The sequence below is a fragment of the Staurois parvus genome, unplaced genomic scaffold, assembly GCF_062004578.1.
Source record: "Staurois parvus isolate SC_StPar_1 unplaced genomic scaffold, SC_StPar_1.0 ptg000415l, whole genome shotgun sequence".
NCBI classification, from domain to species: domain Eukaryota; kingdom Metazoa; phylum Chordata; class Amphibia; order Anura; family Ranidae; genus Staurois; species Staurois parvus.
Window position 1 is genome coordinate 4,977,472 of NW_028318211.1, and position 144,179 is coordinate 5,121,650.

At 42.7% G+C, this 144,179-nt stretch overlaps 2 protein-coding genes across 3 annotated transcripts; one reads left to right on the forward strand and one right to left on the reverse strand.

Moving 5' to 3' along the window:
* Positions 1-28,472: 28,472 nt before the first annotated feature.
* On the forward strand, positions 28,473-74,378 carry KHNYN (KH and NYN domain containing). Its single transcript, XM_089687062.1, has 7 exons — positions 28,473-29,385; positions 32,393-33,936; positions 55,591-55,721; positions 71,564-71,660; positions 73,043-73,150; positions 73,245-73,352; positions 73,432-74,378. Exons 1-7 carry the CDS (start codon positions 29,143-29,145, stop codon positions 73,724-73,726), a joined length of 2,526 nt encoding a protein of 841 aa, XP_089543188.1. The 5' UTR covers positions 28,473-29,142; the 3' UTR covers positions 73,727-74,378.
* Positions 74,379-116,698: 42,320 nt separating this feature from the next.
* On the reverse strand, positions 116,699-138,642 carry SDR39U1 (short chain dehydrogenase/reductase family 39U member 1). Of its 2 annotated transcripts, XM_089687063.1 has the most exons (7): positions 138,503-138,627; positions 136,785-136,960; positions 125,066-125,172; positions 122,698-122,780; positions 119,667-119,788; positions 119,120-119,275; positions 116,699-117,207 (listed from the first exon to the last, which is right to left on the reverse strand). In XM_089687063.1, the coding sequence occupies exons 2-7, from the start codon at positions 136,837-136,839 to the stop codon at positions 116,792-116,794; spliced, it is 939 nt and encodes a 312-aa protein (XP_089543189.1). In that variant the 5' UTR covers positions 136,840-136,960; positions 138,503-138,627; the 3' UTR covers positions 116,699-116,791. The 2 variants fall into 2 exon arrangements, with proteins under 2 accessions (XP_089543189.1, XP_089543190.1); XM_089687064.1 differs by lacking the exon at positions 136,785-136,960 and having other exon boundaries at positions 138,503-138,642.
* Positions 138,643-144,179: the final 5,537 nt, after the last annotated feature.

Consider the following 144,179-nt stretch of genomic DNA (forward strand, 5'->3'; position numbering starts at 1 on the left):
GTGCAGACAGCGGTGTCCTTGGGGTGCGGCAGGAGAATAGTGCCTTGCTCCGCATATCATTCCCACACAGCGAGTAGGCGGCCCCAGAGACAGAGGGCAGCTAGGACCTAGAGCCCAGGAGAACCTTCATTACCTGCCTGACCCCCGAAAAGGTGAGCAGCAGAGGGCGCAGCATCCATGGTGCCTCCCACAGCCTGGACTCCATCTCCATCCTCCACTCTGACATCAACAGCGACAGTGGCCAGAGGGCAGGCAGACCAGGGCCCCAGAGGATGAGGACGGGAGAGATGAGCAGTCAACCAGGGCACCGCTACCTAGGGCATCTGTCTGTTAGATCAAATGGATCAGCTGGAAGGAGCAGAGCACCCCCATTATCACCCAGATGCCCAGTGCTGGCTATCATAAACATCCTACTGCTGGCATGGAAAGTACAAGGCATCCCACCATCCCACACACCAACCTGCAGACAGAGATTGGGACAAGGGGGAGCAGGAGGGACTGCAGACAGAGACATGGCTAGGAGTCTCTCCCACCCCCTTCCCCCCCCCCTCATCTGTTTTCTCTCCACCACTCTCTCTCCCCTAAGATTGCCACCTCATCCTTTTAAAACCGAACACATATTATTTACACAGGTTCTGAGGCTAATTTATTGTACAGTAGATAAGGCACCAAGTGAGTTTAGCTACCACCTTATTTAGCCCCAGAACCTGTGTAATTAATATGTGTTCAGTTTTAAATGGATGAGGTAGCAACCCTATCTCCCCCCCACGCCCTTTTCTTTCTCTCCCCTGCTCACATGCAGGAAGGGGGAACAGAGTGGACAATGACAGATGACAGCAAGTGAGTGCCACTGATTACATCCCCCTCAAGAACTGCCACTCATCCCATCCCCCCTCCCACTGATTCCATCAAACCCCCAGTACTGCTCTCCCTTGGACAGTGCTGTATGCCTGTGTTGGAATCTATTGCTCCAGGATATTCTTCAAAAGACAGCCAGGTGGATGGGCATTTCCTAGCTTGCATCTGAAGAGATTTCACTTAGAAGGGACTAGGTGCTCCTCCCAAAGACTGTGCTATTGATTCATTAAGAGACTGCCACTCCAGCTGGAGTAGAAAGTTCAAGATTTACCTTTTTGTATATAATCGGGAAGTTTGTCCTCAGAGTTATTACTGCAAGTCAAGTTGGGCATCCCATATGCCCGTAATCCCTATCCAAGTTATTTATACCCCCACATAAAGCAACAAAAACTAGCTCATGGACTGGTTACTGCCTCAGAGTGGAAGGTAGAAAATGTGTGTTGCTGGCTGTGCAGGATATAGGGGGACTCAATACTCGGCAGCTCCTTTGGGGGTGTGCGGTACACAAAGATGGCTGTACATCTGTCAGCGACAATCCTGGCCGTGGTGGTTCCCAGCCCACAGCAGTCATTCCTGTGAACATTCAGCAAGTGGAACACCTGATCCTGGATAATCGATGCATAACCTGAAATTGCACAAGAGGTGAATCTTTCTGTGGTCAGCATTTCAGCACTGATGACAAAGTGAAGCAGGCTGTTCTAGGATGGTTCAGGTGCACTGACAAATCTTTTTATGCTGAAGCTTTCCAGGTATTAGTTAAATGCTGGGATAAGTGTATAAATGTAGCAGGGGAGAATGTTGAAAAATAAATGCAGTTTCCACTGCTTGGAATTTCTTCTTTTATTCTATAAACTCAAAAGTCCTGATTTAAGAGCAGGGCCCTCCTAACCCTCTTGTATTGTTGCTGTATTGTCTCCCGTTATATTGTAAAGCGCTGAGCAAACTGTTGGTGCTATATAAATCCTGTATAATAATAATTTAACTTGAGCGCCCCTTGTATATTAATATGAAAAATGGTGTAGTGCTACTAATATATTTTATATCTTTTGTTTCATATTTATGTACTTATTTGCGTTTGTGGTGATTTCACAGAAGTGTTTGGGCTGAGAAGAAACATTTATTATATTCATTTTATTGATTTTGGTAAAGCAGGTGGTATGTTAGCGTGGGGGTAATTTTTCATTTATGCTCTTTAGTACTATATTGTGTTAGGACAGAACCCAGCTTCAGCCATATACTTGACCAGTGGCTCTAGGCAGACAATCTGACATCACATGGCAAAGACAAACGCTAAAGTGTTTTAAGCCTCTTCTTGAGGCTCTTTCATCTTTGCCATGTGATGTCAGATTGTCTGCCTAGAGCAGGGGTGTCCAAACTTTTTTCAAAGAGGGCCAGATTGGATGAAGTGAACATGGTGGAGGGCCGAACATTTTTCCGAACATTCTTTGAACCATTACAATTAAATGCAAATAAATTATTTTATGCCAAGTTAATTGCAAACGACATACTTTTCATTTCATAACATTAAGATCAACTGACAGCTGAGTTTTCACAATGTATTGAAAATACATTTAAAAAAAACTTACCTGCACTAATGTGAAGGGTAAAAAAGGTAGCTGGAGCTGAAGTCTCTGCTCGGCAGCGGGGGGGGGGGAAGAGAAACACACTTCACGCTGGAAGCCCGGCCCTGACGTCACCGCCCTCTGTCGCTCCCAGCGTGGCGCAGTCACGCATGCGCACTGCTCTCAAGCAGAAGACTGTCTGCCACAGAAGAGAGGGCCGTGCGACAGCCGCATTTACACAGACCAGGGAGAACGCGGCGCAATCAGGCATGCGCACTGCCCTCTGCTCTCAAGCAGAAGACTGTCTGCCATAGAAGGGAGGGCCGTGGGAGGGCCACATTACACAGAGCAGGGAGGGCTGTTGGAGGGCCATATTAAACCGACCCCCGGGCCGTAAATGGCCCGCGGGCCGGACTTTGGACATGCCTGGCCTAGAGCCACTGGTTGAGTATATGGCTGGGTGCAGTCTTTTATATATATATATATATATATATATATATATATAAGCTTATCAGTTTGCTTTGTGAGTATAACCACTTGTGTATAGTACTTTATAAATGGTACCTTTAGGTAACACACGAGGCTAGTGCACTAGGTACCTTCATGCTTGTTGTTTTTCAGTTCTTAGGATTCTCCAGATCCAAAGAGGGCAGCAAGGTGTGGAATATACCTGGTTACCTGGAGGGAGTATGATGCTAGCCAGTAAGTCGCTTTATGATGATGGATATGCTGATCGGCCACTGTTTTCCTACACTTGAGTGCTAAAGTGGTTCTTTTATGACTTGCAATGTCAAGCATCTTGCATTCTACTGTCATTATCAATGTTAATTGCACACGTGTGTGTATATTTGTTTTCCTGAAATAGAAAAAATACTTTGGAAAAATACTATAATAAAATTGATTGCAGTAAGGAAGCGTTTTCACATTTAGACCAAAGAAATGGGTTTGCTTTAACCACTTTGTCCCCAGCATACACGTACCAGGGGCTGAAAGCAATACTCAATATTCCCAGACCTGGAGGACCTCATAACTCACTCCATGTGACTGTATTGAGCTGATTAGCATGGTCACGCAGGTAGTCCAGACTCCAGGGAATTTCTTATATCTGACCTTCCTTTTGCTGTTAGAGGCTTAAAGCAGCCGGAGAGGTTAGTATAAGCTGCTCATGTCTGCATTACAGGGAACCTGTTTCTTTGCTCTGCATGAGCAAAATGCAAGTTCACTTCAGAGGACCACAACACTAAAGAAAATAAAGCCCCTTCCTCCCCGAGGGTAGCCCACCTGAGATAATTATTACCTTCCTCCCTGATCTTTTCACCTGGTCCTGGCTGGCTTCTCTTCATGCTGTTCATGCACACCTTGATACCCTTAGGTAGCCACACATATACTGGCCTCCAACAGTTCCTCTGAGTACAGCTAAGCCATTGGAATGAATAGTGTCATGGAAACATGCACAGTATGAAGGGTAACCATGTTGGAGGAAGGAGCACGTGATCCCACACGAAGGAAGGTATAATATAAAGTAGGTTGCACTCAGGGGCATGGGAAATTTATTAAAGGACAACTTAAAGAGGAATTCATACATTGGTAAAATTTCTCCAGCTTTATACAGTAAATATACAGTGCTGTCCTAGAGTCACCCCAATATCATGTCCTTTTACACAAATAATTATATAAAAACATATAATCACATTTCATATAAAAAAGATTGTACAAAGAAATCCACCGAGTGAATACAATTAGAAAACGTAATGAGTTCATAAAAGAATAAATCCACTCAAGTGTTTAAACAAATGAGAAAAAAAAGTCCCCAAAATAAAAAAAAAAAAGGGTCCTCTCGGTGCCAGCATTCCAAAGTTGGTGCCAACAACAGATACCGCAACTCCACCCAAAAGTGACAAGATGTAAGCTAACCAGTAAGTAAAGAACGCCTAATTAAAGAGAAGTCATATACAGGATGGTATCAGAAGCATTTCCCCTCACTCCTCCACAAGGTCACCAGAGTGCCAAACTTGTCTGAGTCATTGCCTCCAATCCTCAGCCGATTACGCTCAGGGAAGAGAAGGAAAAGAGAATGCTCCACATAGTGTAAATTATTATAATAGACTATTGCACTTACAAATGAACAGAAGCAAATGTCCACTGAATAAAATACTTTCATGGGCAGAACAAGGTAACTTCTGGGTCCACTTCCAATGCGCAATGATGTTTGCAACTGGCTCAGGCCAATGCATTTTTTCTAAGACATTTATTTATTTATTTTATTACAGGTACTTATATAGCACCATCAATTTATGCAGCACTTTACATATATATAGTACATTCATATCAGTCCCTAACCCTCACAGGGCGTACAATCTAAGGTCCCTAACTCACATACTTACATACACATACTAGGGCCAATTTAGACAGGATCCAATTAACCTGCCAGCATGCCTTTGGAGTGTGGTAGGAAACCAGAGTACCTGGAGGAAACCCACGCAGGCACAGGGAGAACATGCAAAATCCAGGCAGGTGGTGGCATGGTTGGGGTTCAAACCAACAACCCTAGTACTGCCAGGTGGAAGTGCTAAACATTTAGCCACTGTCCAGGTATAAACAAAGATATCGTTACAGGGGACTGCAATACACCATATGTCAGTGGTGCTCTCCACCAAGGGGGCCTCCAGATGGATTAGGACTAGCTATAAGTGGCTTGATTAAAGCAATAACTTGTTTTGCGTATTACCTCCTTTCAGTGGGGAGTTTCTATGGTGGCATATGGTAATTTAAAATATTTCAGGCAGTCATGCCCTTGTTATGACATCAAAGAATTTCCCAACCTGGTGGAATACCATGCTGCAGGCAAACCTTTGACAACTGTTTACTAGGAGTAAAGAGTAGGAGTAAAGCTGGCCATAGATGGGTCAGTTTTTATCTTTCAACCAGTGGGTTGAATTGAAAAAAAACTGACCCAATTCCCTCATCCTCACAATTAAGGTGGATGGGGGAATCTTCCTGCTGTGACAGCTGAGAGACTTCCCCTCCATCAGAATATATACCTTAAGAACTTCAGGTGTAACTTAACTGGAACAGAGAATAATCAGGTCTCTTGCACTGCCAGACGTGGCTGTGTTGTGTGGCAGAGCTGTGTAAATCTCAGAAATGGATGTACAATAGTACAAAATTCTTTGGCAAGCAGAAACAACGTGTGTGTGTATATATACATACACACTATATTGCCAAAAGTATTGGGACACCTCTCCAAATCATTGGATTCAGGTGTTCCAATCACCTCCATGGCCACAGATGTATAAAATCAAGCACCTGGGAATGCAGACTGCTTCTACAAACATTTGTGAAAGAATGGGTCGCTCTCAGGAGCTCAGTGAATTCACGCGTGGTACTGTGATAGGTTGTCACCCGTGCAATAAGTCCATCTGTGAAATTCCCATGATACTAAATATTCCATGGTAAATTGCTAGTGGTATTATAACAAAGCGGAAGCAACTGGGAACAACAGCAACACAGCTATGAAGTGATAGGCCACGTAAAATGACAGGGTCAGCACATGCTGAAGCGCACAGTGCGCAGAAGTTGCCAGCTGTCAGTCAATAGCTAAAAACCTCCAAACTTTGTGTGTCCTTCAGATTAGCAACAACAATGTGTAGAGAGCTCCATGGAATGGCTTTCCATGGTTGAGCAGCTGCAATCTTTGTCTGGCAATGGACGTGTTTGGCTTTGGAGGTTGCCAGGAGAAAGGTACTTGCCTAACTGAATTGTGCCAAGTGTAAAGTTTGGTGGAGGGGGGATTATGGTGTTGGGTTGTTTTTCAGGGGTTGGGCTTGGCCCCCTAGTTCCAGTGAAGGGAACTCTTAAGGCGTCAGCATACAAAGACATTTTGGACAATTTCATGCTCCCGACTTTGTGGGAACAGTTTGGAGATGGCTTCTTCCTGTTCCAACATGACTGCACACCAGTGCAATAAGCAAGGTCCATATAGCCAAGGATGAGTAAGTGAGTCCTGACCTCAATCTGATATAACACCTTTGGGATGAATTAGAGCGAAGACTGCGAGCCAGGCCTTCTCGTCCAACATCAGTGCCTGACTTCACAAATACACTTCTGGAAGAATGGTCAAACATTCCCATAGACACACTCCTAAACCTTGTGGACAGCCTTCCCAGAAGAGTTGAAGCTGTTATAGCTGCAAAGGGTGGGCCAACTCAATATTGAACCCTACGGACTAAGACTGGGATGCCATTAAAGTTTATGGGCGTATAAAGCAGATGTGCTAAACTTTTGGCAATATAGTGTGTGTATATATATGTGTGTGTGTGTGTGTGTGTGTGTGTGTATATATATATATATATATATATATATATATATATATATATATATATATATATATATATTGCTCAGCATGGATAGGTACATCCCAAAAGATTTTTCAGAAAACCTTTCCTTTCCTTTCAGAATCAGGTTTCTATGGGACACTATAATACAAAATACTCCCACAAATGCGGGCCATTGATTGCAAACAAGATTTGTTCATTTGCAGACACGAAAAAGTATTTTCCCTAACAAATTCATTCAAGATCATGTTGCAAAAATGAATACACCCCAATGAAAGTGTTAGGAGCAAAGCTAAATTTCAGACAGTAAAATCCTAACTAACAAGAATTCAACTACAGGTGAGTCTAATTATTCATTAAATAGGTGTCCAGCAGACGTTGATTATAAAAGGGCGTTACTTAACAAAAAAATAACCCTTCCCATTTCATGCTGTAGGTAACGGCACTACATGGAAGAGAAATGTCACAAGGCCTGAGAAAGAAAAGAATTTCTTTACACAAGAAAGGGGAAGACTACCAGAAGATCAGCATTGCTTTACTTATCAGTCAGAATACTTTAGCAAAAGTGATACAAAAAGTTAACAAAGATGGAACTGCAACCATCTCACAGAGACATCCAAGCCGTCCGCAAAAGTTAACACCACAACAGGAGCGTCTTCTGATGAGAAGTGTTGAAGAAAATCGCCATGCAAGTTCACTGCAGTTAGCTAAAGAAGTAAAAAGACAAACTGGGGTGATTGTTTCCTGTGACACATTATGGCGTACACTACAGAGGAATGGCATGAATTGGTGTCATCCACGAAGGAAGCCTCTCCTAAATTCCGCCTAGAATTTGCCAGGGCCCATGCTGAAAAAGAAGAAGACTACTGAGACAATGTACTCTGGAGTTATGAGATCAAGATAAATGTTTTTGGAACCTATGGCTTTAAAACTGTATGGCGTCGCAAAAAAGGAGAAGAGTACAAAGAAAAATGCATGGTGCCTACAGTGAAACATGGTGGTGGCAATGTTCTTCTGTGGGGCTGCATGAGTGCTGCTGGTGTTGGGGAGCTGCATTTCATTGATGGTATCATGAATTCACAGATGTACTGCTCTGTATTGAAAGAGAAGATGCCACCATCACTCCGTGCACTTTTCCAACATGACTATGATCCAAAACACAGGCCACTAAGGCCACTGTTGCATTTCTGAAGAACAGGGTGAAAAGTGATTCAGTGGCCAAGTATGTCTACTGATCTGAACCCAATCGAACACCTATGAGGAATTCTGTAGAGACAAGTTGAGCATCACTCTCCATCCAGCATCCAGGCTCTAAGAGGTCGTTCTTGAAGAATGGAAAAAGATAGATGTTGCAATATGTCAGCAACTTGGTCATTCCATACCTAGAAGACTTGGTGTTGTCCTTACAAATCATGGAGGTCATACAAAATACTAGATGTAGTAGTTTTTGTTGTGGGGTGTATTCATTTTTGCATCAACTAATTTTGAGTAAAACTGAAGATTTTGTAATCTATGTTATATTATTAACCTTACTTTCATGTAATGAGCTGAACAAATGTTCTATCAGCTCAGTTTTGTCAAAATTTTGGAAATTTATGCTGAGCACTGTGTGTTTGTGTGTGTGTGTGTGTGTGTGTGTATGTATATGTGTGTGTGTATGTATATATATATATATATACACACACTCACCGGCATGTTTTATTAGGTTAAATTTTTTGGTAACACAAATTGCTAATCGGCTAATCACATAGCAGCAACTCAATGATTTAAGGCATGTAGACGTGGTGAAGACGATTTGCTGAAGTCTAAACTGAGCATCAGAATAGGGAAGAAAGGGGATTTAAGTGACTTTGAATGTGGTATGGTTGCTGGTGCCAGACGGGCTGGTCTGAGTATTTCAAAAACTGCTGATCTACTGGGATTTTCACACATAAGCATCTCTAGGGTTTATAGAGAATGGTCGAAAAAATAGAAAGTATGCAGTGAGCGAACGTTGTGTGGACGAACATGCCTTGTTGATGTAAGAGGAGGATGGACAGACTGCTTGGAGATGATAGAATGAGAACAGTAACTACTCGTTACAGCCAAGGTATGTGGAATACCATCTGTGAACACAACACGTCAAACCTGAAGCAGATGGGCTACAGCAGCAGAAGACCACACCAGGTGCCACTCCTGTCAGCTATGAACAAGAAACGGAAGCTACAATTCCTACAGGCTAACCAAAAGTGGACAGAAGATTGCAAAAACGTCTGGTCTGATGAGTCTCAATTTCAGCTAAGACATTCAGATGGTAGGGTCAGAATTTGGCATAATCAACATGAAAGCATGGATCCATCCTGCCTTGTATCAATGGTTCAGGCTGGTGGTGTAATATTGTGGAGGATATTTTCTTGGCACACTTTGGGTCCCTTAGTACCAATTGAGTATCTCTGAAACATTGCGGTCTACCTAAGTATTGTTGACCATGTCTATCCCTTTATGACTACAGTGTACTCATCATTTGATGGCTACTTCTAGCAGGATAATGCATCGTGTCACAAAGCTCACATCATTTCAAACTGGTTTCTTGAACATGATAATGAGTTCACTGTACTCCAATGGCCTCCACAGTCACCAGATCTCAATCCAGCACCTTTGGGATGTGGTGGAACGGGAGATTCGCATCATGGATGTGCAACTGACAAATCTGCAGCAATTGCATGATGCTATCATGTCAATATGGACCAAAATTGATGAGCAATGTCTCCAACACCTTGTTGAATCTATGCCACAAAGAGTTAAGGCAGTTCTGAAGGCAAAAGGGGTGTGTGTGTGTGTGTGTGTGTGTGTGTGTGTGTATATATGTGTGTATATATATATATATATATATATATATATATATATATATATATATATATATACAGTGCAATCATAAAGTATTCAGACCCCCTTCACTTTTTTCAATTTTGTTATGTTGTAGCATGATACTACATTTGTTTAAATGCATTTTTTCTTATTAATCTACTCAGTAACCCATAAGGACAAAGTGAAGATAGAATTTTAGATATGTTTGCACATGTATGGAAAAGGAAAAACTGAAATATCGCATTGGCATAAGTATTCATACCCTTTTCAAAAACACTTGACATTTAGCTTAGGTGCCTCCACTTTCTTTGGATCCTTGCTGAGATGTTTCTACACCTTGATTGGAGTCCACATGTGGTAAATTAAATTTATTGGACATGATTTGGAAAAGGCCCACACCTCTCTATAAAAGGCCTCACAGCTGAAAATGCATACTGCATCAGGGCAATGAGATCAAAGGAAATGCCTGCAGAGCTTAGGATTATTGCAAGGCACAGATCTGGGGAAAGCTACAAAAAAATTCTCCTACACTGCAGGTATCCAAGAGCACAGTGACCTCCATAATTCTGAAATGGAAGAAGTCTGGCACAACCAGAACACTTCCAAAAGCTGGTCACCTGGCCAAACTGAGCAATCGGGGGAGAAGGGTCCTAGTAAGAGAGGTGATCAAGAATCCGATGGTCACTCTGACTGAGCGCAAGAGATCCTGTGCAGAGTTGGGACAAAGTTCCAGAAGGACAACCATCATTGCAGCCCTCCACTGATCTGGAATTTATAGCAGTGGCTCTCCTCAGTGCAAAACAAACGAAAGTTTGCATGGAATTTACAAAAAAGCAGCTGAAGGACTCTCACGCTGTGAGGAATAAGATTCTCTTGTCTGATGAAACCAAGATTGAACTGTTTGGCCTCAATTTGAAATGTTATGTCCTGAGGAAACCAGGCACTGCTCATCACCTGCCCAATACCATCCCAACAGTGAAGCATGGTGGTTGGAGCATCATGCTGTGGGGGTGTTTTTCAGCAGCAGGGAGTGGAAGACTGCTCAGGTTTGAGAGAAAGCTGAATGGCGTAAAGTACAGAGATACCCTCAATGAAAACCTGTTCCACAGTGCTCAGGACCTCAGATTGGGTCAATGGTTCACCTTCCAACATGACAATGATCCTAAGCACATAGCCAAGACAACACAAGAGTGGCTTAGGCATAACTCTGTGACTGTCCTAGAGTGGCCCAGCCAGAGCCCTGACTTTTAACCCTATTGAACATCTCTCTTTTAGGTCTCTCAACCTAAAAATGGCTGTACAGCATTAGTCCCCATCCAACCTGACTGAGCTTGAGTGGATTGCAGAGAAGAATGGCAAAAAATCCCCCAATCCAGATAGGCAAAGCTTGTCACTTTATGCCCAAAAAGACTCGAGGCTGTAATTGCTGCCAAAGGTGCTTCAACAAAGTACTGAGTAAAGGGTCTGGATTATTTTTAATAAACTAACAAACATTTCTAAAATTCAGTTTCCACTTTGTCATTATGGGGTACTGAATGTAAATTATTGTGGAAAAAAAATGAATTTAACCCTTTGGCGTTGGTCCCTCCTGGCCCTTTAAGGGGTTTTAGATGCCGGGAAGCGGAGCAGGGTTTGTGATTATGCGACCACCGTGATTGGCTGCCACATGATCAGAAAGCTCCCAATCACAATCCCGAAAGTAGCAATCAGGAGCTTTGCGTTAGCCAATGATAACTGTGTTGGAGCCCGCACAGTGCATGCTCTTGGCACAGTTCTGTTTTTTGTGACCAAGCCCCTGGTGGGCAGGGCAAAACGCATCAGGGGGTGTGTCCTGAATGGCGGCTGAATCTATGCCTCAATATTGGACTCCTAGGGTCGGTTGAGCAGCATCCATCCCTTCACCTGTATTGGCTGACACTGGAATTGCTCGGACTCATGTTTGATCAAACTATGCTAGGAGTTATTGGTAGACAGTGGCAGAGTTGACCAAACATTGAATTTAGGCATTTTAACATTGAATTGTTAATTGTTGTTTTTGTGTATTTCATATATAGTATACATTATATTTATACTAAGGTCACTTAAAAAAAGAAACCTTTTAGGCAACCTGTGTCTTCAAACACAGCTACTTTTGCTGCCCCATGGCTGCTGCAGGTATTTCCTCCCAAAATGCTGGGAGGAGCAGTCCAGGCTTTTTTATGAGTGACCCTTTGGTTGACTAGGTCACTATAAAGTGTTGCTAAACCCAGGACCCTGCATTCACTATATCTGGTCTCCCACAATACACACAAGATGGAATTGCAATTATTTTAGTAAATATAACCTGCTAAATACCTTTTCTCATCAGCAGTTAGAGCAGTCTTTAGACTGCTATCAATATCCAGTAGAGCACTGGTTAAAGTTTTAAGGAGAGGTTTTAATTTGCTCTAGGAGAATGCAGAACCCCTGACCTCTGTCTGGACAGTGCTGATTGGCCCTGTATTGATCACATGCACTCTCCCAAGAAAAAAAAAAAACCTCTCTAGCAATACACACTAAACTGAGCATGTGAAGAAGGGCTATGGGTTCAGTCTGTCTTAGGCTCCATGTACACTGCAGTAGATAAACTCGCATTTAGGAGCTTTTCTGCGTTTTTTTCAGCAGCCCCTGAACTCTCCCTAATGTTTTCCTATGTGTCCATGTACACTATGTTTACAGGCAGTTGAGTTTACAGTCTTTTTTTGAACGCACCAAGCTTGTGTTCAGGAGTAGATTTTATCAGCCTTTCAAACGCCAAACACTTGTAAACGTGTAAACATGGCTAACTGCGTTTATAAGCAATTGCGGTTGGAAATTTTTTTTTAACTCTTTCATTTCCAGATGCTGTCCAGAGCCTTTTTTCATCATGAAAAATGCATGCAAAGCGTTTTCCCGGTACTCAAATAGACCTGGTACACCATACTTTGAGGTTTTGCATGAAAGAAAATATGTTAGATACTGCTGCATTACTTTCTGCACAGAAATGAGCTGGAACACATCCAAACACCACAAAAAAAAAAAAGACAGCCAATCTCAACAAATACAGCTCTCTCTGCTTCTGCTCTCTCCATTTCTCTCAAAATGTCTGAAATAGTAAATTTTTTACTGTTTTTCAATGCATTCTGGGCATTTTGGAAGGTCTCCTGAGGTCATCTTTAAAAAAACGATTCTAAACGCAAATGCTCAAAAACGCGGTATGCAAACGCGGCTCAACAGACGTTTTTTTAACTTATGTTTTCCAGCAGTCAGTTTCCATGGTCAGAAGTGTCCTGTGTATATGGAGCCTTATCAGGAGATAAGATTTGGACATTTGAACAAGAGGAGGAGAAATTAGAATCAAATGGCCTTTTTACACAATGCAGAGGATTAACCCCTTAGGTTCCACAGTGAGTATAACAAGCATGCTATACTGCATATACAGATTGATTTTACTGTTGTGGGTTTAGTAACACTTTAAGCTTTTCGAGTCCTAGAAATATAATTTGTTTACAGAACTGTAAATCTTCCTATGAGCATCCTCCAGTAATGCCCATAGCGTAAAAGAAAGAAAAGAAGTAGCGCAGGGCAGGCATGACTAGGCCTAGAGTGGGAAGGAAGACTAGAAAGGGTTAAGTCAGTGCCAGGGGGTTTGAAAATATATAGGTGGGAGCTGGTTGGTAGAGGGAGAGCGTGGGTGGTCTCTTTGGCACCTTTGGGTGGGGTGTCCTGGGTGGGGGGCAGTCAGTCGGAGCTGGACGTTGGTAAGTGAGCTTCCCTCCCGCCCTCCCTATTTAGTGAGTATTGGGTTCCTCTAAGGGGAATGGGGGTTATGCGGTTCATGGACGGTTGTTGGTCTTTGGAGGTGGGTATTATCTTGAAGGTACAGAGAATGGTGTGGGACCCATCGGTGGTATGGTGTGCCCGGGGACATTCCAGTTAACCGAGGTTTAACTGGAAGGTGGTGGTGCTGCACTGCGGACGGTAAGGTTGTCTCCGAGCTGGTTGGTTGCGGCTGGAGGCCTGGTGTTATATGGGGTCCGCAGGTGCATTTCAGATTATTTTTGGATGGTGCCTTCGAAGACCAACAACAAATCTGTATGTTTTTCTGTTATAAGGAATGGTTTGGTGTTTAAAACGTGTTGGTTAATAAAAGGCCGTGTTGGCCATTTTACTCCAAATCGTTGTCATGTTTTTCTTTAAGTAGGAGTTATAGGTAGGGGGATCTGGATGAACCGATCTCTGGTGTACAAAAATATTTAAAAGAACCTCCTGCGCTTATATGGAATCCTAACCTAGAACACAGCTGCTGGCACCAAACTTATACCCAAAAATAAGTGAATAATCAAAAAAGAACTATGCAGTGCAGCGCTAATCAATAATATATAAAATATCCAATGAATAGTTGATACAATAAATTTGATATACACCCTGAGAGTATATATCCAAAATCATCAATAATAATAACTTAATGCCATACATGTAATCCCTTAAAGGGAATATCTAGTGCAAACCGTGACAAATATAATCATAAAACAATAAAGTGGCAAAAACATACGGTGCTCAAAATAAGTGAACCAATATGCAATTACAGAAAAAAGTCCAAATAATCAATACAGGTAATAATGCTTTATGGTGATCTTCACACTCCACTCTTCATGCAAACTAAATGTGCAGTGTACGTGATTCACACGTGCCAATCCTTAACTGTCAAAATGCCTCCTCAACTCCTTACTTAGACCCCACAGGGCCAGCACGCTTTAGGATCAAATGATCCTGTCAGAATGGATTCCTCTCTGGATTTCTCCTTCCACCTCCAGCATCCACCAGACTAACAGCCAGCTCCTCCCAGGGTCATAATGAAATACAAACAGAGACCCTCCATAGTGCAACCAGTTTTTATTAAACGATAAATAGATAGAGTATACAGTTCCACTCACATTTGTGATGATTTTCTCCAGCTTCCTTACCACATGCTATGGGTGTACTGCATGGGTAATGTAACAGGGTGTTCCAATATGGCCCCCACGCCGGAAATGACGTCACCACGTTAGCTCCTCCCACCGTACCTACGCGTTGCGTCACGTTCGTCAGGCTGAACGTGACGCAACGCGTCGGTACGGTGGGAGGAGCTAACGTGGTGACGTCATTTCCGGCGTGGGGGCCATATTGGAACACCCTGTTACATTACCCATGCAGTACACCCATAGCATGTGGTAAGGAAGCTGGAGAAAATCATCACAAATGTGAGTGGAACTGTATACTCTATCTATTTATCGTTTAATAAAAACTGGTTGCGCTATGGAGGGTCTCTGTTTGTATTTCATTATGACCCTGGGAGGAGCTGGCTGTTAGTCTGGTGGATGCTGGAGGTGGAAGGAGAAATCCAGAGAGGAATCCATTCTGACAGGATCATTTGATCCTAAAGCGTGCTGGCCCTGTGGGGTCTAAGTAAGGAGTTGAGGAGGCATTTTGACCGTTAAGGATTGGCACGTGTGAATCACGTACACTGCACATTTAGTTTGCATGAAGAGTGGAGTGTGAAGATCACCATAAAGCATTATTACCTGTATTGATTATTTGGACTTTTTTCTGTAATTGCATATTGGTTCACTTATTTTGAGCACCGTATGTTTTTGCCACTTTATTGTTTTATGATTATATTTGTCACGGTTTGCACTAGATATTTCCTTTAAGGGATTACATGTATGGCATTAAGTTATTATTATTATTGATGATTTTGGATATATACTCTCAGGGTGTATATCGAATTTATTGTATCACCTATTCATCGAATTTATTGTATCACCGATCTCTGGTGCACTAGTCATGCAAATGTAAAGCTGTAAATCACTAGGATATGTGTTTTGGATTACTGTGAATATGTAATTTATTATACTGATACATAAAGTCGAAGGGGTTCAAGTAATGTTTGCAGTGCTTCATATTTGCTTTGGAGCTTAAAGCGGAGCGCAACCCAAAAGGGGAAGTTCCGCTTTAAGGACTGTTCCCCCGCTCCCCATTAAGGATTGGCAACTTTGGGGGGCGTGAGTGGGTACCCGAATTAGACAGGTACCGGCTCCCACTTCCAGCCCAATCGCCTAGGGGACCGGAAGTGGAAGGTGTCCACCCTCCCTCCCTGTAGTCTTTTGGGACACGTGACAGGTCCCAGAAGACTACAGGACCATTCATGAAGCGCAGCGTTACTCGCGCATGCGCAGTGGGCACCCGGCTGTGAAGCCACAAGCTATCACAGCCGGGTGCCCACATTGAAGATGCCGGCCTCCTGGAATATAGGATGGCCAGTGAAACGAGCTGAGGGGGACACACCGCGGGACCGAGGGACAGGTAAGTGGCTGTTTTTTAAAAGTCAGCAGCTTCAGTTTTTGTAACTGCTGACTTTTATTTTTTGACAGGGTGAGTGGAACTCCACTTTAACCACTTGCCTACCAGGCACTTATACCCCCTTATTTACCAGGCCAATTTTCAGCTTTCAGCGCTGTCGCACTTTGACGGACAATTGTGCGGTCATGCAACATTGTACCCATATGAAATTTTGATCATTTTTTTCTCACAAATAGAGCTTTCTTTTGGTGGTATTTAATCACCACTGGGCGCTTTACTTTTTGCGCTATAAATAAAAAATTGCCAAAAATTTGAAAAAAAAAAAAAGTTTCTTTGTTTCCATTATAAAATTTTTCAAACAGGTAATTTTTCTCCTTCACTGATGTGCGTTGATGAGGCGGCACTGATGGGCACTGATAGGCGGCACTGATAGGCAGCACTAAAGGGCACTGATAGGCAGTACTAATGAGGTGGCACGGATAGCCGGCACTGATAGACAGCACTAATGAGGTGTCACGGATAGGCGGCACTAATATGCAGCACTGATAGGCGGCACTGATAGGTGACACTAATGATGGGTACTGATAGACGGCACTGACTGGTATCACTGCTGGGCACTGACTGGCGGCACTGACTGGCACAACCGCTGGGCACTGACTGGTGGCACTGACTGGCAGCACTGCTGGGCTGCACTGGTGGGTGGCACTGGTGGGCACCACTGGTGGGTGGGCACATGTGGGTGGCACTGGTGGGCACAGGTGGGTGGGCACAGGTGGGTGGCACTGCTGGGCACAGGTAGGTGGCACTTCTGGGCACAGATGTGTGAAATTGCAGAGTGGCACAGGTGGGTGCACTGCTGGGCACAGGTGGGTGCACTGCTGGGCACAGGTGGGCGGAGCTAGTGGGCGCACTGCAGGGTACAGGTGGGCGGAACTTGCGGGTGGCACTGCTGGGCACCGATCATCAGGGCACTAATCATCAGTGCCCTGATGATCGGTGCCGATCCCCGCTCTGACAACTGCCGGTTCTCGGCAGTACTTTCCTCGCGATCTGACAGCGTGAGGAAAGTGCAGCCGAGAACCGGCACTTGCATTTCCCTCTGATCAGCGTGTCATTGGACACCGCTGATCAGGTGGTAAAAGGCCGCTGTGATTGGCCTTTTACCACATCACGTGATCAGCTGTGTCCGTAGGACACAGCGATCACGGAGATCGCCGGGTGCGCGCCCCCTGGGGCGCGCAGGAGAGCGCGTTCTGGGGGGACGTCATATGATGTCCACTCAGAACTGGCCGGCCGCAGTGCAGCCATCATTCGGCTATCTGCGGTCGGCAACAAGTTAAGTAACCCCTCATTTCTAACTCCAGAGCAGCTAGAAGAACCCCAGCTGCCAGAAAACACCTTTTAGTGCCTGTTCACACGGCACATAGCATGTGATTCACACAGGAATCACACCTCATTCCTGTGCAAATCACATGCGATTTCTGTGCGGTGCAAACTGAGCCATACATTTTGTGAACTGATTATGTGAACCTAATTGGGAAGTCGTTAACTTAACATACACACCTTCAGCGGTAAGCATGAACGGGGTACAAAGTTGATGCGGTGCGGGAATCACACAGAAACCGGTGAGAATTATGCACTGCATCAGTGTGAACCAGCACTTAGACTGTAGTCACACCTGCGCTTTTTCTAAATGTGTAACTGACGGGGAAACCCAAAACTCATGGGTTTCAGTAACATTTTGACTGCTGAAGCCGGATTGAAAAGTAGATGTTTATTATACAAGCATGTAGCTAGACCTCCATGCAGGGAGAGCAGAACAATACATAGTGTTGGATTCAAAGTAATGCTCTATCTAACTAGGGCTTTCTAATACAATTTATATGCTCTACAGTGGGTGGTACCTAGCTATCTGATCTTTCTTGGAAGAGTCATCTGTGTCTTTGGTGTAACTCATTGAGATGCGAATAGTTATCTACATGTTATTGTTACTTCCATTGTCCTTTGGGTTTAACAGGTCTTCAAAGGCTGTGATAATAATCTTGTAGACAATAGGTGGTGTGAATGCTGCGGAACTGGAAGTAGGAGTGAAGCGCCAAATGTTGAGCCAGCAGGAGAGGGAAATAGGTTGTTAGGCCATCTAATTCAATACCAATGTATTTCATATTTATATCTAGAAATGGCTGCTCCATTTTCCCTTACAGTAACAAAACACACAGAAATGTGTGTTTTGCTGTGTGTTTCAGAAACGCACTGCAATCGCAGTTTGCGCTTGCAGTGATATTGTTAATGGCAACCCGAGCACAGGTAGTGGATGCAGATTTTGCCACATGCTTCAAATGGGCACTGATAAAACGACCAATGCTTCAAGACCGAAAAGGTTCTGGAGCTACTTTGGGGCATTTGTCCTGCATAGGGCAGCCCATTAAAGTAAATGGGCTGCCCTAGGTGTGACACTCATTAACATATGAAAAACATGCAAGAAAATTGAGTGGGAATGCACATTCCCACTGCATTCAGGTGTAAATGAGACCTTAGATACTATAGGAAGATCAGTGTTTGCATAGCTGTGTCAGCAGCACTTTGGGAATAACCAGGTAAACGTGAGTCTGACATGGCGCTCGTTGTTCTGTAACAGTTTTTTTAAATGTTTGACTTCACTATCGGTTTACATTGAAAGACATTTATTAAACAAAATTTATTTTTATTAGTGTAAGATAAACTGCATTATAGAACTATCCCTTTTGGGAAGATTTTGGCCAATTACGGTATGTGTCCCTGTGAGAACAAGAGAAATTAAGGCAACAGTTGTCACTGGGACAGGCAGACACACACAAAAACAAAAAAAAGTTTGCCTGGACTTGGACTTTAATGAATGAAAATATTTTTTAGATGACAGAAGTCTATAGAAGGTACAACTTGGATATTAGTATACATGTAAAATCTACATGCTGAACTATACATTTTCCACCATTTGCCATTTTTAGGCATTGCGTTTATGAAAAAAAATTAGGTTTCAAATGTGGCATTCACATTAATGAATTTTACACAGCATGTGCACCAGAATTACATAATCAGAAATGGATCAAAGAAAGTACATTAAAATAACCCTTGAGTTCACTGTTCAAACAATTGTTTTGCTGCTACAAAATGACATATTATTTTAAATGTATGACAGCTGTATTATTTAGCGCTTAAAAGATCAGCTGCATATTGTCACCTCCAGCTCCAGGGATCCGCTCTATTTTAATATCTACTCCATCAAGTCTTTTTCATTTATGGAAACGGCCACAAAGGGGGAAGTGGGCATTGATGGAACAGGAGCAGAAGGAGAATGACTAAAGAGTTGTGTAGGCATGGATAGATGTGGTGCAGAATGGTCATAGAGGAAGTAGAGGAGAATGTCCAGAGAGGAGACTGAGGATGGAGGACGTACAAGAGAATGTTCAGAGATAGGAGTTGGCATGGAATAGGTAGAGGAGAATGTGCAGAGAGGTAAGTGGGCATGGAAGAAGTCCAGGGAGGAGAGTAAAGCAGGGTACACACTATGAGATAATTGGACAAATGATAATCCGATTTTCCACAAGGGTGTGCATCATGATGTACCCACAATGGGTATTAACTTGTATGAAAGTTCTTGAATGACAACGATAAACGTTCTTTGTTTTGTACGATTTCTATGTCTGTTTCCACCTTCCTCCGACCATTCTTTGTGTATCTTTTTCTATTTAATTATTTCTCTGCGATCACTGCACACAATGAGCGAAAATCAGACATTGTGTTCAGATGCGATAAAAAATTTCTAGCTTGCACCTTCATTTTTTTTTTTTTGTCCAAACAGTTGAAATCGACTTTCGAAAGCACTTTACTAATGATCAACTGATTGTTCCTTTTACATAATTTTTCTTCTGCGTTTCTTATAGTGTGTACCCAACGGAAGGAGGTGATAGAGGGGAATGTCCAGAGAGGAGAATGAGGATGGAGGAAGTAGAAAAGAATAACTACATAGTGAAAAGAGGGGGTGCAGGACGTAGAAAAGAATAACTACATAGTGAAAAGAGGGGGTGCCTAACATAATCTGCTATTAGATTCTCAAATGCATCATCTCAAGTGATGATAAAATAACGAATATCTGTAATTTAAAAAGAGGGACTTTAGGAGAGAGAGAGAGAGAGAGGGAGAGCGCTCTATGGGTCACGATCATATGGGATAAACCCATAAATGCCCCAGATACATTCAAGTATCATAAGTTGGTCTACGCATTTCATGGGAACACCTGCTTCATCAGGACCATGTGTATTGCGTAGAGCTTGTAATTAAATAAATCAAACTCTAAAGAGCATATAGAATATAAGTGGCAAATGTCATGGGTTGTCTGTCTGAAAATGTGCTTACTGACCGATAGGACATACCCAGATCCAAAAAGCCCCAGATATAGATGAGCATAGTGTTAAGAACAAAATCTAGGTACACATCACTGTTTTGAAACCCAGGGAGGTGTATTATGGATAAAGGGAGCCTGTGGGCAGAGAAGGCACCCACATTTCTAAGATGGAGCCTCCCATATGAAATAACTTGTGCCTCCACCTTTAGACTTCACATTGACCGCATGCCAGGTGGGGGTGAGGGAGCGACACTTTCACTGGAACATTGGACCAAGCCATTTTTTGGCGCTGCGTCACTTTAACTGACAATTGCACGGTCATGCAACACTGCACCCAAATGAAATTTATGTCCTTATTTCCCCACAAATGGAGCTTTCTTTCAGTGGTACTTGATTGCCTGTGCATTTTTATTTTTTGTGCTATAAACAAAAAAAGTCTGACAATTTTGAGAAAGAAAAACAATATTTTTGACTTTTTGCTATTAACCACTTGCCTACTGGGCACTTTTACCCCCTTCCAGCCCAGGCCAATTTTCAGCTTTCAGTGCTGTCAATTGCACGATCATAGAACACTGTACCCAAACAAAATTTTTATCGTTTTTTTGAGACAGAGCTTTCTTTTGGTGGTATTTAATCACCAGTGTTTTTTAAATTTTTTTCTAAACAAAGGCAGCACTCATATATGGCACTGATAGGCGGCACTCACTGGCACTGATAGGTGGCACTGACTGGCACTGTTAGGTGGCACTGACTGGAACTGTTATACGGCAGTGACGGGCACTGATAGGTGGCACTGATTTGGAGGCACTGGCTGGCAATGATAGTTGGCACTGAAAGGCAGCTCTTACGGGCACTGATATGAGGAATTAATGTGCACTGGTAGGCACTGATTTGTGGCATTGATGTGCACTGATGGGCACTGGGATGTGGCATGGCATTGATGGGCAATTACAGGTGGCATTGATGGACACTGACAGGTGGCACTGCTGGGGCTACACTGATCAGTGCCCTGATGATCAGTGTAAATGTCCCCTCTTAGGAATGCTGATTACCGGCTCTCCTCTCCACACGTGCTGTTAGCGTGAGGAAAGGACTGCCGATAACCGTCATTTCCATGTTTACATGTGATCAGCTGTGATTGGACACAGTTGATCACAAGAGAGAGCTGACGTCATCGGCTCTTTACGGTGATCGGCTGTATCCCAGGGACACAGCGCACCACCGATCACCGTGTGCCCCCAGGGATGCACATGCGCAGATAGAGTGGGAGGACACCATATGACGTTCTCCCAGAACGAGAGAACCGCCACCTGTCCATCATTTCCTTATTTGGCAGACAGGAGGAGGTTAAACATGTCCAGTAAAAAAATTCAAAAAATCAAATTTTATCATAAATTTAGACCAAAATGTATTCTGCTTCATATCTTTGCTAAAAACAATCCCAATAGATGTAAATGAATTGGTTTATGTGAAAGTTATAGTGTCTACAAATGGCAGTGTATATATATATATATATATATACTGGAATTTGTTTTTTTTCATGCTAGTAAAGACGGCGGGCATTCTGACACGTGGGGGGGGGGGAGGGAATAAAAATCAAAAATAAAATCAAGAATAAAATAAAAATGCTAATAAAAATCACTGACACTGTACTGATGACACTGGGCAGGAAGGGGTTAACATCTGGGGCAATCACAGGGTTAATTGTGTGCTGTGTTTCACTGTCAGCACATTGCTTTGTATTGCTCTGCTATGCAGAGCAATACAAAGTAATGTGCAGGAGCTGACAGGGGAGAGATCTGTACTGTTTACATACAGGTCTCGCCCTGGTCAGTGATACTCGGCGATCGCAGGGTGCCGGCGGGGAATCACCAGCCGAGACCCAGTGATCGACAGCTGAGGCCACCAATTTCCTACCTGGAAATGCAAAATCACGTATATTTACATGATTTTGCCCAGCCCTGTAGCAGTATTTCTGCTCTAGGGCAGCAGGAAAGCGGTTAAACAAGTTGTAGTGATCCTAAACCATCACTGAAAATCAGCATACATCAAAGTAACCTGGTGAGTCCAATACAACACAGAAAAAATGCACATAGGTGGGACAAACCACTTTAGTTGATCAATTGACAAAAATAAATTAATTTAAAAACCTGCATATGCAAAACACAAAAACTGTAGTTAACCCAGAAGAAAAAAAACATTATAAAGCATGGTCCATTTGCTGCAGCATGGTAAAAAAAAATACAACAGTGGAAAAAAGGAGACTGATCTCTTAAGGTAACAATGGAAAAAAGAAGACTGATCTCCTAAGGCAGTGATGATCAACTTAAAATATCAGAGTAACCCCCAGCATTGGTGTCAGTTACTGTAATAACTACCAGCACTGGTGTCCATGATCACAATATTAACCCCCACTGTCGGTGTCAATGACTATAATAATAATCCCCAGCATTTTTGTCAGTTACTGTGATAATAAGTCTGAGTACTGGTGTCCATGACCACAATAATAATCCCCACTCTTGGTGTCAATGACTATAACAATAACCCCCAGCATTGGTGTCCGTGACCGTAGTAATAACCCCCAGTATTAGTGTCAGTGGCTGCAGTAATAACCCCCAGCATTGGTGTCAGTGACTGCGATAATAACCCCCAGTATTAGTGTCAGTGGCTGCAGTAATAACCCCCAGCATTGGTGTCAGTGACTGCAGTAATAACCCCCAGTATTAGTGTCAGTGGCTGCAGTAATAACCCCCAGCTTTGGTGCCAGTGGCTGTAATAATAACCCCCAACATTAGTGCTGGTGACTGTAAAGTTCACAGATGCCAAAAAAAATTTGAGGACCCAGCCTTAGGACCTCATTTGCATCTAAACATTTTGTAGCTGAAAGCTCCAAATGCTCAACATACAAAATCCCATCTACAGTAATTTAGTGGTGGCTGCTCATATATGAGCACTCAGGCTCCTGTAGCTCAAAGTCTGACAACTGAAAAGCTACATGAGATACTTTTGAGGCCAAATCAGGTCTTTGTGGCCTCATATACTTAAATGGGAACACCTAAAAATATGCAACTCAAGTGTTTTTGCTAGTTTTTTCCAGGTATTTTTAGCCACTAAGAACTGATCTCCTCTCCCTAATGCTTTCTATTAGTTAAAACAAAAACACCTGAAGCTTAAATACATGTAAAAACTCTTGAAATTTGTTACTAAAACACTTATATACACATGCAAAAACACAAAAAAAATGCTTACAATTTGCTGTGCTCAGCCTAAGGGCTGGTTCACAGGAGGTGCATCTGAGCATGCGCGCTTTTTTTTAACTCTCTCGTACATCGTGTTTCAGGACGGCTCATTAATTTTAATGGGCTGTCCTATGCACGTGAAACACGCAAAAAAGGTGCCATCATGACTTCATCATTTTGTGCAGCACCAAAACGCATGGTACTTTCATAAATCTTGCAACAGCAAAACGCATGGTACTTTGCCACCATGTGTTTTGGCTGGCGCGAATACATGCACATTTGCTAGATTCATGGGGGTGCAATTAAAAATTAATGGCACCCCTATATGCCTGCATATTTTTGTGTGGTGCATGAAAATGCGTACGTTCCGGCACCACATCTGGTGTAGACAAGCTGGCACAATTTTTAAAATTGCACTGCACCAAGATTCATGGTGTTGTGCTACCATATGTTTTGGTGGGCCCAAGAATTAATTGCACCTGTATGTGTCTACAAAAGGCAGTGCGTTTTTTTTTTTCACGCGTTCCTACCCCAGACCTGGTGTGAAAAAGCCCTAAGGCATTTGAATTCTCTCTGGTTTCAACAATTTGCAGTCTTACATAAGGCTCTTGCACACAGATGCGAAAAACGTCATATTTTTAGGAATTCAGCTTTTTTTTACTGATCTAACTTGTTGGCGCAATAGATCAGGAAAAAAAAAATCTGTGTTTCTAGTCAGAATTTTATGTGTGTATATATGTGCCTACGACACACCGCCTTGCCAAAAACAAATAATTTTTACAGGTGTGTACTTGTACACACAGGTGCGTAAACTTGAGCTCCATACAGATGAGAAAAAAATATACAAAAATATTTTAGGCAGTATTTAATGCGTTAAGTCACTTCCTGATGACAGTCCATTGATCGAAACATGTCGAGCTTTGATGACACAACTTCCGCCGATGTCACTTCTGCTCTTTGGAACGCACGCTGGAACGCGGCGGCCATTTTAACTTCCATTCACATACAACAAGGCTGAATACACCTAGTGCCAGGCTATGGGCACTTTTTTTGTGAGTTGCCTTTTTATAGTCTGTCCCCACCATTAAAGTTTTTACGGTTTTACACTATGGGATGTCCTTTTTTGTTTTTATGCTGATTGCTTGACCACTGCCTGTGGGGGAGAGAAGGATTTTTGGTATTGATATAGCCACTGTGAAGGAATATCTGTTACTTTTAGCAACGTAGCTTAAAGCTTGTGAAGGAACATCGGTTATTATTACCACATTGCATAATGGGATAGTCCCAAAAGCGCATATGACCATCCTAGAGATAGGTGGCCATGGGATGACGGTGAGTTCAAATCCATGTGGGGCACCGGTCTGAGCACAGTGGAGCACTTGTCACTTTAATACGGAGTTCACAATCAAGGATAGAGCACCATTGCACTATATTTCACATACTGTGACTGAGTACTATTACCAGTATAACTATTTATATTGTTTATCACAAATCATTTACCTATTGTCACTAATGCAGGCCGTACATGAGTCGAATTTTGAACGATTTTTTGCCATTGACCACTAACAGAACGAAAATCGGCCGATTATAATAATAATTATTCTTAGGTCCAATTTTCGGATGAAAAATCGGTCGAATTTTAACCCATGTATGGCCGGCATTAGTCTATTGCTTGCACGGCTCAAGTGCAGTCTACAGTATATGGTATTTACTTAGTATTTTTATGTATTTGCAAAACAACCCCCTTGCCTAAAACAAAGAATTTTTACACATGTGTATATGCATGAACTATACAGCCCATCCTTGTGTTTTTACGCAGGAATTTTCTGCCAAGATATCTTATTTTCATACAACAGTAGTGTGTGCAGGAACCCATAGGCTTCATTCACACAGTCATTAAAAAAACAACAACAAAAAAAATGCATGTACAAGCATTTTTATTTACGGATCTGAATGCAACTGCATTGCTTTCAATGGAGACATTCAAATGGATGTGCAAACATGCACTGTATTCAGGTCTGTAACAGAAAATCCAAAAATCTGAGGACCTAATTATACATGACTGCAGTTATTGGAGAAAAAAGAACAGTATTTACTGGTCATTACGCAGGAACCTTTGCATTAGAAAAAAAAATGCATAAGGGAAGTAACATATTTACGCCTATGTAAATGCAACCTTAGAAATATTAGTAGTAGCATAGGGCCTGGGGGATAGTGGTGAAATGTTCCTTCAATGCCATCACTCTTGAGGCAGCCTACAAAGTTCTCCTGCGGTGGTACTGGGTCCCGGCTCGGATTGCTCACTTTAATCCGACTGGCAGAGATAGCGGTTTCCGGAACTGTGGTCTACGTGGGGACGTCTTGCACATTTGGTGGTCGTGCCCGCGATTGATAGGCTTCTGGTCTAAGGTTTTTGGTTTGCTGCAAACACTATTTCATATTATGGTCCGTAGGGATGCAAGAGTGGCCCTCCTGCATTGCCCAATTTTGGGACTGTCTAGGTCTCAGCAGAAATTGGCATCTTACCTATTCATTTCGGCCAAATTGTGCTATAGCTCAAGCTTGGAGAACCTCTTCGGTTGTCTTCCAAGGGGGTGAAGACCCGGATGAATGCTATGTTGATCAATGAACAGATGTCTAGCCTTCTTCAAAATTCTCATCTGAGATTCCTTAACCAATTCAATACCTGGCAAATTTACACCTTCCTGCCCAGGCCATTTTTCAGGTTTCAGCGCTCTCACACTTTGAATGACAATTGCGCGGTCATACAACATTGTACCCAAACTAAAATTTTATCATTTTCTTCACGCAACTAGAGCTTTCTTTTGGTGGTATTTAATCACCGCTGGGGTTTTTATTTTTTGCTAAATTAACAAAAAAAACCAAAAAATTTTAAAAAAACACGTTTTTCTTTGTTTCTGTTATAAAAGTTTGCAAATAAATAATTGTTCTTCACAAATTTAGGCCGAGATGTATTCTGCTACATGTCTTTGGTGAAAATAACCCAAATTAGGATGTATTTTTTAGTTTGTAGGAAAGTTATAGAGTTCACAAACTATGGTATAGATCTGAATATTGATCAATCCTGAAGTACTGACAGCCAATCTAATTTCTTGAGGTCCAAGAATGTCAGAACAGTACAGATATCCCCCAAATGACCCCTTTTTGCAAAGTAGACAGTCCGACGTACTTCATAAGAGGCATGGCGAGTTTTTTGAAGTTGTATTTTTTTTGTCATAATTTTTCGGAAAATTAAAAAATTAAAAAAATTAGTTTCACTATTTTTTTTTTACATACTGTCACCAGTGCAGTACAGCGTCATCATATAACTGGCATGGCGGTGATCAGGGACACTGACTGGTGACAGTATGAAAAAAAAAAAATATATATATATATTTTTTTTTATTTTTTATTAAATTTTTTTTTCTTTTTTTTTAAGTTTTTTTTTTTCATATTTCATTATGACCAAAGCAGTACAATGTTACCATAGTAACATTGTACTACTTTGGGGAAGTGATCAGTATTTATTTTTTTTACACAATTTGCTTATAGCAAAGAATTACTTTGCTATAAGCAAGCATTTACCTGAATGACATCGATTCATTTAGGGTTTTTTTTTTTTTGTGCTTAGCTGTGATTTGGCCACAGCTAATCACATGACATGTGCATGTGATTAGCTGTGACCATTCACAGCTAGACACTAGTATACAATGGATGGCATGAATGAAGCCATCCATTGTATACAACTGTCATGTGACCTGCTGTGATTGGTCACAGCAGGTCACATGGTACCGGCAACGGAGGCCGATACTCAGATCTGTCATCGGTCGTGTCCGAGGTACACGGCTGGTGACAGATCGCGCCGCATCGTGGCTCTGCAGGAGCGCAATCTGCGCATGTGCGGGAGGACGCCATATGGCGTCCACCCGGAATGCTGATGACATTTGCCGCCCGCCATTCGGCCATAGGGCAGGCAGCAAATGGTTAAGGTTTGGGAACCTTGGATACATTATTCCCTGCAGTCCCTGCCTCCTACTAGTTATGGACTCTTATAGTAGCTGCCTGTGCTAGCCCTGGATCCGTGATTCTTCTAGTCCTCCTTTCTTTCATGTTTTCTCCCTGAATCTTTCTTCCTTCCTTATTTCTTTCTATGTTTTTATATTTTCTTTTTTTTTTATCAGTTTGGGGTTTTTTTCCCGTATGTTCTGAGCTGATACTTCTTGGTAGGGGTTTTCGGTAATATGATGGATTGCTGCTGTTACTATTTGGTTCAGCTTTTTGCTGTCCCTCCTTGTTGTCATTGGACGTTCCATTATTTGGCTAATACACCCTGCTGACTTGTATCTGCTTATGTATGTTATTGTTCTGCTCTGCCCCTGCATGGGCGTATCATGAGCTTGTTGTATTATCAAAAAAAAACTTCTTTAATAAAAATATTGAAATAGAAAGATTAATAGTAAGTTATATTCCTTCTTAGATTGTAAGCTCCAAGGAGCAGGGCCCTCCTAACCCTCTTGTATTGAACTGTATTGTTGCTGTATTGTCTCCTTTTATATTGTAATACGCTGAGCAAACTGTTGGTGCTATATAAATCCTGTATAATAATAATATTTTCTGCATTTAGAAACACATAAAGCCCTGTTGTTGAAACCCTCTTCAGAGCTGGCTTGAACTAGCTCCTGCGGAAGATATATATTTTCCTACATGAGTCCTAAAAAAACAGAAAATTCCACCGGTCATGAGCTGAAAGCACTGTTTGCTGTGCAGACAGGCGGTTTCTTTTTGCAGTTTTGGTCCTAGCAAAGATGGCGTCACGCTTACTACAGAGACAGAGGAGTAAACACGTATTTCGCCTCTGTTAACACAAGATTGAAAAAAAAAAAAAGGAGCCTTCCACTGCTCCTCCCCCTGTGTGAGCAAAATGTGGAATTCCCCGTAGTCTGACACACACAGGAACTTCCCATCAGTCATCAGGAAGGGTGAGAGTGTCTATTTCCAGATGCACATCTATTTTTCAGATATCTTTAGTAAGAATGAGTTCTTTCTAGTGCTGAAGGCAGGCATGTCGCAGCCACAACAGACTGAATAGCTAGTCCTAGCTGCAGCCTGTTAAAGGGAGAGCAGACAAGAAGAGCAGCTCAGGTTGGTGATATTTATAAACAGCCAAGAAGACCTGAGCCCCCAGGCCAGCTTTAAAGGACAGCCTTGTGTCATGTGTGTCACATGTCGGTGACAGTATCCACCAGACGTGTTCAGGTGTTACTAAGGTGACACAGGCACAAACATGCTCATGGGGCGGGGATAAAAGGAAGGCCTGAACTTTCCAGAATGAGGAAGTAGGTGAAAGAAGCCACTGAATATTGTTTCACTTCGGAAAACACAAACAGGTGCAACCCATCTCTAACTATTATCTAAGAAGAAGGGGAAGTATGTCGAAACAGGTGAGCTGAGCCACACTGCACGTAAAACCATCTGGCCTGAAGAGCTAACAATCCTACCTCTGACAATTCAGGGGAGAAGACGTCTATGTCCTTGCATTACAAAGTCTTTCATACTAGGGACAAGTTATTCTACCTAAAATGCTGATGGCAGTGGGCGAATATGAGGCCACGCAAGATGAGGAGAGTGTGGACGAGTTTGCTGTGCCGCAGGGGTCAGAGAAAGCGCTGCGAAGGCAGCAAGCTCACATCGAAAGACTGTTTGGAGTCACCGTGAACATAATTGGAGTGCTTATGCAGGATCCGGTACCCCTGCAATACACAGGACACCAGCAGATATGGGTTCAACTTAATGGTGAAAGAAGGAGCATAGTCAAAGCAAAGGTAAGGCTGCAAAAGTTCTAGGTCATTTAAAGCAGAGTTCCACCCAAAAGTGGAAGCTCTGCTTATCTGCCCCCTCCGCTGCCACATTTGACACCTTTTGGGGGAAGGGGGGAGCAGGTACCTGGTTTTGACAGGTATCTGCTCCCACTTCCACCTCAGTTCACCACGGCACTTACCTGTCCAGGGATCCAGCGGTGTCCTCAACCCGAGCTGGTTCTTCAAACAGCTGTCGGGTGCTGCCGCCGCCATCTTGACTAAGGCCTCCATCCTTCTCTTTTGGGACATTTCACAGGCCCCAGAGGAATTCGGCCCATTGACAAAGCACAGCGCAGTAGGAAACTGGCTGTGAAGCCACAACACTGCTGGTTTCCCTTAGTCAAGATGGCTGCAGCAGCACCACCCAACAGCCGACTGAAGAATCAGCTGCGGGTAAGGACACTGCTGGATCCCTGAACAGGTAAGTGCCCTAGCATTAAAAGTCAGCAGCTAAAGTATTTGTAGCCGTTGACTTTTAATTTTTGGGAGGCGGGACTGGCACTTTTCTTTAAAGTGGAACTATAGCCACTTCAGCTCCAGTGACACGACATCCTGGAGATCCCCGCCGACTGCTGACATCTCCCAGTGGCCGGTGTCCAGGTATTGAATGCCAGGCGCTTTAATTGGTTGCACAGGGATGACATTGCTCCCGTGCATGCGTGGGAGTTCCATCAGCTTCGGCATTGTCAAATATCTACAGTGAGCTGCGTAAATATCTACAGTGGCTCACTATACAAAGGCAGAAGATTAAAAATTTTAATGCAAAAGAGACAAAACATATTTCTTCTGCATTAAAAATCCTGTCTGTTCACACATTTTTATGTGCTGCCTAAAGTTCCACTTTAACATTTTTCACTAATGTTGTGTGCTATACATCATTTGAAATAGAAATAAGGCCCTGTCCCAGCCAAAACATTTTTTGGGTTCTATATAGGAAAGTTTAAAAGGTTGGATTTTTATTGCTGTCTGTGTCTCTACTGGTGAGACTTTCTCTCACATCCTGGGTGGTCACCGTGACAGGAAGTGAGCACAATATTTTGGAATGGGAACATGAACCGCAATACATTTTTTTTTTTTCTCCTTGCAGGGGAAGAGATGAAATAATTATTTTAACGTGGTCTGTGGTTGCATTGGAAAGGTTCCCCATACATTCTCTGCGGTTACAGGGATAAGAAGTGATAAGAACATTATTAAAACCTCACAGAGGTTCTATGGCCATATTTCTTAATCATTCTTTAGCACATTTGTCAGTGAATGATTAATAGGTAATTTTTTTTTTGTTAAACAGTTTGCCTCAGCAGTCTGTCAGAACCCTCACTCTTTTGCTCTAACAAAGCACAGCTTTCAGATGTGGGGAAGATTGTGACCTTCCCCATGTGACAGTGGCCTGATCAGTCCATCTCCAGGCCAGCGCACTGTCACATGGAAGGGTTAGGTCTCTTTTAAATGAGAGACAAATTTAACTTGGCATGTCCAGTGTCAAATGCATCACCACCTGTCAAACGTGCCCATTGAAGTCAACTGGACTACACTGCAACCACAAGTCAAATATTTCAAGTCAATGAAAAATTTCATGAAAATTCCAATTTGGCCAGAAAAATTGCCAAAAAACAGGCATTCGGCAGTATCACCTATTGAATATTGAAAACTGAAAAGCGATCTACCTTATCGCTGTTCAGAAAGATGTCAGGGACGGCCACCCATGTGAAAGAGCCCTTAGTGGAATCATCACAAGTAAGTTCTGACACCACCCAATACTGGAGTTTACCCAGGGTGAATTCCTACAACAGGCAGCTAGAGGGAATAGGTGGTGAGTATACTCGGTGTTAGATATTGGGCTATGAAGAGAAATTGTCACTGTGCCCTGAAAGGGCAAATGACTGTGTCTCTTAATAGCCTTCAAATTTCTAGGGATCCCAAAACTTTAGTTAAGGAATACGGGAGATCCCAGTACTGATGGGTTCATGGAACTCCTGGGAGGTGTTTCTCCACAGTTCCCCGTGGCATCACTAAAGGTGTCTCCCCACTCTTCCCTGTGACATCACTAAAGGTGTGTCCCCACTGTTCACTGTGGCATCATTAAAGGTGTCTCCTCACAGTTCCCTGTGACATCACTAAAGGTGTCTCCCCACTGTTCCCTGTAACATCATTAAAGGTGTCTCCCCACAGTTCCATGTGACATCATTAACTGTAAGTCCATGTTTGGTATTGGTCTAAATATGGATGGCATAACCTGTAACTCTAAATCCATTTATAGTGCCATGATTCCTTTTATTTTTGCAGGGAAGAGGCCATTTCTTCTTGTTAAGGTACGGATGAGTTAAAGGACAATTTCACCCCTATGATTGTTACATGTTCCACCTTTTTTTAGGATGGAAAATGTAATGTGTTCCCAATGCTGCAGCCGCTGCCCGATTTCCCCCCCCCCCCACTCCCAGTGACAACAGTACAGGAAAAAGTTCCCCATACTAGCTGTCACTTTTAAAAAACAGCGCGGCAGTGACAAGCTCCGCCCACACGGCTGCATCATTCATTCACAGAGTTCTGTGAATGCATGAACTGCAAATTCCAACAGCCTGAGCTGATGTCAGCTTCTAGTTCTCAATGAACTACCATGGCACTATGGGAAAATACCTACTGTAAAAATAAAAGACACTATACTTGCCTTTGAAGCATCTTATATCTTAAATTGTACCTTATCACTGCTCTGCCACTGCTGTAGGTATTCCACCACCAAGATGGGTGGAATACCTGCTCCCCCCCCCCCCATTCCACACACAAATGTCTCTACTTCCAGCTTGTATATCCTGTAGTGAGATGCAAGCTGGCAGGAGGAAAAGGTATTCACCTGGAAATGTGAAATCGGTAAAGTGTAAACTTTGGTTTCTTGCATGAAAAGGTTGCATAAATAAAAGCTTTTATGAGTATGGTTTTAAGAAAAATATACAATAATCCTCTTCTGTTCCTTTAGGATTATATTAAGGGACTATGCACCCCAGAGTTAAATGAGAACTTTAACTACCCACGTGAGATGCACTGCATCTTTGTTGGGGCAGGATGTCTCTTCCTTGACTGCCTAATTAGAGCTACTTCAGCATGTATCAAACCTCAAAGTCATGGACTAATTACAATCTCTGGCTTGGCGGAAGGAGTAGTGATGGCCCAAAGCCGAATTCATGCATTTTTAGATGTATGTGACACCAAGCCAGAAGACCTAGAAACCTCTATCAAAAGGAATTTTAAGACTCTGGTAGAAGAACATAATGACCTACATGCACTTGATCTTCTTATTCTTCCAACTTCCACCAAGGAACAGTTACTGGCTCTTGTAGAGGAGGACAAAGAGAGTAGACAGAAACGATCCACAAGCCACCAGAAGGAATGTGATGCGATGAGAAAGCTTCCTCTCCTTCCTGCAGCAATGGAATATCCAAATCTGAGACTTGACAAGCCTTTAATATCACAGCCAGTAGATATAACCAAGACTAGGCCTGTTAAAGGAGTATTGCGTGAGAGGGCTTCTGAACCTCGTGAACCAGTTAGGAACAATATATGGGATCTGAAAAAACCACCAGTACCATTTAGTGTACAGGAAAGTCCAGTGACGGGGTTAGATGAATGTGAGTCTTCTGGTTCTTACCTGAATGAAGGAACTGAACTTAATGAAAGGATGGAACCACTAGTGAAAGATGATGAGGAATTCCAGCAAATATCAGGACTACTGGATACTATTATGAGGTGGGATGACAGAGAACCAGGCTCACATCACAATTTTTCTTTAGCAACACAAAAAGAGTTTAACATGCTTTTAGACTTTTTCAAGACAATGGGTTATCAGGAATCTATTGTGCTGAAGGTGTTGTCAGAAAATGGGATCCAGGAGCCTTCTCAGATTCTGGACAAAGTTAAATTAGAACAATCTAGTCATAACCATATTAACAGTAATCAAGTACAAAGGCCTTCTACTCTAAAAGGTATGGCACGTGCTCTTTCTAGTAATGATGATGACTACCTTTTAGAAGTGATGAAATCAGCTGCCAAAAATTGTGGCTATTCTCCCAGTGAAATTGTGGATATTGGGGATGGTTCTGTGGCTGGATTACTAAGGAAACTCAATGAAAAAAATGATTCTGAAGATTATATTTTTCAAAGTAGGCCTCAAAGAAAAGGGCACCAAGAGAATGATTTACAATTTCAAAAAAACCTTGCTCTAGCAAAGCCTGAGACAAAAATTGTTAACCCAACTATGGGAATGGGTGATCCACTGAGGACCAAACCAATGGGTAATAATCACCCAGTTGAGGATATCTTCCATGGTGGCCTTGAGCCAGAAACTATAGACACAGAGGAATCCAAAGATACAACTGGTAAGGAAGAATGCAAAGTACCTATTGTGACTGGAGCGCAGAGATTTAATGAAGCAATGCAGACTCCTTTCAAGCTTAACCTAAGAAATGAAAAAGGAAATGACCAACTGAGGCATATCATTATAGATGGAAGTAATGTGGCCATGATGTAAGTAATGATTTCAATTCCAGTTCAATTCAATAAAAATAAACATACATACAGTACTTAGGCTGATGTGTACTCAGGGCACCAAATCTCTTATTTCTATAGAGAACCAAATGGTATTTGTACAGTTGCAAGAAAAAGTATGTGAACCCCTTGGGATTACGTGGAGTTTTGCATGAATTGGGCATAAAATGTGCTCTGAACGTCATCTAAGTCACAACAATAGAAGAACACAGTCTGCTGAACATAATACTACACAAACATTAGATGTTGCCATGGTTTAATTGCACATAACATGTAAACATTCACAGTGCAGGGAGGAAAAAGTATGTGAACCTTTGGACTTAATAACTGGTTGACCCTCCTTTGGCAGCAATAACCTCAACCAAACATTTCCTGTAGTTGCAGATCAGACCTCCACAAGGATATGGAGTCATTTTGGACCACTCCTCTTCACAAAACTGTTTCAGTGTAGCAATATTCTTGGGATGTCTGGTGTGAATCGCTCTCTTAAGGTCATGCCACATTATTTCAATCGGGTTAAGGTCAGGACTCTGGGCCACTCCAGAAGGCGTATTCTGTGCTGTTGCAGCCATTGTTTTGTTGAATGACTTGTATGCTTTGGGTCATTGTCCTGTTGCATCACCCATCCTCTGCGGAGCTTCAGTTGGCGGACAGATGGTCATACGTTTTCCTGCAAAATGTCTTGATAAACTCTGGAATTAATTTTCCCATCAATGACAACAATCCGTCCAGACCCTGAGGCAGCAAAGCAGCCCCAAACCATGATGCTCCCTCCGCCATGTTTCACAGTGGGGATGAGGTTTTGATGTTGGTGTGCTGTGCCTTTTTTTCTCCACCCATAGTGTTGTGTGTTCTTCCCAAACAACTCAATCTTGGTTTCATCTGTCCACAGTATATTTTGCCAGTAGTGCTGTGGAACATCCAGGTGCTCTTTTGCAGACTTCAAACGTGCTGCAGTATTCTTTTTGGACAGCAATGGCTTCCTCCGTGGTGTCCTCCCATGTACTCCATTCTTGTTTAATGTTTTCCTTATTGTAGATGTGTCAACAAAAATGTTAGCATGTGCCAGAGATTTCTGTAGGCCTTTAGCTGACACTCTGGGATTCTTCTTTGCCTCATGCAGCATTCTGCGCTGTGCTCTTGCAGTCATTTTTACAGGACGACCACGCCTAGGGAGAGTAGCAACAGTGCTAAACTTTCTCCATTTGTAGACAGTCTGTCTTACCGTGGACACATGAACATCAAGGCTTTTGGAGATACTTTTGTAACCCTTTCCAGCTTCATGCAAGTCAACAATTCTTGATCGTAGGTCTTCTGAGAGCTCTTTTCTGCCAGGCATGGTTCACATCAGACAGTGCTTCTTGAAACCAGTAAACCCAAAACAGGTGTGTGTTTTTTAAGGGCAGGACAGCTGTCAGCAACACATCCAATATCATCACACTGATTGGAGTCAAGGTTGGCTCACTCCTGGCTCCAATTAGCTCTGGGAGAAGTCATTAAGCTAGGGCCTCACATACTTTTTCCTCCCTGCACTGTGAATGTTTACATGTTATGTGCAATTAAACCATGGCAACATCTAATGTTTGTGTAGTATTATGTTCAGCAGACTGTGTTCTTCTATTGTTGTGACTTAGATGACGTTCAGAGCACATTTTATGCCCAATTCATGCAAAACTCCACGTAATCCCAAGGGGTTCACATACTTTTTCTTGCAACTGTATATGGGACTTGTATATGTATATTGGTGCCCAGGAATCGAAAAACACATTTTTTATTTGTTTAAAGTAATTTTAAAGCTAGAAGCCCCCCCCCCCCATACTTACCTGAGATCGCACTCTATCAAGCGGTGTGCGTAAGAGCCAAATCCCTGTCCCTCCTCATTGGCTCAGAAACAGCAGCGGTAGCCATTGGCTCCCGTTGCTGTCAATCACAGCCAGCGAGGAAGGAAGCGAGGCCATGTGTTCTATGTGTGAATAGACACACAGAGTGCGGCTCAGGAGTGAGCTTGCTCCAGTGCCCCCATAGCAAGTGGTTTGCTATGGGGGCACTCATCAGGGGGGAGGAGCCCAGAAGAGAAGGACTGGGGCTGCTCTGGACAAAATTGTTGTCATTTCTGTCATTATATTACAAAATTGCTCATTTCTTTTAGTAATGCCCATGTTGAGGGTTAGGCCCAAAAAAAATGTAAATTCAAAAACCGTAATGAGTTTCCATGCGAATGGTCTGGCAAGGTTTGAATTTGGGTTGGCGGCGATAAATTGTTGTGCATATAAACTGCTTTGATCCACAATCAACGCATACAGATACTCCGTGAAAAACAGCTCCAAAAATCAAGGAGGTATGTGAAAGACCAGGATGTACTGTACCGCTGGTACTCGCCAGTTCACCAAAAGGTAGAGCGGCACTAGTACTGGCACTCTGCTGCATATAAGAGTCATCAAAATGTACCGGCAAGTGCTAACAGGGATCAGGCCTGATTCTGAGAACACTGCAGTTTTGTGTGCAATGTATCAAGTGACAGTGACCTACTGACACTGCACTTGCTGGGGGAGAAGGGGGGGAAAGCGTAGGGGCTAAAGACAGGTACTGGCAGGTGCCCGGGCTGATCCTGCTAACGCTGCGTTTTTGGGGACGCTATACTAATGTGAACGCTGGTATAGTGCTGATCTGATCAAAGATATTGAGCCGTTCAGACACTATACTAGCAATGGAGGTTTATTGTACATGAGCATGCTCCTGGCAATCAAGGGGTTAAATGTGATGACTGGTGTACTGACGGGCAATCTGACGCTATCTGGGAGGGGCGTGAAAACCATTGGAGCGCAAATCATGTATATATATGTGATGTTGCGTACCCATGCCGCCCTGTATCAGTATTTCTGCTGTAGGGCGGTCAGGAAGCGGTTACAGAAGAGGTTTGTGTCACTGCGCTGCGTTACTTTAACTGACAATTGCGCGGTCATGCAACACTGCACCCAAATTAAATTTACATCCTTATTTTCCCACAAATTGAGCTTTCTTTGGTGGTATTTGATTGCCTGTACGTTTTTTATTTTTTGCGCTATAAAAAAAAAACGGCTGACAATTTTGAGAAAAAAAAATAATATTTTGGACTTTTTGCTATAAAACATGTCCAGTAAAAAAATTAAAAAATACAATTTCGTCATAAATTTCGGCCAAAATGCATTCTGCGACGTCTTTGCAAAAAAAAAAAAAAAAACGTGTAAATTAATTGGTTTACGTGAAAGTTATAGCGTTTACAAATGAGACAATAAAAGAAATTGTGCATTAAAAGTAAAAAAAGTGTTTTTGTTTTTTTTTAAATTTGCTTTTGAAAAATTGCTGCACGAGTACTATGTGCCATAAAAAATTGTAGTACCCACCATTTTATTCACTAGGGTGTCTGCTTTAAAAAAATATATAATGTTTGGGGGTTTAAATTAATTTCCTAGCAAAAAATACTGATTTGTTTCATGTGAACAAAAAGGCTTGGTCTTCAGGTGGTTAGAGTGAATGATGTGTGGCATAAACTTCTAATGCTGGGCATAAAACACCCCCACCCCCCAAAACGACCCTTTTTTGGAAAGTAGACACCCCAAACTATTTGCTGAGAGGCATATTGAATCAATAGAAGAATTTATTTTTTTACCACACGTTTCTGGAAAATGACAAAAAAAAATATTTATTTTTTTTTACACAAAATTGTCACTTAAATGATTTACTGCTCACACATGCCATGGGAATATGTGGAATTACTCCCCAAAATACATTCTGCTACTTCTCCCGAGTATGGGGGTACCACATGTGAGAGACATTTTGGCAGTCTAGCCAAGCATGGGACCCCAAAATCCAATAAGCAACTTCAGGCTTTTAAAGGGCTTTATTTCCTCATTACACTTCCTGACTACCTATCACAGTTTTGGAGGCCCTGAAATGCCAGGATAGCACCTAACCCCCCCCCCCAAATGACCCCTTTTTTAAAAAGTAGACACCCCAAGGAATTTGATAAAAAAGCATGGTAAGTATTTTGCAGATCTCATTTGTTGCCACAAGTTTTTGGAAAATGAAGAAAAAAAACAAAAACATATTTTTTCTATTTTTTTTATATTTCAAAATCTTGTGAGAAAAAATTAGATCTGCAAAATACTCACTATGCCTCTTTTTAAATTCCTTGGGGTGTCTACTTTCCAGAAAGGTGTCATTTGGGGGGGGTTTGGTGCTATTCTGGCATGTTTGGGCCTTTGAAACTGTGATAGGTAGTGAGGAAGTGTAATGAGGAAGTTACGCACCCTCAGGCTTTCAAAGTGGTCATTGGATTTCAGGCTCCTGTATGTGGCTAGGCTCCCAAAAAGTCTCACACACGTAGTATCCCCATACTCGGTAGAAGTAGCAGAATGTATTTTGGGGTGTAATTCCACATATACCCATGGCTTGTGTGAGAAATAAATCATTTAAATGACAACTTTGTGTAAAAAAAAAACAAAAAAAAGTTTTGTAATTTTCCAGAAACTTGTGGAAAAAAAATAAGTCTTCCATGGACTCAATATGCCTCTCAGCAGATAGCTTAGGGTGTCTACTTTCCGAAAAGGGGTCATTTGATGGTGTTTGTACTATCCTGGTATTTTTGCACCTCAAGAAATGTGATGAGCAGTCAGAAAGTAAAAGCTATGTAAATTCCATTATCTATACCATATTTTGTAGACGCTGTAACTTTCACACAAATCAATATACACTTATTGAAATTTTTCAATCAAAAACATGTAGCAGAATACATTTTGGCCTAAATTTATGACGAAATTGTAGTTTTTTTGGATTTTTTTTATGACCGAATGAGAAAATATTGTTTTTTTTCAAAAGTTTTTTTTTCTTCAAAAGTTTTCTGGTTATAGCACCAAAAATAAAAAGTGCACAGGTGATAAAATACCACCAAAAGAAAGCTCTATTTGTTTTAAAAAAAAGGACATAAATTTCATTAATGTATCGTATTGCATGACCGCACAATTGTCCATTAAACTAGCGCAGCGCTGTTTAGCAAAAAAATGGCGTAAATTGCAGTATCTATACCATAGTTTGTAGACGCTATAACTTTCACACAAAGCAATTAATATACACTTATTGGGATTTTTTTTACCAAAAACATGTAGCAGAATACATTTTAGCCTAAATTTATAACTAACTTTGAGTTTACTATATATTTTTTATAGCTGAAAGTAAAAAATATCGTTTTTGTACAAAATTTTTGGTCTTTTCTTGTTTATAGCGTGAAAAATAAAAAGCGCACAGGTGATCAAATACCACCGAAAGAAAGCTCTATTTGTGTGAAAAAAAGGATGTAAATTTTGTTTGGGTGCAGCATTGCATGACCGCGCAATTATCAGTTGAATTAGTGCAGCGCCCAGTAGCAAAAAGAGGCGTGGTCATTAAGGGGGGGTAAATCCTCAGGAGCTCAAGTGTTTAACTTGGCTGTCAGTTAGTACCAAGAAATAGACACAAGACTGTTTAGTGGGAAATGAACTCAATGTATTGGTACAGGTTAGAATAAATGGTGGTTTTAGTATAAATGAGCACAGAGAAGGTAGGTTCAGACACAGTCTGCTAGATAGTATAAACACTATGTCAAGGTAACTTAGAATAGAGTTATGTACCACTAGAATAGAACTAACTCATAAATCAGCAAAGTCTGTGTGTACCACCTGTAAAGGGACAGTCTTTAGCCCTAATTCTTCAGCCGGCTAGCGTCGGCGCCCTAGTTGTACCGTTGGTGCACATGGGGATAGCTGCCGTTGAACCTGCAGGCAGCAATAAAGTTAATAAATTGCTGTATGATCAGTTCCTAAAGTGCTCAGTCTCTCTAGCAGCAGATGGTAAATCTCCGCAGCAGCAGCTCACCAGTCCCAGAGGTATTGTAGCTCATCACCTGGTCACACACAACAATTACTCCAGTCTCTGCTCTGCACCCAGGTGACTCTGTCAGCACACTCAACAGCGATGTGAACTCTCTGGTCGCCCTCATGGCAAAAGGAAGCTGTGTCCTCTACAGCCTGAGAAAATTCAGCTCTTTCCCTTCCTCCTGGCAATCTCCCTTTGGGAAATGCAGTTAAAAAGCTGTTGATTACAGTACAGTCTCTGGACTACAGTTCCCACAGTGCAGTGCTGCCTGACTCACCTGCTCAGCAATTCCCTCCTCTTGCTGATATAGCTGTTAACCAGCTCAGCATCACAGGGCAGCAGCTACAGAGAGCAGCACCTGGCTACAGATGAATACAACTTATATAATGACCATCCTTGGTTCAGTAAACTGCATTTCATACTGGCAGTGACCTAGCTTTTCTTATGTCTTCTTCTGCGGTCCTCCACCAAGAAGGTTTTAGCTTTTGGTCTTCACCTTTCCCTGTCAGCTACTGGCTGGAGCTACACTAAGAAGACCAGGAAGTAGATTCACTTAAAATGCATTATTTGAGTGTGGAGTATTAGGAGGAAAGCGGATTCTCTGATTATTACTTCTGTCATTGATTCATTGGAATTCATGATCACTGACAAAATTTCTTGATCGTTTTTGAAAGGGAATGAGAGTAAAATATAATAATATGGATAATCTCCTTTCCCCATTGAAGAACATCTATTAAGCCAATTTTGCCAACCACGAGAGTGGGAGGCAACACCTGCTGAGGGGGAACACTTTCTTTCAATTTTTTCACGTGGTGGTCATCTTTAAAGAAGTTTGAAGAACGATTTGGTGGATAAATTAATATTATTTGGATTTTTTGGGGGACTATACACTTTATTTTATTCATTCATTTTTTGATTTTATAATTTTTTATATTCTTTTCACGTATAAGATTTATGTGCTACTTGATCACTTGTTGAGTGTTTTTCATGTGTTTTAGGCATATTTTCTGTCTGCAGTTGTCCATGTAGATGAGGCCTTATTAAAATCTTAAATATTAAAATTTCCTATCTCTAATGCATTCTTTTGCACCAGAAAATTGTCAGCCTGCCAGGACTTTAATGTAAACCATACAGCAGATGTTTCTGAGCCACCATTCACATTACTGTAGAATGACAACAGGTGTTGTGGATATATGTGGTTTTTGCACACTCAACAGCCCATTCAGTTCAGTGAGTTGCCCTACAAACCACAAGTGCAACAGAGGCTCAAGCACCACGACACGTCTCTTGCTTGTCACATTGGGTACTATTAACAATGAATTGCATCATAAGTGCAACCTATTTTTTGCATGTTATGCAAGCATGTGCAAAGTCCCCCAGTTTTGTGCTACACATATGTGAGAAGACTAGATGTAACACAATAGTAGATAGCTAAGACAAATATCTATTACATATACATATAATCACTCTATGAAAGCCGGCTAGTAACTTTGATAACAGGATTCAAAACCATAAATTATTATTTTATTCAGATTGCTGCTCTTGTCCTAAAATGTTGCAGTGTACAGGGGTTAGCATGGCAGAGGACAGGGGTCAACAGGACATAAGATAGGGTTCAGCAGTGCAGAGGACAGGGGTTGGCAGGGTACAGGAGTCAGCTTGGCGGAAGACAGTGGTCAGCAGATTTGAGGACAGGGTCACTGCTGGCAGGGCACTTAAGAGATCTCCTCCCCACACAGCACATAGCTGAGGTCAGTATCCCTCCACACAGTGTGTAGCTGGCTACTGCAGCTGCGAATCCAATCAGGGAATTGCACAAGTCAGAACTGCAACTGCAGCCAGCTACACATTGTGTATATCGATGCTGTGGGGAATCTGATCTCAGCTATGCATGGGGAGGAGATCTGTTGAGTACCTTGTGTGCAGTGCGGGCAGTGCCGGGACAAGGTCATCTAGCACTCAATGTAAAGGTGACAAACTGTGCCCCCCCCCCTCCATGCTTTTCTATGGTTGAACTGGATGGGTTGTCTTTTTTCAGCTAGACTAACTATATGCCCCAGAAATCACCCCTCCTAGCACACATCCTCTTTCCTTCCAAAACCCCCCTCCTAGTACCAACCCCCTGCCCCAAATCCCCACTCCTAGTGCTAACTCTCCCTCAAATCTCCCCTCCTAGTACAAATACTCCCCCCTAAATCCCTCCTCCCATCATAAATCCCCCCCCCACTTCCTCCTCCTAGCACAACTTACAAATTACCCTCCTCAGCACAAATCCCCGCATACCCAAATCACCCCAGTAGCACATACCACCCCCAAGACCCCCCGGGAACAACAGGAGTAGTGAGGAGATTCGGGCTCTCTGTGATCTCCACCTCCTGTCATAACAGCGATCCTCCATACAGAGGGTTACACAGGATCGCTATTACATCTGACGGTACACAGCTTTATTACCTGCCCCTGTCTCCTCCAAAGACTGCTCAACACTTGGAAATGTGGATGGGGGCGACTAATGAAGCTGTGTACTATCGGATGTAATAGCAATACTGTGTAACCTGCTCTATGGAGGATCGTTGTTACGACAGGAGATGGAGATCACAGAGAGCCTGCATCTCCTCCCCGCTCTCTCCTCTCTGCCACTCCTGTCTGGACTGTTTACTTTAGATAACTGCGTCTGGCCATGAGTGCAGGGAGTGGGGTGGAAGGCTCAGCGGGCACTACACAATGTACATGGGAGGAGGGGTGCACCTGGCTTGGTAGGGCACTATTGAAATTTGGGGGAGCCTAGATCTGGCCATGCTTCACACTTCTTCTAATTTGTAAACCTTGTCTGTAGTTGTATGTATAAACCTCAAAACTCTAAAAACCAAACTTCATGGGGGTTACTACGCAAGGGGTCTTTAAAAAGTTTACGCACTTTTTAAAAACTCTGTTTATTAAGAATTTCAAAAGCAACATGACAACAACTATACTAATTGCAAGTTCAGTAGCTTGCCAGACTAGTCACAAAACACTCTCAGACATGACCAATTGCCCTCACCATTTCCAACAAAAATATAAAAGTGCAGAAACTTTTTGAAGAACCCTTGTAACTAGGAACTACTTTAGTTCCAAGTTGGGAATTAAAGAAGTGAAGAAAAAGGAAATTATTCGCCATAGGTATAATCAGGGGAAAATATTATCAGAAAGATGGTATTCTAGTCAAAACGAACCATTTTGGGAGTAGTTGTTCTTTATAGTGTATGTCAAGCCAAGAACTTTTTATAGTGCTGCTTGAAGCTCTGTTACAGAGATCTCACGTTCTATACTGGTGACAACGGTTTCACCAGACAGGAAGTGAGGGAAAATCTACAACAGTGACACAGGCTGGAATAAAAAGCTGATGCCTGTGTTTCTGTTCCCCTCATTTACAGACTGGTAAAATGTCAGCAGGATAGGTAGTAAGTGTAAATCTCTGTAACGGAGCTCTGCATAGCTGTAAAAATATGGAAAGAGGACTTAACCCTTCCTCACTTTATGCAAAACTACAACAATATATTGGCCGGACCTGTTAAGGGCAGACATAAAAGTTCAGATGTACTTTGATAATGGTACTGGACATTGCTTTTACGCTATTGGTCAAAAATTATACCCAGAAATCTTCAAATGAGGAACATTTGAAACTACATACATTGTTTGAGCCATCTTCAATCAAGCATAGTAACACAGAACCATAGTCGTTGGCAATGGTATTGTTCACAACTGATTGCTGAAAAATCTACTTCCGCAGCAGTTTGAGAACAGAGATAAGGCATTTTTGGAGGATAACTATTACTGCATACCTAAACAGCTACATGCATTCCCTACAAGTCAGGGAACACACTAGGGGAGCCCAGTAAAGTATTTACAACACTTTTCTCGTGGTCTCTTTAAAACAATTTGCCCCTAATTAAGGAAAGTTTCAACAGATTGAGGTTGCGACAGATGCAAAAATAACTACTTCCACTTCTTAGATTAGTAACTTTGGGGTCAACTCACTAAAGGATTTCACATGCAATATTATTATTATACAGGATTTATATAGCGCCAACAGTTTGCTCAGCACTTTACAATATGAAGGTAGACATTACAGTTACACCACAATTTGGTAGAAGAGGAAACAGAGGGCCCTGCTCGTTAGAGCTTACAATCTAGGAGGAAGAGTTGAGTGATACAAAAGGTAATAGCTGTGGGGGGGATGAGCTGATGGAGGAAATAAATGGTGGCTTACTAGGTAGAAGCTGGATAGGCTTCTTTAACCACCTCCCGCCCGCCATATAGTAATAGGACGGGCGGAAGGTGGTTCTCTCGTTCTGGGAGGAAGTCATATGACGTCCTCCCATTCTCACTGCGCATGCGCGGCTCAAGGAGCGCGCAGCGATAGGTGTTGCGCTGTGTCGCTCGGACACAGTGGATCACCGATCACGGAAAGAGCCGAAGATGTCAGCTCGGTCATGTGATCAGCTGTATCCAATCACAGCTGATCACATGTAAACAGGGAAATGCCGGTTATCGGCATTTCTCTCCTCTCGAGCTGTCACGCTGACAGAGGAGAGGAGAGCCGGTAATCGTCTTTCCGCGGAGGGGACATTTACACTGATCATCAGGGCACTGATGATCAGTGTGCCCTGATGATCAGTGTAGCCCCAGCAGTGCCACCTGTCAGTGTCCATCAGTGCCTTATGTCAGTGCTCATCAGTGCCTCGTGCCAGTGCCCATCAGTGCCACATATCAGTGCCTACCAGTGCACATCAATGCCACATATCAGTGCCCATCTGAGCTGCCTTTCAGTGTCACCCATCAGTGCCACCTATCAATGCCAATCAGTGCCACCTATCAGTGCTGCCAATCAGTACCACCTATCAGTGCCAGTCGCTGCCACCTATCAGTGCCAGTCAGTGCTGCCTATCAGTGCGCACCAGTGCCGCCTATTAGTGCCAGTCAGTGCCGCCTATTAGTGCCAGTCAGTGCCGCCTATTAGTGCCAGTCAGTGCCACCTATCAGTGCTGCCTATCAGTGCCATGTATCAGTGCTGCCTTTCAGTGCCCATCAGTAATGCCCATCAGTGCCACCTACTAGTGCCTCCTCATCAGTGCCCATCAGTGCCACCTATCAGTGTCCATCGGTGCAGCCTATCATAGCCCATCAGTGCAGCCTCATTAGCGCACATCAGTGAAGGAGAAAAATAACTTATTTACAAAATTTTATAACAAAAACTAAGAAAAAACTTTTTTTTTTTTTCAAACTTTTCAGTGGTTTTTGGTTTGTTTAAGAAAAAATAAAAAACCCCAAGGTGATTAAATACCACCAAAATAAAGCTCTACCTGTCACAAAAAAATGATAAAAATGTCATATGGGTACAGTGTTGCATGACCGCGCAATTGTCATTCAAAGTGTGACAGCGTTGAAAGCTGGAAATTGGCCTGGTCAGGAAAGGGGTATAAGTGCCCTGTAGGCTAGTGGTTAAGGAGACAGCTGGACAGATTGGGGTAGGGAGTTCCATAGGATAGGAGAAGCTCGGGAGAAGTCCTGGAGGCGAGCATGGGAGGAGGTGGCACAGGAACTAAAGAGCAGCAGGTCTTAGGAGGATTGAAGAGAGCGGTTTGGTTGATATTTTGAGACCAGGTTGGTGATGTAGCTGGGGGCAGAGTTGTGGATGGCTTTATAAGTTTGAATTTTATTCGTTGGGCGAGTGAAAGCCAGTGGAGGGGTTGGCAGAGAGGGGTAACAGACAGAGAATGGTTGGTAAGGTGGATGAGCCTGGCTGCAGTATTCATGATGGACTGGAGGGGGGATAGCCTATGTAAAGGTAAGCCAATGAGGAGGGAGTTGTAGTAGTCAAGGCGAGAGATGACCAGGGAGTGAATTAGGAGCTTTGTGGTATCATTGCTATGAAGGTAACATGACCAATTTTTCAGAAATAAAGCATGAGATAATAAAAGAGTGAATTCATCAAAGTAAAATATCGAATATGGGGCAAATACTGCACATTTGTCAAAATGTGAGGTAAATGCCGCAAAAAAAAGAAAAAAAGAGAGATAAATCATTAAAGTCAATTCATAAAAAAAAAAACCACACTTTTGTTATTTATCTCATGGTATGAACAGTAAGTCCTCATGCACACTGGACATTTTTACAGCGGCTGTTTTTGGCTTTTGCATTTTTTTTCTACAGCCAGTAAACTCCCTAGCATGTTATCCTATGTGTCCATGCACACATAGACTGTAATCAGCGTTTTTTGGCAGGGGGCATTTTTTGGCTGGATAAAAAAAACAGAACTAGTGGCTTTCTTGAGGAGTTTTTTAGTTGTGTGACCACTCTAAAAAAAACGCAGTAAAATGCGACAAAGCGGCGTTTTTGGACTTTTTTTGCAAAAAAACCTGCTAAACGCTACAAATGCAAATGTGGAAAAATGCGGCTAAACACTAATGCAAAAATGCTACAAAAATGCTGAAAAACTTGACTTTACACAGCTAACGCTACCAGCGCCATTAAAACGCCCAGTGTGTATACAGCCAAAATGTTTTAGGAATATACAAAATAACAATGAGGTGAACTCTGCATTGGCCAGTAAATTAAAAGTATACAATGGTGTTGATTTACTAGAGGTAAATAGGCTGTAAGTAAACTCCAAGTGCACTGAAAGTGCAGCTGCTCTAGAGCTGAGGGGAACATACAAGGAAAATAAAAAAACTGCATTTTTTTCTTGCATGTGATTGGATGAATGAAATCAGCAGAGCTTCCCCTCATTTTAGAGCTACCCCTCTTTTCTAAAGCAACTGCACTTGTATAATTTCACCAGAGGTAGGTCATTCTGTGAATGAAAACACACTAAGATGCAGGGGCGGACTCACCATTTGGAAACTCGGGCGGTGCCCAAGGGCCCAGGGTCAGTAGGGGGCCCCATGAGATGCCCCTGGTACCTTTTTCATAGGCTTTTTTGAGTTTGGGCAAGGGCACAGGGGCCCCATGATCCCCTATTGCCCGGGGGCCCCATGAGTTGTCAGTCCGCCCCTGCTAGGATGTTTTCACAGTTTCATAATATTTCTTTGTGCATTTATTTCTTCCTCTGGTGCAGTAATTGCATAAAAAAAGTGTGAAAAAATAACTCCAAAAATAATAAAGTGCTATTGGTAACATGTTTTTTTAGTGAATTCACTACTCTTGAGATAAATACTGCATGGGTTATTTTAACTCAAAAAAAGATGCAGTGTTTATCTCTTAGTGAATTGACCCCATTGTGTGCTGAGAAGTCATGTCATGAAAGTGACAGCTTCCCTCACAGGGCTTGTGGATTGCTAGGATGACTGTGGTCGCTGGTGTCCTAGCAACCAATGACCCATACCTGGCCCCAGGGTTGCTTGGGTAAAGGCGGCCGCTAGTGTCCTAGCAACCAGTGACTCATCCTCAGCAATGGCCATATTTGGACAAGGAATTTCTCTGCCAAGAGATAGATGTCCAGGATAAGTCATCTGTTGTTATGACACTGTCCTAGCAAAAAACGAAGTAGGGGCACACTTACAGTGGATGAAACATGCTGGACCACTGCATCTATATGCGCGATGGGTGCATTGACTGACACGCAGAGTCTGTGACTTTATCAGGCTCTGCATCAGTGAGCTGTACTGAGGACAGCTGTCCAATATGGACACTATGGCCTCTGAGTGGGCCACCTCCTGCCATAAATTCAAGTACTTGTTCCTGACAGGTATATGAATCTGTCAACATTCATGGGGTGGAGGTGCAAGGATTTCTGACACTTTATGAATTCAACCAAATGTCAGAGGGCACTACACAGAACCACATGGATTTCACAATGAATAAAATGGTCCAGTTCTCGTTCATGGTTATTATGCAGTGCATCTTGGCATTTACTGGCTAACATCTAAAGAAGACCAGTGATTGTCATCTTTTGTGCTTTGGATTGAGGAGGTGATATTAGAGCATATTTTGGACAGCTGCATACAGTTTTTGTCAATGTATATGCATGAATGCAAAATGTAAGCAAAGCAGTTTTAGATATTTACTGTCTTCATCTTCCTTTCTCCCTCCCAACCTTGTTCAGGCATTATCTAGGACCAGCATCTACTTTCTATTAAAAGATGCTTGCCCTGACATGCATATACAGGTTGTCACGCACAGCTCAGTTTGAAAATTGGTCACAGTCACACACAATTCAGTGCTTTTGCAGCTGCTGCTGCTTCTTACTATGTGGTCTGATAGAAAATTATAATAAACATTCTGTGGGAGTAAAGACTGAAGAAATGCTTTTCACTTGCCTTAGGTAGATTTTGAGACAGGGCTGTCCTAACGCATGGGCATCCCCGGGCACTGACCTGGGGCCCCTGGTGTATGGGCCCCCCATGGTAATCTTCCATTAGGCCAACAGGAGATGTGACAACAGCATCATTCATTACTCTTGTCAGCAGGGAGGAGAAGCACAGCAGCGCTGCCTAGTCTTGAAAAGTATGGCGAGGCAGGTGAAGACAGGTTGTCATCTCCCTGGTAGGGGCCCTAATGCATTACTTTGACCAGAGGTGCACGATGCCATTAAGATCACCCTGTTTTTGACAGTTTAGGGCAGGGGTGTCAAATTGGCAGCCCTCCAGCTGTTGTGAAACTACAAGTCCCATCATTCCTCTACCTTTTGGAGTCATGCTTGTAACTGTCAATCTTGCAATGCCTCATGGGACTTGTAGTTTGGCAACAGCTGGAGGGTCACCAGTATGACACCCGTGGTTTGGGGTGTGTCGAATACTCGCTCCACCTTCGCAGGGCATATTGCAAATATTCCCACCAGTTCATACATTGTAGTGAGAGGGCCACTTTAAAAGTCATGTCAAGGGAAGTACTGTGATCTTTGTGAGAGGTTATGTGAAATTGTATTTGATTTAACAAGGCAAAAGAAAGGAAAATGTTGATGCAAAAATGTAGTAACTTGTCACATATACAAATCCCATTTCTGTTTCTCAGGGGTTCTTTGCTGTCTGCTAATAACTGGCACAATGCACAGTCTTGACTACACTGATGACAGATAAGATAAAATAGTGGGAGGGAGGGATCTAAGAAAGCACAGAAATGGGTCATGCTGCTTTGGTGAATGACATATGTGGGTAGCGTGTAAAAATGTGAAATTTTCAGGACACTTCATAGTGGCAGCCTAGGGCCCAGGTAACCTTGTGAGCCACTGTGTTGCATTTATTTCAGTATATATAGAGAAATTCTTGTATTACTGTATAGGAGTCTGGAACTCTTCAAAACCAGTATCACCTAATGATTTGGAAAGCTAGAAGTGTAACAAACGGATGTTACTCAGTTGCTTAGCAACAAACCATAGCAATACATAGATGTTATATAGTGGGAAAAAAACCTGTAATGCCAAAGGGCAACCTGATGACTACCAGAGATTTATGCAATTGATGTTTGTTTAAATAATTAAACAGAGTAAATGCAAAGCAACAAGGTGAGTATTTGCATTAGCAGCTTTGTCCTCTGAGGAACCTTCTCTTGTGCTTGAGATCTAAAGGTGGTGACTTCTTTCCACCTTAACCATTGCATTGTACCTCCATTCCTCTGTCTTATTCCAGTACAATCCAATGAGATTTCCCTCCATTGTTTGAATATAGTGTGGGCTGTTCTAGATTATCTCTCTGTCAAATCTTCCCTTTAGATTGACTGGCTTCCTCTTTGTAATTCTGGGGAATCACTGGTGTCAACCTGCTTCTTGCTTCACCATTTCTAGGTGGCTTAGGCATCTCATCATTCAAGACTATCTTGGGCTTTTCAGCTTCAGGCAACTTATTTCCCATATTGGCAAGGCTACCATATGGTCTTCTGTTCCCATGTTCTCCAAAGCTGGCCATACTATGATCAAAATTTGTCTAGTTCAGCAGAGACTGGCCAAATATTGATCAGTTTGTGGCTATCCGCACTCAAAAGAAGTAGAAGGGACATGCTGGAAACTTTTTTTTGACCACTGAGTGCAGCCATCGATCAGGGTATTCTGACACAGGCAGGTACAGCTGTCAAAATACAATGTTGCTGGGGTTTCAGGGGAGGGGGATTCCTACATCCACCTCAATTGTGTGGATGGAAAATTCTATTAATTTCTGGTGTGTGGCCAGCTTAAGTTTTACCAGGTGGATGTTCAGACCTCCATTGACACAGGCTTCAGACAATTGGTTTTTCAGGCAGCTCTTTGAGCCACAAGTAGCCCCACGTTTTACCCTGTTGTTGTGGGTATGTTAGCATGTTTGCTGTGTTGCCACCCCTCAAATGGACTACTTTGGGACATCCCAGTATCTTGATAGTTACCTAAAAAATGGAGTAAACAATATTTAGAAAAAAATGGAATTATTGAATCCCAACCATAAAAATAAGTAAGAAAAGAGAAAACATTTGTAAAAACTCTGGTTATTATCTTGAAGCAATTGAGGAGTTTAGGTGTGCCTTGTACAATCAATAAACCTAATTGACGTAGATGGGACATAGGTTGCATACCCTGTGCCTCTATCCACTGCTCTTTTCAAAATGACAGCCAGGACTTGCTGAGTAATACAACTGTGGATGTGAACACTGGAGCTTTTGAACACTGTTTAAATGTGATTTAGAAATACAATGTATCATTATTGTTACTTTGTATTTACTGTTTAATTCCAATGAAGTGTTGACCTTTGATCTGCTTATGTCCAAAGCATCCATACAAGTAAAAACAAAACAAAGTTCCTATATAAAGAGGTTCTACAGTTTGAAGGTAAAAAAAAACCTTCAGTGTGTAGCTTCCCCCTCAGCCACCCCCCCCCCCCTCCCATACTCACCTGAGTCCAATTTCAGTCCTGACCCAACAATGAGCATAAGTTCTCCCGTTTTCTGTCTCCTCATTGCCTGAGACACAGCAGCTGGTGCCAATGGCACCCGCTGCTTTCAATCACAACCAGTGAGGAAAGAGCAAGGGGCGGGGCCGAGCTGTGATCTGTGTGTCTCATAGACACACAGAGGCAGCTCGGGAGCGAGCATGCATGAGTGTGACCCTAGAAGAGGAGGATCGGGGCTGCTCTGTGCAAAACCACATAGCAGGAAAGTATGATATGTTATTTAAAAAAAAAATATCGGAACTTTTACAATCACTTTAACCCCCAAAAAACCCTTATCGAACCCTAACCCACTTTATATATCTCCCTCCCCTGAAGATTAGTATTTTATTTGGATACAGCACCAAACACATTAGTTATGTGTAATGGTCTGTATCCCACGCACACTCCGCTCCTCACAAGACCTCCTTCTCTCTAGTTCCCTGGTCTCCTCCTCCCATGCCCGCCTCCAGGACTTCTCCAGGGTGTCACCCATCCTCTGGAACTCCCTGCTCCAACCCATCAGATTATCACCTACTCTCCTCTCCTTTAGGCGCACCCTGAAAACCCATCTCTTCAGGGAAGCCTACCCCGCCCCCTGCTAACTTGCCGACCTCCTCCACTCTTCCTACCACTCCATCCCCCACAGCTATCTCCTCCTGTGCCACCATCCCCTCCCTCCTAGATTGTAAGCTTGAAAGAGCAGGGCCCTCAATCCCCTCATGTTTTGCATTGTATTGGTATTGTTCTGTCACATGTTCTGTCCCCCTTTGTAATGTACAGCGCTGAGCGAACTATTGGCGCTTTATAAATACTGTATAATAATAATAATATAATAATTATCTGAAGGTTGCTGCTTCTTATAAACATCTTTCTTTAAGGACCTCCTTCACAAAACATATATTACTATTCTCTCCTGTGACTGGGTCATGGAGTTCATATCATTCCAATGCTCCATTCACAGAGAGCGATGCACTGTGCAAGACCAGTAATATGAGTTTTGTGAATTGTGGAGAGGGCGGAAGGTGGGCGGACAAGCAGCCAAAATTTCAGGCTAGCAGCAGCTGCTGTTAACCCTCATAGCAACAGAAGATAGTCAAAAAGCAGCTGCCCCCTTCTCAGGTAATAAGATAAATATGTACATATGTAAATATGTACATTACACATAACTAATATGTTTGTATCTGCACCCCCCCCCCCCCCTCACCTACAAAAAAAACAACCTTAGCTTTAACTGTTATTTATCAGAGGTATTTGTATAATGCCAACAATGTATGCAGTGCTTTACAAAGTGTACATTCATATCAGTCCCTGTCCCCTTAGGAAATTTATGGTCCCTACCTTACATTTATATACACACATACTAGGGCCAATTTAGGTGTCCTTTTATCATGAAGTGGTAAATGACCGCTTCTCAGTTCTCCGGCATTCTCAGAGGAGAGAGTTCTCTGAATGCCTTTTTATGAAGCGGTGTGGATCGCTTCTCCGAATGAAGAAAAAAACGATCTACAAACGCTTTGAATGCTAGAAAACGGCAGCTATTACTGTAAACTCGCGAGATTACAGTAAGAGATCAGTCAAACACCGTTTACTAAGCAGCAGTAAATTATCGCGGCTTCGTTTGCGGTTCCCCCGATTCTCCAACTCTGGGCTGGAGAATCTGGAAGGAGAACACAGATCGCCAGTGAAGGGCTGACATCGCTCCTTCATATACTGGCCATTTGTGTGCTGAGATGATCAGCAGAGAACATGTTCTCCATTGATCATCTCTGTTTCCTAAACCACTAATGATCTGAGATCAGCAACAATCCTCAGGATCGCCGCTGATCTCTGTTTCATAAAAGGACACCTTTGAAAGGACAAATTAACCTTCCTGCGTGTCTTTGGGGTGTAGGAGGAAACCCACAAGGCAAGGCAGAAGTGCTAACCACTAAGCCACTGTGCTGCCATGTATATATATACATTTGTTTGTGTTTTTTTTTTTGTTTTGTGTCTCACATTAAAAAAAATGTGCAGAATCGAGAAACGTATTTTGTAAATAAGTTTGCAATGCTTTTAATGTAATTATAAATGGGGCAATTATAGTATAAAATTCTTTTTTCTACAGTCAGTTTTTGAAAGCTACCACTGATCAAATTGTGCATTTTGTTTTACATTAGTCAAAACGGCCTCCCCCCCCACCCCTTCACATCAAAGCCTCATTCGTTTAAGAGCCACCCCTCCCCCCCCCCCCTTACATCAGAATCCTGCTCCCCCTCACCTCCTCTTCCTTGCATCAAAACCTCTCCACCATACATCGCTGTCCCCCTATACTTTAAAGTCCTCCCCCTCATATCTGGTGCCCCCTTTAAATTACAAACCACCATTTTCAACTTTGACTATTTTTTAAGTTGTCCTGCTAAACATAGATCATATCACATAGCCCTGGTCACATGACTGAGCTTCTTCTCCCTCATATGTATCCACCCTTTATGTCCTAGACAGTTTATAGGCTATCACTGAATTCTTTACAGGTAAGCCCAGCTGGTCCCCCTGCTGACCCCACAGGTCCGGCATAGGAGAGGTTGCATGTATCCCTAATAACATTCACAACAGAAACAATCCATGCGAATACAAAATCCAATATGCATAGTCCTTAATATAATAGAAACATAAATTGCAGCACTAGAAACATAACTATCCAGTTGCAGATTCCAAATTCCACCCCCAGTATCCACTTCCAGAAAGGATCAGAAAATGTACAACTGTAGATTGCAGGAAACCAAGATCCAAGCAGTTCAAATAATCAATATTATTATTATAATACAGGATTTATATAGCGCCAACAGTTTGCTCAGCGCTTTACAATATAACGGGAAACAATACAGCAACGATACAGTTCAATACAAGAGGGATAGGAGGGCCCTACTCCTTGGAGCTTACAATCTAACCGATATGAAAGGAGGACGCCATTGCCACCATAAAACAAAAAGGTGTAAACTCCCCAAACAGCAGGACTTCACTGCATAAAAGAGGTCAGTACACATATGTATCAAACACCTAGGTTAATCGGTCATCTACTGCTCCTGACTGGAAAATGTTGCAGACCTTTTCCCACTTAAATAAAATACAAAGAAGAGCTCTGATAGTATAATAACGTTTGATACCATTTAATAAAACCATCCACATAAAAGTTAAAAGCAGTCTTAATCTCACAAGAAGAGTCAGCACTTTCTAACAGTCAGCGTATGATGTCAGTGCAGTAACCACTCCCCTATTGGTGGCTGGGCAGTCCTGATCCCTACCCCTGAGTGGTGCCCCCCTTCATGCGTCTCCCAGGGCTCGAGTCATATGTACCATACCCTAAAAATGCCACTGCTTCCAGTTTAAGGACATAGATATTGTTACCTAACAAAATGTGAAACTTTTTATTCAAGGGAAAGTCAGTTCTATTTTTACTCTATAAGAGGTGTTTTCAGTACTGTTCCTTCAGTGTTCCCCGCATTTTCTCATATCTTCTTTCATGCTTGTATCACATCCTTTCCATGACTCATAATACTCTCACTAAGTATGCAACCAACTAATGAACATCTACACTCATTAGGTTAAGGTTTACATGTGAGTCTAGTTTTTTTTGTATGCCATTTATAATAATTCTAGCTTACAAGATAACAACCTGTTGTTTTGTAGCAGACATTATTTTCAGATAAGAAAAGCTCGGGAAACCCAAACCAGTAATGAAAGCCATTGTAAGTGGGAATTTGTTCACTTTAGAATGGCGTCTCTACCTATACAAGTTGTGGACACCCTTTAGAATTTTGTGGGGGCCCAGCACTGAAAGTGTTGGTGCTTGCGCCCAATTCATGTACCTGTCTTAGCTGGGTACATCGATTTGTTGGTGCCTGGGAAGTCAGAGTGGCCATACTGGATACTCCCTCGTCAGTTCTATAGAAGCTTATGAATCTTCCCACTGCGGTGTCAAGTGAGTCCACTGCCCAATGTCAATCAAAAGTCAAGTTGATGAGGAACAATCTGCCCAGTTCCCAAGCAGGCTCCACACCCAGTGACACTTCAAATCTGGGCTATGTCATCACCACTATACCAGCCTTTCTATGCACAGCAGAGAAATACGAAGCAGCATGTCTCCCTAGTAAAACGCACACAGCACATAATGTAAAACAGCACACAGTTAACCCTTTGATCACCCCAGATGTTAACCCCTTCCTGCCCAATGTCATTAGTACAGTGCCAGTGCTTTTTATTAGCACTGATCACTGTATTAGTGTCACTGGGATGTCAGTGGCAGTTAGTCAGTTCCCACCCAATGTCAGAATGCCCACCGTAGTCTCGCTATAAGTTGCTGATCGCTGCAATTACTAGTAGAAAAAAAATTAAATTCCAGTATATATACCACCATTTGTAGACTCTATAACTTTCACATAAACCAATTAATATACACTTATTGGGATTGACATGTAGCAGAATACATTTTGGCCTAAATTTATGACACAGGTCCCAGAAGGCTATGGGACCATTTACAAAGCCCAGCATGGTACGCACATCAACAGTGGGAAGCCAGCTGTGAAGCCGCAAGCAGTCAGGCTTGGCTTCCCAAACAAAACATGCCGGGGAGCTGACTCGAGTGAGGACCGCGCTGGATCCCTGGACAGGTAAGTGTCCTATTATTAAAAGTCAGCAGCTACAGTATTTGTAGCTACTGACTTTTCTATTTTTGTTTCTAAGGTGAAGAATGGCTTTAAAGGAAGGTTGCATCCATCTGTTTTACAAGCCAGCAAGATGCTCAGTGGGCTATATGTAAAGGAAAATGTTTATTTCACATAACGTGATTAAATGCTTGATTCTTCCCAAAGTTACCAGTGTCTCCTGATTTTTCCTGCAGACATGGTCTTCATCGTTTTTTCTCTTGCCGTGGCATTGCATTGGCTTTACAGTACTTTTGGGATAGAGGACATCGCAGTATCACTGTGTTTGTGCCCCAATGGAGGATGAAGAAGGACAGTAAAGCTAAAGGTATACTACTTTCATTTAACTACTGTTCACCAGTAACACCGGTCAGAAGCGTCCCTAGGGTTGGTGTCACCCGGTGCAGTAACACGTGGTGTCACCCCTCCAGAGACGAAGGAGCGGTGCCGGTGTAGCTGTAAACTTAGTATCCCGACCCGTGAAGATATGTATCCCCTGAAGCAACTGCGCATGTGCCAGTTTCAGAAGAAGCCGATCTCCGACTTTAGCACAGAGCTGCCACAGTTAACCCTTTACAGGCTGCAAACCGCTGAAGCTGATCCTGTGGATCACTATGAGTTGCAAGATCAGTTAACCCCGTATAGGTTGAACCTATACGGGGTTAACTGATCTTGCAACTCATAGTGATCCACAGGATCAGCTTCAGCGGTTTGCAGCCTGTAAAGGGTTAACTGTGGCAGCTCTGTGCTAAAGTCGGAGATCGGCGATCGGCTTCTTTGGCCTGAAACCGGCACATGCGCAGTTGCTTCAGGGGATACATATCTTCACGGGTCGGGATACTTATTTTGCCGCTACACAATTCATTCACGTTCTAGGAACAATTAACATCTACTATATATATATATATATTTTTTTTTTAACCACACTCTGGGGGTACTTTTACAAAGCAGTAAATATAACATTCACCAAACATTCACTGCAGGTGAATCCTTCCCTGTAATTTAAAACACATGCACCATAGTTTTATAAATATACTGTAATGTTGTTTACAAAAAGATTTCCTCATTCTTCTACCAATTTTCTTACCATTTATCTTATTTTATTGTACTTGACCTTTGGATTAAGGTAAAAAAATATGCTGATGCAGATGTAAAGAGTGTGCATGATCCAAAGGGCAGTTTATGAGCTGTATGTGCATCATATCATGTGTCTCCCCGGATCAGACATGTCATGCTCTAAAGCCTGGTACTCACGGGATTACTGCACGGATGATCGTCAATTTTTTTTTCTGCATGCTAGTCTCCATATTAAAAATTATGAGGTTACTAAAGTTATGAAAAAACTTGTATGACAGAATAAATATTCGGAAGTGATGTATTGTATTGTATTTTCGTACGAAAACTGTATTGATGAAACGTAAATCATACGATCTACGAGAAATCGTACTTGTCCCATTGAATAATTTGGCATGACCTGTCCTAATCAGCTCTTGAAAGCTGTGTACTAATGATCAGATTATCGTACAATCGCTTCAAAATCTATATTTATCGTACTATTTTCTTATTGTGTTTATGGGCCTTAATTAACCACTAGCCTACTGGGCACTTATACCCCCTTCCTGCCCAGGCCAATTTCCAGCTTTCAGTGCTGTCACACTTTGAATGACAATTGCGCTGTCATGCAACACTGTACCCATATGAAATTTTTATCATTTTCTTGTGACAGATAGAGCTTTATTTTGGTGGTATTTAATCACCTTGGGGTTTTTTATTTTTTCTTAAACAAACCAAAAACCACTGAAAATTTTGAAAAAAAAAAAGTTTTTTCTTAGTTTTTGTTATAAAATTTTGTAAATAAGTGATTTTTCTCCTTCACTGATGTGCGCTAATGAGGCTGCAGTGATGGGCACTGATAGGCTGCACTGATGGACACTGATAAGTGGCACTGATGGGCACTGATGAGGAGACACTGGTAGGTGGCACTGATGGGCATTGACAGGCATCACTGATGGGCACTGAAAGGCAGCACTGATACATGGCACTGATATATGGCAATGTTATGCGGCACTGACTGGCACTGATAGGCAACACTGACTGGCACTGTTAAGTGGCACTGACTGGCACTGTTAGGCGGCACTGATGCACACTGATAGGCAGCACTGACTGGCACTGATAGGCGACACTAACTGGCTCTGATAGGCAGCTCAGATGGGCACTGATATGTGGCATTGATGTGCACTGGTATGCACTGATATGTGGCATTGATGTGGCACTGATAGGCACTGGCACATGGACTTTGACAGGTGGCACTGCTGGGGCTACACTGATCATCAGGGCACACTGATCATCAGTGCCCTGATGATCAGTGTACATGTCCCCTCCACGGAAAGCCGATTACCGGCTCTCCTCTCCTCTCGAGCTGTCAGCGTGACAGCTCGAGAGGAGAGAAATGCCGATAACCGGCATTTCCGTGTTTACATGTGATCAGCTGTGATTGGACACAGCTGATCACATGACCGAGCCGACATCTTCGGCTCTTTCCGTGGATCGGTGATCTGCTGTGTCCGAGGGACACAGTGCACCGCCAATCGCTGCGCACTCCCTGAGCCGCGCATGCGCGGTGAGAATGGGAGGACGTCATATGATGTCCTCTTAGAACAAGAGAACCACCTAGCGCCCGTCATTGGACTATATGGCGGGTGGGAGGTGGTTAAACAGTGGGTTGAGATGAATGTAATAATTGTTAAAGGGGTCATATTGTGTGAAAGCCAAGATGATTTTCATCCTCCCCCGATTTTTTTAAAAACAGAAGTATAGCCAAAGCTCATTTGATTGTACTTTCCCTGTGGATCATAGGAGTGCAGTTAGTTCTGCACTCTTGTGACCCCTTTTCAGTTGACAGTGGGCTAAAGTCTACTGCCGGCTGACGTCACTCAGCTGGTCCAGACTTGGGAAAGATCCCGACTTTAAAGTTGGGATCCACCCAGATGTCTTGGCCAGCACCTGTCACAGCCTGTCAGCAAGCCGCTGAGAGTCTGAGCCCGCCGCTCCCGCCCTCTCCACAGCTCAGTGCTCTAGTAAGTGCTGGAGGGGCAGAACAGACAGCGTTGACTGACAGTCACCAGCTCACAGAGCACTGAGAACTGAACAGTGTTTGATCACTCAGTTCTCAGTCTTAGAGAAGGTGGAGGACAGATGCTGCATCCACCTAGGTAAGTATAATTTCGAAAAAAAAAAACAAAAAACTAAACTTCTCTTTTTAAGTCTCTTCTTAGCTGGTGGTGAGTTCTGCTAAGATTAGAGAATCACCAATATGGGTCCAAAAGTTTTAATGAACGATCACATACTTAAAGCAAGGCAATGTTTTGGAGTCACACAGGACCGCTTTGTCAGGCTAAAGCTAAGAAAAAATTCCTTTGATCTGCAAAAAAAGCAATCTACAGACAAAATGGCCGCAGATAAACACATACAACTTATGTAAGAGGATTTGTTTTTTTATTTTTTTTTGCATTACATGATGCTAGTCACTTTACTGAATATATGTGAGTCTTTTAATCACTGTAAGACCCGAAGGGCCAGGTATGGATTGTGGGGGGGGGCAGCAATATATATATATACAGTTGCAAGAAAAAGTATGTGAACCCCTTGGGATTACGTGGAGTTTTGCATGAATTGGGCATAAAATGTGCTCTGAACGTCATCTAAGTCACAACAATAGAAGAACACAGTCTGCTGAACATAATACTACACAAACATTAGATGTTGCCGTGGTTTAATTGCACATAACATGTGAACATTCCCAGTGCAGGGAGGAAAAAGTATGTGAGCCCTAGCTTAATGACTTCTCCCAGAGCTAATTGGAGCCAGGAGTGAGCCAACCTTGACTCCAATCAGTGTGATGGTATTGGATGTGTTGCTGACAGCTGTCCTGCCCTTAAAAAACATACACCTGTTTTGGGTTTACTGGTTTCAAGAAGCACTGTCTGATGTGAACCATGCCTCGCAGAAAAGAGCTCTCAGAAGACCTACGATCAAGAATTGTTGACTTGCATGAAGCTGGAAAGGGTTACAAAAGTATCTCCAAAAGCCTTGATGTTCATGTGTCCACGGTAAGACAGACTGTCTACAAATGGAGAAAGTTTAGCACTGTTGCTACTCTCCCTAGGCGTGGTCGTCCTGTAAAAATGACTGCAAGGGCACAGCGCAGAATGCTGCATGAGGTAAAGAAGAATCCCAGAGTGTCAGCTAAAGACCTACAGAAATCTCTGGCACATGCTAACATTTTTGTTGTCACATCTACAATAAGGAAAACATTAAACAAGAATGGAGTACATGGGAGGACACCACGGAGGAAGCCATTGCTGTCCAAAAAGAATATTGCAGCACGTTTGAAGTTTGCAAAAGAGCGCCTGGATGTTCCACAGCACTACTGGCAAAATATACTGCGGACAGATGAAACCAAGATTGAGTTGTTTGGGAAGAACACACAACACTATGTGTGGAGAAAAAAAGGCACAGCACACCAACATCAAAACTTCATCCCCACTGTAAAACATGGCGGAGGGAGCATCATGGTTTGGGGCTGCTTTGCTGCTTCAGGGCCTGGACGGATTGTTGTCATTGATGGGAAAATGAATTCCAGAGTTTATCAAGACATTTTGCAGGAAAACGTACGACCATCTGTCCGCCAACTGAAGCTCCGCAGAGGATGGGTGATGCAACAGGACAATGACCCAAAGCATACAAGTAATTCAACAAAACAATGGCTGCAACAGTACAGAATATGCCTTCTGGAGTGGCCCAGTCAGAGTCCTGACCTCAACCCGATTGAAATGCTGTAGCATGACCTTAAGAGAGAGATTCACACCAGGCATCCTAAGAATATTGCTACACTGAAACAGTTTTGTGAAGAGGAGTGGTTCAAAATTACTCCAGATCGTTGTGCAGGTCTGATCTGCAACTACAGGAAACGTTTGGTTGAGGTTATTGCTGCCAAAGGAGGGTCAACCAGTTATTAAGTCCAAAGGTTCACATACTTTTTCCTCCCTGCACTGTGAATGTTTACATGTTATGTGCAATTAAACCATGGCAGCATCTAATGTTTGTGTAGTATTATGTTCAGCAGACTGTGTTCTTCTATTGTTGTGACTTAGATGACGTTCAGAGCACATTTTATGCCCAATTCATGCAAAACTCCACGTAATCCCAAGGGGTTCACATACTTTTTCTTGCAACTGTATGTGTGTATATATATATATATTTTATTTTTATTTTTTTTTTACCGCTACCTGGCCGCCCTATAGCAGAAATACTGCAACAGGGCGGCACGGGTGCACAAAATCACGTATATATACATGATTTCGCACTTCCGGGTAGGGGGCGCGAGCGAGCTGCGCGCGCGCCCTACCCACGCCGCCAGCCGCGGCTGTCAATCACTGTCCCCACCCGGTAATTATTCCCGGCACCTGTTCATTTATGTGGATCTCCGACGGCGAGAAGGACCGTTTTTTTTTACTAAAAGCCCTCCTCCCTGTCAGCTTGGGCAAACTGCTGTGGATGGCTGTGCACAGCACAGCCATCCACAGCACTATGATTACAGTGAAGCACACACATCCCGCCCCCTAGTAAAACACTCTCTGCACACAGTTAACCCTTTGATCGCCCCAGATGTTAACCCCTTCCTGCCCAGTGCCATTAGTACAGTGCCAGTGCTTTTTTTTAGCACTGATCACTGTATTGGTGACATTGGGGATGTCAGTGACACCAAGCCAATTCCCCCCAGTGTCAGAAAGTCCGCCGCAGTCCCGCTATAAGCTGCTAATTGCTGCCATTACTAGTAAAAATAATAAAAAAATGTACATATACTGCCATTTGTAAGCGCTATAATTTTTACGTAAACCAATTAATTTACACGTATCGGGATTTTTTTTAGCAAAGACATGTAACAGAATATGTTTTGGCATTAATTTCTGACGAAACTTGATTTTTGAAATTTTTTTACTGGACATGTTTAATAGCAAAAATTCAAAAATATTGTTTTTTCTCAAAATTGTCGAACTTTTTTTTATAGCACATAAAATAAAAAACACACAGGCGATCAAATTCCACCAAAAGAAAGCTCAAGTCGTAGAAAAAAAAGGACGTAAATTTCATTTGGGTGCAGCGTTGCGTGACCGCACAATTTGCAATTAAAGTAACGCAGCGCCGTAATGCAAAAAATGGCCTGGTCAGGAAGGGGGGTAAATCCCCAGGAGGGCAAGTGGTTAATGATGGGTTCCTTTGCTTACATTCTGTACTGAGCAGTCTTCTCCCCCTACAAAAAAAAACACAACAGCATGAAAAACACATCAAAAACTTGTCAAAATGGACGCACTAATGTCGCACTACAAAACTTCACTGAAAATTGGGTCAAGTTGCAGCTGCACTAGTGTGAACCTAGCCTTAGGCTTGCTAAGATGTCCCCAGCATCTGGCAGACTGCTGTGCATTGTTGCTCCTTCTACAACACTACTTTGTTTTGTAGGGATGACAGAGAAAACCACAGAGTGCAATGGGGGAAAGGGATGGGGGGCACCAGCATCTATCACTTTCAGGACTGGCAAATATTAAACATTCTCCAGCAAAGCTTGTATCTTCAAAAAAAGAAAATCTTAGCCATACAGACTGTGGGTAGGTAAGCATTCATTTCTTTGTTTGCAGGGAGGGCTTAATTTCATTTTTAAAATAGTGACAGTGTCTCTATAAATTCTGAGGGCCACAAAGAAGAAGCAAGAGGGCCACATGTGCCCCAAATATCACCAGTTTGACATGCCTGCCTTAGAAAGGTCTTTCTACACTGCCTTCCTGCTCTGGAACTATAAGTTAAAATGTTTATGGGAAAATTTTATTTGCTATACGTTGAGCAATGTTCAGACAATGGTAGCAATTAAAGTATTATTAAACCCCCAGTATTTTTTGTTTTAAAACACTGAGCACAATAAAATGAACATTCCCCAGTACTATTACTATAGAATAATATTTTTACCTCAGCACTCATTATTTACAGCTTTCAATGCTACTAGCTCATGCTCTCACAGTGCAGCTTCTCTGAACTTCCAGTCTTTACAGGAAGTAGATAACAAGGACGGTGCAGTCCTCAGTCAGTCTCTTAGCTTGGAGGAAGAAGGAGGAACAGGGGAGTGCTTTGCCATTCTAGACTATGAAGCTGAGCTTTTCTATTCAATACTTTTTCAAAGTGCTGCACTACATTAAATCATAAATATCACGGTAAAAGACAAAATTGTGCATATTTATGTTACATGTGATGAATATAATGACAATATTTTATAATATATGCATAAAAATATGCCCAATTTACAAAAGAGAGTTATTTGAATCAAACAGTCCAGTGTATAAGAGGGTTCCACTACTACTGTGATCCTGTAAATCAAGTATACACTCACCGACCACTTTATCAGGTACACCTTTTTAATTGCTTGGTAACACATATTGCTACTCAATGCATTTAGGTATCAAGACGTGGTGAAGACGACTTGCTGAAGTTCAAACCGAGCATCAGAATGGGGAAGAAAGGGGATTTAAGTGACTTTGAACGTGGCATGGTTGTTGGTGCCAGACGGGCTGGTCTGAGTATTTCAAAACTGCTGATCTACTGGGATTTTCATGTACAACCTTCTCTAGGGTGTACAGAGAATGGTCCGAAAAAGAGAAAATATCCAGTGAGCAGCAGTTGTGTGGACAAAAATGCCTTGAGGTCAGAGGAGAATGGGCAGACTGGTTGGAGATGATAGAAAGGCAACAGTAACTCATATCAATATGGACCAAAATCTCAGAGAAATGTTTCCAACACCTTGTTAAATCTATGCTGTGAAGAATTAAGGCAGTTATGAAGGCAAAAGGGGTTCCAGCCCGATACTAGCAAGGTGTACCTAATAAAGTGGCCGGTGAGTGTACAGTTCATATATTACAACCAGTGCCCCGATATTAAATATAGAATATTTCAAAATCACCAATGTGATCACTCTTCAGTGTGAACCACCACCAGTCACTCCACGCTTACCTGAACTCTTGGAGCTTATACAGGTCACCAAATGCTTTCCCCTGTGTGGGGATCAGTAATGGTCATTTCAAATCCTTCCTCCATATTTTTCTGCAAAGATCCCAATATGTATCCAATAAGCCAAGCAGATTGTCCAACAACAAATATCACTCAAAAAGAATAGAAACCTTGCATAGTGTTTTACCACTTCTGTTCAGTTGGATTTATTCAAAATATACCATGTCAATGAGCATGGTAAAATGGTAGTAAAGCCACTTTGTTACTTTTTACCTACAGGTAAGCTTATAAAACGTACCTGTAGGTAAAAAGAATATCTAGTAAACGTACACTGTTTATTTATTTCAGGTACTTATATAGCACCGTCAATTTACGCAGCGCTTTACATATATATTGTACATTCACATCAGTCCCTAACCCTCAAGGGGTGTACAATCTAAGGTCCCTAACTCACATTCATACATACACATATTAGGATCCAATTAACCTACCAGCATGTCTTTGGAGTGTTGGATGAAACCGGAGCACCTGGAGGAAACCCACGCAAGCACAGGGAGAACATGCAAACTCCATGCAGGAGGCGCCATGGTTGGGAATTGAACCCATGACCCATTTACGGCAAGGCAGGCGTGCTAACCACTAAGCCACTGAGATATTCGGGTTTTCCTTACAGCAGCTGTGCTCTAAAGGAACGGTATACCCATGCCGTTCCTTTAGAGCGCTGTGCTGTGTCCTGAGACTTCTGTGCGCATTCGCAGGAGTGATGTCATCACGGCTCAGCCAGTCAGATGGCCGCAGCTTGCGAACCCGGAAGAAAGACTGGGTGAAGATGGAAGCCTCTACAGTGCATACTAAGGCTCCATGTACACGGGACGTTTGGAAAACACTTCTGAACGATAGAAACAGACTGCTGTAAAATGTTGGTTAAAAAACATTTGTTTAGCCACGTTTGCATATTGCGTTAATGCGCGTTTTTTAAAGATAACATCAAAAGACCTTCTAAAATGCCCAGAATGCACTGAAAAACAGTGAAAAATTAACTATTTCAGACATTTTGAGAGAAATAGAGAGAGCAGAAGCAGAGAGAGCAGTATGTGTTGAGATGACCTGTCTTTTCTGGTTGTATTCACTATGGATCCCATCGTGAGCATAATGCAGCACATTCTACCATTTTTTCTTTTACACAAAACCTGGAACTGACTGCACTGGTGTGCTGGGTCATTTGAATACATGGAAAACGCTTTGCATGCATTTCTGATGATGACAAAATGCTCTGGACAGCATTTGGATATGGAACAGTTAAAAAACGCTTCTAAATGCAAACGCTTATAAATGCGGTTAGCTGCTTTTACAAGCGTTTGAAACGCTGATAAAACCTACTTTTTTTTTTTTTTTTTTTAAGTCCGCAAACGTGCAAACTACAACGAAAAAGCCGTAAGTGATCACAAAAAAGTGCAAGTGCAAACACCACACAAAAAATGCACTTAGGGGTGTGCTTTGTCCTACCCCCGAAGGGGTTGGACCACTACCCTGATCCCCCGGGGCACGAAGCTCCTGACGGGGACAAGGTTCCCATTTGGTCCTCCTGGCCAAAAGGCCTGGTGGACCACCGTTCCTTATGTCCAGCCGAAGCCGGACATCCAGTACTTGGTCAGGGGGCTCTCCCGGAGAGAAAACCCCCTAGGGATCAGGGGAGGAAGGAACCAAAAGGCCACACATCCTCCCCCTAGACTTCAGGGCAGGCCCGAGGACCCACACCCTCCATCATGTGAAGAAAACACACACGTAAGTAAAAAGTGACAAACGTGGGAGTGAAAAAATAAATTAATTAAATATATATATCAAAAAAAAAAATAATAAAGTGGTCGTGCCAAATGGTGCACTGACCAGGCCCTGAGGCCTGTAGCAAAAATTGCCCAGAACTTAGCCAGAAGGCCCGGTCCTAGAGGCGCAGTGCAAAAAGTGTTTAAACTCAGTGACCATGTGCTCTTTCGCAACGTGGGGTCCCACACCCAAGTGCTACTCAGAGCACCCCTGAGGCGACTACTCAGGGGGCACTGTGTTTGCGGACTCTCTGCCTTCCCAGCCCCTGGCCAGACAAGGTAGATCCGTCCAAATCAGGAGGTACTGGGTCCTTCAGACGTTCCAAAGGGGAATTACTCCCAGGCCCCAGCTTAACTCGTGGGCTCCCGGTTTCTGTTTCCCCCGTAATAGCCATCCAGACCCCCATCATACCAGTGAGGGTACTATACAACAGCCATCCCCGCAAAGCTAGAATGGCCGGGAGCACCCCCACTGGACACTGATAAGAACAGATACTACACTTGATCTTAGCCAAAAGGCTGATAAAACCTACTCCTGAACGAAAGTTTGGTGCGTTCAAAAAATGTCTGTAAACTTAACTGCCTGTAAACGACATAGTGTACATGGACCTTAGGAAAACATTAGGGAGAGTTCAGGGGCTGCTGAAAAAAAACACAGAAAAGCTCCTGATTGTGAGTTTATCAGCTGTAGTGTACATCAACCCTAACACAATACGCCTTTACCTTGCAGGGGATTTTTTTTTTTTTTTGAGACGCGATTTACTACTGCTTTAATACAGTTAGTCCCCTACATATGAACTTTTGAGTTGCAAAATTTCAGAGATGTGAACATGCATTTGCATGTCCAATCATGTGAGCTAGTTCACATTTCTAGTATAATTCTTAAACGTGCATCCTGTACAAATGGTTGGGCTTCCGTGTACTTTACTATATACAGTATTGTATCTTTATTTCAGTCTTTCTTTCCAAGTATATTTGTGTGAAATGTGTTAGAAACCTATTTCAGTAATTTATAAGGACGATTGTGTTTATTAGGAACCTAGGCTAACTTTGTTGGACTTACAAACAAATTGGACTTATGAACGTGCTCTTGGATCAAAACTCATTGGCATGTAGGGGACTTACTGTACATGAAGAATATAACAAATCTATATTGCTGAAACCTTTCTACAATGCTTTTTGCTGTATCTATCGAATAATCATGCCTAGGCAGCAAATGTTAGTTTGGACAGAAGCAAATGTAATATATACATACACACATGCTGTATATACACCATATATCCAGGTCTTACAACAGTAGATTTTCAAGTTTTCCTCTGTCATTTGGACTCCACTGCCCTCTGTTGGTAATTACTATCAAACTTCTATTGCTGTAGCTATACATAATAAATGTGCTAAAAATTTTTATCTGAGGTTAACAGTTGACTCTTCTATACTGTATGTCATATCACATGCTACTATGCCATCACTTGAAGAGATGATGGAGATGTCATGTGCTACTTCTGCTCTGCATGTACAGTGCCTTGAAAAAGTACCGTATTTTTTGCCGTATAAGACGCACCTGACCATAAGACGCACCTAGGTTATAGAGGCAGAAAACAGGAAAAAAAAATTCTGAACTAATGGACTGCAGACACAGTACAGGTGATGACCAGAGACTGCGGACAGCACAGGGATGACCAGAGACTGCGGACAGCACAGGGATGACCAGAGACTGCGGACACAGTACAGGGGATGACCAGAGACTGCGGACACAGTACAGGGATGACCAGAGACTGCGGACAGCACAGGGATGACCAGAGACTGCGGACAGCACAGGGATGACCAGAGACTGCAGACAGCACAGGGATGACCAGAGACTGCGGACAGCACAGGGATGACCAGAGACTGCGGACACAGTACAGGGATGACTAGAGACTGCGGACAGCACAGGGATGACCAGAAACTGCGGACACAGCACAGGGATGACCAGAGACTGCGGACAGCACAGGGATGACCAGAGACTGCGGACAGCACAGGGATGACCAGAGACTGCGGACAGTACAGATGACTGCTGACCTTTGGGGAGGTGGGGAGCGGGTACCTGAATTTGACAGGTACCCGCTCTTACTTCCGCAGAGTTTTTGTTTGATCTTACCTGTTCCTCGATCCAGCCGCGCGCTGTCTTCCCCGCTTCTGTAATGGCGCTCGGCATGACAGCCGGGTGCCCAGTGCGCATGAGCGAGAAGCACTTGCGCTTTGTGATTGGTCCGGCGGCTTCTGGGATCTGTCATGTGTCCCAGGTACCGCCTTACCATTCACAAAAAGCACCGCTTCTTGCGCATGCGCACTTGGCACCCGGCTGTCATGCTCAGTGCCCACACTACAGAAGCCGGGAAGACAGCACGCCGCTGGATAGAGGAACAGGTAAGGTCCCACTGCAGAGCTGAGCGGCCGGCCTGGTATTCTGACACGGCCGCGGTGGAAATACCGGACCGGCCGCTCCATATTCGCCTTATAAGACGCACTGACATTTCCCCCCCAGTTTTGGGGAAGAAAAAGTGCGTCTTATACGGCGAAAAATACGGTATTCATACCCCTTGAAATGTTGCACATTTTGTCATGTTACAAACAAAAACATAAATGTATTTTATTGGGATTTTATGTGATAGACCAACACAAAGTGGCACATAATTGTGAAGTGGAAGGAAAATTATAAACAGTTTCCAAAATTTTTTACAAACAAATATCTGAAAAAGTGTGGCATGCATTGGTATTCAGCCCCCCTGTCAATATTTTGTACAACCACCTTTCGCTGCAATTACAGCTGCAAGTCTCTTTGGGTATGTCTCTACCAGCTTTGCACATCTGGAGAGTGACATTTCTGCCCATTCTTCTTTGCAAAATAGCTCAAGCTCTGTCAGATTAGATGGAGAGTGTCTGTGAACAGCAATTTTCAAGTCTTGTCACAGATAATCAGTTGGATTTAGGTCTGGACTTTGACTGGGCCATTCTAACACATGAATATTATTATTATTATTATACAGTATTTATAAAGCGCCAATAGTTCGCTCAGCGCTGTACATTACAAAGGGGGACAGAACATGTGACAGAACAATACCAATACAATGCAAAACATGAGGGGATCGAGGGCCCTGCTCTTTCGAGCTTACAATCTAGGAGGGAGGGGGTGGTGGCACAGGAGGAGATAGCTGTGGGGGATGGAGTGGTAGGAAGAGTGGAGGAGGTCGGCAAGTTAGCAGGGGGTGGGGTAGGCTTCCCTAAAGAGATGGGTTTTCAGGGTGCGCCTAAAGGAGAGGAGAGTAGGTGATAATCTGATGGGTTGGGGCAGGGAGTTCCAGAGGATGGGTGACACCCTGGAGAAGTCCTGGAGGCGGGCATGGGAGGAGGAGACCAGGGAACTAGAGAGAAGGAGGTCTTGTGAGGAGCGGAGTGTGCGTGCTGGGCGGTACTTGGATATTAGGTCAGTGATGTAGTTCGGGGCAGTATGGTGGACAGCTTTGTACGTCAGCGTTAGGATTTTGAATTTGATCCGTTGCGCAATCGGAAGCCATATGCTTTGATCTAAACCATTCCATTGTAGCTCTGGCTGTATGTTTAGGGTCATTGTCCTGCTGGAAGGTGAACCTCTTTTGCAGACTCTAGGTTTTCTTCTAAGATTGCCCTGTATTTGGCTCCATCCATCTTCCCATCAACTCTAACCAGCTTCCCTGTCCCTGCTGAAGAAAAGCATCCCCACAACATGATGCTGCCACCACCATGTTTCACGGTGGGGATGGTGTGTTCAGGGTGAAGTGCAGTATTTTTTTTCTGCCCCACGAGGCATTTTGCTTGTAGGCCAAAAAGTAAAATTTTGGTGTCATCTGACCAGAGCACCTTCTTCCACATGTTTGCTGTGTCCTCCACATATTTTCTCACAAACTGCAAACAGGACTTCCTATGGCTTTCTTTCAACAATGGCTTTCTTCTTGAAACTCTTCCATAAAGGCCAGATTTGTGGAGTATAGTTGTCCTGTGGACAGGTTCTCCCACCTGAGCTGTGGATCTCTGCAGATCATCCAGAGTTACCATGGGCCTCTTGGCTGCTTCTCTGATTAATGCTCTCCTTTCCCGACCTGTCAGCAGAGGCGAGGCTAGGATGTTTTGCACCTGGGGACAAATGGCCACCTCATGACACCCCCCCCCCGCTTCATATGGTCCCTGTAGACACCCCCCCTGTCCCGATCACATTGCCCCCCCCCCTTCATCTATGGCACTACTCACCCAGCTCGGCTCTCCCCTCGTCCCCTCCGGCACATGTCCGGGTCACTGCCCTCCTCTCCACTCCTCTCCCGGCCAACTCCTCTCTCCTCTCATAACTCACTGTGGATGGCAGACGTATCAGATGACACGTCTGCTGCAGCCGCTGCAGTGATCTTGTGACCTCATTTTGGTGCTCCTGTGCCTTGGCGCCCGAGTACATATGTACCCCCCTGCCCCCCCCCCCAGCTATGCCTCTGCATGTCAGTTTCGGTGGACAGCCATGTTTTGGTAGGTTTGCAGTTGTGCCATACTCTTTCGATTTTCGGATGATGGATTGAACAGTGCTCCATGAGATGTTCAAAGCTTGGGATATTTTTTATAACCTAACCCTGCTTTAAACTTCTCCACAACTTTATCCCTGATCTGTCTGTTATGTTCCTTGGCCTTCATGATGCTGTTTGTTCACTAATGTTCTCTATCAAACCTCAAGCTTCACAGAACAGCTGTATTTATACTGAGATTAAATTACACACAGGTGGACTCTATTTACTAATTAGGTGACTTCTGAAGGCAATTGGTTCCACTAGATTTTGGTTAGGGGTAGCAGAGTAAAGGAGGCGGTATACAAATGCACGCCACACTTTTCAGATATTTGTAAAAAAATTTGAAAACCATTTATCATTTTCCACTTCACAATTATGTGCCACTTTGTGTTGGTCTATCACAAAAAAACCCAATAAAATACATTTACGTTTTTGGTTGTAACATGACAAAATGTGGAAAATTTCAAAGGGTATGAATACTTTTTCAAGGCACTGTAGTTGATCACTGCCATTCTTTGTAGAGGAGCTGGTGGTTCTTACAGGAGATCAGGAATAAGAAGAAACAGTAACATTTGGGTCTAACCACACAATCTACGCACAATCAACTGTAGATTTTCCAAAAACTATGTAATATAAAGAACTTCCTAAACTAGTCACTTTGTGCCCAATCAGACAAGCCCGTGAACTACATAGTTGTTTGTCGGTCTAAAGGAGATTGTACAATCAGATTGTGCCATATATGGGGAACTTTATGGATATTGAAACCTGCCCTTTAGTCATCTTTTACTATCCATGCATCAGCCCAGTCTGTATAAATACATTTACAGTCATGGCCAAAAATATTGGCACCCCTGCATTTCTATAAGATAATGCACCACGTCGCACAGAAAATTGTTGCAATTACAAATATTTAGGCATTCTCATTTTTATTTCTTTTGTTTGTATTGGTATGACACAAAAAAGTAGAGAAACAAAAAGCTAAATGTGACACATTCCACGCAAAACTCCCATAAATGGACTGGACAAAATTATTGGCACCCTCAATTTAAGTCAGGAGCCAGGACCGTCAGCGGGGGACTAAAAAAGAAGAGGATTGGGGCTGCTCTGTCCAAAAACATTGCACAGAACAGATAGGTATAACATGTTTGTGATTTAAAAAAAAAAATGACAACCTTTACAATCACTAGAATTAACCTACCCCGTATACTTTATTCCTTCAACATTTACAGACAGGCCAGCACTTCTATTGATTATTGTTTTGCTACATTTTGCTAAACAGCTGTAAGTATTGTCTCTTTAAACATTTTATAAGCATTTATAACACAACATAAGATGAAGTTGCTGAATATAAAAAGACAGTGGGTGATTCCATCTGCCAATCTCCACCCATTATTAATAAATCACTCTTGCGTGGACTACACTTCTGGTAGAGTGGAATTTATTATGATCTAAATCTCAGGTAAAGATGTACTCCACCAAAATGTTTGCAGTCGGAAATTAGAATAAAAAAAATAACACTAATAGCATGAGGAGTGTGTAATACCTGGTACCTTTTCCAGGCACAGAATTTTATCACTGAAATTAGTGTGTTAGTTTAAATTGATTAGCAAGGCATGCAAACACTGTTTCTTTTTGGCCTGAGATATAAAAAATATACAATTCTGCAGTGCAGAAGGTTGTAAGGTATACACAAATAGTTACATTTTTATTTCTTTTTTTTTTAATAGAGCAACACTTCCTAACAGAGCTAAATGAACTAGGACTCCTATCATTAACCCCCTCAAGGACTGTGGAAGGCAAAAGAATAACATCCTACGATGACAGGTAACAGCAGTGTCACATGAACATGTCAATCTTGTAAATAAATCCTGTTTGGTACCATTTCATTCCAGATGACTAGCTCTTGATTCGCTTTCCCTGACGTCAAATAAGCTGGATCTGCTGTATAATGAAAGTAATGCCTGCTATTCAATAACTGAATTCAATAGGTTTTGGAGGTTATTATCAATGATTAGGACATATAAAGTCCTGTCCAGGGGCAGACTGACCATTTGAGCACTCGGGCACTGCCCAAGGGCCCGTGGTCAGTAGGGGGCCCCATGAAATGCCCCTGGTACCTTTTCTATAGGCTTTTTTGAGTATGGGCAAGGACACAGGGGCCCCATGATCCCTTATTGCCCCGGGGCCCCATGAGTTATCAGTACGCCCCTGGTCCTGTCCTTTTGGCACACTGGAAATTTCCAAGCAACAGCTCACTGTTTTTGACTTTCAGTAAGAACATGGATTTGTTATTTACAGCTAGATTTAGTAGTTGGATTATTTCTTAAACTAAGTGTTTAAAGTAGATGGGTAATGTAATGCTGAGCAAAAGTGCAAAGAAAATATGACACTGTAAAGATAATATGCATAATCTGAGTCCTAACACTTCCTGGTCACAAAAAGCCCAACCAGTTTAATCTGTTAGAGGGGATTTTCACAGACATCATTCTCCCAAGGTGCACCTTGGAGTGCTGGGGACACAGTTTGTTTTCTTTTTATTCATCTTAAAACTATAACTTTTTTCTATATATTATGTACTTATTAACTCACATTAAAATAAGGAAACCTTGTTTGTATCAAGATAATTGCTATAATTCAATGAAGGGCCCAAGCCCTTGGATATGTGGATATGTGGACATTGGATATGTGGATCACCACTTGCAGCTCTTTAATGTTACTTATTGAGCCCAGAAAACCTTATGGAGGCTCACCTGGCCAAACAGTGCCTGCATCCAACCAATTGTGTTAGCATGGATGGAGGAATTTGTTAGATTTCTTTTGTCCAGCAAGCAGGTTGAGCAAGGTAGAGGTAAGTATAGTGCTAACATTTGGGCCTGAACCCTTTTAACTGCAACTTAAAGACAACCCCCCCCCCCCCTGTCTTGGAGCTCTTCCCACAACTATCGCCTCCAGTCTCCTCCTGCTACATGTTGGCTCATAGAAGTATATGAAGTAATATGATCATTCAGAGAGCCCGAGATGCAGGATGCAGTAGCCAGAGGAGTGCTGGAACATAGATGCCGCAGAGCATAGTAGCAGGAAACTGGTGATAGTAACATGTACACTACACTTATCTTCCATGTGTTTGTTGATTAACTTTTTCTAGGGTATTGAAACTGAGTCAGATGTATTTTCCAGTAACATTTTGTTTGTCTAACTCAACACAGGTTCTTGCTGCAGCTGGCCGAAAGTACAGCTGGGGTCATAGTCACAAATGATCATTTAAGGGACATATCTGCAGAATCTCAAGCTTGGCACAATATAATAAAGTACAGGTGCATATACATACAATTAAAAGTACTAATCTCTCTAATATGGTAAACCTTTTATAACTATTATGTTTATCCTTGTCTTTGGGGAATACTACAGAGTGCTGCAATTCACCTTTGTTGGTGACATATTTATGGTACCAGATGACCCTTTGGGGAGAAATGGGCCACCGCTAGACAAGTTCCTGACCAAGAACTCGTTACCCAAGTAAGTCCCATTGAACAAAATTATTGATAATATTTCTCTTTTTATATATTCTGCTTAACACTGTCCTGTTTTAATTCAGAATCAAGACAAAAGGTCACTCGTTTGCTGGCAGAAAATCTCCTCACACTTCCCAAAGTCCACCAAGGCCATCCGCTCAGACAGAGGTCCTCAACTTCAGAGACAGAAAACCAGGTGGACATAAGGGTAAAGAAGAGCCAGAACTACGCTCCCACAGAGAGACTGAGAGACTAAGAAATGAGCTTCTAAGTATCTTTCCCCACCAAGATACCAAAGTGGACTTTGTCCTTCGCAGGGAACCATGTCTCGATGATCTCAACAAGCTCTCTGAACTCATAATTAACCTCAAGTTTTGATCTGTAAGAAGCTGCAAAAGAGAAACACATGTATTATCAGAGACTGCATAAACCACAGGCTGGTGTCTATGCATATTGTTTATGTAATGCTGAACACAAACTCTTTTAGAGTATTTAATATTTAAATGCAATTATTTACAGCTTTGTTTTTTTAAGAACAATATTTTTAAAGATGTATGTATATGTTGCATTATTTGGATTTTGTAAATGCTTTGTGTTGATAAAATGTAATCTCTTTTATCGCTGCTTGGCTTTTACACTGCTTGAATGTAATATAATGACATATGATATTACATATGAATGTAATATGAAATGACAAGTTAAAGTTATTTTTTTTTCAACTTCTATTCTGTATTGAATCATCCACAACATTTTGTAAAGGAAGTAAACGTGAGGATCCTTACTGGTCATTGTTCGTACAAACAGCCCAGCAAGAAGACAGCTGTATTTAAAGTAGGGTTCCGCTTGCATTCGTGGTCAGTCTTCTGTTTGAGCACAGCTGCAGAGGATATATATGTCAAGCACTGCTAATTTATAATATTTTAAGGGTTTTAGTTCACCACCATAAACTGTAATGTTGTGTAAATATATGTATTTCGATAAAGGCTTATTGAATTCAAAATAAAAATACATTTTTAAGTTGTCGGTTTTATACCTGATTCTGGCAGTCTGTTTTCAGGTTACATACCTGAAGAGACACATCTTCACATCAGATAAATCTGTCAACTCTGATGTGTTGGCACATGCAACATATTCCCTATGCACATTTAAGGAAACCAAGATCGTTGTGAATGAATGGCCAAGGTCAGTGCTGTAAAAAGTGCAAGGATGCAGCTCTGGTCAGGAAATTTCCTGTTCTGAAGGAATCCAAATGTAGTGCTACCCTCTTCAGGGCCACTGAGTTTCTGGGTCCCCCTAAGCTCTGCACAGCAAGGCAACATGCATTTTCCACAGTTTCATCCAAAGTCTGTAAAATATTCCTTGAGCTTGGTTTTTATTGTTTTCTTAGGGGGTTTAACTTGAATGGGGTCTAGGTGTATATGGGATGCCCAATGGAACTGTACAACTTTTGAGAACAAGCATCTTAGCAAAAGGACACAAATCAGCAGCACACAGTCTTTGCAAGGAGCACTTGGTCCCCTTAGTGAACCTCCTCAGACCCCAGATGAAAATCTCCTCATCCACCTGGGTGGCTTGAGAGTGTCCCTGAGCAAGGGATTCCGAGACGTACAAATTAAGTAGTCCCAGGGAGAACTAGTTGGGCATTGCACCTGACCGTCCTCTCCCTTCTTTGGCCCAGGAGGTGTAGAAGTACTCGCACTGTCCTATTCCTGTAGCTTAATGGGTTGCAGCTGCTTTCAGGCCTTTTGCTGGGATGGCTCCTTCCCTACTGACTGTCTTTTGTAGGTAGACTGTGGGATAGTGGAGGTCCTTCTGTCCAGCTTCAGCCTGTAGGCAGCCTCACCCCCCTCCTCTGGGGCTCCCTCCCAGGCTCTACGCCAGCAGCACCTTCCTCACTCCATCTTCCACCTGACTCCAAGAACAGCTCTCTGCTGATCAGGCTCTCATATTTAAGGGTTGTCCTAGCCACCATGCCTGGGGATTGGCTACGTTTCCTCAAACATGCAAATCCAGGCCTCCTCCCCTCTTCTAGAAAATGCTAGAAGTTTCTAGAAGGGTGGAAGGGCTCCTGAAGCCCTGACCTGTAGAGCCTCCCAGTCTAACCTGAAGTGACCTCACGGTCTCACTCCCAGGCTGACTTATACCCAGGCGTCTAGCAAGCCTCTAACTAATCACAAAAATGCTACCTAAACTAGAGGGCGCTAAACAAGTACTTTGATTTATTGACTAAAACATATGCTTTTTCTGAGAGAAATCAGAATGAGCATGGGCTCAGCATGTGTGTGGCATTGTCTTACTTAGCCTAGGGCATGGGTGTCCAACCTCTGGCCCTCCAGCTGTTGTGGAACTACAAGACCCATGTGGGATTGCAAGGCTGACAGTTGCAAGCATGCCTCCCAAAGTTGGTTCTAGTAGTTCTGCAACAACTGGAGGGCAGCAGGTTGGACACTCATGGCCCCAGGGAATAGGATTCTATGCACTACCCTTCTGAAGGTCAGGGATTTTCAAGAGAGAAAAACTGGGTGACTGCTATTTTGCTTTTATTCAGCAAATGTTTACAGAATGTAAACGATAAAGAAACCAGAAAAAAATTAGAATGAAAATAAGAGAAGGGGAAATTTGGTCTAACTATGCTTAAAATTGCTGCCACACCATTCTAACTCCCATCCTAACTACCCTGTAAAAGGAAGATGCTATAATTGCCTTTCCTCAGGGAGCTTTGGTCCGATTATGTGATCTCCCCAGCGGCAGCTTCGGGGGAGAGAAGAGAGTGCTAACAATTGCTGAAATGCCTGGGCGGTGATGTCAACCATAGGTGTGGGCCCCGTCCACATGGTCGCATCATTCATTCACAGAGTTCTGTGAATGAATGAACTGCAAGCTCTGACAGCCTTAGTGGCTGTCAAAGTGTAATTCTCAGTGAACTACCACGGCGCTATGGAGTGCCGTGGTAGTTCATTGCTTCATCCTGTCTGTATATTTTCTACCCCGTATATCCTGTAGGGTAAGCAGATGTACTGACAGATCTGCAGGTGCAATGGTTTACAGGCTCCTGCAACCAAAAATAATAAATGCACATTTTTTTACCAGGAAAAAAACGTGCATTTATTATTTTTGGTCAAAAGGTGAACTTATCCTTTAACCTTAGTTAGATCTAGCCCATACTTTAACTTTCTAAGCAAAAAGAGGCTTGAAAAGCTTTTGTGTTTAACCTGTCCTGGAGGTAACAAGTGATGAATATGTAGCGCTAGCCCCACAGGAACTACTTGGTAATTTGGGTTCTCTGTTCTGCACCTCAACTCCAAAAACCACCTCATCCCCTCTGACACACCAGGTTGAATGAAAGTTACTGCGGGCATTTATAGGAACATGAGTATATATACTTTAACTTGGCTGTGAATTAACACCAAGAAATAGTCAGAAGGCAGTAAAGTGGAAAGTGAACTCGATGTAATGGTACAGCACAAAATATATGGTGGTTTGAGCATAAATGAGCACACAGAAGGTAGGTTGAGACACAATCCACTAGAAAGTATATACACTATGCCAAGGTAACGTAGAATAGAGTTCTGTACCAATAGACTGGAATTAACTCATGAATCAGCAATAAAAAGTGCATATAAGCATTAGCTGCAATCTAAATCCTCTGGGGTATTATAACTAGTTCAAAGTGCACGGCTTGGATATAGTGCAATGTGCCGTGAGAGGTACCTCTTAGCATAGGCGATAAGTAAAGGTTTCTGTTGAGCAGCTGTAAAGGGGCAGTCCTTAGACCTAAGTTTTCATCCAGCCAGCGTTGGGGTCCAGTTGTACCGTTGTCGCCCTCAAAAATAGCAATAAGGGTACTGGATGGCTGTATGATCAGTTCCTAAAGGGCTCAGTCTCTCTAGCTAATTCCCACAGCTCACCAGCCCCAACGATATTGCAGCTCACTATCCAGTCACACACAGTGATTAGTCTGTTCTCTGCTCTGTTCCAAGGTGACTCTGTCAGCATCCCTGAACTCAGCACTCCGGGTCCTGCTCAGGCTGCCAATATGCAATAGTGATGGTGCACACTGGACAGCGATGTGCACTCTCTGGTCTCATGGCAAGAGAGAGTTATGTCCTGTACAGTCTGGGAAAATGCAGCTCTTTCCCCTCCTCCTGGTAATCTTTCTCTCTAGGGAATGTAGTTCAAAAGCTCTTGATTACAGTAGAGTATCTCTCCTCTAGACTACAGTTCCCACAGTGCAGTGCTGCCTGACTCAGTCTATTCAACTCTTCCTGCTCAGCAGATCCCACATCTCATTAATACAGCTCTTAACAAGTTCAGCACCGCAGGACAGCAGCTACAGAGAGCAGCTGCAGCCAGTGTTTCAATTTCCATTCTTAGCTAAGCACCTGGTTACAAATATAATTTAAGTGATATTTTACTTCAGTTTGCACAGGTACAAATGAAGCTTTATATAGGCAGAAATGAATGCTCTCCTGCACTACCAAAACTTCTCAATAAATTAATGACACTGGTGTATAGTAAGGTGTGTAAATCCTAAATTGTAGATAAATACACTGCTCAAAAAAGTTAAAGGAACACTTTTTAATCAGTATAGCATCAAGCCAATTAAACTCCTGGGATAATGAGCTGGTCAGTTAAATAGTAGAGGAGGTTGTTAATTAGTTTCAGTTGCTTTGATGTTAGTGAAATTAACAACAGGTACACTAGATGAGCATTAATGAGACAACCCCCAAAACAGGAATGGTTTTACAGATGGAGGCCACTGACATTTTTTTCCCCTACTCATCTTTTTCTGATTGTTTTTCACTAGTTTTGCATCTGGCTAGGGTCAGTGTCACTACTGGTAGCATGAGGCAATACCTGGACCCTACAGAGCATGGAGGAGATTCCATGAGACAGGCAGTTACTCTAGGAGAGCTGGACAGGGCTGTAGAAGGTGCTTAACCCATCAGCAGGACCAGTATCTGCTCCTTTGTGCAAGGAAGAACAGGATGAGCGCTGCCAGAGCCCTACAAAATGACCTCCAGCAGGCCAATGGTGTGAATGTCTCTGACCAAACAATCAGAAACAGACTTCATGAGGGTGGCCTGAGGGCCTGATGTGTGCTCACTGCCCGCACCATAGAGCTCGAATGGCATTTGCCATTGAACACCAGAGTTGGCAGGTCCTCCACTGGCACCCTGTGCTTTTCACAAATGAAAGCAGGTTCACCCTAAACACATGTGACAGACATGAAAGGGTCTGGAGAAGCTGTGGAGAGTGTTATACTGCCTGTAATATCGTTCAGCATGACCGCTTTGGTGGTGGGTCAGTGATGGTCTGGGGAGGCATATCCATGGAGGAACGCACAGACCTCTATAGGCTAGGCAATGGCACCCTGACTGTCATTAGGGATGAAATCCTTGGACCCATTGTCAGACCTTACGCTGGTGCATTGGGTCCCGGGTTCCTCCTGGTGCACGACAATACCCGGCCCCATGTGGCGAGAGTATGGCAGTTCCTTGAGGATGAAGGAATTGATACCATTGAATGCCCCCATGCTTGCCCGAACTAAATCCAATAGAACACCTCTGGGATATCATGTTTCGGTCCACCGATGCCGCCAGGTTGCACCTCAGACTATCCAGGAGCTCAGTGATGCCCTGGTCCAGATCTGGGTGGAAATACCCCAGGACATCTGTCGTTTCATTAGGAGTATGCCCCGACGTTGTTAGGCATGCATACAAGCATGTCGGGCCATACAAACTACTAAGTACCATTGTGAGTTGCTGCAATGAAATTTCAGCAAAATGGACTAGCCTGCTGCATCATTTTTTCACTTTGATTTTTGGGGTGTCTTTGAATTCAGTCCTCTGTAGGTTGATCATTTTGATATCTATCAAACGATGGGGCATCCTAATGTTCCTAACACATTACCCAGTCCATTGTAGTATAGATATCCAGCATGATACTTTTACCCATTGAGATCTGATGTGTTTTCAAAGTCTTCCTTTAATTTTTTTGAGCAGTGTATATTATTAAGTGGAAGGTATTTGGTACAACACAGACTTTCCCTGGTTCAGGACGTCACTCTAAACTGGATGAAAACCAGAAGGAAACTGGTCAGAGAGGCTACCAAGACGCCTACAGCAATTCTGAAGCAGTTACAGGTATTTTTGACAATGAGTAGTCATTGTGTGCATGTGACAACATTATCACAAATTCTCCACAAATGTGGCTTGTATGAGAGGGTTGCAAGAAAAAAGTCACTCTTCAAGAAAGGCCACATGCAGTCACCACTGAGCTTTGCCAAATCGCACCTTGAAGATTCTGAATTATTTTGCCTCAACAATCAACACTAAACAATATGTCTAGCAGAAATCCAATACAGCTCACCATCCAAATAACACCATTCCTACAGTAAAGCATAGAGGTGGTAATATCCTGTTATGAAAGGGTTTCTCTGCAGCAGGGACTGTCAGCATAGAAGGAGAATGGACAAGGCAAAATACCGTTAAATTCTTGAGGGAAATCTGCTGCCCTTTGCCAGACAGTTGTCAATGGGAAGAAGGTTTACCTTGCAACATGACAATGACCCAAAGCACACAGCAAAAATTACTACACAGTGGTTGAAGGAGAAAAAGGTGACATGTTCTTGCATGGCCTAGTCAGAGCCCAGACTTAAACACCATTGAAAATCTGTGGAATGACTTGAAAACTGCAGTCCACAAACGGTCACCATCAAATTTAAATGAGCTTGAGCAGTTCTGCAAAGAAATTGGGCAACTATTGCAGTCTACATGTGCAAAGTTAGTAGAGACATATCCCAACAGACTAAAGGCTGTAATTAAATTGTAGCACTCCCCCCTTAAGAGTTGCTAAGTTTTTGGGTCTCCCTACAGTCCTGCACAGCCGGGCAACATCTTCCTCCTCCACACTTGCACACGGAGAGAGTAACCAGTCCTTAAGCTTGTTTTTGTGATTTATTAAGTGATAATAAACTTGGATAGGGTTGAGGGACACATGAGATGTCCAAGGTACTGTGAACTGCAAGGACAAACTATGTACAAGCCTATGGACAGGAAGCAAAAATCTGTCTCTTCTTTGAGAGCACTCCTGCTCTCCAGTGTACCTCCTCAAATGAATCCTCCTCTTCACCCAGCAGTACTAAGGGTATTCCCTGGGCAAGGGGATCAACAAGCTGCCAAAGATTAAATAGTCCTGGCTGAGAAGCTAGTTGGGTTCTCCACCTGACTGCCCTCTCCCCTTATCAAGCCCGGGGGGTGTACGTTTACTCACACTGTCCTTCCTGATAGCTTTATGAGTTGGTAGGTCTTCTGCTGGGCTGGCTCTTTCCCTGCTGCTCAGGCTGACGCTCTTGATAGATGGTGGCACAGTGGAGGTTCCTGCACCTGCCCCTTCCCTGGGAATCCTCCCAGGTTCCACACTCCAGCCTCCTACTCCATCTTCCACATTACACACACTCCTCCCATTTCCTGCGGCTCAGGCCTAGTTATCACTAAGGGTGGTCCTAAACCCAGGTGACCTGGCTGACTCATACCTAGGCTTACTCATGTCCAGGCTGTTTTTCAGCATCTGCCTAAAAATCTACTCTAGCCCCCCCTGGCTAACTAGAGGGGCACTACAAAAGCAAAAGGTGGTTTAACAAAATATTGACACAAGGGGTGATCCTTTTTTCCAACTCAGTGATTCTGTTTTAGAATTTTTTTCATTTTTTTTTCTGACATGTTGGTGTTTTGTCTTTCATTTGGATGTTATAAGTTGCACTGAGTAAATACAGCTGGATAAAACAAAACCTGTCTGTCTTTATTTCAGGCTGCAAATCAACAAAATGTGATTATTTTCTATACCCACTGTATATTATAATGTATATGAATTTTTTCATTTTTTGTTGCATCTTATTGTTTCTAAACCTTTCCCTTTCTAAACCCTTCTGAAAAAGTCAAAGGAAGTGACGAAACTCGTCAGGGACACGTGACGTCAGACGTATCGACGTTGACCGGAAGTGCGATCGCGGCCATCTTGGAAGTGGGAACATGCGGCTAATGTTTCCCTGAACCTGTCCATGTTTGTACCTCTTGTGAGGAGGAGCTGTTGCCATCCGAATTTTTATGTGAGTTACCAATAAAGGAGGATATCTTTTATATACTGTGACTGATTTTCTTGAGGAAGGTGGAGGAAGTGGCCCTAGTCTTGGAGAAAATCGATGTGAGGAGAAATTAACCCAGAGTGGTATTTTGCCCTGCTGTTTCTTCTATAGGGTAATTACCCATCTGTATAAGAGTTGGAGAGTGGTGATTTGGGTTTTTTGGCTATCACTGTTATATATAGGGTGTGGTGATATACACTGGCAGTGATATTTGTGGAGTGGCTTTCACACATTGTATTTTTATATTCTATGTGAATGTGTTTTCACTTATATTGACATTCACCTATTTGTATGTGTATAGACACTCGTTTAGAGTATACACATTTACTTAAATATTTTGCATGCTGCACAGTGAGTGGCACGTGTGTTTTAATATTATTTAAGGTATGACACTATGTTGAGTTTTTCTTCTTTTTTGAGGTGTATGAATATCAGGATTTGCGGGTATTAAGAAGTTTTTTTGGTGATGAAAGAAGAAGGATCAGTTTTTTACTTTACACCTGTGGGGATTATTTTTTGTTATAATTTTTGATTTTTATATTTTGAATTTTTTTTTTGGACACTGTGGGATTTTGGACAATTCTTCATGGTTTGATGTTTTGTGTTGGTGTTACTTTATTTTCTTTTATTTATTTTATTTGTTTAAAGGAAAGTCATATATATTTTGTCTAGTTGGCCTTCAAGGGTGGAGGTAGATTACTTTTCTGGGATACTATAGGGTGTAAGTGTTGCTATATAGAATTATAAATGTTTCTAAACCTTGTTTACGCACATGAGTCACCACAGAGGTACACGTGCAAGACAGGGACAAAATGCTGTCACTGGGGTTGCCGCCTCATTCCTTTGACACCGAACACATAATAATGACACAGGTTCTGTGGCTAATTAAGGTAGTAATTAAACTCACTTAGTGCCTCATCTGCATTAAATTAGCCCCTTAAACCTGTGTAATTAATGTGTTCGGCTTTAAAGGGATGAGGTGGCAACCCTACCTGTCACCCTATAACAGGTAGTGTCTGAACAAGGATCTTTATGGCAGGGTCACCAGGTATTATGTTAATAGATTATATAGATTTAAACATTTTAAAATTACATTAACACGATAAAGCAAAAAGATCCAACGTTTACACATATTGAAAAAGTCAACTAGCAGAAACTATATCAGAGTATTCATTTGATTTTTGGAACATTTGTGAATAACTGCAGTTAGCCATGCAAACAGGAACATGAATGAAGAGTTGCACTTGATTGAACATGCAAACTGTAATGAAGATGTATAAGAGCCCTTAAAGATGCAAATTGAGACATGCATAACTGAGAGCACTTGACCATGCAATATTCTCCTCTGTGAACAAACACAGTCCAATAATAATGTAGTGCTACCCCTACAGGGGCCACTTGATAATGCTTGTCCCCAGTGGTTTCCCTGACCTTGCAAGCCTCCTGACACCTCTGACACTCTGGGTTCAGACATATTTCAACAGTATAGAATAATAATGCCAGAGACACAATTCTTTAGTAACACCTCAATATTAGTCTTGTTCAACAGAGTAGACTACAGGAAAAATGGGTTTAGGATATAAAACCCCAGTTAAAGTGATACTAAACCTAGGACCCTACATTCACTATACCTGATCTCCCACACTACACACAACATGGAAATGCAATTATTTTAGTAAATATAAACTGCTAAATACCTTTTCTCACCAGCAGTTAGAGCAGTCTTGTGACTTCAGAAGAGCACTGGTTAAAGCTTGTGGGAGTTTTCTTTCTGCTCTAGGAGGATGTGAAACCTCTGACCGTCTGTCTGGACAGTGCTGATTGGCCCTTTGCTGATCACATGCACCCTTCCAAGAAAACAAGAAAAGTCTCTAGCAATACACACCAAACTGAGCATGTGTATGTGACTACAGATTCAGTCTATATCAGGTGGTCATTTCAACAGAGGAGGGGCAGAGAAGAAAGGATCAAACAGCCTTTTTACACAATGCAGAGGATTAACCCCTTAGATACCACAGTGAGTATAACAAGCATGCTTTACTGCATAGAGTGATTTTACTGTTGTGGGTTTTGTAACACTTTAATGCATAAAGCAGAACACTGATAAAATAAGACTAATCAATTAGCAAAGTTTACCAGGTTATACAGTCATGAGTAGTAAGCTTCAACTACGAGGGGCGTTCAAGTCAAACTGGAATGGGGATTCCTCCATCCACCTTGTTTGTGTGGATGGAGGAATCTTTTACAACTAAAAATGTGTGGCCAGTTTAAGATTTTAGGCAGTTGTGAAGGCAAAGGTGAATTCTATCCAGAGCTAGGTAGCTGTACATGGTAAAGTGAAAGTACTTTAAAGTTCACTTTTTATCTCCAAAATGCTGCCCTAAGAATGAACAGTCCTCAAAAACATCTACACCAATGAAACCCCACTACAGTGAGAGAAATAACCCAGAGCATATTAGGCACTCTTTATAAGGTAAGATGGTGTGACTTCATTGACCGTATTGACCCTAACAACCTAGTACCTGAAGACCACCCTTTCTCAAGCATACATATAACATTATAATAAACTTACATTTTCTGGGTACATATAGACGTCTCATTAAACTATGTTCCTCTTACCACTTAGATAATGATTGAGTCCCTTGGAAATGTTTGAGGGCCCTGAACCTACTGGTGCTTGACTTACTTAAAGCCTTTGTCACTTGACTATTATGGCAAACAGGGCTTTAAAAGCTTCTTGTGCCTATCAGGCATGCCCACTAATGTTTACAATGTTGCAACAGCCTATCTCCTTATAGCAGACCTTGCACTAAAATTGCAAGCTCCCCTTGCTCAAAGTGCCTCCATCTTAAAATACTGCAAAAAAAAGAAAAAATACACCTTAGGGGGTATAAAAATATTTTACAAACTTACCTTGCCTCTGCTTGTAGCACCTAGGAGGGGTTGACGTTGCCATCTCTTAGATTGTAAGCTCCAAGGAGCCCTTTGTATTGGTATGTTAATTGGCTCTTGTCTAAATTGTCCCTAGTATGTGTATGTATAAATGTAAGTTAGGGACTTTAGATTGTACACCCCTTGAGGGTTAGGGACTGATGTGAATGTACAATATATATGTAAAAGCGCTGCGTAAATTGATGGCGCCATATAAGTACCTGAAATAAATAATAAATAACTGTATTGTTGCTGTATTGTCTCCCGTTACATTGTAAAGCGCTGAGCAAACTGTTGGCGCTATATAAATCCTGTATAATAATAAAAATCTTTCTGGCAAGATCCAGGCAAATGCTGAATAGCCCAAATCTTACAAGATAATGCCACTGCACTGTGCTGTAAGGTCATCTTGTGAGATATGTGCTGCTTGTCTTTCCCTGTGACTTTGTTGCGCTGATGCTGATGTCACCCCACACATTACAGAAATCAAGTGAAAGGTAAGTAAATTAACTAAATTTTACTCTCCAAATGTGTTTTTCTTCTCTTTCGAGACAGTTTGAAATTGAGAGGGACACACTAGACAGGTAGACTTGCATGGAGTGCAAGGTCAATTTAATGTGGAAATATACTCACCTCTGCTTCAGCGATGCAACGTACCCAAGCTTCGTCCCTGGCACTGTTATCTTATCAGCTTCTTCCAGGTTTGTAAGCTTCAGCCATTTTGATTGGCCAGACAGTGATGAATTAACCCCAGCACTTGCAGGAGGGAGATAATTCATCCGCCCCACCCAGCAGATACCAGAATTGTACACTGAGCTATGCATAGAGAAGATGGTAAGAATCCTTTATTGCAAAAAAGAAAACGCATGTTTCTTCTGCAAAAACAAAAAAGAAAACAAACCAAAGTTCCCTGTCATATGCTGGATTCTGTTATATTGTAGCTTCTAAGCCAGCAATGGGTAAACTACGGCCCGCGGGCCGTATACGGCCCGGCGGACCTTTTAATCCGGCCCGCGGAGCTAGGCTCCCGCAAGGCCAGTGGTCGGCAAGCCGCGGCTCTTTACAAATTTAGATGCGGCTCTCCTGTGTGCCGGGCGCCCGCTCCCCTCCCTCCTCTCCTCCTCTCCCCTCCCTCCTCTCCTCCTCTCCCCTCCCTCCTCTCCTCCTCTCCCCTCCTCTCTTCTCGGATGGCCGCCCCCCCTCTCGGATGGCCGCCCCCCTCCCTCCTCTCGGACGTCAGGACTCTGCAGCTGTCAGGATGTAGGCGGGGCAGCCAGGATGTAGGCGGGGCAGCGTGACGAACTCCTCTCACAGTCCTCCCTGAAGACCAGAACGGCGCGGGAATACGAGAGGAACGCGCGGACCAAAGGTAAGTGAATTGACACAGGGGGGGGACTTACTATATGGGGGATGAATTACTATATGGGGGACTTACTATATGGGGGACTTACTATATGGGGAATGAATTACTATATGGAGGACTTACTATATGGGGAATGAATTACTATATGGGGGACTTACTATATGGGGAATTAATTACTATATGGAGGACTTACTATATGGGGAATGAATTACTATATGGAGGACTTACTATATGGGGAATGAATTACTATATGGGGGACTTACTATATGGGGGATGAATTACTATATGGGGGATGAATTAATATGGGGGATGAATTAATATGGGGGATGAATTACTATGTGGGGGATGAATTACTATGTGGGGGATGAATTACTATATGGGGGATGAATTAATATGGGGGATGAATTAATATGGGGGATGAATTACTATGTGGGGGATGAATTACTATGTGGGGGATGAATTACTATGTGGGGGATGAATTACTATGGGGGATGAATTACTATATGGGGGATGAATTACTATGGGGGATGAATTACTATAGGGGGGATGAATTACTATGGGGGACGAATTACTATATGGGGGACGAATTACTATATGGGGGACGAATTACTATATGGGGGATGAATTACTATATGGGGGATGAATTACTATATGGGGGATGAATTACTATGGGGGATGAATTACTATATGGGGGATGAATTACTATGGGGGATGAATTACTATATGGGGGATTAATTACTATATGGGGGACGAATTACTATATGGGGGACGAATTACTATATGGGGGATGAATTACTATATGGGGGATGAATTACTATATGGGGGATGAATTACTATGGGGGATGAATTACTATATGGGGGATGAATTGCTATGGGGGATGAATTACTATATGGGGGATTAATTACTATGGGGGATTAATTACTATGCTTACTATGGGGGAATATTACTATACTTACTATGGATGACACATACACATCATTCATCTACTCTTGGTCCGGCCCCCGGGTCCAATATATGAACCCATTGCGGCCCTCAAGTCAAAAAGTTTGCCCACCCCTGTTCTAAGCCAAGGGTCTCCAAACTTCCTAAACAAGGGGCCAGTTTACTGTTCTTCAGACTTTACAGGGCCATGCTATGGACACTCGGAGTTGAAAAGGTCCCGCCGCAAGTGGGAAAAAACAGTGCCCCATATTTGGTGTCAGTGGGAGGAATTGTGCCCCATCGTTGTTGTCATTGGACACAATTGTTTTTGTCATTGGGAGAAATTGTGGCCCATCATTGGTGTCATTAGGAGGATTTATGCCCCATCATTGGGGTCAGTGGGAGTTGAATTGTGTCCCATTGTTGGTTACAGTGGATAAAATAGTTCCCCAAGGACCTGATAAAAGCAAACAAGGGCCGCATATGACCGCCTGCAGTTAGGAGACCACTATTGTAAGCAACCAGAAGCTCTACTACTGTAGCTGTGCAATTAAAGGAAAAGGGAAAAAGTGACCCCCAGGCAGGACATAAGCCCAGTCCTATGGCTAGGAAGGCCTATTCTGCTGCTGGGACACGTTTTCTACCCCATTGATTATGTCAAAAAGGTAAGTGAAGAATATAAAAATAAAATCAACATTTATGTAGAACAAAAGTGGTCACCAACATGATGCATTCACGGCTTTGGCTAAATAATTCTTCCAGAAAGCTCCAATAATATCTAATGTCTAAAGATCACAATTTTTCAATAAGTGGCGCAAAAGCAATATTGGTGTACAAATTGTTATACAACACTGCAACAAATGGGAAATTATCCATGGGTGTGGTCATATAGGGCTTTCAATTTTTTTCAAATATACTGACTGACCAGGCAGCCAGGCATACTATTTACGCATCAGGAAAGTATCATATTTTGATTAAATAATATAGCCATGGACAGTATACCCACATTGTCCTTTGGCTAGGAGTATTGGAATCACATTCAGTTGTATAACCATCTCTTTTTAAAGTGATTCTAAAGAAATTTATTTTTTAGCTACTTACCCCCTTTGTGCCCAGGGCAATTGTCAGCTTTCACTGCAGTTGCACTTTGAATGACAATTGCGCGATCATGTAAAATTTTACCCATATGAAATTTTTACAATTTTTTTCACACAAATAGAGCTTTCTTTTGGTGGTATTTAGTCGCCACTGGGGGTTTTATTTTTTGCCCTGTAAACAAAAAAAAAGCAAAAATAATTTGAAAAAAATGTTTTTTTCTTTGTTTCTATTATAAAATTTTGCAAACAGGTCATTTTTCTCCTTCACTGATGAGGCTGCACTGATAAGCAGCACTAATGGTCACTGATAGGCAGCACTGATGGGCACTGATGAGGTGGCACTGATGAGGCAGCACTGGTGGGCATTGATGAGGAGGCACTGATGATGCTGCACTGATATGCAGCAATGAAGGGCACTGATGGTCACTGACAGGCAGCACTGATGGGCACTAACAGGTGACACTTATTGGCACTGATGGGTGGCACTGACTTGCAGAACTGACTGACAGCACTGATTGGTGGCACTGACTGATGGCACTGACTGGCAGCACTGATGGGTGGCACTGATGGGCACTGATTAGCTCAACTACTGGGCAGCACTGGTGGGTGGTACTGCTGGACACTGATGGGTGGCATTAATGGGAGGCACTGCTGGGCACTGATCATCAGGGCACTGATCATCAGTGCCCTGATTATCAGTGAGGATGTCCTCTGTGACATTTGCCGGTTAATGGCAGTACTTTCCTCATGCTGTGACAGTGTGAGGAAAGTGCTGCCGATAATCAGCAACTGTATTTACTTTGTGATCTGCTGTGTTATTGAACATCTGATCACGTGGTAATAGGTCACTGTGATTGGCCTTTTACCTAGTCATGTGATAAGCTGTGTCCATAGGACACAGTGATCACAGTCAGCACCAGGTGCGCGCTACCGGGGGCGCGTTCTGGGAGGTTGTCATATGATGCACTCCCAGAACTGCCCAATCCTTATCCACACTTCTCCCTCCTGTGCCCAGCACTCCTTATCCACACTTCTCCCTCCTGTGCCCAGCACTCCTTATCCACACTTCTCCCTCCTGTGCCCACCATTCCTTATCCACACTTCTCCCTCCTGTGCCCACCATTCCTTATCCACACTTCTCCCTCCTGTGCCCAGCACTCCTTATCCACACTTCTCCCTCCTGTGCCCAGCACTCCTTATCCACACTTCTCCCTCCTGTGCCCACCATTCCTTATCCACACTTCTCCCTCCTGTGCCCACCATTCCTTATCCACACTTCTCCCTCCTGTGCCCACCATTCCTTATCCACACTTCTCCCTCCTGTGCCCAGCACTCCTTATTCACACTTCTCCCTCCTGTGCCCAGCACTCCTTATTCACACTTCTCCCTCCTGTGCCCAGCACTCCTTATTCACACTTCTCCCTCCTGTGCCCAGCACTCCTTATCCACACTTCTCTTTCCTGTGCCCAGCATCCTTATCCACAGATCTCCATCCTGTGCCCAGCACCCATTCTTTACACCCCTCCCTCCTGTGCCCAGCATCCTACTATCCACAGCCATCTTCCCTGTGCCCCGCACCCCACTATCCACAGTTCTCTTTTGTGTGCCAAGCAGATTCCTGTCCACGGCTCTCCTTCCTGTGCCCAGCACCCCTTATTCACTTTATTCACACCTCTCCCTCTTGTGCCGAGCACTTCCTTATCCACATGTCTCTCTTCTGTCTCTCCCCCTTCCCCCATCCACAAACCTCTCCCTCTATTCCCAGCAAATTATCCACACACCTCTTCCTCTTTTCCCAGCTCCCCGCCCCCCCCCCAATATCCACACACTGCTCACTCTGTTCCCAGCACCCCTCATCCACGCCTCTCCCTCTGTGCCCAGTACCCAATCCGCACACCTCTCCCTCTGTTTCCAGAACACACCCCCTTTCATCCACACACTTCTCTATCTGTGCCCAGCAGCAGACCCTGTCCCCCTCCCCCCTTTCCCATCTCTGCCTCTCACCTCTTGGGACTGCAAACTCCAAATCCCTCCAAAACGTCTCTTGCTTCATGAGTGGCCAACGCAGGCTTGTCATTTCATAATCACACCGCACACTTGCTGCTCTTGAGCAGCGGTAGTGTGCAAGCAAGCATGAGTGAGGGTGGCATTGGGCTGGGTCACAATTGCAACCCTAGCGACCCCTATAGTTATGCCCCTGGAACCACTTTAAGCGCAAATTAAGGAACCCTTTGTCCTTGAACTCTAGGCAAAATAGAACATTCACTTATAGATAAGTAAAATGAGGACCTAGCTACCATGCAATAAAGGACAAAAACAGTAAAAAGATGAAATGTAAATAGTTTTCCTTGAAAAACCAACAAAGACATCAAGGTCAATAATTAGTTTTAACACCCCCAAATGTATAGCAAGTAATAGGCTTGACCATCTCTCAAATGGTAAATGTTAGAATAATTAGGCCCATGTGTGAAGATTTATTATGGACTATTATTATTGTTGGTTTGAAATTAACGAAAAGCATGTACAGGTTTCATTTCCCAGGGTCTAAATAAAATCATATAAATAAGCATAGGTGGATGGTAATCAGAATATGCTTTCACATTATAATTACTAGCAAAGGTGGAAACTGGAGCCATCAAGATTACGTGTCAGTGTATGTAAAGGACAGAATGGGTTGGAAGGAGGGACTAGTAAGAGAGTAGGGGGAGTAGTTAGTCAAAATCATAACAGGGCTGGATTCATGCTATATGTCAGTGATGGCGAACCTATGGCACGCGTGCCAGAGCTGGCACGCAGAGCCATCTCAGTGGGCACGCCAGGAAGAAGAGGAAGAACGCGCTCTCCTGCGCACCCCCGGGGGCGCGCACTGTGCGATCTCCGTGATTGCTGTGTCCTACAGACACAGCTGATCACGTGACATGGTAAAAGGCCAATCACAGCGGCCTTTTACCACGTGATCAGCCGTGTCCAATGACACGCTGATCACCGGGAAATGCAAATGCCAGTTCTCGGCTGCACTTTCCTCACGCTGTCAGATCGTGGGGAAAGTACTGTCGAAAACCGGCAGTTGTCAGAGCAGGGAATGGTACCGATCATCAGGGTCACTGATCATCAGTGCCCTGATGATTGGTGCCCAGCAGTGCCACACACAAGTTCCGCCCACCTGTGCCCAGCAATGCACCCACCTGTGCCCAGCAGTGCGCCCACCTGTGCCCAGCAATGCACCCACCTATGCCCACCTGTGCCGCCCACCTGTGCCCAGAAGTGCCACCCACCAGTGCCCATCAGTGCAGCCCAGCAGTGCTGCCAGTCAGTGCCTCCAGTCAGTGCCCAGCGGTTGTGCCAGTCAGTGCCCAGCAGTGCCGCCAGTCAGTGCCCAGCAGTGATGTCAGTCAGTGCCATCTATCAGTGCTGTCTATCAGTACCCATTATCAGTGTCGCCTATCAGTGCCACCAATCAGTGCCGCATATCAGTGCCACCTATCTGTGACACCTCATTAGTGCTGCCCATCAGTGCCACCCATCAATGATGCCCAGCAGTACCGCCGGTCAGTGCCTCCAGTTGGTGCTATCAGTCAGTGCCGCTTATCAGTGTTTATCATTTCCTGCATATCAGTGCATCATCAGTGCCTCCTCATCAATGCTCACCAGTGCCGCCTCATCAGTGCTACCTATCTGTGCCGCCTCATCAATGCCCATCAGTGCTGCCTATCAGTGCAGCCTCACCAACTCACACCAAAGAAGAAATATTACCTGTTTGCAAAATTTTAGAATAGAAGCAAAGGAAACCTTTTATGTTTTTCATTTTTTGCTCTTTTTTCATTTATAGTGCAAAAAATAAAACACCCAGTGGTGATTAAATATCACCAAAAAAAGCTCTATTTGTGTGAAAAAATGATAAAAATTGCATATGGTTACAGTGTTGCATGACCGCACAATTGTCATTGTTAAGTGCAACAGCACTGAAAGCTGAAAATTGTCCTGGGCAGGAAGGGGGTAGAAGTGCCCGGTAGGCAAGTGATTAATTCCAGTGTTGGCACTTTGAAATAAAAAAGTTGGTTTTGTGTTGCAGTTTGGGCACTCGGGCTGAAAAAGGTTCGCCATCACTGCTATATGTGGTCCCAGGCAGAACAATAGCTTAGGGATCCCCATCAATAGCTCATTATTAACTAAAGAGTAAACACTAAAGCTACTTGCAAGTACCTTTACTAGTAAGCACAACACGAGTGGTTCCCGTTTCTGTCATGCAGCATAGGTGGAACAAATATCAACCTGGACACCATCTGCATGGAGTTTGCATATTCTCTCTGTACTTGGTTGGGTTCCTCTGGGTAGTTTGGTCCCCCATCCCCACCCCAAAAACACGCTGGTAGGTCAATTGGCTGCTAGAATAATGCTACAGCTTTGAGATCCCCATCAATACCTGATTATTAGCCATCTTATATGTATGCATGTGACATAAAACCTTAGATTATAAGCTCCTTGAGGACAGAGATGTATGTACATGTACAGTATGTAAAGTGCCTTGTAAATTGTTGGCGCTATATAAATACCTGTAAGAATAAGTAACTACATCCTTCCTGAACACTTGGAAGATCTCCAAAACCTATTTTGCCTTTTACTTCAAATTGGAGCTCTCAATATCCCTGGTCTGTAAAGATGGATTGTCTTTTGAATACTATGAGAGAGAAAAAGAGATACTGTCCTCTTAAAGTGCCCCATCTTTAGGGAGAGAAGCTGTCTAGTGGTTGAGCACCTGTCTTGTAAGAGAGAGGGCCTACCCTGTGTTCATATTCATGTTCATGTGTGTAAGGGAAAGAGTTTGTCCTTTGTGAGGGCATCTTTATTGTGAGGGGCAGTCCAGTGAGAAGGTTCGTCATGGGGGAGATAAAGAGAAGGGATATATTTGTGCTGCATAAGAGAGAGGGAACTTTTTTGCACAGTTCTGCGCAACAGATTAAAGGCCTAGTAAACTACTGTGTCTTTACCAAGGCCCTTTCCCACCCACTGGACCCCAGAGAGCTGCCTATATTGCAGCAGAACAAAAGGGACTGCAAATATAACAGGCTAAAGAAAGTCGGGTTAAAGCACATTTAGGATGGAACAAGGAGGCAAAGGACGAAGGAAAAATGAGAGCAGATCGGGAAAGTAGGGACAAGTCATATGCAGGATGGCGCTCAGGAGATGAAGGCAGGGCAGGATTAAATGAGGGGTCAGCCCCCACTAGCAATGGAGACATCTGCTCCCTGGGACAGTTTCCTCTTACATTGGTAGTTCAGTGGTATGATAAGCTTATGACCTCCCCTCAATCGACAGACCTCAGTACTGGTGACCAGCACATTGGCACCAATGCAATCTTCATTCTCCACTTGGGCAGTTCTTGTCAGTGATGCCATATCTTATCTTTTACAGGGTAAAATGAAAATGCACAATCCCAACGCACACTTTCCTGCAAGAAATGGCTGTATGCATAGGTGCGTGCTGCAGCGACCATCGGCTGGAGACAATGGAGAGAAATATCACCGACACACCAAGGATCTCCAATATGGGTCCAAAAGGGCTTTAATAAAGGTTTACATGGTTACAGAAAGGCAACATTTCAGAGCTTTGCAGGACCCCTTCATCAGACATCTGACGGTCACATGCTTGATGAAGGGGTTTACATAGTTACATTGCTGTAACTATGTAAACCTTCATTAAAGCCCTCTTGGACCCATATTGGAGATCCTTGGTGTGACGGTGACATTTCTCCCTGCTATCTTTTACAGGATCCCCCCAAATTACATGAAATGAAAGTGGTGTGTATTTGCTGCTGTAGATGAGAAAAAGGAGAGAAGCGCCCCTAAGTGCAATAAGTCTTTTAATTTAAGTCTAAATGTAGAAACACTCACATGTGTGAAGTAATCATAAGCTTAACCGTGGTTAACAATAGTTAACGGTGGGGTGGTAACCCGGGTGAAGAGCCGTCATCTTACTGCGATGTGGGGAGGTCAGCTCTCGGCTGGAACAGCGTGGTGGCTGGAGGGGAACAGCGGTGAGGCCGGTCGGCGTGCACGTCCTCCCTCAGAGCCGGATGGAACGCACGCTGGAACGTAGCGGCGGCGTGGCCGTGATGACGTCAGATCCCAGGGTGCACTGCAACGCGTTTCGGAGCATGCACTGGCCGTGGAAGGCGGAAGTGCACTCCTTTTTCAAGCAGGGGGAGGTGGATGAACAGGGGTGAATATATAGGGAACGTGAGTCTAAATTGATCAGTTAACCAATTAACCAGTGATTGACCATTGCTGTCAGGTGAATAGTGTAAAGTCATGGATGTTAAATGGGGGGGTAAAGGAAACCAAATGGAAAAAAGAGAGGATGTAATAAATAAGAAAACGGAAGACGAAAGAAAAATGATAAAATGAAAAAAATTATAAAAAAAAAAAAATTAATGAAATGAAAAATGACATCAATAAAAGATTTTTGAACAGCTGAAAATCGAAGAAGCTATGTGAAAAAAGTTGATGGGGGTAATAAGAATACAAAAAGAAACAAAGAAAAAAAAATTATATTCTGGGAGATTAGTGGGGTAAAATGTTCACCTTGCAGCACTGGCACATCAATTATGTAACAGTAGTGAGCAGATATTTAGTGGTAATACAGCATGATTGCAAGGTGGGATATGGTTATGGCTCTACAGGAGCTTCATAATAATTATAACATATATACATGTTGCTAGCGGGTATATTGACAATGGGTGTTAACATGGTAAGATGATAAACATATTGGTAATAATACATGCAAATGACATTATAAAGAGTAAATTACATTGTAAAAAATAGAATAAAATATAAATAATGAACAAAAGGTTCTAAATAATAAACTAAAAATTGGATTAAAAAATGAATAAAAAAAACCAAAAAAAAACCAAACAAATTTGATAAAAAAATTTTGATAAAATTCGATAACAAATTCAATAAAAAAATTTGATTTAAAAAAAAAAAAAAAGGGGGGGGGGGAGTATCATTGTGAGTGTTGAGTGGCTGTGAATGGGAGATTGTAGTGTTTATAGTATAGTGTTAATGTCTAATTCCTCGTTGAGTCCACCTGGGGACAATGTATCTAATGTAAATATCCAATAAGTTTCTTGTGAACAGAGTTTTTTGAGACGATCAGACTCAGAGAGATTGTTGTGTATGGATTCTAAGACCCATACTTGTAGGCCATTAGTGGATTTTTGGTGATATTCAAGGAAGTGGCGGGGGACGCTATGTTTGTCTTTACCATCTTCAATAAGACGTCTGTGCTCGCCAAACCTGGCGCGGAGGGGTCTGATGGTGCGTCCCACATATAGGAGGCCGCAAGGGCAGGATATACAATAGATCACATGATCAGTGGAGCAGTTGTAAAATTCTTTGAATGAATAGGTTTTTTCTTTTGTGGTGAAGTTTTTTTGTCCGTGTTTAACGAATTGGCAAGTTTTGCATAGCGCTTTGTTGCATGCCGACAATGGGTATGAGGCAGATTGTGTTGGGTGTGTTGGTGGGTGGGTGGGTTGTATTTGCTGGGGGCAATCTTGTTTTTAAGGTTGATGGCTTTGCGGTAGGTGTATTTTGGTTTTTTATCTAAAATGTCTATTAAATGTGGATCCTGTAGTAGTATCGGCCAATGTCTATTGATGATAGACTCCATTTTGTGAAAGTTGTTGTGGAATTTGGTTATACATCTGACCTGGTTGGGAGGCTCTTTGCTATTGTGAGCTATTGTAAAAAAAGTGTAAAAATAAAATAAATAATAAAAATGTTTTAAAGCGCCCCATCTCCTCGTGCTCGCACGGAGAAGCAAATACATACGTAGGTCACTCCCACATATGTAAACACCATTCGAACAACACATGTGAGGTATTATATAACGTTATACTGAGAGCAAAAGTTTTAGCGCTAGACCTCCTCTGTAATTTTAAACTGGTAACCTGTAAACATTTTTAAAGTGTTGCTTATGGAGATTTTTAAGTACCGTATTTTGTGTGCAATTTTAAAGCTGACATGTTAGGTATCTATTCACTCAGCGTAAGATAATTTTTTATACTTTATCAAAAATTGGGTTATATATTGTGTTTTTGTGCATTAAAAATCATTAAAGTGCTGAAACGATCCCTCCTACTACGACTAAAGCTCAGAGGGGGGGTTGGCCTCCTTGTACTGCATGTCAGTTCACATGTTTAGAATAGTCGACTGGTGAAGACATTCCTCTTGTAAGTTCTGAGTATCTCTGGAACAGGAATCAGTACCGTTTTCACTTGCTGGCCTTCCATGGTCTGGAGTTCTTTTCTCCAGATTTTCTTCCCCACATCCTTTGATCGAATCTACTCTACTGGAACTCCACTGACACCTATTATTGGCCACCAAAATTGTGTCCCGGGTTTCTCTGACAGGACCTTTTATTTACAGCCAGACCTAAACCTGATCAGGATTTTGGTCAAGGCCAAAGGCATATAGAGGACTATGTAACTGAGTTCCGTATATGGAGTTCTGACACTAAATGGAACGAGTCTGCTTTCCGCCATCTGTTTCGCCTCGGTCTCTCCAACACCTTGAAAGATGAGCTTGCCCCAATAGGGGCACCAACCAGGCTAGAAGACCTGATAAACCTTGCCATTCAAATTGACCAATGACTCCAGGAAAGGCAGAATGAAAGAACTAGCAGGGGTCCTGATCTGCTCAGAAATTGAGACTCCTGCTGTCACATCAGACATACTCTCCAGCAAAAGGGGGCATCATAATTCTCCTCGAAGGAGTTTTTGGAGACCACCTTTATCCTCTGTTGAAAGTCTTCGACGACAGAACTCCAACCTCTGCCTCTACTGTGGTGATGCGTGTCACAACGTACTGACATGTCCAGTGAGACCTCATAAGCCTTCTCCTAGCTGGTTCCATATGATGCACCCACAAGGAATGAGTCAAACGCACCTCTCCTTCCATCTTCACTTGCAACTTGCTGAAAGAACTATTACTGTTCTAGCAATTATAGACTCTGGTGCCTGTAGCTGTTTAATGGATTCTACCTTTGCTAATCAATACAATATCCCTCTCTGTACCAAGAAACAAAGATTTTCAGTCCATCTGGCTGATGGCTCTGGTATCAGTTCTGGCCCAGTGACACAAGAAACCATGCCAATCTTCTGCCACTCATCCTCAGGACATCAAGAATTTCTATGTCTGGATTTCATAACCTCACCAATGAGGTCATCCTCGGCATGCCCTGGCTAAGGGCGCACAACCCATCCATCAACTGGCTCTCCGGGGGGGGGGGATCCTCTTCCCTTCCGAATACTGTCAGACTCACTGCATTCCAAAAGAACCATGTGCAGTGACTCCTCTTCTTAGTATCCATCCTGATTCAGAGATGATGAAACTTGTCTCTGCTGCCTACCATGATTACTTGGATGTATTCAACAAAAAGAGTGCCAATACTCTTCCCCCGCACCGGCCTTACGATTGTCCTATTGAACTTCTGCCCAGTGATGAGATCCCTTTTGGGTGAATTTACCCTCTCTCAGAATTGGAACTAGAGGTCCTCCGAAATTACATAGATGAAAGCCTGAAAAAGGGTTTTATTCGGCCCTCTACATCACCAGCGGGAGCTGGCATCTTCTTTGTTGAAAAGAAAGATCATAGTCTTAGACCATGTGTGGATTATCGTGATCTGAATAAGATAACAGTCCTGAACCGCTATCCAAAGGCTACGAGGGGCATGTGTCCTTTCAAAACTAGATCTGAAAGGCATACAATTTAGTCAGAATTCGTGAAGGGGATGAATGGAGGACAGCCTTTCGAACATGCTTTGAGCATTTCGAATACCTGGTTATGCCATTTGGCCTTTGTAATGCCCCAGCAACATTCCAACATTTTGTTAATGATGTATTCCGGGACTATCTTGATTTATTTATTATCGTCTACTTGGATGACATCCTAGTCTTCTCCAGCTCAATTGAACAACACCGGGATCATGTGAAGAAGATGCTGGGTAGGTTACGCCAACATCACCTCTATGCCAAAGCTGAAAAGTGTGAATTCGAGAAACAGACATTCAGTTCCTCGGACTTGTGATTACTCCCAATGGCGTTGCAATGGATCCCCAAAAAGTGACCTCTGTATTAGAATGGCCTGTCCCAAGAGACAGGAAAGCGGTACAACGCTTTGTGGGGTTTGCTAATTTATATAGGAAATTCATTTAGAACTTTTCTGGTATTATTGCACCAGTCACACAGTTAACCAGGCAACATGCTGCTTTCAAGTGAACTCCCAAGGCTCAAGCAGCTTTTGAACAGTTAAAAACCTTATTCACTTCTGCTCCTATCCTGAAGCACCCAGATCCTGCCTTAGCTTATGTCCTTGAAGTAGACGCTTCTGAAAATGCTGTTGTAGCTATATTGTCTCAACGACAGGGACTCAAATCCCTCCTTCACCCTGTTGCCTTCTTCTCTAGAAAGTTAAGCTCCCCTGAAAGGAACTATGACGTAGGAGACAGGGAGCTGTTAGCCATCAAGGTGGCCCTCGAGGAATGGCGCTACTTGCTGGAGGGAGCTTCACACCCTATCCTCATTTTTACAGATCACAAGAATCTGGAGTACATGAGAACTGAAAAGCGCCTAAGGCCACGGCACGCAAGATGGGCACTTTTCTTTTCTCGCTTTGTGTTTCACTTGACATACCATCCAGGATCAAACAATGGCAAACCTAATGCGCTCTCACGCATGTTTCATGACCCAATTGTACCATCTGAACCTGACATGATCCTGCCAGCTAAAAACTATTTACTCCTGCAAGCAGATCTTATAGCACAAATAAAAGAAGTGGTTGATGATCATCTACCCCCCTTGGAAATGCATCTTCAGCTAAGGGACGGTCTGTATCTTCACAAGGAACAGATTTATATACCAGAACAACTCAGAACTCTCATTCTTAAAAGATGCCATGATCATCCTTTAGCGGGTCACTTCGGGATCCACAAGACCTCAAATTTGGTATCCCGTTCCTTCTGGTGGCCAAACTTAATGAAGGATTGTGAGAACTATGTTAGATCTTACTCTGTATGCCTCCGAAAAAAGTTTGATAAAGCCAAAACCTGGGGCCTTTTGGAATCTCTTCCAGTACCTGAAAAGCCATGGAGTATGATTTCTCTGGATTTTATTGTAGAGCTTTCCCCATCTGAAGGGTTCACCACCATCTTTGTCGTGATTGATTGTCTGTCAAAAATGGCCCACTTCATACCCCTGAGAGGGACTCCTTCTGCCGCTGAGACTGCTTCTGCTTTCACTAAAGAGATTGTGAGGTTACATGGTAGTCCCAGCAATATTGTGTCCGATCGGGGAGTGCAGTTTACTTCTAAGTTCTGGAAAACTCTGTGTGAGACACTAGAGATCGAACTTCGCTTTTCTTCTGCGTATAATCCACAAAAAAATGGACAAACTGAGAGGACAAACCAGACCCTTGAACACTACTTACGATGTTTCTCATCTTACTCACAGGATGACTGAGTGTCTCTCCTTTCATTGGCCAAATTTGCATACACAAATTCCATCCACTCTGCTACCAAACAGTCCCCTTTTTACTCCAACTATGGATATCATCCTTCCTTCCTCTCTGAAATGCCGGTGGAACCCGCTGTCCCGGCAGTACAAGAAAGGTTGGATTTCCTCAGTAGGAACGGTCACATGCTCCGAAAAACTATTTTAGAGGCACAGGCAAATAACAAGAGATTGTTTGACAGAAAAAGAAGGGGGAATCTAAATCTGAAACCAGGAGATGAGGTCTGGCTATCCACAACAAACCTGAAATTGAGCTGTTCTTCAAAGAAGCTTGGTTGGAGGTACCTGGGACCATTTACAATTAAAAGAAAGATTAACCCTGTAGCTTTTGAATTAATGCTACCAAAGAATATGAAGATCCATCCGGTATTCCATGTTTCTTTACTAAAACCAACTGTCCCAAGTTTATTTCCGGATCAAGGTCCAGAAACTCCTGCTCCACTGCTTGTCGAAGGTAATGAGGGAAATGAGCTGGAGGCTATCCTGGATTGTAGAAAGAGGGATGGTCAGACCCAGTTCCTCATCAAATGGAAAGGCTACGGTCCAGAGGATAATTCCTGGGAACCATCCACTAATGTCCATGCTCCACGGTTAGTTCAAGCTTACCTTCATCTACATCCTGAAAAACAAGCTTTAGTGGGCATCCGGAGGCTGCCCCTAAGGGGGGGGGGGGCAACGTAAGGGAATTCCTGTGAGACGGATGGTGAATAGAAACTCGCATGGAAATTTCCAGAGAAGAGTGACCAGTCATGCACATGCGCACAGAAATGCGCACGCGTATGTGCACACGCACGGCAAAGATTGGCACCAGACGGACTCTTTAAAGGGTGCCTCTGCCTATGCTAAGTGCTGACTGGTCTTCAGCTGTCCCCTTGTCCCTGTGTGATTCCCTTGTTGCTGACCCGGCTTGTTCCTGACTTGACTCGTTTCCTCCTCTGCTTGATGACCTCGGCTTTGCTCCTGACTTTGGCTTACTTATGATTTGGTACCTCGCTGTCCGCCCATTGATGACCCTGGCTATTCCTATGACTTTGCTCCTGTCTCCCATCCCAGCTTCCTGCCTTGTTCTGGTGCACGCCTGGCGATCTACCATACCAGCTCTGCATATCGCTACTGTTCCTGAATCGGTAGTTCATCAGTCTTTTAAGGACTCCAGCTGCAAAAGCTGCAAACAACATCTGCTGGCAGTCTTGTCCCCCTGGTCCCTAGACACCCTCTGTTCCACTTCCAGTGGGGTCAGGGCCAGTGATACAAGTGAGCCGACCTCGTCATTTCAGTCTCCAGTCAGGTACGTGACACCTCAATACTTCTCTTTGCTCACAAGTTCTCCCTCTGCAGTAAATACCAGGAGAACACTTATATAATCTTGATGTGTTGGTACTGGACTCCGACAGTACTGACATCAATATTCCCTGGACACAGCCCGTTATGCTGGTGATGCGGTTCTCAGGATGGCATTCAACTTCATATCTTCTGCAAATGTCAAAAGTTCCCCCCTTTCTGGCAAGAGGTCGTGCAGATTGTTCATAAACTTACAGATATCTCTCTTTTTGACAACCCAGCTGCAGTGCTCCTGAACTTGACTCCTATGTCCAGTAAGAAATATTGTAAGTCCCTGTTGAAACATCTCCTGGATACAGCTAGGGCATGCATACCCTGCATGTGGAAACAACAAACCCCACCCACTATATCACAATGGTTTTCCAGGGGGAACGATATTCAGCAGATGGAACAACTGACTGCTGCCCTCCAAGACAGAACAGATTAACATAACACACTCTGGCGATATTGGCACATGGTCTATGGAGTATTTTACCTACTCCTAAATTGAGGTTATTACTCTGGAAGAAATTTACTTCTTGTGCCGTCAAGAAGAAGCTCCCCTTCTTTCCCTTTTTATTCTCTAGGATATATGCTAAAAACATATGCAGTATATATAATGTTTGGGGGTTCTGAGTAATTTTCTAGCAAAAGAATGATAATTTTTACATGTAGGAGAGAAATGCCAGAACTGGCCTGGGTGGGAAGCAGTTAAATAGATTTGCACATTTATTTTGGATGGATTCAGTTAACCACTTCCCACCGGCCGTATGCATATATGTGACTTCTTTGCGGGTGGGCTTTAACACTGAGCAGCCACATATATGCATCTATGTAAACAGTTTTGCAGTCCCAGCACAATAACTAAACTGTCACGGAAAGCTCCCCATGTATAATTGCAATCGTGAGCTCTTGATCATGTGACCTCTGCGACAGGCAGTCACATCAGTCACACGATTAGAATGCCCACGATCCACATTTCGATCCACTTAAAGCAGTGTTTCTTAACTCCAGTCCTCATGGACCCCCAACAGGTCATGTTTTCAGGATTTCCCTCAGATGAAACAGCTGTGGTAATTACTAAGGCAGTGAAACTGATCAAATCACCTGTGCAAAATAATGGAAATCCTGAAAACATGACCTGTTGGGGGGTCCATGAGGACTGGAGTTGAGAAACACTGACTTAAAGGAACAGGAGGCGGCGAAGGGAAGGGGTTAATGTAATTTTTTATTGCGTTTCACAAGTGACAGCGCAAAAAATGTTAAATGGAAAGACAAATATGTGGTAGTAGCTATAAATTACCAGTTCAGCCTTTCATTCTCTTCGTCCAAAAGAGATGGGGGTCCCAACACAATTTTGCAAAGGGGCTGTAACCTTAATCAGCGCTGGTTGGAAGGGATACAAAACAAGCTGGATTTTTCATGGTTTGGAAATAAAGCATACAATTGTTTGTAGAGGTGCTGTGAGGAGGAGAAGAGTGGTCCTGTGCCCAGTGAAAGAGAAGGCTCTAAAGTCGATCATACATGGATCGAAATTTGGCTGGTTCAGCAAGGACCAGCCGAGTTTCTATCCATGTATGGGCTAACTGGTTGTACACAAGTTGATCTATCAATCAACTCTCATACAACCAGCCTGTCAGGTTTTTCCCGAACGATCAGTGCTGCCAGCAAGGCTGATCTTTTTATTCTGCCGGTGGAGGCTCCCTGCTGTTAGAATTCAATAGTTCAGCGGGAGTGATTCCCCCATCCACATCAAATGTGTGGATCGGGGAATCAGTTAATTTTCTTTCATTAAACCTGCTGGTTGAACAAAAAAAAAGAAAAAGAATCATGTATGGCCTGTCTAATCCCTGTGGCTTTACATGCACTGTCTATAAAACCCAGGACACATAATTAAGGTCTTTTACAGGAGTGGTGAAGCTAAAAGAAGTATTTCTGCTTCATACATACCTATTTATAATTTGACAGCATGTTAGCTGGCTGTTAGCTACAAAGACTACAAAACATACCCTTTATTTTTAATCTTGTTTAAAACAAGCTCTATCTATGTTTGATTTCTGAGAAAGTAAAATGTTAGGATTTTGATCTTTTTTTTTTCTTCACTGTAGGACTACCTTATCATTCAGTTGATCATGCTGCACATTTATGCATTACAAAGCCTTTCTAAGATGGAGTTTGTATTATCGGACAAAAGAAATATGACTCTGGTGACAGAATTTATCTTGTTGGGTTTAATGTTTCCCTCCCGCCTAGCAGCAATTTATTGTTTTCTTTGTAATTCAATTCATCTACTTCTGCACACTTGCTGGGAACCTTCTCATCCTTGCTTTAGTTGTCTCAGATCAGCGTCTACACAGCCCTATGCATTTATTTTTAAGTAACCTGTCCATTTTGGATATTGGTTTTGTCAATATCACTTTCCCTAAAATGTTGGAAGGTTTGCTGCCTGGTGGAAAGACCATCTCATTGTTGGCTTGCCTTGCACAGTCCTATTTATTCTTCTTAGAGGGAGTAAGCAATTTCCTTCTCTTGGCTTTTATGTCCTTTGACCGCTATGTAGCTATATGACACCCCTTGCATTACTCTATTATCATGCACCATGTACTACTGTATGTGTAAGGCTTATGTCTGAAGTATGGATGGGAGCTTTTTTTCTCCATACTAACCTTGGCTATTAGAAGAATGAGATTACCATATTGCTCCAGTGCTTTAAAACATTTCTTCTGTAATGTCATGCCTCTGTTCATGAATGCCTGTGTTAATACTGATGCTATCCAGCTGCAGGAAGTCATCACATCTTCCATTATGCTGCTAGCCTCTTTACTCATCACATTTGTATCCTATGCAAGGATAGTGAGAGCAATTGTAAAGAGTCAATCGAGTCAGGGAAGACAAAAGGCTTACTCAATATCTTCCTCCCATGTCCTGGTGGTTTTGCTAGCTTATGGAAGTTGCATTTTCACATATGTATGACCAGCGCAAGGTCAGTCCTCTGATTATAATAAAAAGGTGGCAATATCGACCACTGTGGTTGCTGCACTTCTTAATCCTTACATATACACATTGAGGAACCAACGAGTAAGGGCCAGTTCACACTACAAAAATGCACTCCGGATGCATTCACACCACACACAGTTCCAGTGCAGTTTGCCATGTTCCAGTATGGTTCTGTGCAGAAAAAAATGCAGCATGTTCTACTTTTTTTTTCTGCACAGGAAACTGACTGCACTAGTGTGAACTAGGGCCATTGGAATACATGGAAAATACTGTGCATGCATTTTTGATGCAGAAAAAAAGTGCACTGAACTGCATCTAGTGTAAACTAGCCCAAAGAGAGATAATAAGAGAGAACTTAACAAAATCTGTCATTCTAAAGAAACTGTGAAATATAGATGTATATCATATTGATCATTATGATACAAAGAATGGTGTTTTCCTTGGATACATTTTGCAAGGCAAATTATCCAGCTGTCTTCAGGTGGGAACCTCTGCTGTTAGCACTGCCAAGGACCCAGCTGTCAAACTTTACAGCTGAGTTCCACTCAATTTATCAGGAGTGCTATCAGCAGCTCCTGATGCATGTAGTAGGGCATGGATGGGAAAATGGCAGCTGTGCCCTACAGATTAGGGCCTGTGTCAACAACATCAGTCTGAGATGCTTTTGAAATCATTCCGAATTCATGGATAGGTGCATTTGGCCTGCCTCAAGCAGGCTTTGCATTCCATTAGACTTGGATGAGAATGCAAAACTCCCTTGAAGCTATAGAAAAACAAAACTAACATAGGCTAACAACCATTCTTCGTGGTGTCATCTACAGGGTTTGACAGCCAGGTCCTTCTCTGTATACTGGCTCCTGCATGAACGAAGGCTGCAGAGTTGCAGCCTTTATTCATAATTTAGTAGTTATATGTAAATCAAGGTATTGTCTTTTAATTTGTACATATTGCCAGTTCATATTTAATCTCTTATTATCCCTGTTTTTTAATTCCTTCCTCCACTTCTTCTATTAGTCTTGGTTATCATAATATAAAAAAAAATTGTCTGTTTCACAGGGGCCAATATGACAAATTTACACTGCTTTAAAGTTATCGCAAAACCCATCCACTCCCTCCACCGACCTTTTCTTTCTTTTTTTTATTTTATAAATTCTTTATTTAGAGTACTGCAGTACAAAAATAACATTACATAGTAAAGCCAGTTAGAATTGATAAATGCATAGACAAAGACATAACTATACAATAATTATACAATAAATGTACACAGTAGGAAATGCAAATAATTCCAGTAGAAAACAACAAACACATTTCCTGGAGTATATTAACTTTAAAGGAATGGATATAGGGAAGGTAGATAGCAGAACAGGCTGTCAGCTGACACCAAGTCCACCCCATTTTCTATTTGGCAAGCTTATGGGTATCAGACAGCAAGTGTAATTTTTGCATACTGGGCTAGGCTGGCCACTTTATGTGCAGATGCGCAAGCATTGTCTATCTCAGTTTGGGGATGGAGGTTCAGTTTGGCCTTTTTGCCCGTGTTCTCATCAATCCTCTCAAAGATACACTATATTGCCAAAATGATTGAATTGAATTCAACTGCCTGCATTTACACGTACATGAACTTTAATGGCATTCCAGTCTCAGTCCATAGGGTTCAATATTGAGTTGGCCCACCCTTTGCAGCTATAACAGCTTCAAGTCTTCTGAGAAGACTGTCCACAAGGTTTAGGAGTGTGTCTATGGGAATGTTTGACCATTCTTCCAGAAGCGCATTTGTGAGGTCAGGCACTAATTTTGGACAAGAAGGCCTGGCTTTCAGTCTCCACTCTAATTCATCCCAAAGGTGTTCTATCGGGTTGAGGTCAGGACTCTGTGCAGGTCAGTTAAGTTCCTCCACCCCAAATTCACTCATCCATGTCTTTATGGATCTTGCTTTGTGTACTGGTGCGCAGTCATGTTTTCACTAAGTTTGGAGCATGAAATTGTCCAAAATGTCGTGGTATGTTTACGCCTTAAGAGTTCCCTTCACAGGAACTAAGGGGTGAACCCAACCCCTCACCATAATCCCCCCTCCACCAAACTTTACACTTGGCACAATGCAGTCAGGCAGGTACTGTTCTCCTGGCCACCGGCAAACGCAGACACGTCCATTGGATTGCCAGACAGAGAAGCGTGATTGGTCACTCCAGAGAACACGTCTCCACTGCTCTAGAGTCCAGTGGTGGCGTGCTTTACACCACTGCATCCGACGCTTTGCATTGCACTTGGTGATGCAAGGCTTGGATACAGCTGCTCGGCCATGGAAACCCATTCCATGAAGCTCTATATGCACTGTTGATGTGCTAATCTGAAGGCCACATGAAATTTGGCAACTTCTGCGCACTGTGCGCTTCAGCATGCGCTGACCCTGCTCTGTCATTTTACATGGCCTACTACTTCATAGCTGAGTTGTTGTTTTTCCCTGTTGCTTCCACTTTGTTATAATACCACTAACAGTTGTCCATGGAATATTTAGTAGCAAGAAAATTTTATGGATGGACTTATTGCACAGGTGGCAACCAATCACAGTACCACGCTTGAATTCACTGAGCTCCTGAGAGCAACCCATTCTTTCACAAATGTTTGTAGAAGCCTTGATACTTAATTTTTACACCTGTGGCCATGGAGGTGATTGGAATACTTGAATCCAATGATTTGGAGGGCTTTCCCAATACTTTTGGCAATATAGCGTATGTGCATACTGTACCTCAACTGTGCCTGATTTTGAGGGACTGTCCCTGATTTGGAACAAAGTCCCTCTTTCCTCCTTATTTATCCCTCATTTTGGTCTGTTTTATATAGTTGTATATAAAAAGCATTATTTATCTTTCAAAAAGTGTTTCACGGTGCTAAACCTTTCATCCAATTTCTAATATGTTGCATTTGTAAATTTCATAAGCTAGTATAAAGGAATAGTAGTGGGGAAAAAAAAAAGTACTTATAGGTTTGACTAATCTTTTTTTTTGTCCAATTGTCCTTTAAGGGGGCATGGCAGGGGTGCGTGTATGTCTACATTCATTTGCTAATAGGTATCCCTCCTTCCCATCTCAAACGGTTGGAGGGTATGCATGTGTCAATCTTTTACATTTCACAAACAGTTAAACCCTCTTTTTAGTCTGGAAGTATTGCAAACTGAATATGTCTGCAGACTTCAACATGTTGTTTGCGATCCTGGATGAGCAACTAAATTCACAGGGCATGCATCAACAATAATTAGCAATTTGCAGCTGGGTCAAGTAATGCCTGGTACACACTATAAGTTTTTTTTTTCGCTCAACCTGGCAGACTGAACTACAAAAAAATTGACAGATCGCTGTACTAACACAAGGGATGTTAGTATGGCAATCTCCCCTGCTGTGCTATTGTGTTCTGACAGGGGGACCGTCCCCCCAACACACAGGTTAGCACTTGCAGCCATTTGCTGAGAGCGCTGATCGGATTCTGGTTCTCCAGAAGGCCCGTTTAACGGGAGACTGACTTCTTTCCGACAGGAAGCTGTACACACTGGCCAAAAGTCATCCGGTTTCTACTGTACCGGCTGATTTTGGCCAGCTTTAGTCATCACTTCAGTTCATCAAAAGCGTGCTGTTTAATGGCACTCTACTTCAACAGAACTATCTTGTGAGTTAATTGTTGCAGGGGTTCACTAACAGTTGTCATATCTGACACAATAATTTGTAAACCCAAGAAAACAACACACTTCATTTTAAATTGGCTGCTGTTCCAGCATTAAAAATAGCTTTGAATTTACTATCCTCTGGGCCTTTTTCTGACAGGATGTTACCCATGAAAGTCATTTTATTTATTTAAAATTAGACTTTACTTCATTAAATTGAAGCCTTTCTCTTTTAAGCACTCAGGGGCACAGATTATTCCAAACATTAGTCGTTTATGACTCTAGCATCTGGGGTTAACTCCATTAAAATTCTAATTTAGTGAAAACCTTTGCTTTATTTATCTCATATAGAAAATCCTCAAGAGCAGGGACTGGATGCCTTGCTCTAATCACTGCTTGATTAAAAAAAAAAATCTCACATCCACACAGGCACATTAACACATTGCTAAGGAAGAAATACCACAACTGGTAAGTGGGCCAATCCCTTCACTAGTTTACTAAGCATGCTGTGTGAACTGAGATTGTCTGCTTAGTGGATTGGATACCAGTGCCAATTACCGCCATGAAAGTGGAATAGAACAGGAGCACTGGGCCAGCAGATATTTCAGAAGAGAAATACCTAAATTACATGAACTGTAATTCTCGTTTTGGCTAAAGCATGTTCTGTGCACCAGGGACAATAACAATCAGCAAGTAAATGTATTAAATTGTAGGAATAACACCTTGAAAAAGAAAAAAACATTATATATATATATATATATATATATACATACACACACACACACACACACACACACACACACACACACACACATACAGGTGAAACTCGAAAAATTTGAATATCGTGCAAAAGTTCATTTATTTCAGTAATGCAACTTAAAAGGTGAAACTAATATATGAGATAGACTCATTACATGCAAAGCAAGATAGTTCAAGCCGTGATTTGTCATAATTGTGATGATTATGGCTTACAGCTCATGAAAACCCCAAATCCACAATCTCAGAAAATTAGAATATTACATACAATCAATAAAACAAGGATTGTACATAGAACAATATCGGACCTCTGAAAAGTATAAGCATGCATATGTACTCAGTACTTGGTTTGGGCCCCTTTTGCAGCAATTACTGCCTCAATGCGGCGTGGCATGGAAGCTATCAGCCTGTGGCACTGCTGAGGTGTTATGGAAGACCAGGGTGCTTCAATAGCGGCCTTCAGCTCTTCTGCATTGTTCGGTCTCATGTCTCTCATCTTTCTCTTGGCAATGCCCCATAGATTCTCTATGGGGTTCATTTCAGGCGAGTTTGCTGGCCAATCAAGCACAGTAATCCCACGGTCATTGAACCAGGTTTTGGTGCTTTTGTCAGCATCCCCATAAAGTTCGTCTGCAGAAGGAAGCATGAAGTGCTCTAAAATCTCCTGGTAGACGGTTGCGTTGACCCTGGACTTAATGAAGCACAGTGGACCAACACCAGCAGGTGACATGGCTCCCCAAATCAACAAAGACTGGAAACTTCACACTGGACTTCAAGCATCTTGCAGTGTGTGCCTCTCCATTCTTCCTCCATACTCTGGGTCCTTGGTTTCCAAATGAGATGCAAAAGTTGCTCTCATCAGAAAAGAGGACTTTGGACCACTGAGCAACAGACCAGGTCTGTTTTTCTTTAGCCCAGATAAGACGCTTCTGACGTTGTTTGTTGTTCAGGAGCGGCTTGACAAGAGGAATACAACATTTGAAGCCCATGTCCAGGATCCATCTATGTGTGTGGTGGCTCTTGATGCACTGACTCCAGCCTCAGTCCACTCCTTGTGAAAGTCCCCAACACTTTTGAATGGCCTTTTCCTGACAATCCTCTCCAAGCTGCGGTCATCCCTACTGCTTGTGCACCTTTTTTTTCCACACATCTTTCTATTAATGTGCTTTGATACAGCACTTTGGGAACATCCAACTTCTTTTGCAATTACCTTTTGAGGCTTTCCCTCCTTATGGAGGGTGTCAATGATGGTTTTCTGCACAACTGTCAGGTCAGCAGTCTTTCCCATGATTGTGATTCCTACTGAACCAGACTGAGAGACCATTTAAAGGCTCAGGAACCCTTTGCAGGTGTTATTTTTTTTTTTCCAAAAAGAAAGCCTTTATTAATAAAGAACATAATGGTACAAAAGACATGTACGCCTTTGCAGGTGTTATGGCTTAATTAGCTGATTAGAGTGGGACACTTTGAGCCTAGAATATTGCACCTTTTCACAATATTCTAATTTTCTGAGATTGTGGATTTGGGGTTTTCATGAGCTGTAAGCCATAATCATCACAATTATGACAAATCACAGCTTGAACTATCTTGCTTTGCATGTAATGAGTCTATCTCATATATTAGTTTCACCTTTTAAGTTGCATTACTGAAATAAATGAACTTTTGCACGATATTCTAATTTTTTGAGTTTCACCTGTATATACACACACACACACAGTATATAGAGTGTATGTGTGAGAGAGAGAGTGTTTCGTAAATTAAAAGACAGATCTATGGTTGCTATTGCTGACCTTACCTTTCTAAAATGCTAGTTACCTGTCCTCATGCATTCAGTCATTTCTGTAGCCCTCTGCCCTACTGCATACTAACCACAAGAGGCTGCTCATTCTGCACCACCACCTTTCACTTCAGTGAACAGAAGGCTTTTCTCTGATTGGAAAAGGAGGAGATTGCAATGTCACTGAGCAGCCTCTCCACCTTTCCCAATCAGAGGATGCCTTGTATTTATTGAAAAATAAAAGACATACTGTGACAGTGCCAAGTGAAAGAGCTGCTATGCCTATGCTTTGTGGCAGCCACCCAGCACAGGACCTTAGCAGGACCAAGAAGCTGCACTCTAGGTATGATCAACTTTATTGCATACTTACGTTGGTCCACCTTTGACCAATGCACTGTATGTATGCATTTTGATACCTGAGGGGCCTCTGTGGAAGCTGACAATCACTGTAGACAGTGCTAGATATGATCTACTGGGTCCTGTGCAAACAGCATCTCCTCTGCACATTGACTACAGTGGGTCCCTTGATAGGCACAGCTGCCATTCATAGAATGCCTTGTGTTTTTATTCTTTAATCATAAAATATTTTATTAAACAAAGTTTTAATATATGCAGCACATACATACAGAAGGTGTTAAAAACAAGGGCATAGTAAATGTCATACAGTGAGCTATGCCATGTGATATGATAGTACAGCACTTAAAGTGTTACTAAACCCACAACAGTAAATCCAGTCTGTATATGCAGTACAGCATGCTTGTTATACTCACTGTGGAACCTAAGGGGTTAATCCACTGCATTGTGTAAAAAGGCTGTTTGATCCTGACTTCTCTGATGCACCCCTTCTTCCAGTGTTCCCCTCTTATCTTCTGATAAGACATATTGTTTGGAGTCAGTCTGCACATGCTCAGTTTGGTGCATTTTGCTAGAGAGGGTTTTTTTTTCTTTGGGAGAGTACATGTGATCAGCACAGGGCCACTCAGCACTGTTCAGAGGTCAGGGGTTCTGCATCCTCCTAGAAGAAAATTAAAATTTCTCCTACAAGGTTTAACTAGTGCTCTGCTGGACACTGATAGAAGTCACAAGACTGCTCTAACTGCTGATGAGAAAAGGTATTTAGCAGCTTATATTTACTAAAATAATTGCATTTTCATGTTCTGTGTACTGTGGGAGACAAGATAGAGCGAATGCAGGGTCCTGGGTTTAGTAACACTTTAACAGCTTTGTGACTAAAAAGTGCCTGACACCTTGGGCTCTGCCAGCACTCCAGGGGCTAGCCAGCCCAAAACACTGCAGACAGCACATAGATTTTTGCACCAGGGACTGGATATGATCTCCCAGGTACTGGTAACTAAGAATGAGCTGCTGGTTTGAAGGTTTGTCAAACAGCCAAACTAAATTGGTGTTCGGTCAAGTCAAAACTCATGTGCAAGCGGTAAGTGAAACATTAGCAACAGTATTACTACTGCTGCTAAAATGTCACCTCTTCCTCTCAGGCTGGCTGTTAGAAAGCTGCAGTCCTAACAAATATGACTTATTCCTGTCCATCCCATTCAGCTATCAGCAGAATATAAACAAAGGGAGAAGGGATTTCTTTGGGTCTGGTATGAAATTTGGGGGGTAGGGTAGTACGCTGGGGTCCACCTTAACATCTATACCAGACCCTCATCAAAGATAAGGACCTGGTATGTATTGTTTTGTCCAATATTTCTTTATTAAGGTTTTAAAAAGTAGAATATAAAATACAAAACAAAAAAGTATTTATACAGCATAAAAAAGAGAAAGGAGAAGAAAAGGCATGAACACCTAATTGGCTATCGCTACAAAATGTTTATTGTATATAAAAAAAGGACATAGTAATATGCATTGCAGGTATGTGGGCCCACCATTCACCTGATGGCCATATGTGGATGTCCTAAAAACCTCCCCTGACCTTAACAACCACTCTTGAGCCCACACGCTCCCTCCCCCCCAAAATTAGAGAACAACCCCCCCTAAAAAAACACCCCCCACACACACACACACACACACGATCTACCCACCCTCACCCTTCCTCTCCACCTATCCCCAACCCCCCCCCCCCCAAAAAAAAAACACCTCTACCAAGGAACCTAAAACCCCCTCGCCCCTGGATCAAAGAATCCCCCCCTCCTAATGAGGACAAGTCCCAATTCACCCTACAACATTCCACCCTGAATGGCAGGAAGACATCCAGGACCAATCCTAGTACCCACTAAGTTCAATGAGTTCATGGCTATCTGCCAGGTAAAGGTCCTGCATATGACCCTGGTCTGCCATGAACCGCCCAGACCATCCTACCTCCCCACCTGCAGCTACAGCCCTCGCTCAGTGTATATAATCAACCATAAATAAAACTGTATGAATATAAATCAATAATTTGTGCTCCTTTTTTTTAAAAAAAAATGTTTTTTATAGTGTATTCATATGTATCACAGATTTATAGGTCATGTATGTATTTTTTAGGTGGACCGTGGAACCCCATTTTTTTGTGTGCGCACTCATTAACATCCATAGCATACCCTCTTCTATGATAAGAGTCTGCTATAGATCAAGGAATTCCATGGCTGTTTCCTGTCATTTAAAATTAAATTTTTCTTGTAAACAGCAATTTTGCTGTAGTAGGTTGCAAGCATCAATACAGATGTGCCATTTCACAGGCAGGTTAAGGGAATCCCCTGGGCATTGTATTAAAAAAAAATATTTTTTAATGTTTAATGCATCATTTAAGCATGATCTCTTTCAATTTTTTTTTTTTTTTGCTTTGGTAGAAGTTCCCCAGGGCAATGTCTAGCCCCCATGTTATAGGTTTGACATACCCTTATTCATTAGCCTACAAAATGCCCATCATGGCTTAACATTTGCCTCCAATTAACTTCAATGGGATTCTGATTTGGCACCTGAAACTTATATGAACTAAAAGTAATGTTCACTGAACAGAAATTGTATTACCTATTCCATTCCACTATATGGACGGCAATGTTCTATCATTTGCAATGTAGTTCTCAAGTTATCACAGTGGTAAAGTGAAATAGTGCCTCCTCCAAGTAAAATATTTATTCTACATGGGAGTGTCTGTATGCCTATCACTGATGATCTACGATCGCTATTTCATAATCATGGTTTAAGTGAAGGAGTACTGAAAGAAGCATGAAAAGGAGTTAAGCATTTCATTTTTTTTTATTTAGGTAATCATTTACAAGTCAACATGTCTAAACTTACATTGTCACACTAAGAATGCCATAATGCACTCAGTATGTAAAGAGCTAGAACAAACATGGCAGCCAACTCGTTCTCTCTTAAACAGACATAAATTAATTGTAGAAATATTAGAGAGAAGATTACTACTTTAGCCAGCATTTACCATAATATAAATGATATTTCTATGGCAGGATACAGCCAACCCCAGACAATTTTTTTTATTTTGTTTTGGAAAAGGTAGCACAGGTAAAAAAATTCCATTTTAATGCTGAAGGCGACTTCCAGTTCCTGACACTCGCAAACCTCATTTTTTTCTTGCCACATCTTTTTAAAGGATAAGTTCACCTTTGGAACATGTTACATATTCCACCCATTTTTAGGGTGGAACATGTAACATGTTCCCATAGCCGCAGCCACGCCTGCTGCCCCCCCTCGCTCTGACAGATCGTATTGGGAGAAGTTTCCCTGTACTGTCAAATTTGAAAAGCTGGGCTCTGCCCACACAGCCTCGTCATTCATTCACGGACCTCCATGAATGAATGAACTGCACAGGGGCGGACTGACAACTCATGGGGCCCCCGGGCAATAGGGGATCATGGAGCCCCTGTGTCCTTGCCCAAACTCAAAATAGCCTATGAAAAAGGTACCAGGGGCATCTCATCGGGCCCCCTACTGACCCCGGGTCCTCGGGCAGTGCCCGAGTTTCCAAATGGTCAGTCCGGCCCTGGAACTGCAAGTTCCGACAGCCTTAGCGGCTGTGGGCTTGTAGTTTTCAATGAACTACCATGGTTCTGTGGAGTGCCGTGATAGTTCATTGAAGCTTCATGTCAGTATATCTGCTTAAAGCACATTGCGTACGGCAACAGATATTCTGACAGGTCTGCAGGAGACCTGCATGGCATCAGCAATCTACTGATCACTTGTGCAATGTTTTCCAGGCTCCTTTGGACAAAAATAATAAATGCACATTTCTTTACCAGCAAAAAAAGTGCATTGATTATTTTTGGCCAAAAGGTGAACTTATCCTTTAATTTTTCTAATAAAATTCCAAGTAAACTTGCCATGAAGATCTTTTTTTAGGCATGTCCTGATAAAAGATAACATTTTCTCCATTCCTGTCTCTTACTAGCTCTAATATGTCATCACCTTGTCACAAGGTCTCCTGGTGGAGATTACAAACATCTATGCCAATGCTCTTGATATGCAGCCCCACTGCAGTGCATGTATGTAGACAGAAAGTGAAAGGAGGTTGGAGAAGATCAGCAGGACTGAAAAACGAAACAGAATGAAAACAAGCCAAACTGTTTATTCTTAAAGAAATGGCAATTACTTCTGCTACACATTAGCAAACTGAATGTCTTAAGGTTAGTTTACAGCCACTTTAACCTTTCTTTTGATCAGGGCAGCAAGCCCTCACTAATTGCGGGTGATTTTTCAGCAGTAGTAGTTATGGGAACACAAGCTCCGCTTCTTTGCACAGAGAATTAGAGGGCAGTCGCCAGCTCTGACAAAAACAGTGCTGGCAATCTCCAAAATAAGACAAGGACCAAGACTAGAAAAATGTGGTCTCAAGTCATATATAGCAATTAGGAATTTACCACTCTCTGGAATGTGAATGCAGAGGTAGACTCCTCTAACCTCCTTCATATGATGTCGCTCCTTCAAAATCTGTGGAAGACATTGAAACGAAAACACAATCTTATGTCTCCAGTGTCTTTAATGACTGCTTTTCTCTATAACCCCAGAGTGCCAGACAGTCTAACCTCTCCGATGTCTTCTCCCTGGATGACGAGGAAACGTTTTCATTACAGCCACCTGGTTGATTCCAGGACTCGCAAACTGTTACCTTTTGAAAGACAGATTTAATCTACCAAATCAACTATTTTACAGGTACTTGCAGATCCACCACTATGCTCCCACCATTGCCCCTAATCTACAATTTTCCCAACTGACTTCTTTTGAGAGAATAATTCTAGCAGGCAGGGCTGGGACAAGGAGTGGGCAGGAGGGGTAGCTGCCCTCAGCACAGAGGAGCAAGGGTGAAAATTATAGATGCAGGGTGGTACACCCATTCTACGGCATGCATTAACAGTGGGTTAGCGGGGCGCAATTCTGGGTCCTTGCTCTGGGTGCTGGACGACCCTGTCCCAGTACTGCTAGCAGGTCCCTCCCAGAAAGGGCTTATTTCAGATATTTATAAGATCTTGAATGCTTACTGTATGCAGACCCTAGGGAAGCATTTGTATATGCTTACGTGGGAAAAGATCCTGGGTGAGGAGCTATCACCAGAAGCATGGCAGGTTGTCTGGTCTCAGGCAGCCAAGAGCTCCATTTGCACTCTTTATAAAGAAAAATCATATAAAATACTTTTTGGTATATGACTCCTGACATTCTCTATGCTGTACATTCCACTAGCAGTGATCGCTGTTGGAGATGCCAGCGGGATCGAGGTTCTCTTTTCCATATTTACTGGTAATGGTCCCGTATTGTACCATTTTGGAAATCAGTACATCAACTGTTAAAGCACTTATTTGACCTTCCCATTCCTTTTTCACCTAAAATTGTTCCGTTTGGGGTTGACTCTAAGTCCAATAAAAAATTGATGAAACATATCCGCACCGCTGTGAGGGGTCTCATCGCCCCCCACTGGAAAAAAAGAGAATCCCCATCATATACTGCTCTGTACACTAGAATTAAATATGTAGACCTTATGGAAGAGCTCACTGCTAGATTACCCAATACTGTAGAGCAGAGGCGGACTGACAACTCATGGGGCCCCCAGGCAATAGGGGATCATGGGGTCCCTGTGTCCAAACTCAAAAAAGCCTAAGAAAAAGGGACCAGGGGCATCTCATGGGGCCCCCTACTGACCCCAGGCCCTCAGGCAGTGCCAGAGTTTCCAAATGGTCAGTCCGTCCCTGCTCTAGAGATTCATAATAAAGTATAGGAATTGTGGCATTTCAAGGCATATTCACCTTTTCTTTTTTACCTATCAGTTAATCCGGCTTCTAATATGTAGGTAGGTGACGTAGGTGATGGAGTAGGAGCAGGGGCGGACTGACAACTTATGGGGCCCCCGGGCAATAGGGGATCATGGGGCCCCTGTGTCCTTGCCCAAACTCAAAAAAGCCTATGAAAAAGGTACCAGGGGCATCTCATGGGGCCCCCTACTGACCCTGGGCCCTCGGGTAGTGCCCGAGTTTCCAAATGGTCAGTCCGGCCCTGAGTAGGAGGCACCCTCCCCCCCGCAATATCTCACTTTTTTCTTTTCTTTCTTTCAATTTATTTTATTCTTAGCTTATGTTTAGTGCACAGAGTACTTGGTTGCTGGCGCTCGATTACTATTACATTGCAGGATCACAGCTATATTCAGCTTATAGCAGGTGGATTTGCTTTTTATGTAATGATACTGTTCCCTATCACTCCATTGTCTGTTTATTATAATTTATTTTCTCCATGACAATGAAACTTCAATTTAATGTACTTTCCTTGACTATACTGCTACAAAGAGCTATGGACATGGTGTATGTTTTGAAAAACTTTCAATTAAAAGTTATTTTATTAAAGAAAGGAAAAAAAAAAGACCACTCTATATATGTACAGTACTGCTCTCTTTTTAATAAATATGTGATGAGAAGTCACAGTTCGATATTGCACAGTATGACTTTTAATCAACAAATTAAAATATTTTTCAGCTCAACAGTTCAGCAAGTGCAGAGTCAAGGTCTGGATACAGGAAGTTAAATCCACTTTGTAGAGTCCTCTCTGGGACAACTCTCTGCCCTTCGAGTAACATTGGAGCCCTGTCATTTCCCAGTAGCAGCTGCACAGCAAAGGCTGGCGTGAAGAACAACGCAGGACGTCCCAATGCCTTACTCAGGGCTCGAGTAAAATCAGCATTAGTATCAGAGGCGGAGGAGGGAGACACTGCATTCAGAACTCCACAAATACCTTCCTGCTCAATTGTGTGACATAACAATCTGCAAAGGTCATCAATGTGAATCCAAGGGAATGGCTGTCTTCCAGAACCCACAGTACCACCAAGACACAACCGGAAAGGCCACAGCATAGTGGGAAGGGCACCCCCATTGCGACCCAGCACAACACCTTGTGGGAAATAAAAATGAATAAGCATTACTCAACTAATCAACTGAAAACAGTCTCAGTCTGGCAGCTTTATACCAGTATAACCAGCAGCCAAACGAGACAGTGAACATTTTTCATCACAACTTGTGCTTAGAATCTCAGAGATTCCCAGGGCATGTAGATGAATGTAGGCTCGAAAGAACAGGGCCCTCGAACCCCTCGTGTAGTGTATTGTTACTGTCTTGTCTCATGTTATGTCCCCCTTGCTACTGTACAGCGCTGAGCAAACCCTTTGGCGCTATATAAATACTGTATAATAATAATAATAATAAAATAAAGAACAGCAGCCAGATAAATTGTGTGTGTTTTAAGAAAATGAATTACCACTTATTATTACCATGAACCAAACAAACCTGCAACCTGAGCCTCAAAAATAGTATTTAAAAAGGATGCATTGAGAGATTTTAAAAACTCATCATGATTTTTAAAAATGTGCTTATAATAAACAGCCAATAATGTGCTAAAATGATCATATGCAGGGGTACAGTGTCATCTACTGGTAACAAAGTGTACTGCACACCACATTTTGACTAGTGTACTTTTGTCTTATACAAGTCAGCACATTTTTAAAGTTTAACTTTTTTGCAAGCTCAAAAAAGCTCATAAAATAAGGAGTGCAGACCTGAGGTATGGTAGATTTGTTCACATCGGCTGTCACTGGAGATGCTGAGCATAATGTGCCTCATTAGATATATCCTGAGTTAATGTAGCCCAAGGACGTTCAGGCACTGGACAGTGCTTGGCCAGCTCAGTTAGAGCAAATGTAAACAAAGTCACCATGCTTGCCTGTTAGAAGCTACAGCTAGCACCATCTGCTCAGAGCTCTGCATTCTTATTTAGTGCAAGTGCGTTGGAGGACAAAGAAAAGAAAAATTTCTGTCCCACTTTATACACAGCATACAGAAAAACTGAAGCACTTTCCTTGCCCTGTACTATTTTAATTCCAATATGGGGAAATGACAGGAGACCTGACTAACCCCATGATGTTTACCAGTAAAAGTAGCAATTCTAAATTTGATTGCGAACAGACTAGACAGGTATGGATGACTAAAGTAATCTACATTATTTGGAAAATTAATAAATTGAAATCTTATTTAGCTTGTAGTCCTTCAGGATGTTTATTTTGCATTGTTATCACAAAATCTTTTTTTTTTGCTTTAATTTTGGATGGAGTGCAGTTAAAACCACTGCCAGACTTTTATTGTTATGTCCCTACTCTCTCTAGTAGAGGTTTTAACCATTCCCTACTCAAAACTTCAGATATACTTTTATTATTCCTTTCCGATAACCAAAGGTAATTTTAGAAAAGCTAAAAACAGGGCAGTTCACATTTAAAGTGGTTGTAAAGGCTCAAGGTTTTTGACCTTCATGTATTCTATGTATTAAGGTCAAAAACCTTCTGTGTGCAGCAGCCCCCACTAATACTCACCTAAGCTCCCTCTTGATCCAGTGGTGTGCACTGGAGTCTTGAGCCATTGGCTCCCGCTGCTATCAATAACAGCCAGTGAGCCAATGAGAAGAGAGAGGGAGCGGGCCAGAGCCACAGCTCTGTGTGTGAATGGATACATGGAGCATTGGCGGGGGAGTGTACATGCTCGGGTGCCCCATAGAAAGCTGATTGCTGTGGGGGCATCTGACAGGAGGGAGGGGCCAGCAGGGGACCCAAGAAGAGTCTACACACAAAACCACTGCACACAGAAGGGAAGTATGACATGCTTGTTATTTTTTTTTTTTTAATTAAGCCTTTAAAAGTACTTTAAGTACAAAATCCAGTATAACATAATTAGTTAAGTTACTTTACAGACAAAAATATGTTGGTTTTTTTTTAGCTACTTTTAACTGTGGTGTATTTTTGAAGCTTCTGTTTACATACCTGATCGCACTTTTGACAGCTGTGTAACAGATTTTCCATCAACTAGTGGCAGCTCTGCTACATCCTCCCAGTCCTTTACCAGACGGGACAGAAAGTCTGCATCTCCTCCAGAGCTATTCTCTGTATACTGTTGTGTCTGACTGGGAGGATAATATCCTGTTAACAAAGCACAAAAGATCAGATTTGGCAAGGCTTCTACAAGGCCTGATCACTGATTTCTACAACACTGAACCACTGAAGATAGCACCAGAATGCTGCCATTGTGTACTGCTTTTTTAGAGTTCACAAAGGAAGTAAATAGCTAAAGGACAGTCATAAAACTTGAACTCACAAATTGCCACACCAATATGGCACAACGTGAAGATACTCATCTTATGTTTGAAAAAGCAGAACACACAATGAACAAACTGTTAATGTGTCCTCCATGTTTCAGATGCACTGACCTAAGACAAAACACATGGCTATTGCATTTGACTGTATTGTGTTCATGGCCATGTGGTAAATGTATGTGTCTGATGGCTGAAAACAGAAACATATACTTATTTACCCACTCCAGTAACTAGCACCCAAGAACGAGGAGGGCTCTCTGATTGGGCAATAGCTTCACTGAGGGTACGCGTAGTCTCAATTCTACTGGCAATAACTTCCTTTTTAAACTGCTCTGTCCACCTAGCAGAAAGGAGAAAAATCATAAACTGGGGTGCATTCATCAACACGTTTTTTAAATGAATTTTCAGTACTAGAACAATACAGCTAAAATTAAATAATCACTGAGGCAGACACAAAGAACATTATTGTGTTTGCTGCTTTTTATGGTAAAGGTTTAAGACATACTAATAAAAATCCCACATGAATATAATATACAATATGTTCGCTGCTTTAACTGCAGATTGACATCCGGGCAGGATACTCCTCGTTGTGACTGGGCATAATATGACGTCCTGTCAAAACGAGCCAATCACACGGCCGCGGGGCCACGCAGCAGCGCGATCTGTCACCGGTTGTGTCCATGGGGCACAGCCGATGACATACTACTACGCTGGCCCGTTGCCAGTGTCATGTGACCAATCACAACAGATCACATGTCAGTTGTATACAATGGATGGCTTCCTGTCATGCCATCCATTGTATACAATTATGTAGTTAGCTGTGACTGGTCAAAGCAGTCACATGACACAGACAGGGCCATTCACAGCCCTTCTGTATCATGTGATCAGCTTTGCCCAATCACAGCTAAACACAACAAAAGACTGAATGAATCAGTTTAATTCAGTAACAGTGATTGCAAATATCAATGAAATACATTGGTATTAGCATTCATAATGTATTAAAAAAAAAAAAAAATCCTGATCACTTGCCCAGAGTAGGTCAATGTTACTATTGCTTTGGTCACAGTGTGTTGAAAAAAAAAATAGTAAAAAAAAGAAAAAATAATGTAATAAAAAATATAAAACATTATTGAAAAATGTGAAAAAAAATACAAATTAAATTATTATTATTATATTCACCAAATAAATGTAGCAGAATACATATTGACCTAAATTTATGAAGACATTTTATTTATTTGGCAAATTTTATAACAGAAACTAAGCAAAGTGCGTTTTTTTTCAAAAGTTTTTTTTTTGTTTTATTTAGTAAAAAATGAAAAACACAGTGGTGATGAAATACCACCAAAAGAAAGCTCTATTTGTGTGAAAAAATTATAAAAATTTCATATGGGTACAGTGTTGCATGACCGCGCAATTGTCATTCAAAGTGTGACAGCGCTGAAAGCGCTGCCCTCTGGGCAGGTAGGGGGTAAAAGTGCCCGGTATTCATGTGGTTAAAGAAGTGAAGAATTTTTCTAATAAAATATTTGCACAAACAAGTATATGTTTCAGCTGGTATGTTAAAGAGGAAATCCAGGTATGGATATTTTATACATAGTTAACCTTGGTCTGGCTTGGATCAATGTAACTGTGTTATACCATACCTGGCTGATGCCCCTGGAAGCTGGAAATTACAGAAGTAGACACTGCCACTCCAGTAACTTCCATTTGCTTCTGGGTCCCATGCTGAGCAGCTGGCCTGCTGCATTATGAAGATTTACCGCTAGGCAGGGGTGCAAAACATTCTCTGAATGACACCCTTACTGAGCAGCCAACCTCCTGTGTTCAGAATGCAGCAGGCCAGCCACCTAGCACAAGCCCCAGAAACAAAAGATCACTAGAGTAGTGGTGTCTACTTCAATGATTTCCAGCTTCCAGGGGGCATCTGCCAGGTATGGTATTTGCATAGATACATTTGTCGAAACTTGAGCAACTAAACTATGTAGAAGATATTCACACCCGAAATTCCTTTTTTTAATTTATAATGGCACTTAGAGTTGTACTTCTCCATGCAGTCTCTGAAAACATGCCAATGTTCTGAATATATTTCCTGTTTCCTGCAGCCTGGCCTGAGGTCTTCTGACTCTGGGCACATGTTGCTCCCAGGAGATGGGCTTTCCAATCAACTGAATACAGAGTATGTCTTAAAATAGTACCAGCTGTGAACAGCTTCTTCATAACACAGCAGAATGTAAAAATGGTTCTGGGATGCTCAAAATACGACTTATCTTCAGTAAAGGTTACCCATAATAAAATGATTGTTCAGGCACTGCAGGGAAAAATACAAATGCATAATTCACAGAGTGCTCATTTGCATTAAAGGAAAACTGAACTGAGAGAATATGGAGGATGCCATAACCAGCTTTTTGTTCTGATCAGTTCTGTGACGGCTTTTTCCATAAGGCACAATAAATACATTACTGTAAAGTGCAGCTTTAAAGTGGTTGTAAAGGCAGAAGGTTTTTTTAAACTTTAATACATTCTACGTATGAAGTTAAAAATCTTCTGTGATCAGCTTTTCCCCCTGCCCCCTAAATACTTACCTGAGCTGGATCTTGATCCAGTGCTTCTCTCTCCCTCCATCTCTATCTTCCCTCCCTCTCTCCCTCTCCCCTCCCTCTCTCTCTCTCTCCCCTCCATCCCTCCCTCTCCTCACTGGACATGGAGGCAGCAGTGGGAAGAATTGGCTCCTGCTGCTGTCAATCAAATCTAGTAAGAAGGGAGCGGGGCAAAAACCATACTGTGTGTCAATAGACACAATAGCACTTCTCAGCTCAGGATCCAGCCCACACTAGTGCATCCATAGCAAGTGGCTTGCTATAGGGGCACTTGGAAGGGAGAAGGAGCCAGGAGCCCTGGCGGGGGACCCCAGAAGAGGAGATTCAGGGCTGCTCTATGCAAAACCATTGCAAAGAGCAGGTAAGTCTGACATGTTTATTATTTTAGAAAAAAAAAAAATCTAAGCTTTAGAATCACTTTTAGTTTATGACAGCTTTGTAATGGAAGAAGATGGAGACATAAACAACTCATAAGAGATATGAATGGGTAATTCAAAAGCTAAAATATCAGTTTTTGGTAAAGATGGGTTAAGGTTCAAATTCTTGGATGCTAGTATTAAGGAAAAAAACAGGATTATCATCACACTAGCATGATATAACCATTTTACAACAGTAACAAAATGACATGCCATATTCATCGCACAACTCTTACCTTCTTAGGGGATTCAGGACATTCTCTCCAGCAAGGTTAACAACTGCGTCACATGGTGGCAGACCCTTTTTGGTGACATCTCCCTGTCAAACCACAACAAAACATACAAATAAGAATAAGCAAGCAAACGGCAATCTTTTCTATTACTTTGCAGTATGCCCATGTACCTAACCACACTCTTCTCCAAAACAGTTAAGCAGAGCTGACTGCTGACTGGGCATTAAAGGTGCAGCAGCACATTTATTCAACTTTTACCTTGCTTTACAATGCTCTCCCTGCTTTTGCATTTTACAAAGTAATAGAGCCCTTCTTGCTCAAGAATCTTGGCCTCCCCTCCAAGGAATCCAATGTGTAGGAGATGTACACAGAAAGCAAAACAAAAAAAGGCTGAAGAGTTGAAGTGCACTTACTGTATTTAACCACTTGCCCACCAGAGGATTTACCCCCCCCCCCCCCTTCCTGACCAGGCCATTTTACGACACTGCGTTACTTCAACTGACAATTGCGCGGTCATTCACCCTGGAATAGAGCTTTCTTTCGGTGGTATTTGATTCCCTGTGCGTTTTTTATTTTTTGCGCTATAAAAAAAAAAAAAAAGACCGAGAATTTTGAGAAAAAACAATGTTTTTTACTTTTTGCTATAAAATATGTCCAGTAAAAAAATTAAAAATTAAGGCCAAAATGTATTCTGCTACATGTCTTTGCTAAAAAATCCCAATATGTGTAAATTAATTGGTTTATGTGAACGTTTTAGTGTTTACAAATGGCAGTATATATACTGGGATTTTTTTTTTACTAGTAATGGCAGCGATCAGTAACTTATAGCGGGACTGCGGCGGGCAGTCTGACACTGGGGGGGAACTGACTTAGTGTCAATGACATTCCCAGTGACACCAATACAGTGATCAGTGCTAATAAAAAGCACTGACACTGTACTAACGGTACTGGACAGGAAGGCATTAACATCTGGGGTGATCAAAGGGTTAACTGTGTGATGTTTTATTGTAAGCTGTGTGTTTTCAACTGTAAGCACACTGCTTTGTATGGCTCTGCTATGCAGAGCCATACAAAGCAGTGTGCAGGAGCCAACAGAGAAAAGAACTGTATTGTTTACATACAGCTCTCTCCCCGTCGCTAATGCTCAGTGATCACCGGGTGCCAGTGAGTAATCACTGGCCGGGACCCGATGATTGACAACCAAGGCCACGAGTAGCGGCACAGGTAGGGCTCGCGCATGCCCCGTACCCAGAAATGCATAATCACGTAATACCTGATTTTGCGCACCCCTGCCGCCCTGTAGCAGTATATATGCATTTATCTACCCCTTGGCATCATGCATTTATATTCTCTAGTATCTGACCTCTTTTACCATCGACAGAGGTCTCTCCTGGTACAAGTCCATAATGACATTGGATCAATGTTTAGGGGTCAAAAGAGCTACAAACTTGTTTAGTGTGTTTTTAGATGTGACCAATGCTGTGATTTGTGACAATAAGTAAGTCATCCATTTCCCAAATGATTTACTGGGGATGATCTTCGCAGTCTTTAAAGTAGAACTATAGGCAAAAGTTGTTTTTTTCCCATTTTGGATAGTTATGAGGGAAGGTTAACACTTCTATCAGTTTTTTTTTTCTTGCCATCTGTACCCATGTAGGAGATTTTCCTTCATTTCCTGTCCCATAGCCAAATCAGGAAGTGGAAAAATCCCCGCAAATTAAGGGAATCCCTTGGGGATCCTCGGGTCACTAGAAGCAGTGTCCCTATTGGAAGATTTCCCCTCTATTACTTTTCTGGGGATAACTCAAAATGTGTGATTTTATTTTACTTTCACTTTCTTTGATAATGGTAAACAGGACAAAAAGAGAAGTTGAATCTCCCTAAAGGGAGCACCAACAGCAATAAAGACCGAATAGGTGTTCTAAATCCGCTCCACTCTACCCAAAACTTAAAAAAAAAAAGTTTGCCTTTAGTTATTCCAGAACTGAAAATAAATCATGGCAGTCTTCCTAATATGAAGTTGGAGACTTTGGTTTATGTTATTTATAGCAGCTTTCCAAGAATGTTTCAAGACAGAGACAGGCCTCCAAATAAAACATCTTGACAGTAGTGTGTCACACCCACGAAGCATTATAGTGACACTGCCCTACATAAAACCTCACATACTACTTTCCCAGGAGCACTGACAACTTCTGTATTCACTTTAATAGAAGAGACCAATATTGTTCTTACTCCTGATTATCAAAACTGTGCAAGAAGCATATTATGAATGCAGATAACACAATTAGAAAGAGCCAATACATTAACCATGTCATGATTTTCAAGAAAAAAAAAACAAAACACTGTAGAATTCGGTCATAAAATCTCTCACCCATGTAATCTTCTGTTCTCCAGGTTTTCGGGAAATAATGGTAACTTTATGACCTCTCTTCCTTAATAACTGCGACAGTGACTGGCCAACAAACCCACTGCCACCTCCTATGTAGACATAAGGCAAATCATCAGAAAAATATCAGGAATCAAACCATCTGTGACATTGAAAATCATTGATTAATCATTGAAAAACAGCCCAAAAGAATATGAGATAGTAGCTACTGTAACTAGTTACATCTGAACTTCAGGATAAGCAAATACTGTCTAAAGCAGCATGGGAATTTTACTTGAAGCTTGGTGTGCTTTGTGTATTTCTTCCAGATCTGTACAGTAATCCAGTATGAAACTTTGTCTCTGAGCAGGAGCTTCCTGTAATAAAGACCAGTCACTAGCTAATCTCTCCTTGTGCAGGGTGACTAGTCTTGGCTCCACCTCTTCTTGTAGATTTCTGCAGGCAGTGTGTAGTGGGTGGGCTTGTTGAGCCCCTCCCACAGCTCTGCACAGGCTATGTACAGCACAGTGACGATGTCATTGCTACATTTATATGGCAATATCTGGGTTTCCAAAGGCATCTGGTGAATACAAAATGGATTCATTGTGGCTATTAAGGAATATACACTATAATGCCAAAAGGAATGGGAGACCCCTCCAAAACATTGGATTCAGGTGTTCCAATCACCTCCATGGTCACAGATAAATAAAATCAAGCACCTAGGCATGCAGACTGCTTTTACAAACATTTGTGAAAGAATGGGTCGCTCTCAGGAGCTCAGTGAATCAAGCGTGGTACTGTGATAGGTTGTCACCTGTGCAATAAGTCCATCCGTGAAATTTCCTTGCAAATAAATGTACCACTGTCAACTGTTAGTGGTGTTATAACAAAGTGGACGCAACTGGGAACAACAGCAACTCAGCTATGAAGTAGTAGGCCATGTAAAATGACAGAGCGGGGTCAGCGCATGCTGAAGCACACAGTGCGCAGAAGTCGTCAACTATCTGCAGAGTCAATAGCTAACGACCTCCAGACTTCGTGTGGCCTTCAGATTAGCACAACAGTGTGTAGAGAGCTTCATTGAATGGATTTCCATGGCCAAGCAGCTGCATCCAAGCCTTACATCACCAAGTGCAATGCAAAGCATCGGATGCAGTGGTGTAAAGCACGCCGCCACTGGACTCTAGAGCAGTGGAGACGTGTTCTCTGGAGTGACGAATCACACTTCTCTGTATGGTAATCTGATGGATGTGTCTGGGTTTGGCAGTTGCCAGAAGAACGGTACTTGCCTGACTGCACTGTGACAAGTGTAACATTTGGTAGAGGGGGAATATGGTGTGGGGTTGTTTTCCAGGGGTTGGGCTTGACCCCTTAGTTCCAGTGAAGGGAACTCTTAAGGTGTCAGCATACCAAGACATTTTGGATAATTCATGCTCCCAACTTTGTGGGAACAGTTTGGGGATGGTCCCTTCCTGTTCCAACATGACTGCGCACCAGTACACAAAGCAAGGTCCATAAAGACATGGATGAGCGAGTTTGGGGTGGAGGAACTTGATTGACTTGCAGAGTCCTGACCTCAACCCGATAGAACACCTTTGGGATGAATTAGAGACTACGAGCCAAGATGTCATCCAACATCAGTGCCTGATCTCACAAATGCGCTTCTGGAAGAATGGTCAAACATTCCCATAGACACCCTCCTAAACCTTGTGGACAGCCTTCCCAGAAGAGTTGAAGCTGTTATAGCTGCAAAGGGTGGGCCAACTTAATATTGAACCCTATGGACTAAGGCTGGGATGCCATTAAAGTTCATGTTCATATAAAGGCAGGTGTCCCAATACTTGTGGCAATATAGTGTATCTAATGAAAGCTGTTGTTTCCCGCGTACAGCTTCCTGTGGCCCTAAAATCAAATGTCTCATTCCCACCTACCCTTCCAAACACTGCTGCAATACAGAGTAATCCCCATCTGAAGTTTCTTTTGGAACCAACCTTTCCCATCATAATAAGGTCCTGTGTCTCAGGCAGTCCCCTATGTCACTACAGTAATACAGAGACTGACACTTTCAGAAGAATTTTCTGCCAGTTGAATTGTAGCAACACTCAGCGGCTCAAAGCTAAGCATTTCTTTGCAGAAACTTTTTTTTAACCACTTGCCTACAGGGCACTTATACCCCCTTCCTGCCCAGGCCAATTTCCAGCTTTCAGCGCTGTCACACTTTGAATGACAATTGCACGATCATGCAACACTCTACTCATATGATATTTTTATCATTTTTTTGAGACAGATAGAACTTTCTTTTGGTGGTATTTAATCACTTCTGGGTTTTTTATTTTTTGCTAAACAAACCAAAAACAACTGAAACTTTTGAAAAAAAAAAGTTTCTTAGTTTTTGTTATAAAAGTTTGAAAATAAGTGATTTTTCTCCTTCACTGATGTGAACCTAGTGAGGCTGCAGTGATGGGTACTGATGAGAAGGCACTGGTAGGTGGCACTGATGGGCATTGTCAGGCATCACTGATGGGCACTGAAAGGCAACACTCATATATGGCACTGATTGGCGGTACTGATAGGCGACACTGACTGGCACTGATAGGCAGCACTGATTGGCAGCACCGGTAGCACTGAAAGGCAGCTCAGATGGGCACTGATATGTGGCATTGATGTCCGAGGGACACAGCGCACCACTGATCGCCATGCTGCGCGCCCCCCGGAGCCGCGCACACGCAGGCACAGTTAGGGTGGGAAGACATCATATGATGTCCTCCGAGAACGAGAGAACCGCCTTGCGCCCATCATTACCTTATATGGTGGGCGGGAGGCAATTAAAGAAAGTTGAAAATGACAGAGTTCCTTTACACTATCCACAGACATGAGACAACAGCTGGCCAATTTGATCGCTTAAAGCGCCATTAAACTCAAATCCAAAAATGCAATATATTGGAGCTTACCAATCATTAGATGTGGTGGCTGCATTAGTTTGTTTTATTTTTAGGATTTTGCCCTGTGTTTTCACCTGGTGCACTGGCTATTAACACACCTCCTGTAGAAGACTGCCACCAATGATGAAGGAACACAGGGGCACCTTTGGATAGCAGCATTGTCAGTTTGAAGGGAGGGGAGTGTTAGATGTACTAGCAGATTTGTACACACTAACAAATGTATTTAAAAAAGGTTTTACGTAAATAAATAAAAGCTGATCATTGTAAGCACCCGTCAGTGGTAAATGATTTGTCTACCCCCTTTACCTGACATTTTTGCTGACTAGCTTGATCTGGTAAGTCCTTGTTCATGCACTCTAAGGCCCATATACTGTGAATGCACACAGGTAAGTGGCATCGGACGCAGACTGTGAGATTTATTTACTAAAGCTGGAGAGTTCAAAATCAGGCTCACTTCTGCGTAGAAACCAGTCAGCTTTCATGTGTTTTTGCCAAAGCTTAACTGAACAAGCTGATTAGTTTCTATGCAGAAGTAAGCCTGATTTTGTACTCTCCGGTTTCAGTAAATTAGTCCTTGGGCGTGTTTGCTGCTCCTCACCTGCCACAGTGACTGTATGCATGCAGCATCTATCTGCTAATAGACTTAAATAGACTGCCTGGATGCAGCATCTGGAGTCTACGCATGCTGCAAAAATTGCCCATTCACAGTATACGGGCTTCAGCGCCCATGTGAAGGAAGGTAAAAAGTAAAAAATAAAAGACTGAAAACCTAAAAAAGAAAACTAATGCAGCCATCATATCTAAGAATTGGTAAGCTGCAATGCAATAAAGGTTTGCTTCTAGGTTTAATGTTACTCAGTGGTGTGGGAGTTTTTTAAACTTCTTATCGAAGGGACTAAATCCCAATCTACTTGTCCCTCATGACAATCTTTTTAAGGATTTACCCCCCTTCCTGACCAGGCCATTTTTTGTGTTAAGGCACTGTGTTACTTTAACTGACAATTGCGCGGTCATGCAACGCTGCACCCAAATTAAATTTACATGCTTTTTACCAATAATAGAGCTTTCTTTCAGTGGTATTTGATCGCCTCTGTGCCTTTTTTATTTTTTGCGCTATTAAAAAAAAGAAAAAAGACCGACAATTTTGAGAGAAAAAAAACAGTATTCTGGACTTTTTGCTATTAAACATGTCCAGTAAAAAAAAAAAAATGTAAAAATCAAATTTTGTCATAAATTTAGGGCAAAATGTATTCTGCGACACGTCTTTGCTAAAAAAAAAACAAAAAAAACCCAATACGTATAAATTAATTGATTTACGTAAAAGTTACAGTGTTTACAAATGGTGGTATAGATACACTGGGATTTTAATTTTTTTTTACTAGTAATGGCAGCGATCAGCGACTTATAGCGGGACTGCGGTGGGCATTCTGACATTGTGGGGAACTGACTTGGTGTCACTGACATCCCCAGTGACACTAATACAGTGATCAGTGCTAATAAAAAGCACTGACACTGTACTAATGGCACTGGGCAGGAAGGGGTTAACATGTGGGGCGATCAAAGGGTTAACTGTGTGCGTTTTACTGTGGGGCTGTGTGTTTGTGCTTTACTGTAAGCACACTGCTTTGCATAGCCATGCAAATCAGTGTGCAGGAGCAGACAGGGGAGATAACTGTTTTCTTTACAAACAGTTCTCCCCCCTGGTTGGAGATGCTCAGCAATCACCGGGCGCCAGCAAGTAATCACTGGCCAGGACCTGGTGATTAACAACCTTGGCTGCGAATGGCGGTGCGGGTAGGGGTCCCCTACCCGGAAATGCGAAATCACGTATATATACACACGTGATTTTGCGCACCCGTGCAGCTCTGTAGCACTATTTCTGCTATAGGGCAGACGGGAAGCGGATAAAGAAGCTTCCTGTTAGTTCTTATTTACACTTGTGTTTGAGGGACATTAAAAATGTACGACTGAGCTACACTCTCTCTGCTTCTTGCCTCATGGGGCCCTCTGGTGAACTTATGGGGCCCTGGAAAATATAATTAATGTTACAACGGGGCCAGCTGTACTTCCCTATTGGCAGTCCTGGCTGTGGCACAAGTTTGCCTAGTGGTAGCTCCAGTCCTGCTCAGTACTAGCACCTGCAGAGCAGCCAAATCAAGCTCCAGTGTCCGTTCCATTAGGAATGTTTACACCTGGCCATTTTGGGATTGTGACAGAATCGCTGCAATTCTGCCCCCGAATTCTCAAAATGCACAGCAATCGCAAAACAAAGGTTTAAGTGTCATTTTCAATTTCAATTTAAATGTGGTGCGGTTTTGCTGCAATTGTTGCACAATTTATTGTGCGGCATGTGCGGCAAATTTTATCGCATGAAGCTTGTTGCCCAAAAAAGGAGCAGGAGCTTCGTTTGGGTGACAAGCTTCAGGCAACGTGATTTGATGCATGGAAAGTAATGGCACCTGAACCTGCATTTTGCAATACCAATACCCTCAGGTAGGTGTGAATGGAGCCACCCAGATTCACACATTAGCATTTTTCAAAGGCACAGATTTGCATGACAGGCTGAATATTTTGTTCCTATTGATGTGTTTCACAGAGATGCAATCCACACACGTTGCGTTTTGAGTGCCATTATGAAAAGGATCCTGTGCAAGTGCATTCCAGACTTGCAAGTGATAGAGTAGAGTGGCATGCGTTGATAAGTGTTCACATAGGATTGCTATTGACAGGAAGTTTTGCATCAAAGTCTATGGGAGGCATTTTTGCATCGAGGTCTATGGGAAACAATTTGGCATTGAATGTAAAACGTAAAGGAATGCTGCTGTGCTTATGAATAAAAAACATAATGTGAAATACCGGAGTAATGCAGCAGTCCTAACTGTGAACTTATAAACACAAAACAAATAATAAATACCATGTGCACCGCGCATAAGTTGTATAAACAATAAAAAACTGATGACACTCAAAAATAATCAATAATCATATGTCATAATAAACATCTAATTAAACTGTTTGTATTACATATGCAGTCCCAATATGTGAAAATAGGGTGTAAGCATGCTAAGTTTTTGATTGTGAACTCCGTAATAAACTGACAAGTGCTCCACTGTGTTCAGACCGGTGCCCCACATGGATTTGCACTCACCGTCTTCCCTTGACCACCTATCTCTAGGATGGTCACTAGCGCTTTTATTGGGACTGTCCCAATGTACACTGTGATGTTGGTGTCTGATGTTCTTCCACAGCATTGCTAATAGTAACCAATATATCCTTCCATGGATTAACTAGCGCTGTGGATGGTAACCAGTAATCCTTCTCAGATGCTAAATTTATCCCAGAAATTCCCCTCTCAAAAAAAGTGCCTATGACTTGGCACGGAGTGTATTCAGCTTTGTTGCTTGTGAATGGAATCAAAGATGGCCGCTGCGTTCCAGTGTGCGTTCCAAAGGGCGGAATTGACGTCAGAGTTGCGTCATCCAACCTCAACGCGTTTCAACCAATAGATTGTCATCAGGAAGTGCTGTCATCAGGAAGGCAGTTCCTGATGACGATCTATTGGTCGAAACACGTTGAGGTTTGATGACACAACGTCCGCCGACGTCACTTCCGCTCTTTGGAATGAGATGGCCATCTTTGATTCCATTCACTAGCAACAAAGCTGAATACGCTCAGTTAATCAAAATTATATGCTGCAGCGCTAAAACAACATATATACAATCAATAACTTATAAAGCAAACGTAGTGCTGAGATCCTTCAGGGATCTAAAATATAGTGCCATGTGGTGTATAATGTGAAACAATCAACTTGGTCCTAAAAAAGGACCCAATATATGGCGAGATAAAAAATACTTCCCAATCCCACAAAAACGGGATGATAATCATACACCAAGTGTATAAACGGTGAATCCAAAATACGGGATAATCATATATCAAAGTGACAAGTGCTTGAAATGAAAAACACATAAAATATTCACAGGTAGGTACCGTTTTGGACACTCCTCATTCTGGATCCCAAAAACCGTGTAGGACTTCAAGTTATTACAGACTTTCCTGCCCCGCACAAAGCTCTTCCAGAATGAGGAGTGTCCAAAACGGTACCTTTTTCCTCACCTGCACTGATCACTACATAGCAGGATGTAGCTACATGTGAGTAAGTTGGCTGTATCGAGGTCACCTACCTACCTACCCAGGGGAAAGGATACCTTTTATGCTGTCTGTGGCGCCAGTGAGGGAAGAGTCTTTGGAGGTCGGATAGCAAGGAGATATTACCCGTAAAGGATCCAGGTGTGATCCAAAAGGCGTATTGGTCCATTGGGTCGTATTATGGAGGTGAGGGGGCATTTTAGCCATTGAAGGATCTGTTTGGTGTGCACATACACTGCACCATTTGCATGACCAGGAATAGCGAAGCACCTTATCTGCAAATTTTTTTCACTTCATTGGACGTTTACTTATATGATTGATTTTTCACTATTTTTATCTGATTCACATGTGAATATTTTATGTGTTTTTCATTTCAAGCACTTGTCACTTAGATATATGATTATCCCGCATTTGGGATTCACCGTTTATACACTTGGTGTATGATTATCATCCCGTTTTTGTGGGATTGGGAAGTTTGTTTTATCTCACCATACAGTGGGGCAAAAAAGTATTTAGCCACCAATTGTGCAAGTTCTCCCACATAAAAAGATGAGAGAGGCCTGTAATTGGCATCATAGGTAGACCTCAACTATGAGAGACAAAATGAGAAGAAAAATCCAGACAATCACATTGGCTGATTTGGAAAGAATTTATTTGCAAATTATGGTGGAAAATAAGTATTTGGTCACCTATAAACAAGCAAGATTTCTGGCTCTCACAGACCTGTACCTTCTTCTTTAAGAGGCTCCTCTGTCCTGCACTCATTACCTGTATCAATGGCACCTGTTTGAACTTGTTATCAGTATAAAAGACACCTGTCCACAATTTCAAACAGTCACACTCCAAACTCCACTATGGTGAAGACCAAAGAGCTGTCGAAGGACACCAGAAACAAAATTGTAGACCTGCACCAGGCTGGGAAGACTGAATCTGCAATAGGCAAGCAGCTTGGTGTGAACAAATCAACTGTGGGAGCAATAATTAGAAAATGGAAGACATACAAGACCACTGATAATCTCCCTCAATCTGGGGCTCCAAGCAAGATCTCACCCCGTGGGGTCAAAATGATCACAAGAATGGTTAGCAAAAATCCCAGGACCACACGGGGGGACCTAGTAAATGACCTGCAGAATGCTGGGACCAACGTAACAAAGGCTACCATCAGTAACACACTACGCCGCCAGGGACTCAGATCCTGCAGTGCCAGACGTGTCCCCCTGCTTAAGCCAGTACATGTCCGGGCCTGTCTGAAGTTTGCTAGAGAGCATTTGGATGATCCAGAAGAGGATTGGGAGAATGTCATATGGTCAGATGAAACCAAAATAGAACTGTTTGGTAGAAACACAACTCGTTGTGTTTGGAGGAGAGAGAATGCTGAGTTGCATCCAAAGAACACCATACCTACTGTGAAGCATGGGGGTGGCAACATCATGCTTTGGGGCTGTTTCTCCGCAAAGGGACCAGGACGACTGATCCATGTACAGGACAGAATGAATGGGGCCATGTATCATGAGATTCTGAGTGCAAACCTCCTTCCATCAGCAAGGGCATTGAAGATGAAACGTGGCTGGGTCTTCCAACATGACAATGATCCCAAACATACCGCCCGGGCAATGAAGGAGTGGCTTCGTAAGAAGCATTTTAAGGTCCTGGAGTGGCCTAGCCAGTCTCCAGATCTCAACCCCATAGAAAACCTTTGGAGGGAGTTGAAAGTCCGTGTTGCCCAGCGACAGCCCCAAAACATCACTGCTCTAGAGGAGATCTGCATGGAGGAATGGGCCAACATACCAGCAACAGTGTGTGCCAACCTTGTGAAGACTGACAGGAAACGTTTGACCTCTGTCATTGCCAACAAAGGATATATAACAAAGTATTGAGATGAACTTTTGATATTGACCAAATACTTATTTTCCACCATAATTTGCAAATAAATTCTTTCCAAATCAGCCAATGTGATTGTCTGTATTTTGTTTTCTCATTTTGTCTCTCATAGTTGAGGTCTACCTATGATGCCAATTACAGGCCTCTCTCATCTTTTTAAGTGGGAGAACTTGCACAATTGGTGGCTGACTAAATACTTTTTTGCCCCACTGTATATTGGGTCCGTTTTTAGAACCAAGTTGATTGTTTCACAATATACACCATATGGCACTATATTTTAGATCCCTGAAGGATCTTAGCACTACTATGTTTGCTTTATAATTTATTGATTGTATACATGTTGTTTTAGTGCTGCACCATATAATTTTGATTATCTGGCATATACACCTATAGGTATAGGATTAAGGTGCTAGCAGCTTTATCATTGTTTACAGGTCCATATATATAAGTGCAGGGGGAACATTGATTCCAATTTGAATACACTCCGTGCCAAGTAATAGGTTCTTTTTTTGAGAGGAGGATTTCTGGGATAAATTTAGCATCTGAGAAGGATTACTGGTTACCATCCACAATGCTATTTAATCCATGGGAGGATATATTGGTTACTATTAGCAATGCTGTGGAAGAACATCAGACACCAACATCACAGTGTACATTGGGACAGTCCCAATAAAAGCGCTAGTGACCATCCTAGAGATAGGTGGTCAAGGGATGACGGTGAGTGCAAATCCATGTGGGGCACCGGTCTGAACACAGTGGAGCACTTGTCAGTTTAATATGGAGTTCTCAATCAAGAATTCAACATGCTTGCACCGTATTTTCACATATTGGGACTGCATATCTAATACAACCAGTTTAATTTTTTTTTTATTACAGGTACTTATATAGCGCCATCAATTTAAACAGCGCTTTACATACATATTGTACATTCACATCAGTCCCTGACCCTCAAGGGGTGTACATACACATACTAGGGCCAATTTAGAAAGGAGCCAATTAACCTACCAGCATGTCTTTGGAGTGTGGGAGGAAACCGGATTACCCAGAGGAAACCCACGCAGGCACAGGGAGACCATGCAAACTCCAGGCAGGTGGTGCAGTGGTTGGGATAATTAGATGTTTATTGTTTATTAAGTATGATTGATTACTTTTTAGTGTAAATTTTTTATTGTTTACACAACTTATGCGCAGTCCACCTGGTATTTATTAATTTGGCATTGAAGTATATGGGATGCGATTTGACACTGAAGCCTATGGGACACGATTTGGCACTGAAGCCTATGGGACACGATTTGGCATTGAAGCCTATGGGACGCTGTAGCAATCATGCACACAGGGATGGATGCGAACCTCCATTTTGCTAACGGATCTTCCATCTTGTATCATGTCTACTCCCAAATAAGGCTTCCTCCTCCAATTTCCCCCCTCCCTCAGGAATGTGGTCTGTGTTCAAAAGGCAACAGGCCCCAGTGGGAGAGCTCCAGGGCTATAAAATTCCAGCTGAGCTGGTCTGTTAAATTCTCAATCTGGGATATCGTAAAGCCATAAACCAAGTCCTTCACTGAGCTCAAAGACATTCCAGATAAACAGTAAACCAGACATCACATTCAACATCCATTTTCCTCTATGATTACATATCTTGGATTATGAAAGACTTACACAAACATGGAGCACATATTCGGATGGCTCACTTTAATACAAATAGTTTGATACATTATATTTCCTAGCTGAGATCAACAGGAGAGCAGAAAATAATATCTCCTTAACCATCCCAGCAGGTATGTCATATTTCATATGTAGCCGTTCAGCAATCGATTCTGCATATTAATCTACCCGTGGGTGGAATGTTACATGTACCTAGAAAAAGTTATTGACCAATGTATAATTTCTGAGGGCTTTGGTCAGAGCCTCAGCTCCTCGCCTACAACTTCCTCCCAAAATGAGGCGATTGTTTCTCTGCTTCAGGGAGACACCCTGCTGAGTTCCTAGAAAAAGCTAAGTTACGTTGAGGAGTTGAAGATTCTCCCTTTTAACATCGGAACTAACTTTGGGAGATAAGGCATCCTTTTGACTCTGAAACCTGATCTGCTTAACCCAAGGCTGGCGGCAAGTACTTTATCCCTCTAAACTTCTCTCTCTCTCCCCCCTACATCTTTGTCTGTAAATATTTTTTATTGCACCCTTTTGACCTTTTAGTAATAAATCTTACTTTCTGAAAGTGTTGAACTGTTTCTAAAGCTCTTTAATGCAAACTAAGAACCCCTGCCTCTGTGTGTGTGTTTTATACTTCGGTATATCACAGCCTACGGTGACAGTGGTATACCGACGCTTATGCAAACATCCTAGTGGTATTGCTGATATTGCCGAGTTTCCTCTTTCTCTGTACAAAAAGGAGGTGGTGGCAGTGTGAAGGGTTAATTGCGTAATTAACCTGACCCAGTAACAATTGCTCTCAGGCTGCAAGTACACAGATTGTGGTCCATTAGCTGGAAAATCTTTGTGAAGGGTGCAGCTGGGCATGGCATTGTTACGTCCGTGACAGCGCGGTTTTAGATTGGCTAGTCCTTCGGTCACGAGTTTGGTTAGAAGGGCTGGGGTCTGACGCCGCGATTGTCACAGACGCGATTTGGCATTGCAGCCTATGGGACGTGATTTGGCATTGAAGTCTATGGGACGCAATTTGGCATGGAAGTCTATGGGACGCAATTTGGCATGGAAGGTAATTGCCCACAGTACAACTAAATGTAAAGAAAACCCACCTGCCCAGCACCTGGAACTGAATTTCCCCGATGTCAGGTGATCGGATTTGTGCATCCCTGTGGCCTGGTTCACACTGGATGCAGTTTTTAAATCACGTTACTTCACATGAAGTAGCACCATTTTAAAGCTGCCGATCAGTGCAATTTCATCTGTGGCTGGTCTGACATCTCTGCAACTTCAAGCACAAATTTCAAAGCAAGTCGTACATGAAATCACCAAAAATAGTGCAGGAACTATTTTTTTAAATTGCTCTACTTCAAACTGCACTGATTAAGATAGTGCCATAAAAATAAATTAGGTTCTGCTTCAGGGGCAATTTTTAAATCAAGTCACACCTGAAGTCGCATTGGTGTTAACCAGGGCTAAGATGAAAACATCGAGTCATTGTCCTAAGAATCTGCTATGTAATATATTGCAGCTTATCAATCATTAGATGTGTTGGATGCATTAGTTTTCTTTTTTAGGCTTTTTCCTTCTGTTTTCACCTGGCCAGTAATACATCTCCTGTAGTAGAGTGCCCCCACTCTGAATGAAGGCACACAGGAGGCACAGCAGCATTATCAGTCTGGGGGGAGGAAAGTGTTAGATGTACTAACAGATTTAAATACACTAAAAAATTTAAGCCAAACCCCAAAGCACATTTTATAGTCAGTTATAGCTGTATTTTACCTTTTATGATAAAGACAGAGCTTTTTTTTTCTGCGGGCACTTTGGGGAATGCAGTTCCGGCACCTTCAGCTTTGAATGTATTTATTGGCAAGGGGTGCTGAAGTGTGCTATTGATGCTGGCTGCTGGGGGATCTATTGTCACTGGAAAGAATCCATTTTTGCATGGTGATCTATTGTTGCTGAGGGAGGGGTCAATTGTTGCTGGAAATCATCTACTGCTGAGGGAGGGGTCAGTTGCTGCTGGAAACGATCTACTGCTGAGGGTGGGGTCAATTGCTGCTGGAAGGGATCTACTGCTGAGGGAGGGGTCAATAGTTGCTGGCTGCTGGAGAGTCTGTTGATGCAAATTTCTGTGAGATCTGTTTTTGCTGCTGGGGGTATATTGTTGCTGGATGGTATTTTGCTGTGGTCCATTGTTGCTGGGAAAATCTATTGTTGCGGGAGGGGGGCGCTACTGCTGCTAGCTGTGGGGGGGGGTCTACTTTACTGCTTAACTAATTCCATAGCACCACAAAAAGATACTTGCCTCTGTATTCTCTTACAGCAGCAATAGTGGGAGGGGGTAGAACCAAGAGACAGTGCTCGGAGGTGCGTAGACAAGAAGCAACTTAGAAGGGGGGAGTTCATTTACCTATTTTCTGGGGAAAAAAAGCCATGGATAAAGGTTTACATGAATAAAAAAATGCTGATCATTGTAGGCACTCCTGCCATGGTTTGTCTAATCCAAATGATACATTCTCCTGGAGAGCTTTTGAAAAACAGACTTGCTGGCTGGATAACCAGATAAAAATTCAAGAAAGGACTAAAAAAAGAAAACTAATGCAGCCGTTACATCTAAGAATTAGTAAGCTGCAGTATAATAAATGATCGCTTTTGGATTTGATACCAATTTTAAAAAAGTCTCACATTTTACTACATTCCATGTTCCTATAAGAGGAAAAAGTCTGAAATGAAACTTCTCTACAAGTACAGTTAACAAAACAAGTAGTAACAGTAGCTCCAGTCTGTGACTGGTAAGTCAGTGATCACATGACCCTCAGCACCTCACCAATAAGAACCCTCATGGTCTTCATAAGACTACACGGACAATCTCCTCACACGTCCTGTCAAGCGTCCCATCCAGTTCTACTATGGCTACAAGAGCTCCTGTACTTCCCTGTCTCTGACCATCAGCCATGTTCTTGTGTGTTAGCTGAATGCAATACAGAGCACTTTTGGTCTCTAAAAACATGGCCGCCACTGTACAAAACACCAGACAACTCAGACCCTATGTTATCACAGTTATATAAGGAGTGGGAAAAACGATAGAGCGTGCAAAGAACGTTGTATAACGATTAAACTGTGTGTGAGCGCGACCTCATGTGTTCACTTATGTGTATTGCTTTCTTTCTTTCTGACCTCATTTAAAATGGATTTATGGTGTTTCTCAGTGCCAGTTAAATACATTTATTTATTTCTATCTATCTATCTATCTATCTATCTATCTATCTATCTATCTATCTATCTATCTATCTATATCTATCCTGTTAAAAAAAAAATTAAAGGAACACTTTGAAAACACATCAGTTCTCAATGGGGAAAAATCTCATGATGGATAGCTATATTGATATGGACTGGGTAATGTGTTAGGAATGTAAGGATGCCCCATTGTTTGATGGAAATAAAAAAGATCAACATACAGAGGATGGAATTCAAAGCAACAGTAGAAATCAAAGTAGTTCATTTTTCTGACATTTCATTGCAGAAACTCAAAATGGTACTCAGTAGTTTGTATGGCCCCCACGTGCTTGTATGCATGCCTGGCAATGTTGGGGCATGCTCCTAATGAGATGATGGATGGTGTCCTGGGGTATTTCTTTCCGGATCTGGACCAGGGCATAACTGAGCTCCTTGACAGTCTGAGGTGCAACCTGGCAGCGTCGGATGGACCGAAACATGATATCCCAGAGGTGTTCTATTGGATTTAGGTCAGGTGAGCGTGGGGGCCATTCAATGGTATCAATTCCTTCATCCTCCAGGAACTGCCTGCATACTCTTGTCACATGAGGCTGGGCATTGTCATGCACCAAGAGGAACCCAGGACCTACTGCCCCAGCGTAGGGTCTGACAATGGGGCCAAGGATTTCATCCCGATACCTAATGGCAGTCAGGGTGCCATTGTCTAGCCTGTAGAGGTCTGTGCATCCCTCCATGGATATGCCTCCCCAGACCATCACTGACCCACCAACAAAATGGTCATGCTCAACAATCTTACAGGCAGCATAACGGTCTCCACGGCTTCTCCAGACCCTTTCACGTCTGTCACTTGCGCTCAGGGTGAACTTGCTCTCATCTGTGTCAAAGCATAGGGTGCCAGTGGCGGACCTGGCAATTCTGGTGTTCAATGGCAAATGCCAATTGAGCTCTATGGTGCCGTGCAGTGAGCACAGGGCCCACTAGAGGACGTTGGGCCCTCAGGCTATGCTCATGAAGTCTGTTTCTGATTGTTTGGTCAGAGACATTCACACCAGTGGCCTGCTGGAGGTCATTTTGTAGGGCTCTGGCAGTGCTCATCCTGTTCCTTCTTGCACAAAGGAGCAGATACCAGTCCTGCTGATGGGTGAAGGACCTTCTATGACCCTGTCCAGCTCTCCTAGAGTAATTGCCTGTCTCCTAGAATCTCCTCCATGCTCTTGAGACTGTGCTGGGAGACACAGCAAACCTTCTGGCAATGGCACGTATTGATGTGCCATCCTGGAGGAGTTGGACTGCCTGTACAACCTCTGTAGGGTCCAGGTATTGCCTCATGCTACCAGTAGTGACACTGACCCTAGCCAAATGCAAAACTACTGAAAAACAGTCAGAGAAGATGAGTAGGGAAAACAAATGTCAGTGGCCTCCACCTGTAAAACCATTCCTGTTTTGGGGGTCATCTCATTGTTGCCCATCTAGTGCACCTGTTGTTAATTTCATTAACACCACAGCAGCTGAAACTGATTAACAACCCCCTCTGCTACTTAACTGACTAGATCAATATCCAAGGAGTTTAATTGACTTGATGCTATACTCTGATTAAAAAGTGTTCCTATACTTTTTTTTGAAGCAGTGTATATCTATCTATCCTTCTATAAAACTATATATATATATATCTCAAGGGTTAAATGCTCATAAAATCTAGGAGGCTGCAGAAGAAGCAGTATTATGTACCTGACTCTCTATCCAGCAATGTGACTGGTCCCTTACAGCTTCTTCTCTAAGCTGCTCTTGGTTGTGGTTGCACACTCGCCCCACTATGTACAGTACAGGGTTAGCATCCCAGCAATATACATGATGATGTTAAGGAAATGCCCACAGATCAGAATTACAGACCTGGTCAGAGCTGAGAGTCAGGTATTGCCAAAGCAGGGACAAGGGGGTGGGCAGGAGGGACGTCTGCCCTGGGCTCAGTGGCTTATGGCATGAATAGGGGCACCCTGTGTGGAGTTTCTTCTGTTAAAAGGCTTACAGGAGTAGTCACTACTTCTGTCAGGCCAGTGCTGGGAGCAGCAAGGAGAGAGTTGGGAGGAGGTGTTGTTTGTGCACCTCCTATGAGGATCCTCTAAGTTCACACATCATGAACGAGGGGGAATCAGTTTGGCACGTTTGCCCTGAGCACTGGATGACCTTCTCCAGGCACTGGGTATTACAGCCTTGTCCTTGACCCCTTAGACTTAACAAGCATTTAACCGTTGCAGTGGGGGTGGCCCTACCACGAGGGTTTTTCTTGGGCCCAGAGATGGGCTTTAAAGCCGAACAGCGGGCTAAATGTTTATTAAAAATAACAACAATGCACACCTTTTATCCAGAGCTGTGCCCCATATAGAATCTCTTTGACGAAAGTTGTCCTCAGTCTTCCGGATTGATTGACGCCCAGCATCCCTCAAAAGATTGACCCCTTATTGTAAATGCAGGATATCATGGCCCTGCCCCTGCCACCTCAGCAGCCTTTGATTGTTTGCAGTGCTCTAATATCATCACTTCAACTTCTCTGTATTGGTAAGGACCACCCAGTCCAGAGAAGAGGTTAAAAGGACCCTGCAGTGTCATGTGACTGGCCCGAAGAGGTCAGAAAAGATTCTTAATAACATAGTTGCCAAGCGTACCGAGACATTGGACAATTGTAGTTGTGTTTTTTTTGGGCAAAGTGATCCCCTGCCCAGTAGTCACAGTATAGTTCTGACCAGCAGAGGCAGATCACTGGAGCCCAGGTAAGTACATTCTTATTCTTCCTTCCACTGACACTGATTTCAGGTTTAAATTGTTCCCATTGACACCAACAATATGGGCTTTTTTTTAATCCCACTGACACGAACAATGAGGCTTATATTTCCCACTGACATCAAGGGCAAGGCTTATTTTATCCCACTGACACCAATGACGAGGCTTATTTTATCCCACTGACATCAAGGGTGAAGTTTATTTTGTTCCACTTACATCAACAAAAAGGTTTATTTTACTCCACTGACAGCAAGAGTAAGGATTATTTTATCCCACTGACACCAACGGTGGGGATTATTTTATCCCACTGACACCAACGGTGGGGATTATTTTATCCCACTGACACCAACGGTGGGGATTATTTTATGCCCCTGACATCAAGTGAGAGGATTATCTTATCCCACTGAAACCAACAATGGGGCTTATTTTATCCCACTGACATCAAAGATGAGGCTTATTTTATCCTACTTAGATTAATGATGAGGTTTATTTTTTTCCCACTGACATTATTATTATACAGGATTTATATAGCACCAGCAGTTTGCGTAGCTCTTTACAATATAACAGGAGACAGTACAGGTAAAATACAATACTATAGGGTTAACAGTGCCCTTCTCCTAAGAGCTAACAATCTAATAAACATCAAGGATGAGGCTTCCTTTATCCCACTGACATCAACGGTGGGGCTTATTTGATCCCACTGACACCATCAATGAGGCTTGTTTTATACCACTGACATCAAGAGTGAGGCTTATTTGATCCCACTGACACCATCAATATGGCTTATTTTATACCACCGACATCAAGGATGAGGTTTATTTTATCCCACTAACATCAACAATTGGGTTTATTTTATCCCACTGACAAACGATGGGGGATTATTTTATCTCGCTAACACCATTAATGAGGCTTATTTGATCCCACTGACTCCATCAATGAGTTTTATTTATTCCCACTGGCATCAAGAACGAGGTTTAGTTTATTCCACTGGCATCAAGGATGATGCCTATTGTATCCCAGTGATGGGGATTATTTTATCCTTTCGACATCAACAATGGGGATTATTTTATCCCACTGGCACCAATGATGAGGCCTTTTTTTATCCCAATGACACCAACAATGTGGCTTATTTTATCCTTCTGATATCAACGATGGGGCTTATATTATCCCACTGACATCAACAATGGGGCTGATTTAACTAGTTGCTGCCCGGCCTATGGCCAGATAGTGGCCGGGCGAACACTTTGTCCCTCTGGGAGGACGCCATATGGCGTCCTTCCTGGAACGCACATTGCGCATGCCCACAGAGCCGCACTGTGGCAAGATCTGTCACCGGTCATGTACCTCAGACACGGCTGATCACAGATCTGTGTACCGGCCCCGTTGCCAGTACCATGTGACCTGCTGTGACCAATCACAGTAGGTCACATGACAGTTGTATACAATGGATGGTTTCCTTTCATGCCATCCATTGTATACAAGTGTGTCTAGCTGTGAATGGTCACAGTGATCACAAGAATAGGCTGGGCCAATCACAGCCCATCTGTGTCATGTGATTAGCCGTGGTCAATCACAGCTAATCACAAAAGCCCTGAGGAAGAGGCAAGTCCTCGAAACGCGTCAGCCTATTGGATGTCTACACTCCCTATTGCGGACAGTTACTCAGCGCGGTGTTGACCCAGCTGTTCTTTTATGCTGTGCCTTGACTTTGTCGTTTGTGAGTACAACACCTACTTTATTTTTTATTAAACATTTTTTATGGTAATGCACTAGGCCTGTGTGCCCTCTGTTTGTTCTTTCCCCATTCAGTATATTTGGATTCCCCCGGTCTATTGAGGGCAGCAAGGTGTGCATGTTCCAGGACATTCTTAATGTGGTAGTAGCCTGCATCGAGTCCATCCCCAAGTGCAGGAGCATTTGTGTTTGCTGGCTTATTTTATCCCACTGACATCAATTATGTGGTTTATTTTACCCCCTGTAAGGAAACATGTCTTATTGACTGGCATCCATTTTGTATAATGCCTCCATTTCTAGATGTGTGAACAGTTAGTTCCGTTTTTGTAACTCCTCTCTCGTTTTCTGAGAACAGTTTCTATTTCACTGTAAATGGAACCACCTTATATGGTATCCCTCAGCTATTTGCTGTTTCTGTTCTTCATGTAACTATATTGATAAGAATGGAATGTTTCATTGGTCATCCTGAGATTAAGTAACACCCACTGAGTTCCGTATAATAGTTCTTGTCATGCATTAAACTTTCAGAGATTTTGCCTGCATACTTTGGTGTCTGGAGCTTTATTTCTCCCAGGCCTGGTGGGAAAATAATGAGGACAGGGGGCCACAGACAAAGGCTGATTCCTGTCACCCCCTGACATAAATGATGGGCTAATTTTTATCCCAATGACACCAACAATAGGTATTCTTTTACTTTCACTAACAACGGGGCTTATTTTATCTCACTGACATCAATGATGGGGCTTAGTTTATCC

Excerpts from the sequence above, each read along its gene's own strand:
- KHNYN (XM_089687062.1), top strand. The coding sequence starts at position 29,143 with ATGCTGATGGCAGTGGGCGAATATGAGGCCACGCAAGATGAGGAGAGT. Across the intron at positions 71,661-73,042 it reads ATAACATCCTACGATGACAG|GTTCTTGCTGCAGCTGGCCG; the intron begins GTAACAGCAGTG and ends AACTCAACACAG. Across the intron at positions 73,151-73,244 it reads CACAATATAATAAAGTACAG|AGTGCTGCAATTCACCTTTG; the intron begins GTGCATATACAT and ends GGAATACTACAG.
- SDR39U1 (XM_089687063.1), bottom strand. The coding sequence starts at position 136,839 with ATGCACAAATCCGATCACCTGACATCGGGGAAATTCAGTTCCAGGTGC. Across the intron at positions 122,781-125,065 it reads GAGAACAGAAGATTACATGG|GGAGATGTCACCAAAAAGGG; the intron begins GTGAGAGATTTT and ends GTGGTTTGACAG. Across the intron at positions 119,789-122,697 it reads GTCCTGAATCCCCTAAGAAG|GTGGACAGAGCAGTTTAAAA; the intron begins GTAAGAGTTGTG and ends CCTTTCTGCTAG.